The sequence below is a fragment of the Oncorhynchus kisutch genome, linkage group LG15 (assembly GCF_002021735.2).
Source record: "Oncorhynchus kisutch isolate 150728-3 linkage group LG15, Okis_V2, whole genome shotgun sequence".
Lineage (NCBI taxonomy): Eukaryota > Metazoa > Chordata > Actinopteri > Salmoniformes > Salmonidae > Oncorhynchus > Oncorhynchus kisutch.
In genome coordinates, this window is record NC_034188.2 from 17,244,158 (window position 1) to 17,366,053 (window position 121,896).

Below are 121,896 nucleotides of genomic sequence, written 5' to 3' on the forward strand. Positions count from 1 at the left end.
GCTCCATTTTTATGGAACGGTCTGCCTACCCATGTGAGAGACGCAGACTCTGTCTCAACCTTTAAGTCTTTACTGAAGACTCATCTCTTCAGTGGGTCATATGATTGAGTGTAGTCTGGCCCAGGAGTGTGAAGTTGAACGGAAAGGCTCTGGAGCAACGAACCGCCCTTGCTGTCTCTGCCTGGCCGGTTCCCCTTTCCACTGGGATTCTCTGCCTCACTGGCTTACTTGTGCTGTTTCATGCCGTCCCTAGGAGGGGTGCGTCACTTGAGTGGGTTGAGTCACTGATGTGATCTTCCTGTCTGGGTTGGAGCACCCACTTTGGGTGTGCCGTGGCGGAGATCTTTGTGGGCTATACTCGGCCTTGTCTCAGGATGGTAAGTTGGTGGTTGAAGATATCCCTCTAGTGGTGTGGGGGCTGTGCTTTGCCAAAGTGGGTGGGGTTATGTCCTTACTGTTTGGCCCTGTCCGGGGATAGCATCGGATGGGGCCACAGTGTCTCCTGACCCCTACTGTATCAGCCTCCAGTATTTATGCTGCAGTAGTTTATGTGTCGGGGGGCTAGGGTCAGTTTGTTATATCTGGAGTACTTCTCCTGTCTTATCTGGTGTCCTGTGTGAATTTAAGTATGCTCTCTCTAATTCTCTCTTTCTCTCTCGGAGGAGGACCTGAGCCCTAGGACCATGGCTCAGGACTACCTGGCATGATGACTCCTTGCTGTCCCCAGTCGTGCAGCCGTGCTGCTGCTCCAGTTTCAACTGTTCTGCCTGCGGCTATGGAATCCTGACCTGTTCACCGGACGTGCTACCTGTCCCAGACCTGCTGTTTTCAAATCCCTAGAGACAGCAGGAGTGGTAGAGATATTCTTAATGATCGGCTATGAAAAGCCAACTGACATTTACTCCTGAGCTGCTGACTTGCTGCACCCTCGACAACTACTGTGATTATTATTATTTGACCATGCTGGTCATTTATGAACATTTGAACATCTTGGCCATGTTCTGTTATAATCTCCACCCGGCACAGCCAGAAGAGGACTGGCCACCCCTCATAGCCTGGTTCCTCTCTAGGTTTCTTCCTAGGTTTTAGCCTTTCTAGGGAGTTTTTCCTAGCCACCGTGCTTCTACACCTGCATTGCTTGCTGTCTGGGGTTTTAGGCTGGGTTTCTGTACAGCACTTTGAGATATCAGCTGATGTACGAAGGGCTATATAAATCAATTTGATTTGATTATAGGCCAGGGACCACAGTTCAACCTGGTCAGGTTCTGGCCCTAAATAAGATAATCTCAGTGTCTCTCTCTCCGTCTCTGTCTTTGTCTCTCCGTCTGTCATGTTTGACCTAATTCTTACCGCTGAGTGCAGTTTCTCCCCCAGAAGGCTGTTGGTGTGCTGGGTACCTGTGTGTGTGTCCTGGAGCCTGTAGCAAAGAGAGACAGCATCACGGCTATGAATTTTGGGCTCATGTTGTATACCATTACCCCCACCCACCCACCCCTAAGTCCTTGGTCATGAGGCCATCTGACCTCTGACCCTAACAATAGATCAGACCATACAGATGGCAGGCAGAGAACCACTCAATTTAACCACACCAATCAGTCACACAAAGCTATTGATCAGTGGAATTTGCCTTCCAGGACAAAAATGTAGGGCAAAAAAGGGCTATTTCAAAGGTTCAACAGAATGAGACATTCATAAAGTCTACTCTGTAAATCACAAAGGCCATGCCTAGATGTGCTGCATGCCTTCCCTGGTGCTCACGGTAACTTGAAAAGGGAGAGGCAGATGTATTGTAATCACATCAAAGACATACGAGGACAAGCGCAAGCATTGTTACTACAGTATTATACAATGATTATTGTTTCTATTGACGCACTTTACACTATAGTCGTCATCAAATTAATCATGTTACTGTGTAACACTATAGATTCATCATATTATCATGTTACTATATAACACTATAGCATCATCATATTATCATGTTACTATATAACACTATAGTATCATCATATTATCATGTTACTATATAACACTATAGTATCATCATATTATCATGTTACTATATAACACTATAGTATCATCATATTATCATGTTACTATATAACACTATAGTATCATCATATTATCATGTTACTATATAACACTATAGTATCATCATATTATCATGTTACTATATAACACTATAGTATCATCATATTATCATGTTACTATATAACACTATAGTATCATCATATTATCATGTTACTATATAACACTATAGCATCATCATATTATCATGTTACTATATAACACTATAGTATCATCATATTATCATGTTACTATATAACACTATAGCATCATCATATTATCATGTTACTATATAACACTATAGTATCATCATATTATCATGTTACTATATAACACTATAGTATCATCATATTATCATGTTACTATATAACACTATAGCATCATCATATTATCATGTTACTATATAACACTATAGTATCATCATATTATAATTAGCTCTGACCTCTTGAACTTCTCCTTCATGTGGCTAAGCTCCTCCCTGGCCCTGGCTAGCTCCGCCTCCAGACTCTCAATGCAGACCACTGTTTGCATCAGGTTCTGGTGCAGCTCAGCATTCTCCTCCTGCAGTGCCCTATTTACACACAGGAGGGTCATGGGAGATGGAATTTTATTACAAAAATGCGCAGTCACATTTCCTAAGGCCATTTTAGCACATTAGATGCTATGGATATAGCTCAGGTCAGCTTCTAGAGATGTTACATTTCACATTGCCTTGTTAATACAGACTGAACGCTGTGCGTTGTACCATCGTTACACACATTTCTCCTTCATCTTGTTCTTCATCCATCTTTACTGATAGAGGTGGTGAGAGAGCTCTGGAAGCCATTAGTGGAATCGATATTCAGTGACCTTTCACAATCAAATGGATGCTCTTTAGAGTGTATTGATAAACAGAGAGGAGAGGGGAGAAAGAAGGGGAAAAAATCACACTCACTGGAGTTCGCCTTTGTCACCTGTCAAGGCCTATGGAAAGAGACAGCAGAAGAGAAGAGACGATTAGAGATGTTGATGATTTTCTAATAACTTTCAGTACAGTTATATTAGTTGTATTAGTAATGTTATCATGTGCAGTTTGTTTCTGTGATTATTATTAGTCATTACCATATACATCAGGGATATTGTTATTGGAAGCTTTGACAAGGTACAATGCAGTTTCTTCACTTCCTAATAAAGTTTCATAAACTGAATGGAATGTTTTTTTTACAGAGATGAAAAGGGCAAAGAGAATGATAGGGACATAACAGAGCCAAAGTAATTGATTATTGAACTTAAGTTCATACGCTCCAGGAAAAGCTATTGATTGTGCGTCAGTGAGGTTAATAAAGTCAGAGCCACAGCATGGTTACTCTGGCCCTCTCTGTGCTAGCTGGCACTCAGGCAGTCTCCGGTTGGGTAGCGTGTTGTTCCCAATGCAACACATTGCCTATAAAGGTTACCTGTTACCTAATGTGGTTAATTGTGGACAAAGGATGACACAGACAGAGGATGACGCTTGAGTTCTCTTTATATAACTGCTGCTTTGTGGTTGAGGGCACTAACTGACACTCCCTGTGTGGTTGAGGGCACTAACTGACACTCCCTGTGTGGTTGAGGGCACTAACTGACACTCCCTGTGTGGTTGAGGGCACTAACTGACACTCCCTGTGTGGTTGAGGGCACTAACTGACACTCCCTGTGTGGTTGAGGGCACTAACTGACACTCCCTGTGTGGTTGAGGGCACTAACTGACACTCCCTGTGTGGTTGAGGGCACTAACTGACACTCCCTGTGTGGTTGAGGGCACTAACTGACACTCCCTGTGTGGTTGAGGGCACTAACTGACACTCCCTGTGTGGTTGAGGGCACTAACTGACACTCCCTGTGTGGTTGAGGGCACTAACTGACACTCCCTGTGTGGTTGAGGGCACTAACTGACACTCCCTGTGTGGTTGAGGGCACTAACTGACACTCCCTGTGTGGTTGAGGGCACTAACTGACACTCCCTGTGTGGTTGAGGGCACTAACTGACACTCCCTGTGTGGTTGAGGGCACTAACTGACACTCCCTGTGTGGTTGAGGGCACTAACTGACACTCCCTGTGTGGTTGAGGGCACTAACTGACACTCCCTGTGTGGTTGAGGGCACTAACTGACACTCCCTGTGTGGTTGAGGGCACTAACTGACACTCCCTGTGTGGTTGAGGGCACTAACTGACACTCCCTGTGTGGTTGAGGGCACTAACTGACACTCCCTGTGTGGTTGAGGGCACTAACTGACACTCCCTGTGTGGTTGAGGGCACTAACTGACACTCCCTGTGTGGTTGAGGGCACTAACTGACACTCCCTGTGTGGTTGAGGGCACTAACTGACACTCCCTGTGTGGTTGAGGGCACTAACTGACACTCCCTGTGTGGTTGAGGGCACTAACTGACACTCCCTGTGTGGTTGAGGGCACTAACTGACACTCCCTGTGTGGTTGAGGGCACTAACTGACACTCCCTGTGTGGTTGAGGGCACTAACTGACACTCCCTGTGTGGTTGAGGGCACTAACTGACACTCCCTGTGTGGTTGAGGGCACTAACTGACACTCCCTGTGTGGTTGAGGGCACTAACTGACACTCCCTGTGTGGTTGAGGGCACTAACTGACACTCCCTGTGTGGTTGAGGGCACTAACTGACACTCCCTGTGTGGTTGAGGGCACTAACTGACACTCCCTGTGTGGTTGAGGGCACTAACTGACACTCCCTGTGTGGTTGAGGGCACTAACTGACACTCCCTGTGTGGTTGAGGGCACTAACTGACACTCCCTGTGTGGTTGAGGGCACTAACTGACACTCCCTGTGTGGTTGAGGGCACTAACTGACACTCCCTGTGTGGTTGAGGGCACTAACTGACACTCCCTGTGTGGTTGAGGGCACTAACTGACACTCCCTGTGTGGTTGAGGGCACTAACTGACACTCCCTGTGTGGTTGAGGGCACTAACTGACACTCCCTGTGTGGTTGAGGGCACTAACTGACACTCCCTGTGTGGTTGAGGGCACTAACTGACACTCCCTGTGTGGTTGAGGGCACTAACTGACACTCCCTGTGTGGTTTGAACTTCAATAACTCTAAAGAACTTTGGGACAAATCCTAATTTACATGAATGCATGATTTACCTAACTCTACAGCTAGGACCTACTAGCTATAGTATGTATTTAGACCCCTCGACTCCACCAGCATACAGATGTAAGATCTTAATTTGATCACTCTTTTGTTGCTGAGAATCCTCCTGCACAGAAAGAAATGCAAACTTATAGTGTATTTGAGTTTTAAAATGGCTTTTAAAGTCTGTCATTTCCCGTTTGAAATTTCAGACTTGATTTGTCCTAACGCAAAATGTATCAACCCCTACAAAAACGTCCATTAATTATAATCCACATAATAATTCACATTTCCTGTTGATGCAGGATTATTTTCCTTCTGTAGCAAACTGGCTCAAATTCAGACCCTACATCTGTAGTTGACATCAGTTAGACTCACCCTGTGTGGCTTTGGACGCCAGCGGTAGGTTGACCAGTTGTGGCGGTCGCTCTGCTCGGAGCTGGGGCTGGCCGTGTCTCGGTCTCTGTTCCGGGATGAGTCAGACTTGCTGGAGGGAGACTCTGACTCGGGCCCTGGCACTGGAGGAGGGGAGTGTGTGCGGATTGGGGTGCGGTGGGGTAGCTGGGGTTGCTGGGTGTGTGGAGATGAAGGTGGGCTATGGGTGGACCTGTGGCTCTGGTCAAGGTGTTTGTAGCTCCGGTGTTTGTGATGGCTGGGCTCAGGGCTGGAGCTGACAGTGCCGTCTGTAAGAAGGGAGCCATACCGCCCATGCCTATTACCGACAGGACCCTGGAAGTCAGGCAGGGAGGCCGGTTGGTCTTCATAGCCAGCCGGTGGGTGGGGCGGGTAGGGTTGGCTGGAGTGGCGGGTTGGGGGGCTGCCTAGACGAGGAGTGTGGTTCTTGCTTTCATACCCAAACTTTGTAGGGAGAGATATTTTCCGTGATCGTGTGTCAGAGTCATTCCTCAGTTTCCTAGGTTTAGTAACCGTCTCCCTCTCCTCCCCCTGCCCATCTCCCTGCTTTTTCAAGGGAAGCTGGGGCTGACTTTTCAGTTGAGATTTGGGGGATGCTGGGGTTTTGGCTGGACCCGGTCCTACAGTCTCGACAGGGACCCCCAGAGTATTGAGACGGGCGGGGCTGATGACCTGTTTAGTGATCTCATCCAGGAAGGCAGAGAACTGTATCTTCCCCTTCACCATGCTCTGCCTGGCTGCATCCTTCAGAGCCTCCACATCCTGCTTCCCCTTGGGCCCTGCTGTCTTGCCTGCCACACGGGGGGACAGCACCTCCATGGATTTGGCCTTGCGGATGTCCGGCGGCGCCTCCTTGTTTTTCAGGATGCCTTTACTGGGGAGCTGGATCGAGGACACTGCCCTCTTTGGCCCAGCCAGGACCTCTTCACTGAAGGCCAGGCTACGGCCCAGGCTGGCTGTCTTGTAGAGGGGTCCGTGCTTCAGGTGTGGGGGTGTCCGTGCTTTCCCTCTGTCAGTGCCTGTATTCTGCAGCAACCCCTCTTCACTGCGGCTGTGACCCCGGTTGAGCTCGGAGTAGCTGGGCTCTTGTCCTCCCCTCCCCTGGGCCCGATGGTTGGTCCCAGGGCTTCCTCCTCCGTGCAGTTGCCCCTGTTTGACCGTGGCATACACCTGCAGCTCACTGTCATCCTCCCGGAACTGTCGTCCTCCTGCAATGTTGGAGCAGGACATGGTATGCTGCGGCCGGCTGGCGTGCTTCAGGGAGAACTTGTCGTCAATGCCGGACCATTCGATGGAAGAGTCGGAGGAGGAAGAGTCGGAAGATGAGAGGGAGGAGGAAGATGCTCTGGAGAGGGTGACTGTGGTGTGGTGGTCCGACATCTCGTCGTCGTGATGAAGGTGCTGAGGATGATGATGGTGACGTCTATGGGATTGCTCCTGGTCATCTTGGAAATGGTTACCACGGTGATGGTGGTGAACGTGGCGTTCGCTGCTGCGTCTATCATTGTCCCGTGACCTCCTGTAGCTGATATGGAGAGATGACGTAGTAATTATGTATTCATCCAATTACCACACTCAATTGTAATCTTCATCAAATGTGCATTCCTCATTACTGTTTAAAAAAGGAAACTTTAATGAAAGGGAAACTCAAAAGTAATCTTACCTGTGTATCTCCCTTTCTTGATCCCGGTGATGGCGGTGCTTCTGTGATGTGATCCCACCTGGAGGAGGACTATGAACAGGAGTGAAAAACTTCTCCATCATTTGTCTCTTCCCTGCAGGGAGGTCGTTGATGCCCTCTTGATGTCTCTCCTGTAAATAGTGTTGGTCAGCTTCTGATCTCCGTCTGGGGCTGAAGTCCCTATCCCTGTCCCTATCCCTGTGTCTGTCTGATGGTGACCTCTTGGGTCTGACTGCTCCCTGTCTGTCAGCCTCAGAGATCATAGCTCCAGAGCTGAAAATGAACAACCATCACTCTGTCAGCATGTACCCTTGTTACTTCTGTTCTGTCTGAATGAGAAATGAATAAGAATGTCCAAAAGGATTTTTTTAAAGTCTGGGTTTTAAAAAATCTTAAATGTTTCCAATTAACGAACCCAAAGTTGTTTCTGCTGAAAGGGGAAAGTAATTATCTCAATTAAGTATCCAGCTGTTAAGTTATTCTGGACAGTTTATTAGCCTCTCATCTTGTTGCTATCCATCTGTCTTCCTCGCCCTCCAACTCTAGAATAGCTGCGTGACAGTAGAAGGGATATGTTTGACTTGCTTTGCCACATCCCTGACTCAATATCATCGAATCCTGATGTAATGGTGTTTCATCGAACCAATTAAAAGCGTGAGACTGACAATTGTCCTCGTGAATGCAGAACAGGATCGAACCGATACAGCTGGAACAAGAACATTGGTGCAGTTCATTTATCCTATTGATGTGGATTATTGTTATAAGTGTGGGGTTATCCTTGGCCTCTAGCGGCACACTTGTAGTGCTTATAGGACTATTATCATTGATTATTATGGATCAGTGGCCTTGTCAGTGGTGGAAAAAGTAGCCAATTGTCATACATGATTTAAAGTAAATATACCTTAAAACAGAAAAAGGACTCAAGTAAAAGGGAAAGCCACCCAGTAAAATACTACTTGGGTAATAGTATAAAAGTATTTGATTTAAATATAGTTAAGTATTAAATGTAAATGTAATTTCAAAAATATACTTCAGTATCAAAAGTTAAAATTAAAGTATAAATCATTTCAAATTCCTTATATCAGGCAAACCAGACGGCACCATTTTCTTGTTTTTTTAATTGGTGGATAGTCAGTGGCACACTAAATCACTGACATAATAACAAATTAAGCATTTGTGTTTAGTGAGTCCACCAAACCAGAGGCAGGGGATGAGCGGGGATGTTCTCTTGATAAGTGCGTGAATTGGAACATTCAGGGAAAATGTAAGGAGTAAAAAGTACATTGTTTTCTTTAGGAATATACTTAAGTTAAAGTAACAGATATCAAAAATATAAATAGTAAAGTACAGATGCCCCAAAAAACTACTTAAGTAGTACTTTAAAATATGTGTACACCTCTGGGCCTTGCATAACATTGTAACCTATGTTTGAGATGAGAACAATACGTGGCCACGTCTTTGTGAGTAGTGTGAGTAGCGCTCCTTTATCTCTCACAGAACTAGAATGAGATGCACTTTGTATGATCGCTCTCCCTCTTTCTGCTCTGATAGACATGACCCTGCAACTCTCATCTCTCCAGGGTTGTATGATCGCTCTCCCTCTTTCTGCTCTGATAGACATGACCCTGCAACTCTCATCTCTCCAGGGTTGTATGATCGCTCTCCCTCTTTCTGCTCTGATAGACATGACCCTGCAACTCTCATCTCTCCAGGGTTGTATGATCGCTCTCCCTCTTTCTGCTCTGATAGACATGACCCTGCAACTCTCATCTCTCCAGGGTTGTATGATCGCTCTCCCTCTTTCTGCTCTGATAGACATGACCCTGCAACTCTCATCTCTCCAGGGTTGTATGATCGCTCTCCCTCTTTCTGCTCTGATAGACATGACCCTGCAACTCTCATCTCTCCAGGGTTGTATGATCGCTCTCCCTCTTTCTGCTCTGATAGACATGACCCTGCAACTCTCATCTCTCCAGGGTTGTATGATCGCTCTCCCTCTTTCTGCTCTGATAGACATGACCCTGCAACTCTCATCTCTCCAGGGTTGTATGATCGCTCTCCCTCTTTCTGCTCTGATAGACATGACCCTGCAACTCTCATCTCTCCAGGGTTGCACTTCTTTATAGAAGTGCATTTATTTCTTTAGAAAATCATCTCCGCGCGAAGCGTTCTGGAGAAGCTGTAGCACCCCTGATAAATTGAAATACATTTGCCAAAGTTATAGAATAACTGCTGTCTGTCTGTTCAGAACGAAATTAAATAATTCAGAGTAGCCTACTACACTGCGAAAAGGCCTATAATTTAGCCACAGAGGATCAATATTTTTTTATATTTTTTATTAGCCTAGCTCTGGGTTGTGTGTAGCCCAATAACAAGGCATAGCCTACTGTCGGGAACTCACAAAAATCTGTCAGGGAACAAACAGCATGCAGACAAAACAGGCCTTTAGCAATATTTCAAATACAATCGCGGGAAAACACAGGTTGGAAACCAAATGCATCCTGAGAAAAGAAGACTAATCTGTCTGCTGTGGGCTAACAAAATATTTGATCAACTCCGAAATATTGTTTTATAAAGTACAGGTACAACTCTCCTTCTGTGGCCTCCAACTGCTCTTAAATGCAAGTAACACTAAATACACGCTCTTCATCCGATCGCTGCCCGCACCTGCCTGCTCATCCAGCATCACTACTCTGGACGGTTCTGACTTCAAATATGTGGACAACTACAAATACCTAGGTGCCTGGTTAAACTGTAAACTCTCCTTCCAGACTAACATTAGGCATCTCCAATCCAAAATTAAATCTAGAATCGGCTTCCTATTTCACAACAAAGCATCCTTCACTCATGCTGCCAAACATACCCTCATAAAACTGACCATCCTACCGATCCTCGACTTCGGCGATGTCATTTACAAAATAGTCTCCAACACTCTACTCAACAAATTGGATGCAGTCTATCACAGTGCCATCCGTTTTGTCACCAAAGCCCCATATACTACCCACCATTGCGACCTGCACGCTCTCGTTGGCTGGCCCTCGCTTCATACTCATCGCCAAACCCACTGGCTCCATGTCATCTACAAGACCATGCTAGGTAAAGTCCCCCCTTATCTCAGCTCGCTGGTCACCATAGCATCTCCCACCTGTAGCACACGCTCCAGCAGGTATATCTCTCTAGTCACCCCCAAAACCAATTATTTCTTTGGCCGCCTCTCCTTCCAGTTCTCTGCTGCCAATGACTGGTACCAACTACAAAAATATCTGAAACTGGAAACACTTATCTCCCTCACTAGCTTTAAGCACCAACTGTCAGAGCAGCTCACAGATTACTGCACCTGTACATAGCCCACCTATAATTTAGCCCAAACAACTACCTCTTTCCCAACTGTATTTAATTTTTATTTATTTATTTACTTTGCTCCTTTGCACCCCATTATTTTTATTTCTACTTTGCACATTCTTCCATTGCAAAACTACCATTCCAGTGTTTTACTTGCTATATTGTATTTACTTTGCCACCATGGCCTTTTTTGCCTTTACCTCCCTTCTCACCTCATTTTCTCACATTGTATATAGACTTGTTTATACTGTATTATTGACTGTATGTTTGTTTTACTCCATGTGTAACTCTGTGTCGTTGTATCTGTCGAACTGCTTTGCTTTATCTTGGCCAGGTCGCAATTGTAAATGAGAACTTGTTCTCAACTTGCCTACCTGGTTAAATAAAGGTAAAATAAAAAATAAAAATAAAATAATAAATTGCCTTACCTCCCTTACCTTACCTCATTTGCACACACTGTATATAGACTTTTTTCTACTATATTATTGACTGTATGTTTGTTTATTCCATGTGTTACACTGTGTTGTTGCATGTGTCAAACTGCTTTGCTTTATCTTGGCCGGGTCACAGTTGTAAATGAGAACTTGTTCTCAACTGGCCTACCTGGTTAAATAAAGGTGATCTCAACTAGCCTACCTGGTTAAATAAAGGTGATCTCAACTAGCCTACCTGGTTAAATAAAGGTGATCTCAACTAGCCTACCTGGTTAAATAAAGGTGATCTCAACTAGCCTACCTGGTTAGATAAAGGTGAAATACTTTATTTATTTTAAACCATTGTAAAACAATAGCGAGATATAGGCTTTTGGCACAAATTCATCGCCATTATCTGCGAGTGAGCTGCACATCATTGGGTGAGTCAGTAAAACTGGCAAGTTTGTTAAGGACTGTAATTTCCTCCTCATATTGTAGCCCACAATATGTCTCCACACACCTAGGCCTACTATTGATGGATTCAAGATTCTCAGTTTGTCTTTGTCAAATAGGCTACTAAAATGTTCCCCATGTGTGCAACGTCTCTAAGTGCCTCTAGTCTACTGCTCAATGCCACTACTCAAATGCGATGATATGCATGCAACATTTTATTATAAAGGTTATTTTTTCCGTCATGCGTTCCGCTACCTCAGAGCTTCCCAGGTCACCACCCTCTCTTGCTCACTTTTTGTTCCTGCACCTCCCAATTTACAAATGAAGCACTGGGCCTGTCACACATGAAACACATGCAGACTGGGGGCCATTTTGTAGCCTGCCATCTGGTTGAATGTGAGCCCAAACGTGTACTTCCAACAAGGGTATGTGTAACAGAAGTGAATTCACATGTAATGCTGTTGAAGCAGTCACTATACTATGACAATAGGCTACTGTAAATAGAGGCATATAACTTAACAAAGCCTAAACAAACACTATATCCTGTTTAAACTCCCACCAGACAAGACATGATTACATTAAATCTGTTGAGGTCATGAGAGGCTGAAACTAGCAACATCCAGAGGACAGAACTTCACTCCCTACTCTCACCAATCATTAGATTAGTTGCCTAAAGGAAGGCTGGCAACACTCATAATCAATGGTGATAGCATCAGGCTACCCAGCCCTGCTCTTGAAAAATAAAAACACATTGACTGATAGTGTTTTTGCCTGGAGCGACTGATAAGGACAGATTGTGCCATTCGAAATGTACATGTTCAGACACCACCCAAATGAATGCCTGTTCTATTGTATTGTGTGTGATCTAGTTCAAAGAACCTTGCAGAGAAGCAGCAGTTCTTCCAGGACCTTTGGACTTGTTGTTTTGTATTTTTGCTTATATCTTCTCTATTATATAGGCCCAGGCCATAATATTTCCTATTTAGTCTACTCTCCTTCATCAACCTCCTACATTAATCTGGGCTTGTCCCTTGATGTCATTGTGATGATGACGTAAGTGTGATGGAGACTGAATTCTACTCAGAACCAAATATAGGCTCTGCGCCATCTGGGCCTACTGTTCGCTTTTAGAGATGATCTTCCTATTCCTTTCCTAGTTTGGTCTTCATTATGACACGTCTGACAATCGAGTGACTCATAAGGTTTTGTGAATTAGCTTTGCGCCATCTGGTGGTGAATGCAAACTCATTCCTCTGCCTTCCAGATCCAGGCAGTAGTTTTCCACTCAGACACAAACTGAGCCTTTTGTTGGATTCTCAAGATTCCAGCTTTATCTTTTAGATTGAAGACACAAAATGCCCTTGGCTAGCAGATATTTATCACTGGGTGTCTAAATAGACAGATAGGCCCAGATAATTCAATAATGACGTTTTTTTTCTCCTCCCTTTTATTTAATCGGATTGTTGTGCCAAGATATCACATTAAAAAAACTGATTATAAGACACAAATAAACCTGCTGACGGATCTGGTATGGCTGCTGCCAATGTTGGCTTCATGAATAATCATCACTTTTCCAGCATATAAACCACACAGGTTTGTTCTGGGCTACTGCAGCCATCTTGAGTTTTGTTCTGATGTAATATTTTGAATGCCACTGATGAGTCATGTTACAGCTCGTCCGCCTATTTTTGTTAAAGGACAATTAAACTGGTTTGTTCTCCCACACAGTTGTCATCTAGCTCTTCTGCAAATGTGTAGTTGTTATATTGTTTCAAATATGGGTGAGAGTCCTTGGTTGGTAGGCTACACAATCAAAGACGTGTGACACAATATCCGAAATCAGTCAAATCCAACTTCAGCAATGCGGTATAACAGAAGTAGACCCGGTAGAATGAACGAGTGAATTCCAGTTTCATCCGGTTTGTAAGGACTGTTCACATCTAGCTCTGTATTCATCCGAGCACCAAATGCTTTGACGTCAGCTGTTGTTATTTGAAAATGTCGAATGACTGACTCACCCTTCCAACTGCAGCGTCTGTGACCAACGAAATGAGTAGACTTTATAATAAAGAATGGCAATATGTACAGTACTGTATTATGGTTGGCAAGTTTGAAACTGTTTATATAAATAGGTTGGTTCATGGATGAGATGAAAGCAAAGTGCACATTTTGATGGGCCCCCATAGTTACTTTCTTCCGAACCCCTTTTTTCCTTACCATAAATCAAAATGAATAGGTTTGTAAGCTTATGTTTCACGGTGAAGTAACATAGTGTAAGTAAATTTACGTAGTCATTTCATAAAGGCTCGACAAAGTTGGACCTATTTCGTAGAATCATTAGATCGGAGGTATTCGCATTGTGACGTTAGCCGCATCACAACTAGACTATAAATTCAGTCAGCAAACCACCCCTTCTAAACACTGCGTTGATGCTGTCTGGTCGTTGTGGTTTTATTTGAATTTTCAGAATCGCGTATTTTGCATATTTTATTTGAGTAGTGCGTAATGATATGGTTAACTGTAGTAGTACAGGTTTAATAGCAGCAGTGTAGTGTGAAACTGGGTGAAGTTGACCAGATAATGTAGCTATGCTACTGTAGCTAACGTTAGCTGTTGAGTTGTCATTCGACGCCTAGATTTGTTACTATCTATATCTATCGCTTTCTAGCGACGGATCGTACATGATTTTGTATTTGTTTAAAATCAAATAAGGTGACGTTAAGTCATAGCAACTCGCTAGCTAAGGACATTTTTGAATTCTGACGTGTCAGTTGACAAAAGTCAAGATGGTGGCCACAAAAACGAGATTAACGTTAGGTGGCAGGGTCTTGTTTTTAGCAGCGGAGGTTACCTAATATACCTCAGAAGTATGCTTAGTTCAATTGAACTGGCATCGGCATTAATTCTAAGCTAAGTAACAGCGAAAATGTTATTAAAAATGTTTGCCAAAAGACGGGTCTTGTGGCGCACTTGTAGGTCCGATTCAAAATGGCGATTAGGGAGAAACGGATGTCCTGGGGATTCGGTGCAGTTATCTGAAGATCAAGCTACAAATGTTATTTTCGAAGATCAGAAAATAATCAGGTTGTATAAGAAGCGTTATCGAAAGAACCAAGTTACAATTAAATAACCATATGGAAGATGAACGACGTTCCCATTTATCTGAGGCAGTATAGTTCAATGTGTCTATTTGATCTTTTTTTCTAAAATGAACAATACGTTACAAGAAAATAACCATATGAAGCCTTGTGAATACGAAGCTAAATATGCACGTTGCTAGACGGTCTTGTGAAGAATTGTGACGTCATACGAAAAGCCAGCTAAATATTTGAATAGTAGACATTGGGCGGTGGTCTCAAGCAGTTAAGCTAACTTCAAGTGGTGTTGCAAGTTGATCACGTATCAGGAAGAAATACATTTTATACCGAATAAGATTCAGCAATAGGAGTTAGGTGAATATCAGATGCATTTCAACGTTTTTTGTTATATTAAGCCTAAAATTACGAATACGTGGAGCTGCTGATAGTTGATTACATGTAAGGACAATCGTAGAAACTTAATGTAGAAAGCAAGTTTCAAGACTTCATACCTTGTGAAAAGATATGCCTTTTGAGAACAGCCAACAACAAATTGAAGAAAGGAAGTTGGGTGATGGTCCCATTTATCAGATGTGTTTTAGCAACTTCAAGACGTTTTTACTTGACTTGAAGAAAAAGTTCTGATAGTTGTCTGCTTGTCAGAAAAAAAAATCTGTATAGGTAACACGTGAGAGAAAAAAGCTACTAAACTTGAACGATATGAAACGTGAAGCCTTATTCATTTGAATAGCAAGCAAAGTATTGGAAGAGAATTTGGCCTGATGGTGCCTGTATCAGTCATTTGAGCTACTTCAAGAATTAACCACGTTTTTAAACCTAAAATGTCAAAGATGTGCTGCTGATTAAGTATCCAATTGAAGTGGTCGCCTTAAGAGCACGTGCTGTAATTCATGGAATCGCAGGCTCAAATGTGACGTGTTGTCAGGCCTCAAATGTTTTTTTTTTTTTTTTTACTTTTTCAAAACACAATTGGCTCTAGTGAAGAAAAGAAGGCTTTTTTTTCTGAGAATGGACTGAGTTTGAGTTGTGGGGGGAAGGACTTAGCTAGTTAGCAGTGTGTAAGGAAGGACTATTTCAAGATCAGAGGGAGGAACCAGGCCACGGGCAAACTAGGAGGACCAGCGGGGAGCGAGTCAGGACCCAGGGGGATCGAGGGAGGAGCAGATGGGAGCCAGTCGTGGGAAGCAGCTGGGTGTTCATCAGAGGGAGCGAGCCAGATGGCAGGGTAGCGAGCCTTGCAGTGAGCCGAGCGCGGAGAAGTTCCGGGTCGACTGTTGCCCTAAGCCAGCCAGTGGGTCCCAGCAGCAATGAGGCAGACGTGTTAAAGAGCATACGTGTAAAAGGGTCAACTAGCTTCGCCAGTCACAGGAAAAGTGTTTGGTTTGTATGATGGGCAGTGGTAACATTTAATGAGGCCAAGAGTCTTAATTTAAAAGTCACTTTTTAAATCTGTCAAGAACAGTTGCTCGCGAAGTTTTGTTTCTTCCTCTTTCAGGTAATGGTGTGGTAAAGAGTTTATTTTCCTGGTTTCCCTTTCCTGTGTGCTGAGTGTCTGCTGTGATGAGTCCCCCGTGGCCTTCTTGGTAGTGGGCTGGTGAGAGGAGGACCGTCTTAAAAGGATTTCACCCTACATCTGCAGCACAGATGTAGTGCCCCGGTGCGGAGGAGTTTCTCCTGTCATTGAGTTCAATAGGTCAACCCCCCCAAGATGCGGTCTACATGGGAGTGTGTTGAATGGGAGGTCTACTGTACGTCCGTACCGCAACGCCCCTTTGGTGCTGAGCAGCTACATCTGCTGGTTAAAGTGAGCAGTGAGTTTAAATGCATGATCTGATCACATGCGGAGTAACTATTCCCCTAGCTAAATATTGATATTAAATTTGCCTTCATATTGGTAACTAGGGGATTATCCCTGAATTTCAATTTAGTCTGGTGTTATTGGTCCAACTGTAGTGCCTTTGTGGATGGGGGGGGGGGGACATTTTCCGAGTTCTTCTTTTCACAGGCTCGCATCTTAAAGCAAAGCTGACCGTCCAAGGGAGTCCCTCTTTAGTACTACCCACCACATTAATCAAAAAGAGTTGGGGACATCGCGTAAATGATAGTTCTAGGATGGATCAAGTGAACCCTCCGGCGTTAAAGTGATGTAGGAAGGTATTTTGTGCTAGTTTTCTGTAGTGAGTTGATCACATTTGAATATGTACTACCATACTTTAAGTGTTTTTCTTCCAATGCATTTGAACTGGGCAGCCATATGTGGGGGGCGGGGTGTTAATCCAAATTTCTTCCTAGAATTCTTTCACACAGCTTCGTGTAAAGCAGCATTTAAAGATCCAAATGGCTAGCATTGAGGTTTGGGGAGCAAGGAATCAACCGGGTGGTCCACATCTTTCGGGTGTCCGTTTCGCATTGTGGTGTAGAGATTCCTCGGTGTCTACAAGGGTGTAGCAAGTGGCGGGCCACGTTTTGGGAAGTCGACTCGTATTCTCCCAGGGAGTGTGGTAATGGTCACCTTTAGATTGACACATTTCTATGTCATGGAGTATAAAGTTGCATTTGGGGTCTCTGGGGTCAGGGGACTGCTTAATTGTGACTTTTCCAGATTATTATGTGACCCAACCGTTCAATGAAAGAACAACTAGAGGTCCACGCCTACCCCCGTGTGTCTTAAGGAGAAACGGTGACGCAGAGGCCAGTGGTATTTTAACGTTTTTTTTGTGTGGAAAGTTAATGATTTGGGATTTCCAAATTTGGTTTTGATATTTTCATTATATATTAGCAACTGTTAATACAATTTGATACTATAATTGTGGTGTCTTGGTTGGTTACTGTTTGGGTTTGTCTGTGTGGGTGGGAATGGTGGAAGGCTTGTTTTCCCTTCTGCATTTTTCAGTGTGCTGTGTCCTGCATTTTCAATACTCAAGACCAACAGGAACACCCCCTAACTCATTGTATGTAAACGTTTTCAATCGCTTCAAAACGCCTCAAGGTCTCAAGTAAGGTCACTTACAAATGTGTTCACATTTCCCTTTTTAATATTTCATAACATTTGGCAACACATAAATTGCACTCCCTTTGCAAATTAGGTAATGTTTTGTATTGATTCAACAGAGCTATCTGTAAAGGATTCATAATTGGTAATAAATGCATAGCTTATTGTGATTGAAGACATTTTGTTATGCATTTGTTCTTTGGGGGAATCTTGTCTGGGGGGGGGCTTTTCTTGTGCTTTTTCAGGTGTCTTAGCTTGGTGCTTTTAGAGCACGGAAGTGACCTGGGCTTGATGGCAGCTCTTACATGGTGGAAAGTGAAGGTTTCAGATAAGTTCAATCCAGCTCATATCTGTCTGAACATGGGTAAAGTTAAGATATGGGACATGGCTGTCTGAATGGGCCTTATTCTGGCCTCAGTTGCTTATTCTTGAATAGAGAAGCATCTACCTAGCAATGCAACTGCTCAGCACTACTTGTGGTATGTAGAAGTTGCACTGCTGTGCTTTCCCTATGGGTGCAAATCTCTTCTGTTCCAACAGGAAGATTTGGTGGAAACCCTTCATTTTATGTAAACTATAAAGCATACTTTGGGTATGGGTAACGTGTGTTCTGGTGAGGGTGGGTATAGGGGTGTTGGCTGTTTGCTTTTGATCTTGCAGAATTGCAAAAGCCCTACCGGAGAATGCCATCTACCAGTGACGTGACCACAGGAATCGCACCGTCCTTTGATCTCATCTCAACACAGGCAGGACAGTTTGAGCACGTTTGTTACATTCAAGACCATTTCTAGCTTTACCTATTAGATACCTCAGCTACCAGCTCTTGTGCAACTGTTCAAGGACACAGGCAGTCTTGTATCATAGTAGCTTTTCAACTGTATAGCATTTTGTTTAATGATCTTGCAGCAGTCGCGCAACTGTGTGACAGCTTTCCCAAATGAAGGTAGCTGAGGAACACTGCGCAACTGTGCAGCTGTAATTTGGACTGAATGCAGCGCAAATGTGTTGCTTTTGAATTGGTATTTGTTGGGCTTGGGAGGGGGATTATGCACTTTTCTCTACAGAAGTCAGTGAGCCTGGCGCAAGCACGTATGATGTCTTCTAACCTGGAACATGTAGGAAGGTCTTTACCTCTTTCACTCTTCATTTAATAAGACTCCTGTCATATTTTTTGTTTGATTCAATGGACATCTTCAACTGGATTTCTGTTAATTTCCATTAATGACCATAGTCAGGCAATGCTTTTAGCTGCATATACCTCAACCCCTTTGGCCTAGAGCCTTAAAGCTTTGCATCTTTCACTAAGTTAAGAAACGTCATGTAGGTGTTGTGAGTGCTGTGGTGGGAGAATGTTTGTCGACACCTCTTCGTTTCAGATCATTCTCTCGTTTCACTGTCCACTACGATTGCGCCTCCTGCATCTATCAGCCGCCGGGAACTGTCCGCAAATGAGTGTGTCCCCTGATTGAAGTACCTACCATCTCCCTCTATTGGCTTGAGCTTAAAGTCCTCCCCGCCCGATGTTCTTCAGTCTCTTCTCCCTCTGTGCTGTTTGTTCCTTTCCTTTCCCCCTTTTGGTTTCTCAGGTGACTATTTCTCAATCTGAAGTACAATGGTCTTGAATTGGCATCTGTGATTCGCCCCGTAATGGAACACTGAGAACCAAGTCACTTTCAGATGAAGAGCCACAAGCTTGTCTTGCTGCTAATTGAGCATCTCTTCAGTTTCTTGTTTACAAAGTTAAGTCATTTTGGTTCCCTTTTGACTTTGAACTCACAATGGCTGTGTAATTCAACCCTTTGTCTGCATGCACAATAGCTCTACATAACATAAAGATAAATACATAACCTAAATGTTCCATGTAGCTATTGCGTAAAATGGGCACATTCCAGTAGTCTGGGTGGACGCAGGGAGGGTTGGGGGGGGGCAACACTTTTTCTTTCTTCCTTTCAGATATCTCTTGAGTCAACTTCTGTTTCTACGGTGCACTGGGACAGCTCACAACTGCAGAGTCACAGGAAGTCGGTCTGTCTTGATTTGGTCCAGTTCTAGGAAGTTGTCAGTGTGGAAAAATTGTCTGTGCGGTTTGTACTGTTTCGGTGGGTCACAGCAAATTACCAAGGTTTTCAATTTCAGAGAATATCAGGTTCTGCGTTGAGGGGTGGGGGGGGTGTGTGTGTAATTGTCTCTTTTCTTATTACAGCTTCAAATTTAAGAGCTTGATCCTCGCAAGTTTGACTAACTTCTGAATCCGGACGAGTGTCGGTAATCTAGTTTCATGTATCATGGCTGAAACTTAGTAATGTTGTGGAATATTTATTGTGGCATTTAGTGTACCAATGCAGTCTCTTTTGGGGAGGGGGGGGCGACGACTCATTTTTCTCTAGTTTCAGGCACGCAACGATGCTAAAGTCCTCTGGTTCGTGTAGAGCAGCAGGTAGTAAGGGTTTTTCTTTTCCTGGGAGAACAAACCATTTGGTTTTTGTTCTTCCAGGTTTTGCTTTTTGGCCTTCAACAACAAAAAAAGCAAAAGACTCTGGTGGTGGCACTCCTGATATTCCTCAGGATGGGGTTCAATTCCCTGCGAAGTCTTTGCTTTTTCAACCTGCTGCTGAGTCAGGGAATAGTTAAACAGGGTAACCTAGGTACTTGTAAGTTCTAGTGAGATTGCAATTTAATGTATTGAATAAAGTCTATTATAGATGGGTTAGCTGACAACGTCACAATGTGCATGCTTCAATGGGGCCGAAGTTGTGATTCTGGATGGCCAGGCGCTACTAACTGACAAACTGCCATGTCTGAATCATAAGGGATTTGTTTCTTCTTGATACCACATCTTGTTTTGACTGATGTGATGTCAATGCTAATATGACAAAATTGCTTGCTTAACCCTGTAACAATGTATTTGAGACAAGTGCATTGGAGACTAAATATATCTGACGTCAACAATATAAGCCAACCTAGTCTGCTTTGTTACGTTGCTGAACAACCAACCTGTCTTGAGGTTGTTAATGGGGTCTGAAAATCCTGTCAGTCGTGGAATTTCAAAATGGATGTCTTCCAGTTTTGGGCAAGTTGTGGAAATTTAAGTTCATAATTAAGTGGCATTTTTGGCTTTTGTTCAAATCAACATATTGGCCAGCATCAGAATGCCACTTGAACGCGTCAGTGTTTGCTGCATTACCTGCATGTGTGTGAGACGAGTGGGCCGTTGCTCAAGGAGAGGAAGACAGCCGGACCTTGCAGTAACAGATAGGCCTAGCCTGTAAAATGACTTATGTAGCCAATTCAGAACATGTATTGTACCCTGTAGTTAACTCTTTAGCTATTATGTATTAGTGTTCGTGTCATGTCCAAAAAACTTCCATTGACACTCGAATAAGGCCATATGAAGTTAAATAACTTTTTTAATTAATCGTTTAATTTTTTTTTTTGATGAATCAATGATCGACTTTGCCATTGTATTTGAGATTTGGTTCAATTGCGGTGCTGTGAATAAAAATATCAACTCTGTAGATACTTTGAGTTTATTTGGATATTTTGTGTATGGGACTACAACTCAATAGCCTGCAAAGTAAGCACTTCTACGGTAGCTAAGTTGACTGGAAAAAGTACGTTTCCAGACTTAGCGTTTGCTTCAGCTGCATATTTAAGGCCAAAGGGGGTGTAGTATATGGCCAAAATACCACAGCTAGTTAAGCACTATGTAATGCAACACCGTTAGCTGTGGTATATTGGCCATATACCACAACCCCACCGTGCCTTATTGCTATTATAAACTGTAACCATGTAATTAGAGAAGTAGAAATAAATGTCATAACTGGCTGACAGCAGTTGTAGTAAAATGTATGCCAATCAGTGTTCAGGGCTCGAATCACTAAGTCCATAAATATTTAATTATAACCAGTTGATCTTTGAAATAAAAAATTTCTAAATGTAACTTTTGTTTACAATGTTATACATCAAAGGTGGTCACATAGGGCTGTGGGTGTAATGATATTACTACCGGTCTGATAGTAATTGACGTTTAACATGTTTAGCATCTCCAGGCCTCCACACATGCGTGCCTTTGGATCATCTACATTTTATCAAAGTCGACTAAATCAATTTATGCACATCACAATAAATCCATTGGTTTTTATGCAGGTCTAAAACACGAACAAATTGAGTTGCCCTACTGTATGTTCTGGCCATGCCACAGGCTGTACTTTTAACTAGGCGAGTCGGTTGTGAACAGTCGGGTGGGCTTGTTCATTTAACAGAATATATTCTGTCCTGTACTATTTTAATGACAAAATATACATGCAACAATTTAAAAGATTTTACTGAGTTAATAACAAAATCAGTTAATTAGGCCCTATTCTATGGCTTTCACATGACTGGGAATACAGATATCTGTTAGTCACAGATACCTTAATGGTAGGGGCGTGGATCAGAGAATCAGGTCTGTTGTGACCGCCATTTGCCTCATGCACAGGTCCTTTGCATCAAGTTGATCAGGCTGATTGTGGAATGGCAGTGCGAAGTTGCTGGATATTAGCGGGAACTGGAACACGCTGTTGTACACGTCAATCCAGAGAATCCCAAACATGCTTAACGAGTGACATGTCTGAGTGTGCAGGCCATGAAGAACTGGGACATTTTCAGCTTCCAGGAATTGTGACACGGGCCTGTGCATTATCATGTGATGGCGGTGGATGAGTGGCATGACAATGGGCCTCATCACGGTATCATTGTGCATTCATCTTAACATCGCTAAAATGCAATTGTCTGTAGTTTATGCTTGCTCATACCATAACCCCACTGCCACCATGGGGCACTTTGTTCACAACGTTGGCATTCGCAAACCTCTCGCCCAAATGACACCATACACACTTTCGTTTCACCTTTGACCAGGTAGGCTAGTTGAACAAGTTCTCATTTGCAACTGCAAACTTGCAAAGATAAAGCAAAGAAGTTTGACAACAGTTACACATGGAATAAACATTCAGTAAATAATACAGTAGAAGTCTATATACAGCATGTGCAAATGAGGTAAGATAAGGGAGTTAAGGCAATAAATAGGCCATGGTGGTGAAGTAATTACAATATAGCAATTAAACACTGGAATGGTAGATGTGCAAGGAGCAAGATAAATACAGTATGGGGATGAGGTAGTTGGATGGGCTATGTGCAGTGATCTGTGAACTGCTGACAGCTGGTGCTTAAAGCTAGTGAGGGAGATGAGTCTCCAGCTTCAGTAATTTAAATATAGTTTTTTTGTGTGTGCAGTTGGTTCCAGTCATTGGCAGCAGAGAACTGGAAGGAAGGTGGCCAAATGAAGAATTGGCTTTGGGGGTGACCAGTGAGAGGTACCTGCTGCAGTGCGTGCTACGGGTGGGTGCTGCTATGGTGTCCAGTGAGCTACGGCGGGGCTTTACCTAGCAGAGACTTGTAGATGACCTGGAGCCAGTGGGTTTGGCGACGAGTATGAAGCGAGGGCCAGCCAACGAGAGCGTATAGGTCGCAATGGTGGGTAGTATATGGGGCTTTGGTGACAAATGGATAGCACAGATAGACTGCATCCAATTTGTTGAGTAGAGTGTTGGAGGCTAGTTTGTAAATGACATTGCCGAAGTCGAGGATCGGTAGGATGGTCAGTTTTACGAAGGTATGTTTGGCAGCATGAGTGAAAGATGCTTTGTGGCAAAATAGGAAGCCGATTCAAGATTTAACTTTGGATTGGAGATGCTTAATGTGAGTCTGGAAGGGGAGTTTACAGTCTAACCAGACACCTAGGTATTTGTAGTTGTCCACATATTCTAAGTCAGAACTGTCCAGAGTAGTGATGCTGGGCGGGCAGGTGCGGGCAGCGATCGGTTGAAGAGCATGCATTTAGTTTTACTTGCATTGAAGAGCAGTTGGAGGCCACGGAAGGAGAGTTGTATGGCATTGAAGCTCGTCTGGAAGTTAAGTGTCCAAAGAAGGGTCAGGTGTACAGTATACAGAATGGTGTCATTTGCATAGAGGTGGATCACCAGCAGCAAGAGCGACATCATTGATGTATACAGTGAAGAGTCGACCCGAGACACATTGTCTGCAATTGAGGCCGGTTGGACATCCTGCCAAATTCTCTAAAATAACTTTAAGGTGGTTTATGGTAGAGAAATTAACTTTCAATTTCCTGACAACTGCTCTGGTGGACATTCCTGGCAACGGCTCTGGTGGACATATCTGCATTTCAGCATGCCAATTGCAAGCTCCCTCAACTTGAGACATTTGTGACATTGTGTTGTGAAAACTGCACATTTTAGTGGCCTTTTATTGTCCCCAGTTCAAGGTGTACCTATAAGGATCATGCATTTTAGTGGCCTTTTATTGTCCCCAGCTCAAGGTGTACCTATAAGGATCATGCATTTTAGTGGCCTTTTATTGTCCCCAGCTCAAGGTGTACCTGTAAGGATCATGCATTTTAGTCATATTGATATGCCACCTGTCAGGTGGCTGGATTATCTTGGCAAAGGAGAAATGCACACTAACATGGATGTAAACTAATTTGTGCTCAAAATTGTAGAGCAGTTGTGTGTATTGAAAGTTTATGGGCTCTTATATTTCATGTTGTGTTTTATATTTTTGTTCAGTGTTATCTTTATTTAAAGAAGAATATTATTGAATTTAGTAGAATTAAATGGAAAGGATATTTTTTCCACCATTCCTGAGGTGAGTGCGTATATGAAGTGTGAAAGTGATCATTTGAAACAGGTCCTATTAGGCTACACTGGAGTTTTTCTTGCCACTTTAGTTGTGAGTGATAAACCTTAATGTCTTAAATTAAAACATATGAGCTGCATTGATTTGAAAGTCGCAATTAAAACTTGCACTCTGTTCCTTTGCGTCAGGCTGCACATGCTGTTCTCAAGTGATCGTATTTTCACACGTCACACTATTCTAAATTAAATATGGTCTTTACTAATAAGTACAATTAGTTTTAATTTAGTAGCCAATTATCAAATGGGCAGGAATGGGGGCAAAAAGACGTGTCATCCGTAACCCATGCACTCAAATAGTGACTGGGGGCTGCTTTCCCACCTGTTTCAAATCAAAGTTTATTTGTCATATACACACTTTATTGCGGGTGTAGTGAAATGCTTGTTTCTAGTGCCAACAGTACAGTAGTATCAAACAATACACACAACCTGAAAGAATGGAATTAATTAATATAATTATTAGGACGAGCAATGTTGGAGTGACTGACTAGAATACAGTGTGTATATATAGATGTGAAATTAATAAACCAAACAATGTAAGCATTAATGAAGTGACTAGTGTTCCCTTGTTAAAGTGGCCAGTGATATAAAGTCTATGTATATGGGGCAACAGCCTCTAATGTGTAGGGTTACTTAACCGGGTGGAAGCTGCTAAGTGATGGCTATTTAAGTCTGATGGCCTTGTTTGGTTTTTCAATTATGCCAGTAGGCTACTCTGGTTATTTCACTCACTCAGACCCTGTTTGAGGAGAATGCAGCCTCTCGCTGCGCAACGAGTGATATTTTGCTCAAATTCTGTATGCCATGGTCTCTCCAACACTGTTCCAGCATGAAACCAAGTGAAATCTGTTTGGGAACATCAACATTGATGTTTTCACCATGAAACACGTAATTAAACTGACAGCCCTTCTGTTTGTGCTTGAGAAGGGAATGGGGGTAGGAGATGGAAACACATATTCTGTAGCTAATGGTGATGTCAGCCTATTAATTATGAAAATATAAAAAATTCCCTATTGCTCGGCTAATCAAATATAAACTCCCTATAATTGCAGGATAACTAAGCGGCGCTGCACAACCAATGAACCAACAGCTAGGCCTATACTTTCTCTCCCAGACTACTGGGTAGGGTGTTTGGCGCGTAGCATAAGGTAGCCCGTCCATCCAGTATCGATGATAATACAGTCCACACTCAAAGATGACTCGTGTTTTTCTGCCGTGCAAAATGTGTTAGGCTATGTATTTTATAATGGCAGAATATTTTTTATTTTTTTTAAGTGTGGGCTCATATACACACACGCACAGTGCCTTGCAAAAGTATTCATCCCCCTTGGCGTTTTTACTATTTGTTGCGTTACAACCTGTAATTTAAATAGATTTTTATTTGGATTTCATGTAATGGACATACACAAAATAGTCCAAATTGGTGAAGTGAAATGGAAAAGTGGTCTGTGCATAGGTATTCACCCCTTAGCTCTGAAGACCCTAAATAAGATCTGGTGCAACCAATTACCTTCAAAGTCACCTAATTAGTTAGATTCCATACAGGTGGACTTTTTTTTGAATGTCACTTGACCTGTCACATGTTCTCAGTGTGTAAATATATTACATTACACCTGTTCTGAAAGGCACGAGAGTCTGCAACAACACTAGGCAAGGGGCACCATGAAGACTAAGGAGCTCTCCTAACAGGTCAGGGACAAAGTTGTGGAGAAGTACAAATCAGAGTAAAAAAATATCTAAAAAATATATACAGTGGGGCAAAAAAGTATTTAGTCAGCCACCAATTGTGCAAGTTCTCCCACTTAAAAGGATGAGAGGCCTGTAATTTTCATCATAGGTACACTTCAACTATGACAGACAAAATTAGGGGGAAAAATCCAGAAAATCACATTGTACGATTTTTTTAATGCATATATTTGCAAATTATGGTGGAAAATAAGTATTTTTCATTGGCAGGGACTGGGAAACTGGTCAGAATTGAAGGAATGGTGGATGGTGCTAAATACAGGGAAATTATTGAGGGAAACCTCTTCCAGTGATTTGAGACTGGGGCGGAGGTTCACCTTCAAGTAAGAAAATGACCCTAAGCATACTCATAAGCAACACTTGAGTGGTTTAAGGGGAAGCATTTCAATATCTTGGAATGGCCTAGTCAAAGCCCAGACCTCAATCCAATTGAGAATCTTTGGTATGATTTAATGATAGCTGTACACCAGTGGAACCCATCAAACTTGAAGGAGCCGGAGCTGTTTTGCCTTGAAGAATGGGCAAAAATCCCAGTGACTAGATGTGCCAAGCATATAGAGACATACCCCAAGACACTTGCAGCTGTAATTGCTGCAGAAGGTGGCTCTACACAAAGTATTGACTTTGGGGGGGGGGGGGGTGAGTAGTTATGCACTCTTGTTTCTTTGCATCTTCAAGTGGTAGGCATGGTGTGTAAATCAAATGATACAAACCCCCCCAAAAATCTATTTGAATTCCAGGTTATAAGGCAACAAAATAGGAAACATGCCAAGGGGGGGTGAATACTTTCGCAAGCCACTATAGGCCTGTGCATATGCATAAGATCTAATATGCATATGGGTGTTTTGAATTAATAACCTTAGAAAACACTGTCCATTTCGTTGTTAGGCTTTGAACAGTGTTTTCTATCCAACAGCCGCAATGACAATGTTTTCCACTTGTTTTCAACCTGTTGAACTTTCTTCCAATTGATCAATCGCAGTGAGGTGAGTTTTAAAAGTAAAAGTGTTTGTGATTTTCAATTGCCTTGATGTTATTGGTTAGAAGGCCAATAGAGCCCTAAGTAGCAGGCCATTAGCGAGTTGGATACTACCAACGCATGTCCTGAATGCATAAGGAGATTACAGTGACTCAGTGGTCACGTTGAATTTTACTATGGTCATGACTGCGGGTGTGGCAGTAGGACGGTCACCGCAACAGCCCTATGGTCAACCATCCTCCAGGAGAGCTAATGGTTGTGCAGGCTTTTATACCAGTCCCTCTAACAAACCATATAAGTGAAGTTAGCTGCTCAACCGGACCTTGATAAACTGTCTCTCTTTGAGCAGGGCTTGATCAGAAGGGCTTGCACACCCAAGTAGCTCTCCAGACTGAGGGTTGATCGTGTGTTTTAATACAGTTGTCTAACAGGTATTCTACTTTGTGGGTGGTTAAGTACCTTGCATAATGGCAGGAGATGGTACATGGGATCAGAGAGCAGCCTCACTGTCAATACAACATTACTCTTACTTTTTTTTTGTAAGTACATAGCGACGTACATTGTGGGTAAAAGTCATGAAATTCCATCTGTCAAAATGTGTAGGAACCCTGTTTAGAATGCACCCCTCATGACAAAGAGTTCATATCAATCTGCTTTATTAAACCTTTGTGTTCCAATATGCAGAGATCAATGTTTTGACATTTTACATATCTTCAATAAATTGTCCAACTCTCTGTTTCCATGTATACAATTGCTCAATTACACAACCAACTATGCCTGAATGTCATGAGAAACTGGAATTTTCGACAGGATTTTTTTTTGGGGGGGGATTAGTCTATTGGTTGGGTGTGAGTATCATGACTTGCAGTTCGAGACATAAGAGAACTGTTGGAAATGGTGTTACTGTATGAACAAAATCAATTAACATTACAATTCAAACTTGTGTTCAATCTTGACCTTTCTATTTCTCTGGCTTTATTTGGGTTACACATGTCTCGATGTGCTTTTTTTAAATTAAAGAAATAAGCCAGTGGCCAGATTGTTTTTCTGAATCATGAAATGTTTATTTTATTAGTGAGTACAGTAAGCCTATATGACCAAGGAATTCAGGGGGAGGGATGTCCCCATAAGGCCTGTTATTGATCAGCACAGTACCAGAGGCAATGGTGCATGTCAGGAGTACAACCGCACAGAACAGTCTCACATACTGCTTCTCTAATTCATTACTAAATATACAAACCGGTTCCGTGTGGCTCAATTGGTCGAGTTTGGCACTTTCAACGCCAGGTTTGTGGGTTCGATTTCCACCGGGGACCAGTACGAAATGAAGTGTGCACTTAAAAAAAAATATATATATATATTTCACCTTTATTTAACCAGGTAGGCCAGTTGAGAACAAGTTCTCATTTACAACTGGGACCTGGCCAAGATAAAGCAAAGCAGTGCGACACAAACAACACAGAGTTACACGTGGAATAAACAAACGTACAGTCAATAACACAATAGAAAAAAATCTATAAACAGTGTGTGCAGATGAGGTAAGATTAGGGAGGTAAGGCTATAAATAGGCCATTGTGGAGAAGTAATTACAATTTAGCAATTAAACACTGGAGTGATAGATGTGCAGAAGATGAATGTGCAAGTAGAGATACTGGGGTGCAAAGGAACAACCACAAAAAATAAGGGGATGAGGTAGTTGGATGGGCCATTTACAGATGAGCTATGTGCAGGTGCAATGATCTGTGAGCGGCTCTGACAGCTGATGCTTAACGTTAGTGAGGGAGATGTGAGTCTCCAGCTTCAGTGATTTTTGCAATTCGTTCCAGTCATTGGCAGCAGAGAACTGTAAGGAAAGGCGGCCAAAGGAGGAATAGGCTTTGGCGGTGACCAGTGAAATAAACCTTCTGGAGCGCGTGCTACGGGTGGGTGCTGCTATGGTGACCAGTGAGCTGAGATAAGGCAGGGCTTTATCTAGCAAAGACTTATAGATGACCTAGAGCCAGTGGGTTTGGTGACGAATATGAAGCGAGCATACAGGTCGCAGTGGTGTGTAGTATATGGGGCTTTGGTGACAAAATGGATGGCACTGTGATGCACTCACTCTGGATAAGAGCGTCTGTTAATTTACTAAAATGCCAATTGTAAACCGACAGGGCAATAGGTTCCATGACCATGTAGAAGAGGCAGAGGATTTATTTACTGGCGTTGTGCCGAAAAGCTCCCCCCTGCCAGAATCCCCCCCTTCGCGTGAACGCGCACGCACTCAATTCTTCATTGCTTTGCTCGTTGAGATTTCTGATCACGTTCGGCTGTGTTTCATTTTATATTTTATGTCGGTTTGATAACAGCGAGGAGGCACTAATGTCTGCCGTTTTCGCATTGGCTGTTTGTTTCAAGTATATTAGTCTATAAATAAATCTCTTTGCCAAAATTCGTCACCTCTCCCATGTCTTATTGGACTAGTAGTAGTTCTGAACTGTTTATTGCCTACATTTGACTCCCTCCTTTATGTTTGATATAAGACACATACATTATTATTCATTTCGGTTGCCTATCCTGACATGAAGTTTGTTCTATAGAAAGTATTTGACTCTGATGTGTGCCACAGAAAGTATTTGACTCTAGCCACAAAATTAAGGCCTGCCGAAATCCCCCCTTCTATCTTGGGACTGCAAGGCCTGGCACACTTCAGAATCATTTTGGCAGCTCATGTTGACCATTCGTGTGTGCCACAGAATGAAAAATTAGAGTATAAAGAAACATAATTTATTTTAGAAACATTTTGTAATAAATATTATCACACAATAACAAAAAACATCACAGAAATGTAAGTTTGTTAAAACTTCTTATGGCTGGGGGGCAGTATTGAGTAGCTTGGATGAATAAGGTGCCCAGAGTAAACTGCCTGCTACTCAGGCCCAGAAGCTAAGATATGCATATTATTGGTAGATTTGGATAGAAAACACTCTGTTTGAATGATGTATGTGAGTATAACAGGGCTCATATGGCAGGCAAAAAACCTGAGAAAAAAATCCAACCAGGAAGTGGGAAATCTGAGGTTTGTAGTTTTTCAACTCTTTGTCTATCCAAGATACAGTGTACATTTGGTCCGATTGCACTTCCTAAGGCTTCCACTAGATGTCAACAGTCTTTAGAACCTTGTTTGAGGCTTCTACTGTGAAGGAGGAGAGAATGAGAGCTGTTTCAACCAGAGGTCTGGTAGAAGGCCATGAGCTCAGTCAGGCGTGTGCCCATGAGAGGTAGCTGCGTTCCATTGCATTTCTAAAGACAAAGGAATTCTCCGGTTGAAACATTATTGAAGATTTATGTTAAAAACATCCTAAAGATTGATTCTATACATCGTTCGACATGTTTCTACGAACTGTAACGGAACTTTTTGACTTTTCATCTGGCCTGTGCGTCGTGAATATTGATTTGTGAACTAAACGTGCGAACAAAAAAGAGGTATTTGGGCATAAATGATGGACTTTATCGAACAAAACAAACATTTATTGTGGAACTGGGATTCCTGGGAGTGCATTCTGATGAAGATCATCAAAGGTAAGTAAATATTTATAATGCTATTTCTGACTTCTGTTGACTCCACAACATGGCGGTATCTGTATGGCTTGTTTTTGTGTCTGAGCGCCGTACTCAGATTATTGCATGGTGTGCTTTTTCAGTAAAGTTTTTTTGAAATCTGACAGTGGTTGCATTAAGGAGAAGTTTATCTAAAGTTCCATGCATAAAACTTGTATCTTTTATCAATGTTTATTATGAGTATTTCTGTAAATTGATGTGGCTGTCTGCAAAATCACCGGATGTTTTGGAAGCAAAACTGAGATTTTTGGATATAAATATATATATATATATATATAAATATGAACTTTATTAAACAAAACATACATGTATTGTGTAACATGAAGTCCTATGAGTGTCATCTGATGAAGATCATCAAAGGTTAGTGATTCATTCTCTCTCTATTTCTGCTTTTTGGCTCTCTCTTTGGCTGGAAAAATGGCTGTGTTTTTCTGTGACTAGGTACTGACCTAACATAATTGTTTGGTGTGCTTTCGTCGTAAAGCCTTTTGGAAATCGGACACTGTGGTGGGATTAACAACAAGTTTATCTTTAAAATGGTGTAAAATACTTGTATGTTTGAGGAATTTTAATTATGTATGAAATTTCTGTTTGAATTTGGCGCCCTGCACTTTCACTGGCTGTTGTCATATCGATCCCGTTAGCGGGATCTCAGCTGTAAGAAGTTTTAACAAACACTAAATAAGAAATACACATTTCGATCTTTGCATAATAAGATATAAAATGACAATAAATAACAAACAAATATTGGAAAGATGCAACAGCTTGTCTGAACATTTAGTCCACTTTTTATGGAAAGTTTTCCAGGTGATACTGTCACCTGGAACTCAAGCCTAACCTAGTCCTGACAGGCAGCGCAGACATAATCATCCAAAGATGGGATGGTTTTCATACAGGACTGGTGGAACCAACGTGGGCAGCGGTTACAACCAATCTGAAATCTATGATGAAAAAGGTTCATATATTTAAAACAAATACATTTTCTTGAATTACAATTATTTAATTATCAGACAAAGCAGATGATACTACCTAAATAAATATTACTGCTTATACCAATTCGTACTGCTAAAAATGTGCCTTTAGAAGTGAACAGGCAATTACCCAATTAGTGTCTTCCTCTTTATTCTCCACCTCCCCACAGAAGTGGCACAGTTGGCTCAGGTCATCTAGCAAAACATAATGTCAAGTAGTCTATACATCTCTACATGTGTTTTTCTGAGCAAACAGGGAACAAAGGAATAGTATAGGTTTCTTGTAACATAATTATTTAAATACATGTGTTAAGCAGCCATCTAGTCAGAAGTTGGATTAGAGATAACCTTGAAAGATCCATATAAATATATATTTTTTTATCTACAATTATATTAAATTAGAAATTGAACATACCAGTGTTTTGGAGGAGAGTGACTGCTATTTCTTCTCTCACGATGTCAACATCTTTGTCCGTATTTGAAAAGATAATCGACTCCTTCAGGACACATTCAGCAAACTGGGGAAAATAATTTGATGGGCATTTCAGTTTTTCCCAACAAAATTATGTTACACTTAAGATTCTAATTCGCAAGTATACAACGACACAGCTATAACAGTTCTGTTTTGCCTGTATTCTTTCAGTAGGTTAATTGTACATTACTTATGCTCTCATACTTACTTTCAAGGCAAAGACACCACAAGAAGTAACATCTTGTTGGCATGGGTGAGGAAGGGTACCACATGCCCACCTGGAGATATTACACCCCTTCTCTCTCAGGAATGAACATATATGTTAGTAAAAGTAGAGCATTTTTGAAACACTATTGAATACAATATAGAGATTAATAACAGAGGGGAATCTGAGAATGCAGGGATTCCAGCAGGGTGTGAGTTGAAGTAGTCAAATCTGGAGCTGCCAAGGGCTGGAATGTAAATGATGTGATCATCTCGGATTATCTAACATCTGTGAATGGGCAGGCCTTCCCTCGGGATGAAGAGCAACTCCGTTCCAGATGGAAATGTCAGAAAGAGATAAGATATAAGTTGAGTGTCCTATGAATATGTACTGTACATATGTGTATATATATATATATATTTGTATACATAATTTTTTATTTACATTTATACTATTATCATTATTGTGGTCAAGGGGTGGGGGGAGGCTGATGGGGATGGTGTCCCATTGAGGGCGAAGGGACCTATAGTGGAGGTGATTCTTCATGGAGACACATTCAGTCATATTATTATACACCCCCCCCCCCCCCCCTATTATTATAACAGTTCACTGTGATAATTATGATTATTATATGCATTCATGTTTACTTATATATTACTTATATATTTGAACTTTTAAAATGTTCACATAGAGTACACGTTTAATTTATTATCCTTATTATTGTAACGAAACAGGCTGGGAGCAGGCCTCGAGCCCTCGACCTTCTAGCCCGAAGTCCAGCGCGCTATCGACTGTGCCCCAAAATCATGCTCGAGCGGCAGAGTCGATATCCGCGCTTATAAACCCAGTGTCGTTACATTACTATTTTATCATTACTACTGTGCTTCCAAGCGCATTCTTCACCATTTTCGACACCTCAAATGGGTTTCCCACATTTTATATTTTTTTATATTTTTTAAGTAACCTTTATTTAACTAGGCAAGCCAGTTAAGAACAAATTCTTATTTAGAATAACGGCCTAACCCGAATGACGCTGGGACCTTTGTGCATCGCCCAGTGGGCCTCAAAAGAGGATAATCAAAGGGATAATCTCAGGGGTGAAGACAGATGTTCAGGTTGAATAGCTGAAGAGAATTCGTGGTGTGATTGGTGACTGGCGTATGACCCGCTGGGCGAATGGAGAAAATAAGAAAGTCTGGCGGTCCTGTTGTTTTATGATAAAGAGCAAATACCTACACATGTGATGCTTGTTTATGTAACATACGCCGTAAAAGCTTTCGTCCCCAAACCACTGCAGTGTAAGAATTGTGTGTGCAGACGAACAGAGCATACTGGAGACAGGTGTGTACAAGGACGACGGGGTCGCAATTGTAGTGGGGATCATGATCCTGAGTTCCTGGAGTGCCCTGTAAGGGTAAATTGAGGTGACAAAAGTTGGAGCGGTCAATCGAATCCCTTATGCGGGGGCGATTAAAATAATTTGTTAAACAAGTAATGTTAGTGAAGAGATGGTGGTAAATGTTAGCTGCAAAACAAAAGATACCCTGTGTGTTAAAAATGTGGATTTTGTTGAGTTCATTTCCACAGTTAGAAACTGTACAGCACAAGTCTCAAAGAAATCGAATAAACTAGGAATTATTGTGGCTTCAGTTGAAAGGTTTCGGGGACTGAAGGATTTACATCGAAAGGGGTACTGACGCCTGAAGACACGCCATCCCAGGTTTCCCTTGAGACTGTAGGGATCCGATCTGTTTATTTTTAACCGACATTTTTATAATAACCAAAAGAATAGTCGTTTTTGGGGGTAATAGCCTAGTAGGTGGTGGGATGCACATTAAATTGTGTGATCGCCAAAATACCATAGAAGAAGAAGTCAACATTTGAATCACCCACTGCCTACACTCGCCAGTCTGGCATCTGCTTCCCCCCCCAAGTGGTGGAATCGACGACAGGGAAGGATCTGATCTATCCGGAGTAGCTAGCTAGCAGGCTGCGGTTCGCCATAGCTACGTAGTTGTTTGCTTGATGTAGGAGCGATGTGGTCCTTTTTCGCTCGGGATCCAGTCAAAGACTTTAATTATGACATTTTACCGGACACGCAAGACAAGTCCGGAATATGGACACTGCATCGAGGCAAGCGAAAGGTAAATACAATAGAGGGGGCAGAAATATATTTTGACAGATGTCTTGTTAGCTAGCTGATACAAGGCAAGGCCTCGCTAGCTAGCTATGACTGAGTTCAAGGCAGGACACCATTCTTATTTATGGGATGAAATTGAATGTTAAATTGCCATACATGATTATCACGATGTATGTCTAATATATAGATGGCGTTGTCCGGATATTTATCGCCTAACGTTAGTTAAAACAACACGGTTAGGGAACGTTACTTGTAGACTAGCATAGTTAATGTTAGCTATGTTTTGTTTATGCAGGGACACGTATTATCGCCACGTCAATCTCTGCTACAGTTATTAGCTAGCTAACGTTAGCTATCTAGCCACTGGTGTCACCTATAACGAGCTAGAAACGTCAGCTAGTTAACGTTACATGCTCATGCAAAATGTATTTCGACAAACTGTCATGACAAATAATGATGTCGTTAGCACACTGTCATTCTTGTTTTGCCTGGTAGCTAGTTAGCTAACTACTAACGTTATCGGCTAATTTGTCAAAGGTTCCGCTTAGCATTGTTTGTTCCTTTTACTTATTGTTCAATGTCATGCAGATGCAATGGTGGAACCTTTGGCGTACTTGTGTAGGTGTCGTGCTGTGTTTAACCTTTAAATAGGTAGCTAGTTGACTGAGACAAATCGTATGGTGACATGACAACAACCCTTATTGCAAGGTTCAGGATCGAACAACACCACTCCTGTGATTGAGGTCTGGCCTCACCAGGGAGACTTACTTAATCTCCCCTAATTCACAATAACATCACCGCTAAACCTCAATAACATCTCTTCTCATACTAATGATGGATCATGACATTGTCACATTTGGACATCTCCTTAGACGGGTGGGGAACCACTATCGGTGTTTGTGTACGAGGTATCAACAGGGACAGAGGAACAGACCCAGCTAGCCAAGGCAGCGTTCAAACGTATGAAGACCCTCCGACATCCCAACATCCTGGCCTATGTAGATGGATTGGAGGTGTGTGTCTGTGTGTATTTCCTACCAAATGCAAATAACATCACAATTTAGTTGATATTTAAAACAATCATTCTGTCACCATTTTCTCAGTCTTCTGTATTTGTTTTTCTTGTAATTGTTTTTCATGCAGAGTGTGGTGAGTATCAAGGACTGAATCAGTTAGTTCCCATGTCTCTTCTAGAGAGAAACAGTAGCTAGTGTGCTAGTCGTTAGTGTACTAACTGTATAATAGAACCATACTTAAGACTAATGCACATTTTAACAATGTCATTGTGAATGCATTAATGTTGTCTCTTTCTGGTGCGTTGCAGACAGAGAAGAGCCTGTACCTGGTCACAGAGCAGGTCACCCCCCTGGCAGCCCACCTGAAGGCCCAGTCAGAGAGGGGGGGCTCTGGAGAGCTGGAGGTGTCCTGGGGCCTGCATCAGACTGTGGTCAGTATACTGGAGGGGAAATGAGTGCTCTGATTTCCTGATGTTTCTTTATGTTGAGTGCTGCTTGTCCTTTATCAAATCAAAATCAAATTTATTTATATAGCCCTTCGTACATCAGCTGATATCTCAAAGTGCTGTACAGAAACCCAGCCTAAAACTCCAAACAGCAAGCAATGCAGGTGTAGAAGCTCGGTGGCTCGGAAAAACTCCCTAGAAAGGCCAAAACCTAGGAAGAAACCTAAAGAGGAACCAGGCAATGAGGGATGGCCAGTCCTCTTCTGGCTGTGCCGGGTGGAGATTATAACAGAACATGGCCAAGATGTTCTAATGTTCATAAATGACCAGCATGGTCCAATAATAATAAGGCAGAACAGTTGAAACTGGAGCAGCAGCACGGCCAGGTGGACTGGGGACAGCAAGGAGGCATCATGTCAGGTAGTCCTGAGGCATGGTCCTAGGGCTCAGGTCCTCCGAGAGAGAGAAAGAAAGAGAGAATTAGAGTGAGCACACTTAAATTCACACAGGACACCGAATAGGACAGGAGAAGTACTCCAGATATAACAAACTGACCCTAGCCCCCCGACACATAAACTACTGCAGCATAAATACTGGAGGCTGAGACAGGAGGGGTCAGGAGACACTGTGGCCCCATCTGAGGACACCCCCGGACAGGGCCAAACAGGAAGGATATAACCCCACCCACTTTGCCAAAGCACAGCCCCCACACCATTAGAGGGATATCTTCAACCACCAACTTACCATCCTGAGACAAGGCCGAGTATAGCCCACAAAGATCTCCGCCACGGCACAACACAAGGGGGGGTGCCAACCCAGACAGGAAGATCACATCAGTGACTCAACCCACTCAGGTGACGCACCCCTCCCAGGGACGGTATGAAAGAGCCCCAGTAAGCCAGTGACTCAGCCCCTGTAATAGGGTTAGAGGCAGAGAATCCCAGTGGAAAGAGGGGAACCGGCCAGGCAGAGACAGCAAGGGCGGTTCGTTGCTCCAGAGCCTTTCCGTTCACCTTCCCACTCCTGGGCCAGACTACACTCAATCATATGACCCACTGAAGAGATGAGTCTTCAGTAAAGACTTAAAGGTTGAGACAGAGTCTCCGTCTCTCACATGGGTAGGCAGACCGTTCCATAAAAATGGAGCTCTATAGGAGAAGGCCCTGCCTCCAGCTGTTTGCTTAGAAATTCTAGGGACAATTAGGAGGCCTGCGTCTTGTGACAGTAGCGTACGTGTAGGTATGTACGGCAGGACCAAATCCGAGAGATAGGTAGGAGCAAGCCCATGTAATGCTTTGTAGGTTAGCAGTAAAACCGTGAAATCAGCCCTTGCCTTGACAGGAAGCCAGTGTAGGGAGGCTAGCACTGGAGTAATATGATCACATTTTTTGGTTCTAGTCAGGATTCTAGCAGCCGTATTTAGCACTAACTGAAGTTTATTTAGTGCTTTATCCGGGTAGCCGGAAAGTAGAGCATTGCAGTAGTCTAACCTAGAAGAGACAAAAGCATGGATTAATTAATTATCAATCCTCTTCCACCTCTACTCCATTATCCTCCTCCTTCCTCTCTATCAATCTCTTACTCAATGGAAAGATGACTCGATCTCGTCTTAGAAGGCACTTATATATTAATCACACAGTACTGAATGTTCTCTAAACACCAGCCCGAAAGGCTCGTAGGAAGTCACATCAGCTGCTACAGAGTTAAACAGGTTCACAGATACGTTATAAGTGTGTCCCCGGCCCAGAATGGCGTCAAACTTTAACCATACCATTCAACAGGTCAAAGGTAGAGCATCAGTACTCAGTTACAACAGATGATTCTAGACTAACTTTCCTCAAAGGAATGCATCTCTCTGAGTCTTCCCACACTTAAAATTATGTTTATTACATATCAATCTATACCAAATCATATTCAGGCAAATAATTAGTCCATTGTTATGGGGAATTATTTGATTATCACTCACACACTCTATTTCCCCCCTGTAGAAAGCCCTTAGTTTCCTGGTGAATGACTGCCACCTCCTCCACAACAACCTGGGTATCTGGGCTGTGTTTGTGGACCGAGCCGGAGAATGGAAGCTTGGCGGTCTGGACCACATGACCCCAGAGAACGGGGACGCCTCCACATCACTACCCTCCGCCAAAGCTGTTCACCCTGAAATGGATAAATACGACGCCCCTGAATCACCAAACAGTGGAGAGAAATGGTGAGGCGGACAGTGAATAAGTTAATGAAAGACTGATTTCATGAAAAATTGTCTTCCTGGGATCTCCCATTACAAAGGTTTTAGTTTAATGCTTGATGTAGTCTGAAGATACTTCATATTTGTATTGTCTGAGTCCATCTCTCTGTCCTCAAGGGCTGGGGATGTGTGGCGGCTGGGCTGTCTGATCTGGGAAGTGTTCAATGGTCCACTTCCCCGAGCCTCCTCCCTACGCTCCCTCGGAAAGGTACCCTCCTCTCCCACCCTTTACCTTCTAACATTTTACCAGAGCATAACACATTTTAAGAAAATCCTAAAGTGATCCTCCTGTCAAAAAAAATCAAAGATCATTAATTAATTAATTGGAAGTGATGTGAAACATATTATGGTTTGTTGTCCCTCAGATCCCTAAAGCATTGGTGCCACACTACTGTGAGCTGGTGGGGGCCAATGCCAGGGCCCGGCCTAACCCAGCCCGTTTCCTGCAAAACTGCAGAGCTCCCGGAGGATTCCTTAGCAACAGCTTCGTTGACAGCAACCTTTTCCTAGAGGAGATCCAGGTGTGATTCCGGACCCCTGTCCTGATATAGAAAAAGCTTGACACATTAGAGGTGACACAGCTCTCATTGAAATGTGTTGACTTACCGATAACATTTTATTCAGTGAAATCTATCTTATCTATTCAATCTGATCCAGATCAAAGACCCAGCAGAGAAGCAGCAGTTCTTTCAGGACCTGAGTGAGAACCTGGACTCATTCCCAGAGGACTTCTGTAAGCACAAGGTGCTGCCACAGCTACTCACTGCCTTTGAGTTTGGCAACGCCGGTGCTGTCGTCCTCACACCTCTGTTTAAGGTATGTGTGCTGTGGAGGCAGAGAGGAGGGATTTAGATAGGATAATGGATCACCGGCCTGGCATTTAATTGCTCCTCTCTTTTATGCAGAAGTGGGAAAACTATGTCATATCTATGTAAAGCATAATCATTAAATGGCTTTTAAAGACATTTCTTCATGGGGAAACATGCTATTGGCAACTAATCATCTCCCACCCTCCAATCAATCAAATGTATTTTGTAAAGCCTTTTTTTACATCAGTAGTTGACACAACAGATACCCATCCAACCAGGCAGAATATAACCCCCCCACACACCACCAAGGGGATGTCAACAGATCACTAACCCACCTCAGGATCCCGAGAGGGCAGAACATTTTCCATGTCTCTTTCTTTCTGTCTCTGTCAGGTGGGGAAGTTCCTGTCTGCGGAGGAGTACCAGCAGAAGATCATTCCTGTCATTGTGAAGATGTTCTCTTCTACAGACCGGGCCATGAGGATACGACTGCTTCAACAGGTACAGAGTACCACACATCAGAGTACAGAGACGGCCATTACACCAGAATGAGTGTTTGCTGCAGAACCCTTGTTTTATTCCTCTTTCCAACCCCGTCCTCATCTCTCTTTCCTTCAGATGGAGCAGTTTGTTCAGTATCTAAACGATGCAGCGGTGAACTCGCAGATCTTCCCTCATGTCGTTCATGGTTTCACAGACACAAACCCAGCCATCAGAGAACAGACTGTCAAGGTATAACTGGCTCACCAACTCTGTCAGACTTATGCTCACAAGACCAGGTGGCTTCACTCACTTCTTTATTCAAGTGGAACTGAAAGTATACCTTCCCTGTGGTTAATGGTGTTCCCAAAGGTCTGTTCTTGTTGTTAAATGGTTTTTATGCCTCTTTCTGTTCTCTTCTTCTCCCAGTCCATGCTGCTGCTGGCCCCCAAGCTGAATGAGAGTAATCTGAATCAGGAACTGATGAGGCACTTTGCACGGCTGCAGGCGAGAGACGAGCAGGGACCAATCCGCTGCAACACCACTGTGTGCCTGGGAAAGATCGCCCCCTACCTCAACGCTGGGGTAACTCGCCTGCTTTCTCTCTCTCTCCATAGATCTATAGATGGAATGGGTTGTATTTACAATGATGCTTGTTCTTCACTGGTTGTCCTTGTGGCAACAAATCTTGCTGCTGTGATGGCACACTATGATATTTCACCCAATAGATATGGTTTATCAAAATTGGATTTGTTTTCAAATTTGTGCGTCTGTAATCTGAGGGAAATATGTGTCTCTTGTATGGTCGTACATTGGGCAGGAGGTTAGGAAGTGCAGCTCAGTTTCCACCTCATTTTGTGGACAGTGTGCACATAGCTTGTCTTCTCTTGAGAGCCAGGTCTGCCCACAAGGCTATGCTCACGGAGTCTGTACATAGTCAAAGGTGTCCTTAATTAAGTTTGGGTCAGTCAGTGGTCAGGTATTATGCCACAGTGTACTCTCTGTTTAGGGCCAAATAGCATTCTAGTTTGCTCTGATTTTTCGTCAATTCTTTCCAATGTGTCAAGGAATATTCTTTTTGTTTTCTTGTGATTTGGTTGGTTCTAATTGTGTTGCTGTCCAGGGGCTCTGTGGGGTCTGTTTGTGAACAGAGCCCCAGGACTAGGGCTGTTGCGGTGACCGTATTACCGCTACACAGGTAGTCACGAGTCATGAAGGCAGTCAAATTCCACGTGACAGTTTAGTCACGGTAATTAGGCTTCTCCAAGCTCTGATGCTGCTGGTGGTCATTGGTAGCCTACCAAACTTGCTAACTGCCTGGTATTCAGTGTAGTTATTCCCTCCACAAGGCAATCAAACAAGCAAAATGTTTTTTTTTAAATCTAGCAAAAAATCTAACAAGGACTGCACTCCTTCTCCGTGGCCAACGTGAGTAAAACATTTAAACTTGTTAACCCTCGCAAGGCTGCTGGCCCAGGCGGCATCCCTAGCCATGTCCTCAGATCATCATATTCTTATTAAATACTTTTTTCTTTGCATAGTTGAATGTGCTGACAACAAAATCACACAAATTATCAATGGAAATCAAATTTATCAACCCATGGAGGGTCTGGATTTGGAGTCCCACTCGAAATTAAAGTGGAAAACCACACTACAGGCTGATCCAACTTTGATGTAATGTCCTTAAAACAAGTCAAAATGAGGCTCAGTAGTGTGTGTGGCCTCCACGTGCCTGTATGACCTCCCTACAACGCCTGGGCATGCTCCTGATGAGGTGGCGGATGGTCTCCTGAGGGATCTCCTCTCAGACCTGGACTTAAGCATCCGCCAACTCCTGGACAGTCTGTGGTGCAACATGGCGTTGGTGGATGGAGCGAGACATGATGTCCCAGATGTGCTCAATTGGATTCAGGTCTGGGGAATGGGCGGGCCAGTCCATAGCATCAATGCCTTCCTCTTGCAGGAACTGCTGACACACTCCAGCCACATGAGGTCTAGCATTGTCTTGCATTAGGAGGAACCCAGGGCCAACCGCACCAGCATATGGTCTCACAAGGGGTCTGAGTATCTCATCTCGGTACCTAATGGCAGTCAGGCTACCTCTGGCGAGCACATGGAGGGCTGTGCGGCCCCCCAAAGAAATGCCACCCCACACCATGACTGACCCACCGCCAAACCGGTCATGCTGGAGGATGTTGCAGGCAGCAGAACCTTCTCCACGGCATCTCCAGACTCTGTCACGTCTGTCACGTGCTCAGTGTGAACCTGCTTTCATCTGTGGAGAGCACAGGGCGCCAGTGGCGAATTTGCCAATCTTGGTGTTCTCTGGCAAATGCCAAACGTCCTGCACGGTGTTGGGCTGTAAGCACAACCCCCACCTGTGGACGTCGGGTCCTCATACCACCCTCATGGAGTCTGTTTCTGACCATTTGAGCAGACACATGCACATTTGTGGCCTGCTGGAGGTCATTTTGCAGGGCTCTGGCAGTGCTACTCCTTGCACAAAGGCGGAGGGGTTGGGTTGTTGCCCTCCTACGGCCTCCTCCACGTCTCCTGATGTACTGGCCTGTCTCCTGGTAGCGCCTCCATGCTCTGGACACTACGCTGACAGACACAGCAAACCTTCTTGCCACAGCTCGCATTCATGTACCATCCTGGATGAGCTGCACTACCTGAGCCACTTGTGTGGGTTGTAGACTCAGTCTCGTGCTACCACTAGAGTGAAAGCACCGCCAGCATTCAAATTATAATTTCCACCTGTTGTCTATTCCATTTGCACAACAGCATGTGAAATGTATTGTCAATCAGTGTTGCTTCCTAGGTGGACAGTTTGATTTCACAGAAGTGTGATTGACTTGGAGTTCCATTGTGTTGTTTAAGTGTTCCCTTTATTTTTTGGAGCCGTGTATGTGTCCAATAAAATGTGATTTGATTTGTTTTGTAACAATATGTTAAAAGTCAAGGTGTCTGAATACTTTCCAAATGCACCGTGTGGAAGGTTTGGGAATCGCTTCCTTTTAGATGGTTGTAGAATTTCTGGATTTTGATAATTAGTGGGTATCTACCTAATTCGGTGTTTTACGTTGTACACAGATGTTTTTGCAGAGTTCTGCATGCAGTCTCAGTTGGTCTTTGTCTCACGTTTTGTGGTTGGTGAGCAGACCCCAGACCTCACAACCATAAATGGCAATGGTTTCTATAACTAATTCATGTATCTTTAGCCAGATCTTAATTGGGATGTTGAATTTGATGTTCCTTTTGATGGTGGAGAAGGCCCCTCATACCTTGTTTCTCAGATTGTTCACAGCTTAGTGGAAGTTATCTGTGGTGCTGATATTAAGGCCGAGGTAGATATAGTGTTTTGTGTGCTCTAGGGCAACTCCGTTGAGATAGAATTTGACCTTTTTTTGGAACACCATTATTTTTTGTCTTACTGAGATTTACTGTCAGGGCCCAGGTCTGACAGAATCTGTGCAGAAGATCTAACCAACAGTGCAGTTCAAGAAAGAGTTAAGAAAATATTTACCAAATAAACTAAAGTAATACAATAACAATTGCTATATACAAGGTGTACCGAGTCAATGAGCGGGGGTACACGTTAGAGGTAATTTGTACATGTAGGTAGGGGTGAAGTGACTATGCATAGATAACAATAATAATAGTGAGTAGCAGCAGTGTACAAAACAAATGGAAGGGTGTTGGTGTCAATGTAAATAGTCTGGTGGCCATTTGAGTCATTGTTCAGCAGTCTTATGGCTTGGGGGTAGAAAATGTTAAGGAGCCTTTTGGTCCTAGATTTGGCGCTCCAGCACCCCTTGCCGTGCAGTAGGAGACAAAACACTCTGACTTGGGTGAGTGAAGTCTCTTGACAATTTTTTGGGGCTTTCCTCTGACCACCTAGTATATAGGTCCTGGATGGCAGGAAGCTTGGCCCCAGTGTTGTACTGGGCCGTATGCACTACCTTTTGTAGCGCCTTTCGGTTATATGCCGAGCAGTTGCCATATCAGGCGGAGATGCAACCGGTCAGGATGCTCTCGATGGTGCAGCTGTAGAACCTTTTGAGGATCTGGGGACCCATGCCAAATCTTTTCAGTCTCTTGAGGGGGTAAAGGTGGTGTCGTGCCCTCTTCTCGACTGTCTTGGTGTGTTTGGACCATGATAGTTCTTGGTGATGTGGATTCAGATTCTAGTAGTGTGAGGGCGGGGGCTGTAGACTGTTCTAGTGCCCCTGCCAATTAATTGATATATGCAGTTGAAGTCGAAGTTTACATACATTTATGTTGGAGTCATTAAAACTAGTTTTTCAACCAATCCACAAATTTCTTGTTAACAAACTATAGTTTTTGCATGACACAAGTCATTTTTACAACAATTGTTTACAGAGTTTATTTCACTTATAATTCACTATCACAATTCCAGTGGGTCAGAAGTTAGCCTTTTGTTAATCACCCTGTCATCTCAGATTTTAAAAATATGCTTTTCAGCCAAAGCTAGACAAGCATTTGTGTAAGTTTATCGATAGCCTAGCATAGCATTTTGTCCAGCTAGCAGCAGGTAACTTGGTCATGGAAATCAGAAAAGCAATCAAATTAAATTGTTTACCTTTTGAGCATCGGATGTTTTCACTCACGAGACTCCCAGTTAGATAGCCAATGTTCCTTTTTTCCAAAAATATAATTTTTGTAGGCGAAATAGCTCCGTTTGTTATTCACGTTTGGCTGAGAAATCGACCGGAAATTGCAGTCACGAAAACGCCTACAAATATTCCAAATTAGCTCCATAATATCGACAGAAACATGGCAAACGTTGTTTATTATCAATCCTCAAGGTGTTTTTCAAATATCTATTCGATAATATATCCACCGGGACAATTGGTGTTTCAGTAGGACTGCTTGGAATAATGGCTACCTCCTGTATTTTACGCGAGAATCACTCTGAGAGCCATCAGGTGACCACTTGCGTACGGGTATTCTTCAATATAACTGCGTAAAACTACGTCACAATGCTGTAGACACCTTGGGGAATACGGAGAAAAAGTAATCTGGTTGATAGCCCATTCACTGCTCAATAGGGACGCATTGGAACGCAGCGCTTTCAAAACATGAGGCACTTCCGGATTGGATTTTTCTCAGGCTTTCGCCTGCAATATCAGTTCTGTTATACTCACAGACAATATTTTTACAGTTTTGGAAACTTTAGAGTGTTTTCTATCCTAAGCTGTCAATTATATGCATATTCTAGCATCTTGTCCTGACAAAACAGGAACGTTATTTTTCCAAAAATGAAAATAGCGCCCTAGTCACAAAAGGTTAAACAGCTTGGAAAATTCCAGAAAATGATGTCATGGCTTTAGAAGCTTCTGATAGGCTAATTGACATCATTTGAGACAATTGGAGGTGTACCTGTGGATGTATTTCAAGGCCTACCTTCAAACTCAGTGCCTCTTTGCTTGACATCATGGGAAAATCAATAGAAATCAGCCGAGTCCTCAGGGGGTAAAGAAAAATGTAGACCTCCACAAGTCTGGTTCATCCTTGGGAGCAATTTCCAAACGCCTGAAGGTGCCACGTTCATCTGTACAAACAATAGTATGCAGGTATAAACACCGTGGGACCACGTAGCCGTCATACCGCTCAGGATGGAGACACGTTCTGTCTCCGAGAGATTAACATACTTTGGTGCGAAAAGTGCTAATCAATCCCAGAATAACAGCGAAGGACTTTGTGAAGATGCTGGTGGAAACCGGTACAAAAGTATCTATATCCACAGTAAAACGAGTCCTATATCGACATAACCTGAAAGGCCGCTCAGCAAGGAAGAAGCCACTGCTCCAAAACCACCATTAAAAAAGACAGACTACGGTTTGCAACTGCACATAGGAACAAAGATCGTACTTTTTGGAGAAATGTCCTCTGGTCTGATGAAACAAAAATAGAGCTGTTTGGCCATAATGACCATCGTTATGTTTGGAGAAGAAAGGGGAAGCTTGCAAGCTGAAGAACACCATCCCAACCGTGAAGGACGGGGGTGGCAGCATCATGTGGTAGGGTTGCTGGTGCACTTCACAAAATAGATGGCATCATGAGGATGGAAAATTATGTGGATATATTGAAGCAATCTCAGACATCAGTAAGTTAAAGCTTGGTCGCAAATGGGTCTTCTAAATGGACATTGACCCAAAGCATACTTCCAAAGTTGTGGCAAAATGGCTTAAGGACAACAAAGTTGAGCTATTGGAGTGGCCATCACAAAGTCCCGACATCAATCCTATAGAACATTTGTGGGCAGAACTTAAAAAGCATGTGCGGGCAAGGAGGCCTACAACCTGACTCCGTTACACCAGCTCTGTCAGGAGGAATGGGACAAAATTCACCCAACTTATTGTGGGAAGGCTACCTGAAATGTTTGACTCCAGTTAAACAATTTAAAGGCAATGCTACCAAATACTAATTGAGTTTGTTAACCTCCTGACCCACTGGGAACGTGATGAAAGAATTAAAAGCTGAAATAAATCACTCTCTACTATTTTTCCTGACATTTCACATTCTTAAAATAGTGATGATCCTAACTGACCTAAGACAGGGAATTTGTACTAGGATTAAATGTCAGGAATTGTGAAAAACTGAGTTTAAATGTAGTTGGCTAAGGTGTATGTAAACTTCAGTGGGGTTCAAGTTCACTCCGTGTCTCAACCCACGGCCCTGTGGAAATAAATGTTTTTTTTTGTGCCAATTTTAACTGCGCACTTGTGTACATGTTTTTTATAAAGTCGTATGTTTTTCTCCCCAACACTGCTTTCCATCAATTTGTATAGCAGACCCTCATGCCAGAGTCCAGCTTTTTTTATTTATTAAAAAAAGCATGAGAATGTGTGTCAGTGGGCTGAAAGTGAACACTCTGAGAGAGACTGTGTTGAGGTCAGTGATAAAGTCATCTACACTACTACTGCCAAGAGATGAGCTATAGGTGTACCTACCATAGAGGTCCCCTTGAAGCCTACCATTGACTATGTACAGACCCAGCGTGCGACAGAGCTCCAGGAGTTGTGACCCATGATTGTCATAGTTGTGTCTAGGGTGGCATATTAGGGAGGGAATGGTGTTACCTCCAGGTAGGTGTTTGTCCCCTTGTGTGCTGAGGGTGTTGTGTTCTGGCATGTAGTTCGCCACAGAGCAGTACATGTCCCTGAGCCTGGAAATGGTTGATCTCCCCCTCTAGGATGGAGAAGCTGTCATCATTAAAGTACATGGATACTGTAGGGGGATATAGGTAGCACACATGAGGACATTTTTCTCTGTTGAGATCATTTCCTTATTCATTTGTTCCTGTTTTGACTAATTGAATAGAGTGCGATAGGTCTGCTCTACCAAATTAGCATACCCCTTGAGTCTCTTCCCTGTTTCACACCTGGTAGTTTGATGGATGGGACTACCATGTTTCTTGTGGGATGACAATGTCTGTATTTCCAATTTCTTTGAAGTCTAGGTTCTTGCTCTTTAGTCCAAAGGGAGATGACCTCAGGCCTTGTATATTCCAGCATGATATAGTAAAAGCTTGGGTTTCCGCACTGTCTAGTGGTGTTTTGTGTGGTTTAGGCTCGGACCATTACAGTAGGTGTAAGCAGAGCATGTTAAGCAGCGCTCTCCCTCGCTCTCTCTGTTTAGCTCGCTCGCTCGCTCCTCGCTCTCTCTCCCCCTTTCTCTTCCCGTCTCCCCCTTTCTCGCTCTCACTCTCCCCCCTCGTTTGTGCTCTTATTCATACCTCCTTTCCTCCACAGACACGGCAACGAGTGTTGATCTCTGCATTCTCTCGGGCCACTAAGGACCCCTTTCCTGCCTCTCGGGCGGCCGGGGTTCTGGGCTTTGCAGCGACCCACAACTACTACAGTGTGACAGAGAGTGCAGCACGGGTACTACCAACACTCTGTACCCTCACTGTTGACCCTGACAAGAACGTTAGAGATCAGGTGAGAAGCACTACAAACACCTTACACATTGAAATAACTGCATTAGTACATTTAGTTTGCATTAGGTTTAGAAATATTTCAGCCTGAACACTCCATCTACATAGGTAAAAAATTGATTTTCATAACTCTCTCATTTCACATTGCAACATTCCATCTGTAAGAAGGTTCCATCCAACCTTTTTATGCACATGAAGTATAAAAATGCCACGACGGGCAGTAAACTTTCCAAATGTCGAAAAAACTAAAGGTGGGATTTTTGTGTCTGTAAAATATATTATGTGAGAAATGGCTGTGGAAACGCTTTTATGCTCAAATATTGATATAATAACCAACATATGGAAGTAAACTTTGAGTCCCGTGATGACGTGGTGTGGTCCTCTCCCTACAACTGGAGAAAGCATGCAGTTTGTTAGGCTACAGATGAAATCAGTAATGAACTTCACAGGGTGGTGACAGTACAAGGTGATGAGCTTGATGCTCCTTTCCAATAAATATCCAGGGTCCTATTCTGGGGACATGATCGACGCTTGGCTTCCATTTGACAAGCAAAAAATGATTTTGCTCTTTTGTCCATAATGTCATCATGTAAGCTATACCTGCACTGTGTTTTCAAGCTGTTCGCTAGAGTGCAAAGTGCCAACTAGAGCGCAGTGCCAACACCAGAGTGGGTATATTTAGTTATATAGCGCAACATTTCTGGTGATGAAACCATCAGTGGAGTTGATTGCGATGGAAATCCATTTTAACTTTTGTATTTTTATGGGAATTAAACGCAAAAGTTATTTTTATGTGCTCTACGTCAGACTTTTGATCACAAGTAAATTTGATGGAAATTCATATCTGGTGAGAAAATGAGCATAATTGTATTTAATGCCTTATATTTTTTTTACGTTTATTGATAATTTTATTTTTTAGATATTTTTGTGTGTGTGCTCAAAAAATAAAGGGAACACTTAAACACAATGTAACTCCAAGTCAATCCCATTCTGTGAAATCAAACTGTCCACTTAGGAAGCAACACTGATTGACAATAAATTTCACATGCTGTTGTGCAAATGGAATAGACAACAGGTGGAAATGATAGGCAATTAGCAAGACACCCCCAATAAAGGAGTGGTTCTGCAGGTGGCAACCACAGACCACTTCTCAGTTCCTATGCTTCCTGGCTGATGTTTTGGTCACTTTTGAATGCTGGCGGTGCTTTCACTCTAGTGGTAGCACGAGACGGAGTCTACAACCCACACAAGTGGCTCAGGTAGTGCAGCTCATCCAGGATGGCACATCAATGCGAGCTGTGGCAAGAAGGTTTGCTGTGTCTGTCAGCGTAGTGTCCAGAGCATGGAGGCGCTACCAGGAGACAGGCCAGTACATCAGGAGACGTGGAGGAGGCCGTAGGAGGGCATCAACCCAGCAGCAGGACTGCTACCTCAGCCTTTGTGCAAGGAGGCGTGGAGGAGCACTGCCAGAGCCCTGCAAAATGACCTCCAGCAGGCCACAAATGTGCATGTGTCTGCTCAAACGGTCAGAAACAGACTCCATGAGGGTGCTATGAGGGCCTGACCTCCACAGGTGGAGGTTGTGCTTACAGCCCAACACTGTGCAGGACGTTTGGCATTTGCCAGAGAACACCAAGATTGGCAAATTCGCCACTGGCGCCCTGTGCTCTTCACAGATGAAAGCAGGTTCACACTGAGCACGTGACAGAGTCTGGAGACGCCGTGGAGAAGGTTCTGCTGCCTGCAACATCCTCCAGCATGACCGGTTTGGTGGTGGGTCAGTCATGGTGTGGGGGGCCGCACAGCCCTCTGTGTGCTCGCCAGAGGTAGCCTGACTGCCATTAGGTACCGAGATGAGATCCTCAGACCCCTTGTGAGACCATATGCTGGTGCGGTTGGCCCTGGGTTCCTCCTAATGCAAGACAATGCTAGACCTCATGTGGCTGGAGTGTGTCAGCAGTTCCTGCAAGAGGAAGGCATTGATGCTATGGACTGTCCCGCCCGTTCCCCAGACCTGAATCCAATTGAGCATATCTGGGACATCATGTCTCGCTCCATCCACCAACGCCACGTTGCACCACAGACGGTCCAGGAGTTGGCGGATGCTTTTGTCCAGGTCTGGGAGGAGATCCCTCAGGAGACCATCCGCCACCTCATCAGGAGCATGCCCAGGCGTTGTAGGGAGGTCATACAGGCACGTGGAAGCCACACACACTACTGAGCCTCATTTTGACTTGTTTTAAGGACATAACATCAAAGTTGGATCAGCCTGTAGTGTGGTTTTCCACATTAATGTTGAGTGTCACTCCATATCCAGACCTCTATGGTTTGATAAATTTGATTTCCATTGATAATTTTTGTGTGATTTTGTTGTCAGCACATTCAACTATGTAAAGAAAAAAGTATTTAATAACAATATTTCATTCATTCAGATCTAGGATGTTATTTTAGTGTTCCCTTAATTTTTTTGAGCAGGGTATATATTTGCATGAAAAGTTGTTGCCAATTGGATAGAAACCTAGCTTGTGAAACATGTTTTTTTTTCTGTCCCTCAGTCATTCAAAGCAATAAAGAGTTTCTTGACGAAGCTGGAGACTGTTTCTGAAGATCCAACCAAGCTGGCTGAAATAGGTCTGTACACAATCGCAAACCTCCAGGTCGCCAAAAACAACAAAGTCTCAAGCACTGATCTCACATTAAAGGGATAGTACGGGATTTTGGTAATGAAGTCCTTTATCTGCTTCCCCAGAGTCCGATGATCTCGTGGATAAAAATGTTTCTGTGTCCAGTATGAAGGAAGTTAGAGGTAGTTTTGTGACCCAATGCTAACTAGTGTTAGCTGTACCCAAAGACTTCCAGTCATTGCGCTAAGCTCGGTATCATTTGCCCAAAATCCCAAACTATCCCTTATAAGGAATCTTTTTGCAGCCTTTGAGTGTCTAATATTACGTATCTCCTTCTCAACCTAGAAAAGGATGTGATGTCATCAGCCCAGCCGGCTGGGGCAGCGGCCAGTTGGGCAGGCTGGGCAGTGACGGGGGTGTCTTCTCTGACCTCCAAGCTCATCCGGACCGGCCCGGGGGCAGAGGGGGGCAGCCCGGCTGAGAACACCCCTGTTGGTGGTGGTACGGCATCTCCTTGCGCTGGGAGCCCTGTGATAGATGGAGTACCCGGGGGTAAGGAACTGACTTAACTGACTTATTTGCCGGCAAAGCTGTATCCATCAGTTAATGGCATCCGCTATTTACAGCCACCGTTCTCCTCATTCCTCCAGGCTCTGAAGTTAAACCCCCACCGGCCTCCATGACTCTACCCATTGCTTCTGGCCTTGCTACCCAATCAGACTCTCCTAAGGTGTCCGAAAAGAATGAGGAGCCAATCGGAGACCGGTGGGATGACGAGGACTGGGGAAGTTTGGAGGTAATTGGCATGGAATGGTTTTGGGGTGTGATTTGACAGTTGGGACCGTGGGATGTCAACTGTCATGGGAACATGGGGAACAGTGATGCATGTTTTATTTGATCAGTTAACTCATTCAACTACTCTTGCGCTCTCTCCCCCCACAGGACCCAGAGAAGGTACAGGCAGCAGACCCAGATGACTGGAACTCTTCTGATTGGTCAGGAATGTCTTCTGTCAAAAAGAAGGCCAGTGTAAGAGGAGTACGTATCTGGTTTTCAGGGAGGCAGAATGTTTGAATAGTCAAAGATAATGGCACATTGCATAGTCATGCTATTTCTGTAAAGTAACTAACACTCACACTTGTCTTTTCTTACTAGCTCTGGCTTTGATGATATAAACTTAATTGAGGAAAAATGTACTTACTATGACTGAGGGATGTGGTTGCCTCACCTAGCTGTCTTCTCTCTGGATAAGAGCATCTGCTAAATGACTAATTTGTAATTACATTCCTGTCTGCAATTTCCTGAAAGTTCCAACCTACTGAACAATGGTCCATGATTTAAAACCATGTGCATGCTGAAACCTCATGAGGGGTATTCATTCATTGCTGTCTCCGTTTCCATCCAGGTGGGTCTAGCAACTTCTGAGGCAGTGAAAAAGCAGAGCTCTGATTGGAGCAGCTCGGGCTGGGATGCCGACGACAGCTGGTCCAATGAGAAGGAGGCTGACTGCCAGGGTCAGAGTTCACCAGGAGAGGAGACATGGGGCAATGACTGGGAGGAGGAGGGAACGACTGCTCCGGCCACTAAGAGTGCTGCTCTGCTGGAGGGGGTTCGGTTAGCCAGCGAGTATGACTGGGACAGTAAGGGAGCCACGCAGACAGACTTCCTTGCCAACGTGTCTCAGAGAGCAATGCCCACCCCCATTGCTACGGTGAGGAGAGGGGGGGGGGCTTTATAAATAAACGTTTGACAGGAGTAGGCTTTGAAGAACTGACAAACAAGCTTGTTAAAGTGGAGGTAAAAGTTAGGTGTTGATGTGAAGTGGGGAACATTTTGAGGTGGAAATGGAAGGACAATGCATGTTTTAATGTGCGCTGTGCTTTCTGGTTCATGCTAGGCTGGTGATGGCTGGAGTGCAGAGCCTGCTGGAGACTGGGGAGCCGAGGAGAGCTGGGAGTCTGTGGACGGAAGTCAAGGTGAGTCTCAACCTGCTCTAACTTCTCTATTCTCCATCTCTCTCAATGATCTGAAACCAGGGAGTCCTTTTAATGAGATGTTGTTCATGTTATAACAGCTGTCTGTCTTTTTGTTTCCTAAGCAGGCCTAAGCAAGGCAGAGCTGGCCAAGAAGAAACGTGAGGAGAGGAGGAAAGAACTGGAGGCCAAACGGGCAGAACGCAAGGCAGTGAAGGGTCCTCTCAAACTGGGTGCTCGGAAACTGGACTGACTGGAAGGAAGAGGAGGGTTGGTGGAAGACAGGAAGCGAAGCAGACAGAGTGCTATGATGACTTTCCCCTGACTCCCACAGAGAGTGTGGAATGTATGGAAGGTTCAACATTCCATAATGAAAAAAAGATTGAAGAAGAGACACTGAACTTGACTGTACAAGCTGCTCATTGGCTGAGAGGGGATCAGAGTGCCAGAAGCTGAGACATTTCTCATCCAGACTATTACGGGGTTTAAACATTGCATTCATATTACAACGCAAATATTGTTTTTATATAAAAACAAAGATGTAAAGAAATGTACATAGTTGGTGCATTTGTCTGAAAGTTTTTTATTATTATATTGATATAAAATGTGTATATGCTGAATGTTCACATATACGCATAAATGGGTTATGAATGTTAGATATGCTGTCAGTCACACTGCAGAAATAAGACTGATAGTCTGCATGCATGGGTCTGTATATGAGTGACCTACCAGAAGGCATACAGTACTTGCCTGAAGGGTAATGGTGGGACACGTTCAGCAGGGCACAATCTTGTGGAACAGTCTGATAGAAATATGTTATGTAGAACAAACATTCCTCTCACATAGAATAAGGGATCATGTCAAGTCTATTCATGATATTTCTATATTTATTTGCCAACTGAACGTGTCTCTGTTGATTAACGGTACCTCACTGTACACAGATGAATAATATACACCTGGCCTACATCCCCTCGGAGCCAATCAGTTATCATTAGTGGTGGTGGGTTGACTGACTTGAAGCCTTCATATTCAGCATGGACGGTGTTATCATGCAATTTTATCTGTAGCTTCCTCCTATATATTTATGGAGTCACTTAGCTATTTAAAATCAAATCATAAAGTGAAAGATAATTCTGCCCATCAACTATCTTGTCAGATTGGTAGTGTTGGGTGGGTCAAGGGAAAGAGAAGGTTCTGTTTGTGCCTTTTATTTGATGGCAGCACGGTTTACTGGAGTCAGATGAACTGTGCTCTGTGATGTTTAAATATGTTGTGGGTGGCGAGGGAGGGAAGTCCAGTGAAATCAGATGCATTGTTTTATAGAGAGAGAATCTTGTGTACAATTCCCCAAATAAAACCATGACAAAAAAGTGTTATGCGAAAGGGTGTGAACTGTTTTACAAATATATATTCAGAACAATTTCTGCTTCTGCCAACATCCAAATCCACTGGAAAATTCCTTGTGGGACAACAGAGGTGTTTCTGTTTACAAAGAGAAGTATGTTAATCAGACCACAAACCTAGAGACCAAATAATGTTTATTAAAAATGTACAAACTTACATTGCAGAGCATGTCAAGACCAGATCAACTAATCTAAAATGATGAGATTCAGTTTATTCATTATCAATATATTTCAACTTAATGTGCAAACAAGTTTACGGATCAAGCACTGGTTAAGATAAAATATTTTCAATCCAACATCTAGAAATTGCTAGTATACTCATGAATAAAGATTTTGTTCATAACGCTGTCAGTCATTTCAAGGCGATATAAGGAGCATTAGATGTATCCATTGGGGCAAACTCCCCCCAAAATATTTTTGATGCATGCCTGCAAAGCCACAACACTATGACTGTGACAAACTGTTAGGGCCTACATAAAGCTGTCCCAACAGCAGAGCTTTCTTTTCAGCACCATGGAGTGAATCCTTACCACCGCTACACCTGGTTATCAGTGGAGCCTTGTTTAGCAGCAAAGCAGTTCATTCAGCCTCAGTTACTGCCTTTAAAAAAAACATTGCTGATATGGCTGACTTGCTTAAACAAATGTGGTTTCTACTGACAATTGAGATGTACAAACTATGGCAGAAGGGGACGAAGAGCGGATAAGAGGCAATCCATAATTTCTATTAAGATATTAATGATCGAGCTAGGATGGACATAGTCAGCATAACTATTTGTTCTGCACTTTTGAAATGTACAGCGACAGAATTTAGAATATGGGCCATTCTTACAGTATTCTCTCTGTACACCAAGTCAGAACCGTAGGATAAATAATGGGGGCATATAAGCAGACAATGAAAGCTCTTACAATATTCAATGATTATATTTCTCTAAAACAGGCTATAGGCTACATGTACACCTCCAAGTCAGAACAGTAGGCTAAGTTATGAGGGGGAAAGGGACCAAATTATTAAGGTGAGGCACATGGGCTACTAACAGCTTACTACACAACATACACTTAGTATTACTTTCTTAGCTACCGCATACAAATCTCCCTGGCATATTACATCATTTATGCAGCAGCATAAAATACATTTTTGGACTCACCTTGTTGTGCTGTGCTCACTTGAACAGGAAGGTGGCGCGGCGGTCTTAGTGGGAAAATTGTCATCAAAGTCTGGCATTCTCTGGATTTATGGTGCTTTCAAGACAACTGGGAACTCTGGGAAAAAAACAAGGTTGAATCATGACTTCAGTGGTCTTCATGTCAGAGCTCTAGAAAGAGGCCAGAGTTCCTGACTTGGAATTACAAGTTGGATGACCGTTAAAAACCTATTTCCCAGTCGGAGCTAGTTTTTTTCAGAGTTCCCAGTTCTATTGAACTGACTGACGTCTGAGATTTCCCAGTTCTGAGTTTCCAGTTGTTTTGAACGTGGCAGAAGTCATGCTGGATTGAGAGCATGGCCAATGTAGTACAACTTTTCTGGCCCATGGTGTTGAATGTTTATTATTTTAAGCTTGGAAAAGAGACCCTTAAACCCAGACTTGGACCATACACCCACTCCACTGAATAGCAGCCTAGTGATTGCTTTGCAACGCTTGCAGTTAGCCACTGATTCCTTCCAAACCACTCATTGTTGAATTTGTGGTTTCCAACTTGTTGTAATGTTTATGCCCAATGGCCGATGAGCACCGATACGTTTTATCTATAATTTCTCTTCATATGACAAGGATTGAAAAGAATTTCCAGTAGATTGTCTACATAATTCATGACGATGACTGCTTGTCTAGCTTGCTAGCTAAGATTTTTAAAGTATGATGTTGACATGATCAGTCCAATCAAAGCTACGGTAGATATAACGTGATTTGACATTTTTATCTGTGGCCAATGACCTTGAGCCTTCTTGGATGGGCACTTCTAATGTAACTCTATGGCAGCACCCAAGGGGTTTGAATTTTAAAGATCTAGCCGTAGATTTTGCAGTGAGGTAGTGTCCCCATGAGTGACAGAACACTGAGCCAATCATGGCGCAACTAGAGAACATTACCAACCCCTACGCTCCGTATTTTCTGCTGGCTACCCCACCACCACAGAAAGCCCTGAGCTAGGCTGAACCACCTCCATTTTGGAGCTGCCTTACTCAAGAAAGCAAAAAAGAGACCATGTTTGTATTGTTTTATTAAACTGAACTCAATTATTATTTTTGTACAATGTTTGCAAACTGATATGTGACACGTTTATAATTGCCAAAATAACATGTAAAACAGGTACACATTTAAAAAAAATATATTTTTTTTATTTTTGTATTAGCTAAACAGGTGGGGGCTCAAGACAGCCCACTGGACGTATCCACTCCGACCCTAACCAGGAGTAGTTCTGAGAGTCCTAAAGACAATTGAATTAATGATAGAAATATCAGAACTTCAGTGGAATACCATTTTATCCCATTATAAAAAGATCTCAGTCTAGATAAATATGTTGAAACTTTAGTAGGGAAACTTCATAGCTTATAAGTAAATTATATATTTTTTGTTAAATCAGCTAGAAGCCTGCAAGGCTATGACACCTCCAAGGCTTTAAACCTCAGAATTATAACAAGACACTGTTCCTCGTTTCCTTTGTGCTTTCAAATCACGTCTGTGTAATTGTAAAAGTTTTTTAAAAAGATGTACGGAAATACTCAATCCTCCCTTCTGAAAACAACAGAATTATTCAAGTGACGAGGGCAGTAGTACTGTAGTTGAATAATTCATCTCTATCAGGCCTATTGGTGATTGGCTGCTCAGGAAGCCATCATACAGGTGCTCACTTATATTCTCCCCCTTTATTCTTCTTTTTGCTTCCACCTCCAAAGATGGCTGCCGCGATACCTGCAACAGCAAGGACTCCGAAGCCCACCATTGCGGCCATTCCCACTGTTTCCACAGCCTGCTGAACCTGGCAGAAAAATACATTCATTTGAATGAATGACTGATTCAGAAATAGTCATAGATGCTTTGAATGTATAACAACAAGTAATCCAGCTACTCTACACTCTCTTGACACACATTCATAGCTTGAGAATGTCATTATGGCTCACAAGATAACTCTATGCTGAGCACAGTACACCTATTGATGAGCACCAGTCCAGTGTACCTACCTGTCGAGACTCAGCCTTCCCATATCTCAGCTCTGTTACAAAGTGCTCACAGTTCCCCTTGAAGACACAGAAGGGCAGCTCCTGGTCCACATAGGCCTGGGCGTCCTTCAGTATCTCACAGATGGGTCTGACCTATAATAATATAATGCATGACATTTAGCAGATCATTTTATGCTAAGCAATTTATGCCATTTAGCAGACGTTTTTATCTTCAGCGAACTTATACTAGTGCATGCATTCATTTTCATTTGGTTGGCCCCAGCGGGAATCAAAACACTATTCTGGTATTACAAGCACCATGCTCTATCAACTGAGCCACATAGGATCACACAGCCTGGCACCTTATTCCCAGCGGTGGAAAAAGTACCCAAGTGTCATACTTGAGTAAAAGTAAAGATACCTTTAATAGAAAATGACTTAAGTAAAAGTGAAAGTCACCCAGTAAAATACTACTTGAGTAAAAGTCTAAAAGGTATTTGGTTTTAAATATACTTAAGTATCAAAAGTAAATGGAATTGCTCAAATGTACTTAAGTATCAAAAGCAAAAGTAAACCATTTCAAATTCCTTATATTAAATAAAACAGACAGAATCATTTTATATTTATTTATTTATTCGCAGACAGCCAAGGGCACACTCCAACACTCAGACATCATTTACAAATGAAGCATTCGTGTTTAGTGAGTCAGCCAGATCAGAGGCAGTAGGGATGACCAGGGATGTTATCTTGATAAGTACTTTTGGGTTTCAGGGAAAATGTATGGAGTAAAAAGTACATCTTTATTTTAGGAACGTAGTGAAGTAAAAGTTGGCAAAAATATAAATAGTAAAGTAAAGTACAGATACCCCCCAAAAATACTTAAGTAGTACTTAAACACGGTGCACTATGTTTGACCAGGGCCCCATGGGGTGCTATTTTGGGTCGCAAACAATACTGTACTTACTGACTTACCTGGTAATCCTGATCAAGCTGGTTGTTGATGCACCACTGATCATGCCCCACCACGTCCCAGATCTTTTCCTTCTTCACCTTAGCCTTGTCACTGAGCACAGACATCAGGCTGTTGGAACTGGCTCCAGGGACCTCAGCTGGGGAGCAAAGAGACATGGGAGAAGGAGAGGGAAAAGTTCCAACGGAGGGGGTGCACAGACAAAACATGTCATAAAACATATCGTCAGTGCCAAAGATGAGTTTAAAGTTGAGTTTTGTCACATTAGTTTTTATCAGAAAGTATTCACACCCCTTGACATTTTCCACATTTTTGTTGCGTACGAATTTAAAATGGAAGAAATTGAGATTTTGTGTCACTGGCCCACACACAATAACCCATAATGCCAAAGTGGAAGGATGCTTTTCAATTATTTTTACAAATGAATTAAAAATGAAAATCTGAAATGTCTTCAGTCAATAAGTATCCCTTTGTTATGACAAGCCTAAATAAGTTCAAGGGTAAACATTTGCTTAACAAGTCACATAATACGTTTTTTTTCTTCACCTTTCAGCAGAACAATATTCTAAAACACAGGGCCAAATATACACTGGAGTTGCTTACCAAGGCGACAATGAATGTTCCTGAGTGGCCTAGTAGCAGTTTTGACTTAAATCGTCATGAAAATCTATGGAAAAACTTGAAAATAGCTGTCTAGCAATAATCAACAACCAACTTGACAGAGGTTGAGGATTTTTTTAAAGAATAATGAGCAAATATTGTACAATCCAAGTGTACAATATCTCTTAGAGACTTATCCAGAAAGACTCACAGATGTAATCGCTGCCAAATGTGTTTCAACCATTGACTCGGGGACGAATACTTCTAATCAAAAAACAGTGCATTCAGAAAAAATTCAGACCCCTTGACTTTTTCCACATTTTGTTACGTTACAGACTTATTCTAAAATATCCATCTACGCACAATACCCCATAATAGCAAAGCAAAAACAGGTTTTTAGAAATGCTAGCAAATGTATAAAAATAAAAACTGAAAAACTTTATTATTATTTTGCATCTTCAAAGTGGTAGGCATGTTGTTTAAATCAAATGATACAAACCCCCCCAAAATCTATTTTAATTCCAGGTTGTAAGGCAACAAAATAGGAAAAATGCCAAGGGGGTGATTACTTTCGCAAGCCACTGTATGTAGGCTACTGTATATAAATTGTTGAGTGCACTATATCTTCTAAAATAAAGATTTGATCATAATCAACAGTATAACTCACAGGGTGGGGCCAGGTGAACAACAAAACCGCCACCAACGTACAAAGTCCAGTGCTGGAAGTTGCATCTGAATATCTCTATCAGGTCCCCTGGCTCTGGCTTCTCATCGTACTGTCAACGGAGAAATAATAAGTAGGATTTGGCAAATCTGTGTATTGCCACATACAGGGGTGTTGTTGCTAGACACCCTCTTGTTGAAGTATGCAACCGCCAACCAACTGCCAAGTATGCCGTTCTGAAAGGGAAAGTGCTCAGATCGTCGTGCAAACACTACTTTGTACAAACCAAATGTAAATATTTGCATAAAAACAGATTACACAGAGACAGTGGACACAATCAACATTTGGATTGGACTTTACTTACCAATGTTGGAGCCATGGTTACCGTTATTTCCTTTCCACAGTTTTGATTTCCCTTCTGCTTGTAAATAACTTTACGTTTTTCCTGAGCTTTTATCTCGACCCTGTAAAGTCAGAACAAAATCTATGTGTTATATTTAGGGGGGCTGTTTTCCTAAGACATTAGCTAACAAAATATTAGGCAATAAACTAGATATTGATCTAATTTCACTATGTTCTGGTGTCTATAAAAAATCAGTGGAGTGTATTCATGGATGCCAAGGAGAGCCAGGGTACACCCAAAAAATAAAATAATATATATATATATACACATTTTCAATTACTTTCGTCTCTGTTTCAGAATTTTTCTTAAATTCATTCCCAAGAGGCTGAATGTATCTATGGAGCAAGATAGCTGCCAAAAGCTAAAAAGTACGTATCGTTAGGATCGTAAGGAAATCGATATGTAAATTGTTAGGATTCTAAGAAAAGCCATGTGTGAAACAGAAAATGTAACCGTTAAATTAGATCTGTAAACGTACAAACCCTATGATACGACTATGGATGAACATTTACACGTTTCATTAGATCTGTAAACGTACAAACCCTATGATACGACTATGGATGAACATTTACACGTTAAATTAGATCTGTAAACGTACAAACCCCTATGATACGACTATGGATGAACATTTACACGTTAAATTAGATCTGTAAACGTACAAACCCTATGATACGACTATGGCTGAACATTTACACGTTTCATTCTTACTTTACGTCTCCCTTTACTCGGGTTACACATCTTTTTTATACGCACAAACTTTTGCCAGGAATGTGACATCTGCAAAGGACATGAACCGAATGTAGCTAGTCAAAGATAGCTAGTAAATCAAGCAACTCTAGCCAAGACTTTATAGTTGATTTGCAGCTTCCGGTTTCATTTCCAGAATAAAAGTCTAGAGCATTCGATAAGGACGTTATAACAGTAGATGACGTAATACAGGCTTGGGCCTTCAGCAAATTACTTGTATTATAAAGACACAGAAGACCCTTGTCTAAAATAATCACCTGAGCTGCAAAATAGAAAGTAAATATGATTTAGGCTAGGCCTATTCCACTATCTAAATATGCCATACTGTTGTGTGTTATCTAACAGTCATATAATTGCATAATTTATTTTTTATAGCCGCGTGGGGGCTACTGTGGTGATCATGTACACTTTTTCCAGTATTTGGGAGCACGGACTATAGGCCTTATACTAGGCATTTTGACTGTTGTATTTGCGAATTCCACTTTGTATGTAGGCTTGTAGCCATTTGCATTGCACAACCCCATCACGCAGAGGCTATATCCATATCAATAAATTAGGTTAAAGAAATATTGATTAATCACGCAGAGGCTATATCCATATCAATAAATTTGATTAAAGAAATATTGATTAAGTCTGTCCTGAGCTAAATAGCCAAGAGGTCCCAAATGGTCAAGACTATGAATAGCCTATTCTTATTGCCAGATTGGTTTTCCCTATCCTATTAGCCACTGCATGTGCTTCTTCAACTATTTAATTTCAAATGTATTTAGAGGCTATATTTATAGGCCTGTGAGCTGGGTCTTTTTAAGGGGAGGCCTATAATAAAAGCAGTAATAAAACACAAATAGAGTACTGCAAGACACCAGTACCCAAAATGATAGCCTAAATTGCAATGCCTACAGGTTTGTAGATATTACTAATATTTCAATGTTTCATTTAGGCCTATAGAATGGAGAATTTTAACTTGAAAACATGCAGGATACCTCTTTCCGGTTTCCCTGACTTCCGTTTTTTGTATACTATGTTATGCTTGTTCTCATAGTACTCCTCACAAGTTTTTATTGTTGGTGAGATGAAATTGCCAAAACTTGGAAAGGTATTATTGTACATCAGAATTGCAACACAAGATTTGTTCAAGACTAAAAGTTCTCTCTGTAATCACAACATGGTGTTTATATGTTCACAGATTAAATTTCACATTTACGTTTCACGTATGGATTTTCTTACGATCCTAACGATTCCTACGTTCAACCTTTTGGCAGCTATCTGGCTCCATATGTATCTCACCGGAGAAAGCATGTGAGCGACCAAAACAGTGCCCATCTGTCTCTTTATGTGTAGGCCATCTATCTGATGCTGTCTGGTTCAAACAAGCATGACATTGTTGCCGCCCATAGCATTGAATGGAATGCAAGGGAAGCATGCGTGCATTTAGCTTACCTTGATTTTTAAAAGTATAAAAAATTTGGCAATCAGCGTTGCGCTAAACTGAGCGAGCTCAACTGTGAATGTTCTTGGCACACCAAAAGAAAGTGTCAAGGGAAGCCAGCTTGGATTTTGGTGTCACTCCTATCAAATCACATTGAGTGCATATGTCATTGACAGAAACAACTTGAATTGTTGCATCTTGTTGTGTTGTTGTCGTCCGGTGGCTAGCTAGCTTGCAAAAATTGTCCCTTTCCTAAATTAGCCATGGATGGAGATAGAGATTTGAACATGTGGTTTTACTTAATTCTCCTTACTGGCCAATGATTGTAACGGTGATTCTGATCCAACCATTAATTCATACATTGTTGTGCCCCTGGCCTGAGAGGATGGAAGTTCAATATGTAGCTAGATGTAGAAGGCTAACGTTAACTAGCTAACATTGCCCATGAATGGAAGTTAGGCTAGCAAACAACCATTTTAGCAAGGTAGCCTAGGACAACAAGAAATAAAAGCCTGTCCTGTATGACAGAGTGATAGACTGTTTTGTCAACATGAAAGAGAGGAGGATGGCATTGGAGTTTCTCGACAAGTAGGGTGTAAACATATTTTTCTACTTGCACAAACAAAAATCAGAACCATGGACAGCCGCATCTTAAATATATATATAGAGAGAGCGAACAGACACAGAGAGCATGAGCTCCTGAGTTCTTCTGCAAAAAGATAGAATTTAGAGTTGGATAAATGTAAATAAACGGGAATTTTTTTCGCTAGGACATCAAAACCTTCATTCCAAATCACAATTCCATAACTAAAACCTTAATTTTGAACAAAATTACCTGAATGGACTATTACTAGCAAGAATTATCAAGAAGAAAAAAAACTTCTAACAAACCAAAACCTGCATAAGAAACACAGCGGAATATGGAAACACCATCTAACAGAAAACTAGGTGAGTAATGTTCAGTCTGAACTTACTTCTGAAGCCAAAAATTAAAAGACAATCTCTTGGTAATTTTGTTATATAAAGCTTAATAAATAAGGCTACGAAGCTGCTATGAAAGAAACTGACTGAAATTCGCACAGAAGTGTGAAGTGAGGGTTGTGAAAACTCTTGAGCCTAACAATGGCAGGAGAGTTTCCCGTCCCATTGGTGCAGAGGTAACTGCCCACAAAATTAGGTGGAAACTGAGCTGCACTTCCTAGCCTCCTGCCCAATGTATGACCATAATAGAGACACATATTTCCCTCAGATTACACAGATCCACAAAGAACTCAAAAACAAACCCAATTTTGATAAACTCTCATATCTACCGGGTGAAATCCCACAGTGTGCCATCACAGCAGCAATATTTGTGACCTGTTGCCACAAGAAAAGGGCAACCAGTGAAGAACAAACACCATTATAGATACAACCCTTATTTATGCTTATTTATTTTCCCTTCTGTACTTTAACCATTTGTACATTGTTACAACACTGTATATATACATAATATGACATGTGTAATGTCTTTATTGTTTTGAAACTTCTGTATGTGTAATGTTTACTGTTCATTTGTATTGTTTATTTCACTTTTGTATATTATCTACCTCACTTGCTTTGGCAATGTTAACACGTTTCCCATGCCAATAAAACCCTTGAATTGAATTGAATTAAAATACAGTACCCCCTGGATTCATCTCTATTTTTAACTGATATGCAGCCTTCAATTGTAAATTACATCAATAAGAAACAATATTGTTGCTTTGATCACATCAGAAGATATCCTCCTCAGAATCTCCAAAATACAATAGCCACAGGACAACTTTATTCGGCCGTCTTAAAGGACCATTCGCCGTCACTCACACTGTTGGGGCGAGTGACTCTGAACTTACAATGGCTAGCCCCAAGTCGTTCTTTGTTTCTCTGGTGCTTTATGCGATTTGCCTCATGACTCCTGCGTGTGTAACAGTATAGCTTCTGTCCCTCTCCTCGCCCCAACCTGGGCTCCAACCAGGGACCCTCTGCACACATCAACCACAGTCACTCACGAAGCATCGTTACCCATCGCGCCACAAAATCCGCGGCCCTTGCAGAGCAAGGGGAACAACTACTTCTAGGTCTCAGAGCGAGTGACGTCACCGACTGAAACACTATTAACGCGCACCACCGCTAACTAGCTAGCCATTTCACATCGGCCACCCGTGCTTTGTTGACTATGAACTTTCTTGTTTACCCAACCGTGGGTTCTAACCACCTCTCGCCAGCTTTGTATTCATGTTAGCTGATGAAATTGCTTTACAATATGATCTTGTGCATGTATACCCAGGCCAATTTACTGTTGCTAACCACAATTCTGGTTTCTGCTCTGATATCTGCTTTACGGATTTCTGCTCTCGTAAAAGCCTGGGTTTTCTGCATGTTAACACTAGAAGGTTTTAACATAAAATGTATCAATTGAAAGTGTGGGTTCACAGCTCCAATCCAGATGTGTTGGTCATTACTGAGACGTGGTTAAGAAAGAGTGTTTTGAATACTGATGTTAACCGTTCTGGTTATAACCTTTTTCGGCAAGACAGATCTTCCAAAGGTGGAGGGGCAATCTTTACCAAGGCCACCTTCAGTGCTCGGTTGTCTCCACCAAGTCTGTCCCCAAACAACTTGATTTCCTGGTTTTACACATTAAACGTTCAAATAACTCTTTGTTGACTGTTGCTGGGTGTTATCGGCCACCATGATCCCCTCTGTCGAAGACACCTGGACCATCTTTTGTTACATTTTCAGTGGTATCGTTAACAAATACGCACCCATAAAGAAAATGATCATTAAAAATAGGTTCAGTCCCTGGTTCAGTCCCTGAGTTACTCCACCTCAAGAATTCCATTTGGCAAATCGCTCGGCACACGCATACTCAGGCTGACTGGCTCTCGTTCAGGCAAATTAGAAATAAGTACACTCAGGCTATCAAGAAGGCCAAAGTTAGTTACTTTAAGGAGCAGTTTTCTCTCTGTGGGTCTAACTGCAAGAAGTTCTGGAAAACGGTTAAAGACCTGGGGAATAAACCCTCCTCCTCACAGCTGCCCATGTCCCTTAATGTTGATGATCTGGTTGTTACTGACAAGGAGCACATGGCTGAGCTCTTTAATCACCACTTCATTAAGTCAGGATTCCTATTTGACTCAGCCATGACTCCTTGAACCATTAAACATTTCATCATATCCCACCCCTTCTAATGCAACTATCCCTGATGCTGCTCCATCTTTTTCCCCTGCCACGCTTCAAAGTTTCTCCCTGCAGGCGGTCACTGAGTCCGAGGTGCTAAAGGAGCTCCTTAAACTTGACCCCAACAAAAACATCTGGGCCAGATGGTTTAGACGCTTTCTTCTTTAAGGTTGCTGCCCCTATCATCGCCAAGCCTGTCTCTCCTCTCTAGAGAGGTTCCCATTGCTTGGAAGGCAGCCACTGGGCATCCTTTATTTAAAGGGTGAGACCAAGCTGATCCTAACTGTTATAGGCCTATTTCTATTTTGCCTTGTTTATCAAAAGTGTTGGAAAAACTTGTCAAAAATGAACTGACTGGCTTTCTTGACGTCTATAGTATTCTCTCGGGTTTCGGGTTTCTCTGGTTTCTGCTGAGGTTATGGATGTGTCACTGCAACCTTAAAGGTCCTCAATGATGTCACCATTGCCCTTGATTCTAAGCAATGTTGTGCTGCTATTTTTATTGACTTGGCCAAAGCATTTGATACGCTAGACCATTCCATTCTTGTGGGTCGGCTAAGGATTATTGGTGTCTCTGAGGGGTCTTTGGCCTGGTTTGCTAACTACCTCTCTCAAAGAGTGCAGTGTATAAAGTCAGAACATCTGCTGTCTCAGCCACTGTCTGTCACCAAGGGAGTACCCCCAAGGCTCGATCCTAGGTCCCACGCTCTTCTCAATTTACATCAACAACATAGCACAAGCAGTAGGAAGTGCTCTCATCCATTTATATGCAGATGACACAGTCTTATACTCAGCTGGCCCCTCCCCGGATTTTGTATTAAACGCTATACAACAAAGCTTTCTTAGTATCCAACAAGCTTTCTCTGTCCTTAACCTTGTTCTGAACAACTCTAAAACAAAGGTAATCTGGTTTGTTAGCAAGAATGCCCCTCTCCCCACTGGTGTGATTACTACCTCTGAGGGTTTAGAGCTTGAGGTAGTCACCTCATACAAGTACTTGGGAGTATGGCTATATGGTACATTGTCCTTCTCTCAGCACATATCAAAGCTGCAAGCTAAGGTTAAATCTAGACTTGGTTTCCTCTATGGTAATCGCTCCTCTTTCACCCCAGCTGCCAAACTAACCCTGATTCAGATGACCATCCTACCCATATTAGACTACAGAGACGTGATTTATAGATCGGCAAGTAAGAGTGATCTCGAGCGGCTAGATGTTCTTTACCATTCGGCCATCAGATTTGCCACAAATGCTCCTTATAGGACACATCACTGCACTCTATACTACTCTGTAAACTGGCCACCTCTGTATACCCATCTCAAGGCCCACTGGTTGATGCTTATTTATAAAACCCTCTTAGGCCTCAGTCCCCCCTATCTGAGATACCTACTGCAGTCCTTATCCTCCAACATACAACACCCGTTCTGCCAGTCACATTCTGATAAAGGTTCCCAAAGCACACAGATCCCTGGGTCACTCCTCTTTTCAGTTCTCTGCAGCTAAGGACTGGAACGAGCTGCAAAAAAACACTCAAACTGGACCGTTTTATCTACATCTGTTCATTCAAAGACTCAATCATGGACACTCTTACTGACAGTTGTGGTTGCTTCACGTGATGTATTGTTGTCTCTACTTTCTTGCCATTTGTGGTGCTGTCTGTGCCCAATAATGTTTGTGCCATAGTTTGTGCTGTGTCATGACTCTCCTTTGAGGATCCAAAGATCAGGTTACAGTGGATCAGCGTCTACAGAGCCCTCTCACCCGCAGAGGGGGGAAGGGATTGATGTGGGGGGTTTTATGACACCTCACGTCGATCGTAAATTGTGGGCAGCAGACGACTCCTTTTGGTCTCTAGTATGGGTGAATGGAATGTCTCTTTGTTACAGAAGATTTTGCCACCCACAACATCCAACAAGGAACACTGGGACAATATATTTCAACATCTGAATGTTGGGAATGATGAAAGATGGAATTTGGAAAATTAATGTCTATTTTATGATGTCCTTAAAAATGGTATAAACACGTTATAACGGAAAAGGAGCTTTTACACTGTGTATATCAGGTTTACATCCTTTACGTGGTGTAGAAAATATCAAGGATGAAGAGAATGTTTTTGTGATGATAGGATTGTGATTTTAGTTCTCTAACAAGATCATAGTAATTATAATACTTTGCCTCTTAACTAGCCACGCCCCAGGGAGCCCAGCGAGCATGTCATCATGATGAAAATGCCCCTTTTACCCAGAAGGTATAAAAGATTGAGTTAAGAAATAACATACCAGACTAAACGGACCATAAGCTGCAGCTAGGTCACGACCAATGAAAATCAACATGAGGTTGAAGTAGACGAAGTAGCCTCTAACAGTCAATGTTACAGTTGAGTAGCTATATCTAAGAAAGGGAATTTGAGTATGAACACCTGGTTACTCTTTTCAAATCATCACCGACTACACTGCTTTCATCACCACTTGGGATCATTGACACGGCTGATTAGCCGTCCTCAGAAGACAACTCTTCAAGAACAAGTGCAAGTAAACAGACAACTAAGAAGGGCATTGTGACCTGTTGTGAATGATCAGAGCCTTACACCTGAGAACGAAGGAGAAGGCCCATCCAAAGGAGAAGGCCCAATCGAACCCTTTTCACGAAGGCCTGGGTCCAACAGAGATACACGACAAAGACCTTCAACACGTAAATACATGCATTACTTCTTACCCAAAGGGGCAGCAGTTTGGGGCAAGGTATTAGGGTTACTGTGAGCATAGTTCCCCAAAGTATCCAAGTGTTGTATCTCTTTCTCTTTAACTCTCCATCTTTTGTAACAACTGTCATATTGTGTTAGTCCGCCAGGTACCTGTCATCATATTAAGTTTCTAATCAATAACCTATACTGTGTGTGTCTGTGTGTATCCTGTGTTATCATTTAGTGTGTTAGTAAATAATGAAATAAATTTATGTGGTACAAAATTATCAGTAAGACTCAGGTTTGTGCAGATTCAATAAGTCTGCGACGTTCAGAATGAGACTGATATGAGGTAATGATTAATAAGTGACTGTTTTTGATATATATATCCTTTAGGTAATTCGGGAGATGGTAACTCGTTAAACAATTTCTCCTGTGGTGCCCCAAAGTCCTAATGAGTTAATTGTTACATGATTAATTTAATCTGGTAAGAATTAGACATAGTAGGTAATTTTTTGATAAATAACAGTCATCACATTAATGAGAGTCACGTCACGACTAGAGGTCGACCAATTAATCGGAATGGCCGATTAATTAGGACCGATTTCAAGTTTTCATAACAATCAGAAATCTGTAAAAAAAAATGTACACCTTTATTTAATCTTTATTTAACTAGGCAAGTCAGTTAAGAACACATTCTTATTTTCAATGACGGCCTAGGAATGGTGGGTTAACTGCCTCGTTCAGGGGCAGAACGACAAATTTTCACTTTGTCAGCTCGGGGGATCCAATCTTACAGTTAACTAGTCCAGCGCAATAACGACCTGCCTCTCTCTCGTTGCACTCCACAAGGAGACTGCCTGTTACGCAAATGCAGTAAGCCAAGGTAAGTTGCTAGCTAGCTAACAATCAATCATAATCACTAGTTAACTACACATGGTTGATGATATTGTCTAGCGTGTCATGCGTTGCGTATAATCTGACTGAGCATACAAGTATCTAAGTATCTGACTGAGCGGTGGTAGGCAGAAGCAGGCTCGTAAATATTAATTCAAACAGCACTTTCTGTGTTTTGCCAGCAGGTCTTCCTTGTGCGTCAAGCATTGCCCTGTTTATGACTTCAAGCATATCAACTCCTAAGATGATGCTGGTGTAACCGAAGTGAAATGGCTGGCTAGTTAGCGCACGCTAATAGCGTTTCAAACGTCACTCGCTCGCTCTGAGCCTTGGAGTGGTTGTTTCCCTTGCTCTGCATGGGTAACACTGCTTCGAGGGTGGCTGTTGTCGTTGTGTTCCTGGTTCGAACCCAGGGAGGAGCGAGGAGAGGGACGGAAGCTATACTGTTACACTGGCAATACTAAAGTGCCTATAAGAACATCCAATAGTCAAAGGTTAATGAAATACAAATGGTAGAGAGAGAAATAGTCCTATAATTCCTATAATAACAACAACCTAAAACTTCTTACCTGGGAATATTGAAGACTCATGTTAAAAGGATGTTCTGAGCAAGGAACTTAAACGTTAGCTTTCTTACATGGCAAATATTACACTTTTACTTTCTTCTCCAACACTTTGTTTTTGCATTATTTAAACCAAATTGAACATGTTTCATTATTTATTTGAGGCTAAATTGATTTTATTGATATATTATATTAAGTTAAAATAAGTGTTCATTCAGTATTGTTGTAATTGTCATTATTTAAAAAATTTACATTTAAAATCGGCCGATTAATCGGTATCGGCTTTATTGGTCCTCCAATAATCGGTATCGGCGTTGAAAAATCATAATCTGTCGTCCTCTAGTCACGACAGCTGCTACCATGTTGTCCTGCTGCCATGTTGTGTTGCTACCATGTTGTTTTCATGTTGTGTTGCTACCATGCTGTATTTTTATGTGTTGCTGCCATGCTGTTGTTGGCTTAGGTCTCTCTTTATGTAGTGTTGTGGTGTCTCTCATGTCGTGATGTGTGTTTTGTCCTATATTTTTATTTTATTTTGTATTTTGAATCCCAGCCCCCGTCCCCGCAGGAGGCCTTTTGCCTTTTGGTTGGCCGTCATTGTAAATAAGAATTTGTTCTTAACTGACTTGCCAAGTTAAATAATGGTTAAATAAAAAATATAATATATATCTTGATTGGACTAAATTGTTTTTGGTATCTTTTAGTTGTCACTGTATTAGACTAAGCAACAGTGATTTGATGATGTTGAAATGGTTTTGGAATAGTGGAGGCAACTCCTGTTTTCTTTGCAACTTGTGGTAAATATCTGTGGTTTTAAATCAATAGTTGTTTAGTGGTCCGAAAATGTCGGAAACATTAACTTGCTTGAGGTCATGTAACTGTCTATTACATGCAATATGCTATGTGGACTAAACCGAACAGAGGTTGCTATCCAGTTTTGTGATAAAACAAAGGTTTGGGTGAATTTATTCTGCAACTGTCTTATTGTCTCGGGCTTTAGGCCTAAATAACACTGTGGCAACATATTACTTAACAGGTTATAGAGCAAACAACACAATTATCACAACACATAGGTTGTAATATGGCTTTTTTTCTGGCTTCCTCAGTGATTTTACCCACGCACCGCTACTGTAAAAAAAACATTAATTATGCAAGGAAATAGCTAGCTACTTTAGCTACGTTATTGTAACTGACCACAAACGGCACACAACATAGACTATGTTTGCATGCTGTCAAGTCTTTCGATCCCATTTAGCTAGCTAGATATTTGTAATTCTCACAAGTACTTTAGTCTAGATAATCACTAAATACTTGACCCTTCTTATAACTTACAGTAAGTTCCGTGTCGTTGCTACGATGTTGATTGCTTTTACATAGAACACAGAAATGACTTTAGACTTCAACGATCAGCTGACTCGGAAAAAAAGCAAACCAATCCGAGGGCGTATCTCCTGGCAGCGTGCGTGCTGACGTGGTTTCCAAGTACAGTGTCAGGCCAGTAGATGGCAATAAATTACCCCTCGAAAGACAATGATAGAATAAGAAAATAAAGACTTCCGGTTTTGGAGCGCACTTGTAACAAGCTACGAATAATCAAATCTACACGTCAAATATGATGATATAAGGGGAGAGTTCTTTATGTTCTATTTTCAGTTTGGGAAGTTGAACGATGTGTGCCGTGTTTGACGGGACTTCCCTGGCAGTCACCATGCAGACCTCTCTCACTCACACACCGCAGAATGCATTTAGGTGAGTTGCTTAGCATAGCTAGCATGCTAGCCAGTAGTTGTAGCTATGTGGCTGCTTCCCTACTGTACTGTTCTAAGGCTGTTATTGTGCTAAGGTTAGATGCAGTGGTCAGCATTTTTCAAGCATATTTATGAAATATTATAGTCTGAGAGAAAATACAATTGATACCAATTGTTTTTAGAGAGAAACTTAACTTTTATCGTGTGTGTAGCCCCCAGGAACTGTCCCAGGAGATAAAATCCTTCATCAGTGGCGTGGACCAGACCCAGGGTCGTAAACTCAACGTCCGTGAGCATGCCCGCTGTGCCGTGCGTCTACTACGGTCTGTGCCTGCCTGTCGCGGGGCGGTCCTCGAGCACCTAAGGGGCGTGTACAACGAGCATGTCTCAGCCTTTCTTCACAATCTAGAGACAAACGGCGATGGCGATGGGGACTCCAACCTGGAGGATGTCATCACGGAGGTCCATGGCGTCCTGGCGGAGTTCATTAAGCTCAATCCCCGAGCCTGGGCTCCCCTTGTCTCAACCTGGGCTGTAGACCTGCTGGGGCAGCTGAGCTCCAAGCATGCTGGCCGCAGGGCAGCTCCCCACTCCTCCAGCCTCAACGAGCTGCTGCAGCTGTGGATGTCCTGTGCGGCTACACGCTCCCTCATGGAGGCCTATACCCAGTGCCTGGCAGCTATGATAGCCTGGTGTCCTGACCAATGTGTGGACGCTCTCCTGGACACCTCCGTGCAGCACTCCCCCCACTTCGACTGGGTGGTGGCTCACATCGGATCCTCCTTCCCGGGCACCATCATCAGCCGTGTCCTGGCCTGTGGCCTTAAAGACTTCTGCTCCCACGGGACGGCTGACAAGTGTCAGGGAGACAAGAGCAGCCGAGTGCCTAAGATCGGCTCTGTGGTGGGGATCCTAGGCCACCTGGCGGCGCGGCACTCTGACAGCATCCGGCGGGAGCTGCTGAGGATGTTCCAGGAGAGCCTCAGTCCCCCGACTATACCCCCCAGCTCTGGGTCCACCTCCTTGGAGCACTCAGCCCAGCTCCGCAGAGCCACAGTGCCCTTCCTTCTCCAGCTGGCGGCGCTTTCTCCTTCTCTTCTGGGCGCCGTATCTACAGAGCTGGTGGAGTCTCTACGGCCTCCAGTCTTGCTCCAGCTCCAGGCTGTTCTACAGGGCCTTCCCAGGGACGAGCTTGACAACATGCTGGGGCTGGCTGTCCACCTCATCGCCCAGAGCCCTGCTGGAGGGGCACGCATCCTCCACTTCCTAGCTGACACGGCCACCCCCGCCTCTGTCATCATCTCCGGCCCCACGTCTTCCCCTCACGAGGGGGTCCGGGAGGCCTGCGACCTCCTCCTCCAGATGCTCCTGCTGCACCTCCACAAGCTGGTCTACACCCGCTCAGAAGGGGATGATGGCTACTACAGCCGCCCCCACTCTCCCTCCTCCCAGGCGCCCCGTGTGGTCCCCTTCCTAGAGGAGCTGCAGTCCCACGTGGGAGAGCTCTGTGCTGAGATGCTGAGACTGGAGAGGAAGCGTCATCTCTGGCTGCACCAGCTGCTGTGTCTGCTGTGTCTGTTGTCTGTATACGGGGGCCCTAGCGTGGCCACGGAGGCCCTCTGTCAGCTGCTCACCCTGGCCCGGAACCCAGACCAGCTGGCCCTGGCCTGGCAGCTCCACACCCCACTGTCCGCCTGCCTGCCGGGCCTCATCCCTGCCGCAGTGATCCGCTGCGTGGCCCAGATCCATACACACACCCTGGGACCCAGGCAGCTCTGCCAGCTCCTTCTCAACCTGGGCTCTGCCATGCAGAGTGTACAGGAGGAGGAGAGGAGGGGCCCAGGAGGAGGCATGGGAGGAGGAGGTGCTAGTCCTCAGTCCTCCATGGCAGTGCAGGTTGGTGCAGCGGTCTCAGGACACCTCCATGACTTCTGTCCTCTGCTCCTCCACGGTGACCCGGCGGTATCCCACGCTGCCGTGCGGCTCTTGTCCCGCAGCCCCCTCCCCCGTGCTGCCCTGCCTTCCCACCTGTTGCTTGTTTGTCGGGCTGCCGTCACACACTTCTTTCTGGCACTGCGGAGGAGAGGAGAGACAGGGAAGGGGAGAGACGAAGGCCAGGGAGGAGAGGCGGTGAACTGCTCGGTGCTCCTCCTGTCCCGTCTGGTCGGTTACTCCCCTCTAACCCTCAAATGTGTCCTGCAGCACCTGGTGGAGGGAGCTCTACATAAAGGAAACACTGACTTGTTCGGAGGGCAGAGTGAGGACATTGGAGGGGACACCCCCATCTCCCCGTCCCTGGCCCCTGACCGGGTGGGCTCCCTGCTGGACATCAACTGCAGGTTCGGTACCACGGTCAACTTCTCTGGCAGTGTGTGGTCTGTGTTCCATGCTGGGGTGATAGGGAAGGGTCTGAAGCAGCGCAGCGCTACGCCTCACCCCGACGCCGCCAGTGTCATACAGAATGTCCAGACTCTGCTGGCTGTCACCGTCCAGTGCTGCAGTGCACCATCCGGGAATGGCGGCAACGGTGGAGGCACCCGACACCAGCCCTCCGTTCCAGACGAGCCGCCACCCATCAACGCTGAGGCGGCCAAAATGATGGCAGTGACGCTAGTGGAGTATATCTGCCCCGACGTGGCCAACGGGGAACTGTCATGGCCGCCAGAGGAACATGCACGCACAACTGTAGAACGTGACATACACATCCGCCGCTGCTTCGAGGCCCACCCTGTCCTCTTCCATTTACTCCATGTTGTGGCTGCCGGGCGTCCTGCTCTCTGTTACTGTTCTGCGGTGCTCCGGGGCCTGCTGGCCACTCTGCTGGCCCACTGGGAGGCTTCGAGGGAGGCTTTGGCGATGGACTCCCCGTGGCACCTCCAGGCCTCATGCATGCTGGTGTCCTGTATGGGCGAGGGCCAGCTGCTGCCCCCTGTGCTGGGCAACGTCCACGAGGCTTTCCCCTACCTGACGCCGTTCGAAGTGAGGCTTCTCCTCCTGGCTGTGTGGGAATATGTAAGGGGTAACGGCCCCATGCCACAGAAGTTTGTCTTCAGTGCCGAGAAGGGCCTGTTCTGCCGGGATTTCTCGCGGGACGGAGACGTGGCGAGATACGTAGCACCCATTCACAGTGTCCTGCATAAGAACATTGACCGGCTGGGGCATCTATGCTGGCGTTTCCAGCTCTGAAAAAGGGAAGGAGAGAACTGATAGAGGGATGGAGAGGAAAAAGGTGCAAGAAGTGGGACTGTTGGAATTGTTTGTGAAAGATGAGGATAGGGGTGGTTGGTGATCGGGAATTGTGGAGATGTTGCTTTGCTATTTTCTTGTTAGTTGCTCTAACTTGAATCTAGATCTGTATGCGCTCTGAAGCATAGTTGAGCATGTTATATCTACTGTTTATCTTTCTCCTGTTTTGTATCATTTTTATAGATTAAGTATAATTTTTTATGTAGCTGTTACTGTAGGGGGATAAAAACATGTAGTATACCATAAATAAATTAGCAGAAAAGGGAGTGATCATAATTTTGTTGTTTCAAATATCTGTCCTTAACTTGACTGTCTACATTTCGAGTTACAGCAGTTCTGAATTTCAATTCAACTTATTTTTTCTCGAATTGAAACAGAAGTACAACTTTGTAATGAGAAGGTACATCAATGATAATGTAATCATTTTACATCAACTAACACAGCCTGCAGGTATATGATGAATCACACAAACGTTCCTTAAAATGTCTTTACCTACAGCACAATTTATGTTTGAACCAGATCTCCTAATAAATGTGCAAGAGTGTAGCAAAGCTGAGACTGTTATTTTGTCAACCTAGAGGGGAATTCTATCAACACTACACCTTTGACACTTAATGGGCCATTTTCAATTCATTAATTGGATTTGAATTAATCTGAATTGACCCCAAATGCGCATGCCATTCTAAACAGAGCCATTACATATCTGTAAAAGATCATTGTCTCTGACTTCCATATGCTCTGTGCAAATGTTTCACAATGTAGTTTTATATTGGTAGAGCCTGTAAGTGTATTTGTCCCTGAAGGAAAAATAAGCAAGTGCAGTGCAACCATAGTACAAAATAATCACAGAGAATTGCTCCAGAACTGACCACCTCAAGCTGACGTGTCCTTGTCTGAGAGGATAAAGAAATACAAGGAGGGGATAAACGGTGAATAATTCCAGAAGACTCATAAATACAAAATAACAGTTTCAAATCTAATTGCCGATGAAAATTGAATATATATAATAAATAAATACTAAAAATAATCCACCAATATCGAATTTCGTCCTACATATTTAAAGACTACAAAAAAATATTGTTACTCCACGATATTTGCTAGTTTGAGTGAAACCGGGGTGGGCCAAGGTTGAAACTAAACCAAGATGGCCGCCTTCGTAGTAAGGTAAGACAAAGCGTTTCTGCGGTTAAATTATGCATTTAACTAGTGATTTCGAAAAATATGTCGCATGCACCGTGATTCGCTTGCAATATCTAGGAGTAGACAGGTTGAGTTATCTTTTTACTGTCTCTAGCTAGCAGCTCGAGCCTTTAATTGAAATAGCGGCCTGACAGCGCTCTCTAAGCAGCTAACGTTAACCTTTTGGGATGATGATCTATCTAGCTAGATAATGATGGACATACATTGGTAACTATTTCGATCGATGAAATATCATATGTGCGTATCTCTGTCCTACATCTTGTATTACGACGGGGATTTAGGTAGCTAGCAACCGGTGTTGGCTAACTAGCCAGATTTGACAGGACCAAATCGACGTTAGTAGTTAACGTTAGCTTGCCAGATGAATAGCTCTAACAGCATTTTAGGACGCAGCGAGCGCAAATGACAAGAAGCCATGTTAGTCAGATAATAGTTTGCCAAAGATGGCCTTTCTATTAACCATGCATACTAGCTAATTAACATATATAGCTAAGTTAACTAGCTATAACGTTAGTGATTCATAAAACAGTTAGACGAGGTTAATCAACAACAGGATATGGTACCCGGAAGCGCAACTTCGGGTCCTTGAGTACAACATGTATTTTTGTTGTAACCCCAGACAACTTGTCTGAATCACTTCAAAGGTAACGCGTATCTCACATGTGGGGTACAACATTCATGTTATGAAGGGTGTGATTGCTATGATGATTTCCTCCTTTTAATGTGGTGATTGTAGTCTAATCGGGTGCACCAGTTGACCAGTAGAATCAGGTCTGCTTGTCTTGGGGCACAACAGACATGTGCTCTTGGGAGTACTCGAGGATCTCAGTTGGAATATGTTTACGACTTGTTGTCAGCGTTATCTATCACTAACGTTACAGAGCTGAATGTATGTAGTATTTTTCCACTTAACATTTACTTCCAATTTTCTGTTTCTCTCATCAGCCCTCTCAAGATGGGGCCTCTGTTAGTGTTGTGGCTGGCTGGCTGCCTCAGTGGGACCTGGGCAGTGGACCGGGGGAACTTCAAAACCTGTGACCAGAGTGCATTCTGCAAGTGAGTTCTAGATGATACGCAGCTACACCACTTAGCACCTTCATAGAGATTGTACACAGTCAATGAGAGTAGTCTGTCAGTCGAAGTAACTGATGGTAACGTGTAAGTCAACAAGTCTACCTCATTCTCTTCCACACTTATGGTCCAGTGTTCACAATATGTACTTCTACGTTGGCATAACACAAACCTTAATAAACATGTTTTAACTCTGTGTGTTTGTGCACTCAGGCGTCAGCGAGCGTTAAAGCCTGGCCAGTCCCCATACAGAGCCCTGCTGGAGACCCTGGAGCTCACCAACACCAAACTCACACTGCAGCTCATCAATGACAACAACAAGGTTTGTTAGACACACACACACACTTTAATTCACAGATTATGTAATATGTTATTGTACATCCATCCATACATGTATTAACAGGTGTGCTGAAACCCCTTTGGGTCCTGGTCTCGTCTTTTTTAACCCCCCACCTCTCCCCCGCTCCCTCAGGTGCGTCTGCTGCTTGAGCTCTATCGTCTCCAGGGCAACATGACCAGGGTGAAGATAAATGAATTGAAGCCACTGAAGCCTCGTTTTGAGGTCCCCGATGTGCTCATCAATGACCCACCCACAGAGCCGTAAGTCTCATAGGGAGCTATCTGGAGTAGTGGATGGGTGACATTGAGCCATGTGGATGGGGAGAATTAAAGAATTGGTTAGGACAGAGACCAGCAATGGAGTTAAAAGGAAATGTAGTTAGTGGAGGAAGCAGGCAAACACTACCTGAGGGCATGTAGTAGATAAATTGCCTGGCTCTCAGTTGATAATATCATAACCTCCAGCTACAAGAGAGAATACATCTGTGAATAGTCAGTGGAGACAAGATGGCACAGAATAATTTATTTGTTGGGTGTTTTCTGTTTCTTCCACCCATCAATTTACCTATTTCACACATCTCGTTCTCCCTCTCCTTCAGTTTGTCTCTCCTGTCTCGGGATGAGAACGGGGTGGTTCTGTCTTTGGGGGCAGACTCTCAGCGGCTGATCGTCAGCGCTAAGCCGTTCCGATTGGACATCATGGAGGGGCGGGAGGTTCTTCTGTCACTTAACTCCCGTGGCCTGCTGGCCTTCGAGCACCTCCGGATCCGCAAGGATACGTGAGTCACACCCACCCACACCCACATCCCACGCACCAACTCACATCCCACGCACCAACTCACATCCCACACACCAACTCACATCCCACACACCAACTCACATCCCACACACCAACTCACATCCCACACACCAACTCACATCCCACGCACCAACTCACATCCCACGCACCAACTCACATCCCACGCACCAACTCACATCCCACGCACCAACTCACATCCCACGCACCAACTCACATCCCACGCACCAACTCACATCACATCCCACGCACCAACTCACATCCCACGCACCAACTCACATCCCACGCACCAACTCACATCCCACGCACCAACTCACATCCCACGCACCAGCTCACATCCCACGCACCAGCTCACATCCCACGCACCAACTCACATCCCACGCACCAACTCACATCCCACGCACCAACTCACATCCCACACACCAACTCACATCCCACACACCAACTCACATCCCACACACCAACTCACATCCCACACACCAACTCACATCCCACACACCAACTCACATCCCACACACCCCTTATTATACATGTTTCTTTGTTTTCTTGCTTTTTCACTGCTTGCTATTTTGTTCTCCATTTCATTATTATTTTCCTCCATTCTGTCCTGTTCTTCTCTTCTACCTCTCAGCATCTCCTATAAGATAAAAACCAAAGTTAATAGCATGTGGGAAAACATCAAGTGGGTATTCTCTAGGTAAATCCCTTCACCTTTGTAGGTTTGTATTTGTCTGTGCTGGCAATGTAGGAGTATGGAATTGAGTTGTAGTTTAGACATCCAAAAATGACATGACCAAATGGCTCAAGGATGTGGTGACTTGGGCTGGTAGCATTTTCTGAAATATTTTCCTGTCTAGGCATGAAGGCCAGTTCTAGGCTCACTACCATTTGGTCTGCTCTTTACCGGTCTTCAGAGGAGATGCTCACATGCCTTTTTCCTCCCACATTTCTCTTAACTTCAAATGTCTTCATGATACAGCCATTTCACCACACTGTTGACCCAACAGTCATGTCATATGTAGAGGCGGCATAGTCTAATCCCATAGCACTGAGTAGACCACGATGTCTCTCCCCTCAAGGCTTGTTTGTTCTGGTCAGTGTGTGCTTTCACAGGGGTAGTATGTATGTGTTCACTGAGGAAGTCTGTGTAAGGCAGGGTACCGGTAGTCCCTTGGTGTTTACATCAAAATAACCACAAGGTAGGGAATTGTTCTCCTCTTGTTCCCCTTTGTCATTAGAGTGACATTTTAAAAGGTTAAGTAGGTTGACAAGAACACTATTTTGATTCTAGTGAGAAGGCTGTGTGGGGTCATGATTTTCCTTCTGTTCTCTTTTCCATGTGTGCCTCTTGTTCCATTTGGGATTTTTATTTACTCAGTTGTCAGCAGGTTATGTGTCTCTCTCTCTCCCACAGCAAGGTAGACCCAGAAGGAACTGAGAATAAAGAAGAAACTGAGGCTGCCAACGAACCGACAGAAGGAGAGGAAGAGGTATGGGAGGGGTAACAAAGGATTCCCCCAGGCTTTTGATCAGGATCAGTAAACTGAGCAAAAGATGCAGTTAAAGGTTTTTTAAAATATTGCTTTCTTTTGTAACTTTACTGCCCTGCCCCTGGGCTGAAATCGAACCCTTTCTGTTGTAACTAGAGATTAAATGGTATGAGAATTTCATATCACGATTATAATGACCAAAATAATCACGGTTAGCAGTATTATTGCGGTATTGTTAAAACGTGCAGAAAGTACTGATACTCACACACACTGAAATCATTTCACCAAGTTTTATATTGAAAACCAACAACAATGAATTAGCAGCACTATGCACTTTCTGTGTGCATAAACATTTAATGATATTATTTAAGATGGCGCCATGAGGTAAAAGTTTCCCTTGTGTAGGTTTTAATGAACACAACCTTAAGTAAGCAAATCAAATGTGCATATAAAAGCAACACAAGTAAAGCAATGTGCATGTAAGAACAATACAACCATATGTAAACACATCCAATGTGCAGGTGTTGACATTAAACACAAAATATGTAAAGAAATCAAATGAACAGCACTGATTGTATGTCTGTTCTCTCCACAAAGAAACAAGGTGCTGCTGGCCTAACATCCTGTATGTATGCGTTGTTGTTCACTTGAGATTGAAATGTAAAAATGTCACCATATTTACTTTGTCTGGTTTAAGTAGTGATCTGCGAGGGGAGACTATGTGCCCGCTGGCACTGAACACTGATGGCTTGCTGGTTGCTGGGATGTACAAAAGCTTCCTGGCAACCGTGGCAAGGTGAGGCAGCTCTGATACATGGTGGCTCCACACGAGTGGATCCTCTTCTGCTGGAATGGGTGGCAGAGACGGGTAGACCTTGATCTCTTCTTTCACTCTGTCTTCTGGGGAGGTCGGAATCTGACCCTCTTTACCTCAACAAGGCAGCAGAGAGGTGATCTTTCTCAGCAACTCAGGCCTTTCCCCTCTGATGACGCTGATGACGCTGTGGGGGTGGTGGAGGTGCTGCTTTGTGGTTCTTCCCTGACTTGTGCAGCTGCCAGCTTCAAGGCCTCCTGGACACGGCTGTCAGTGTCAACTTTTGCAGCCTCAGGCTCACCTAAAAAGCTCCCTTTGAAGCAGGGGTCAATGAAACAAGCCATGTGCCTGACTCTTTGCCTAATGTGTATCTGTTGTTAAGCTCTTCTCTCATTACCCTTTTCATCTCCTTGGTCAGGGATGGATCCATATCCTTTTCCACCAGAACATCACGGGTGATGTGGTCCAGGACAGGCTTGATGGCTGACAGTGTCACTCATGTCTCTGAGGCAAGTGCATCTGTAAACTTGCTCAGAGGTTCAAGGAGCTGGCACAGTTGCTTCCATGACACCTTATGTCAGCATCCATGGCCATCAGGTGCCATGTTCCTCTTTCTCCAGCCAGTGTCACACAGGCTGGCTGCTGTTGGCTGAGGAAACGCTCAAGCATCTTGTATGTAGATCCCCATCCGGTCACCACATCATGGATCAGAGCCTTCTGTGGCATGTTAAGGGCAGCTTGCTTTTCTCTCAGTTCTCTCCTTCCAGCTAAGTGAGAAGCCTTGGACCAGATGACAGCAGGCCTTGACTGTTGTGTCAACTCTCTGAATTTTCAGAGCCTTTGAGATGGCCAGGTTCAAATTATTGCCAAAGCACCCAAGCCACAGATCTGGGAACTCTTCAAAAGCCTTGGTCATGTTTGTTGCGTTGTCTGTGGTTATGCAGACCAGGTCTTTCTTGCTGATCCCCCACTCTTCCAGCATATTCTCAAACTGTGAGCCGAGTGATCTTCTGGGAAGAACTGTGTTTCCAGGCAGTTTTGATTCCAGTTGCCAGTCTGGGGTGAGGTAATAGATAGTGAAGCTGATGTATGGTTGACCACCCCAGATTTCACTGGTCCAGAGGTCAGTAGTTGCAGCAAACCATGTGCCTTGAGCCAAACCTTTTCCAACATCAGCTTTAACCCGGTTATACAGGTTTGGGATTTCAGTCTTGGAAAATAATGTTCGTGATGGCACGTTGTAGTGAGGCACGGCAACCTTCATCAGCCTCAGAAAGCCAGGCCTCTCAACAATTTGAAATTGCATCATGTCCTTTGCAATGTAATATGAAAGGGCTGCAGTGAGGTCATGAGCATGTTTTGATGTGGGTGCATAAGCGTCACAGCTGTCGATGAGGGACCGGTAGCATCACTTGGTTTGTCTGCTGCACTCCCACTCTGTAAACAAGGGAATAGCACATTATTATTGGTGTTACATTATAATGATTCACACACAGTCTATCTTCTGTGTTGCATTTGGGTATATGCAATGGCCTCATCCACAATTGACATAAATACAAATGAGTCTTAAGAAGACAGTGGTAGTTATTGCAATGAGCCCAACAATTGACATAAATACAGGAGTCTTGTACAGGAGTATATAGTGTTTCTCCTTTTGGAACACTTTTATAACCAAGTCGATGACTGACGGATTTTAATTGAACAAAATGTTGGTTGGGTGATTAAACTGCATAACGTGTTATCGTGTGCAATGGGCGAATAGTCTGCAGACACACTGCGCATACAGCAGCAGAACAACATTACAAGAGTAGGAAACACTGACATTTTCCGTTTACATTATTGACAAGCTATTAGCAAGTTAGACAGACACCATGACATTTTCCCCCGTTCAAAGTCCCTACATCATGCATTGAGCTAAAACTTAACTTACTTTGCATTCGCTATAAAGTAGTGGGTGGTGGTTACGAAGATGACTCAATAGATTTGAATTGTTGCCCCCTTTATATGCATTTTTTTGTTGTTGTTGCGTATTCTGCAGACAGGGTGACCATCTTCAATTAAGTTACCCTCAGCACTCTTGTAAAACCCAAAATACGACCACACTTCAGATTTGGTCCTCTTAGACGGCAGAAAAATCTCCCGAGCGCTGTCACTGCCTTCCGCCATGTTTTCACACAAAACAAAACCCACGTTGCATGCTGCGCCAGACTGTTGCTAACATTGGTTGATGTTGGACCGTGTTTACCGTGAGTTTTTCAAACCGTGGTAATCAAACAAGGTTTTAATGATTTATTTAAAATTTGAAACGGTAATACTAACCTTCGGGAATTTTACCATGGTTTATCGTGAAGCCGGTAACCATTTCATCCCTAGTTGTAACATTACTGCCTCTGGGCTGAAATCAAACCCCTTGTTGCTTTTCCCATTCTCTCTCGCATCACAAGGCTCCTCTGCAATTATTTCCATCTGGCTCCACCTTTGTTCTTTTGTTCCTTCCTTCCTAGAAGGCGAAGGAGGATGAGAAAGTGGAAGATGGAATGTGGGAGGAGACATTCAAATCGCACACAGACAGCAAACCCAATGGTATGTATACTTTTCTGTGGACCCTAATTTCAATTGACAGGTGAATGAGGCGGCTTGCAGTTGAGTACTTGGTATTCTGATCCTGAGTACTCACCGCTCATCTCCTGGAGATATTATTTTATGATTGGATGAGTTTTATGACTTGCGTTAGGCACGGTGACCAGTCATTGTTGATGTGTTTTTCTGAGTGTATCTTGATTGGCTGTTATCTCTCTTAGGTCCTTCCTCCATCAGTCTAGACTTCTCTCTGCCAGGGGTGGAGAACGTCTATGGCATCCCAGAACACGCAGACAGCCTCAAACTCAAAGCCACTGAGTAAGTGACTGACATTGACCATGACATTGGTTAATCCGCCATCGATAAAAGACACTACTGTGCAGCCGTATTCATCGGCCTGGCCTAGGTTTTCGACTCAACAGCCACATTCACCTCTCGCAGTCTCTGGGGGTGCCACAGGGTTAAATTCTCGGGCCGACTCTTTTCTCTGTATACATCAATGATGTCGCTCTTGCTGCTGGTGATTCTCTGATCCACCTCTATGCAGACGACACCATTCTGTATACATCTGGCCCTTCTTTGTGTAACGGATGTGAAACGGCTAGCTAGTTAGCGGTGGTGCGTGCTAAATAGCGTTTCAATCGGTGACGTCACTTGCTCTGAGACCTTGAAGTAGTGGTTCCCCTTGCTCTGCAAGGGCCGCAGCTTTTGTGGAGCAATGGGTAACGATGCTTCGTGGGTGACTGTTGTTGATGTGTGCAGAGGGTCCCTGGTTCGTGCCCAGGGACCCTCTGGGCGAGGGGACGGTCTAAAGTTATACTGTTACATTGATGCTGTTGAGCCGGATCACTGGTTGCTGCGGAAAGAGGAGGGCGCATGTGCAGAGGGTCCCTGGTTCGCGCCCGGGTATGGGCGAGGGGACGGTCTAAAGTTATACTGTTACATTGATGCTTTTGACCCGGATCACTGGTTGCTGCGGAAAGAGGGGACGGATGTAAAATTACATTTGGACACTGTGTTAACTAACCTCCAGGTGAGCTTCAATGCCATACAAATGCAAGTAAAACTAAATGCATGCTCTTCAACCGATCGCTGCCCGCACCTGCCCGCCCGTCTAGCATAACTTCTCTGGACGGTTCTGACTTAGAATATGTTGACAACTTCAAATACCTAGGTGTCTGGTTAGACTGTAAACTCTCCTTCCAGGCGCACATTAAGCATCTCCAATCCAAAAATCTAGAATCAGCATCCTATTTTGCAACAAAGCATCCTTAACTCATGCTGCCAAACATACCCTCGTAAAACTGACTATCCTACCGATCCTTGACTTCGGCAATATCATTTACAGAATAGCCTCCAACACTCTACTCAGCAAACTGGATGCAGTCTATCACAGTGCCATCCGTTTTGTCACCAAAGCCCCATATACTACCCACCACTGTTACCTGTATGCTATCGTTGGCTGGCCCTCGCTTCATATTCGTCGCCAAACCCACTGGCTCTCCAGGTCATCTATAAGTCTTTGCTAGGTAAAGCCCCGCCTTATCTCAGCTCACTGGTCACCATAGCAGCACCCACCCGTAGCACGCGCTCCAGCAGGTATATCTCACTGGTCACCCCCAAAGCAAACATTTCATTTGGCCGCCTTTCCTTCCAGTTCTCTGCTGTCAATGACTGGAACGAATTGCAAAAATCACTGAAGCTGAATACTCATATCTTCCTCACCAACTTTAAGCATCAGCTGTCAGAGCAGCTCACAGATCATTGCACCTGTAAATAGCCCACCCAACTACCTCCTCCCCATATTGTTATATTGTTTTTTTCCTCCTTTGCACCCCAGTATCTCTACTTGCACATTCGTCTTCTGCACATCTATCACGCCAGTGCTTAATTGCTAAATTGTCATTACTTTGCCACTATGGCCTATTTATTGCCTTACCTCCCTTATATTACCTCATTTGCACACACTGTATATAGACTTTTCTATTTTGTTATATGTATGTTTTTTTTATTCCATGTGTAACACTGTTGTGTCGCACTGCTTTGTCGCTCTGCTTTATCTTGGCTAGGTCGCAGTTGTAAATGAGAACTTGTTCTCAACTGGCCTACCTGGTTAAATAAAGGTGGAGAAAAAAAACCATTGAGACAGTAGTTAACTAAGAACTAGTGTATGTATTTTCTAACGGTGCAGGACATCCTTATATGCATTTGATTTGATCTTTTTCAACATTGTGGGTTGAAGATTGTTAAATAACACGAAATGACGACTATATGACAATACAATAATATATATATACTTATGCGTTTTCCAGTGGAGGGGATCCATACCGGTTGTTTAACCTAGACGTGTTCCAGTATGAGGTGTTCAACCCTATGGCCCTGTACGGTGCCATCCCTGTCATGCTGTCTCACAGTGCACAGCGCACCATGGGCATCTTCTGGCTCAACGCTGCTGAGACCTGGGTGGACATCAGCTCCAACACCGCCGGCAAGGTAAGACCGACACACACACAGTCAGTCAATCCTCTTTCTCCAGGTTCTGAGTGAGACAAACACATCTGAGCCACCATGTGTATAGACATTGAAGGGTACAGTCAGAGAGAACACACACCCTCTTACCCCTATGCTGATTCTCTCTGGTGGTGCAGACAGTGTTTGGCCAGATGCTGGACTACGTTCAGGGCTCCAGTGAGACGCCACAGACAGACGTGCGTTGGATCTCAGAGAGCGGCATCATTGACGTCTTCATCATGCTGGGACCCACTCCCACTGATGTCTTCTCCCAGTACGCCTCACTCACAGGTCAGACTCCCACTACAGAAACCCAGTTCATATCCACTTCCCTCATCACCCTCACACACCTAGTCTCTCTAGGCAGACGGTTTTCTTCTGGCAATGTATCATCGCTCCAGCTAAAAGTTCTGGCGTCAATTGGGACCGAGAGGACCAGTCGGAAATGGGACGCGTCACCAGTAACATCGCTGCCGTATCCGCTTGTTGCCCTAGCTACAAATTAGCATAATTCCCACCCGAATTTCAAGGCCCGCTTAGAGTTGTCTATCTGAAGAGCAGGTTGGCATTTATTGAGATGACTTATGTACTGTAGGCAGCTCTGCAGGGTAGTTTAAAAAAAAGTATTGTTATTATTTGTTAACCATTTAAGAAAACAATATTTGTATTTACAATGCTTTTCAAACCCTACCCTAACCCGGACGACGATGGGCCAATTGTGCGCTGCCCTATGGGACTCCTGATCACGGCCAGTTGTGATACAGCCCGGGATCGAACCAGGGTCTGTAGTGACGCCTCTAGTACTGGGATGCGGTAGACCGCTGCGCCACTCGGGAGCAGGGTAGTCACTAGCTGGAATGGTCAGCTGGCATGGCCACAGTCATAAAATCAGATTTTTTACCTTACCATACTGCTAACCTGAGACCTAACCTTAAATTAAGAACAAAAAAGCTCATTTGTGTTTTCAGGAATTGTTAATATATATATATATATATAGATCTCTCTCTCTATATCCGCTCAAAACTGCCTTCAGGACAAGATTCGTCCCAATAAACGTCAACCAACGTCTTGGGAGGCCACTCCCCAGAATATTTTTCTCCCATTTCAAATGTCAGAGAACCTGACATCCTCCCCAGACCTTGTGCCTTTGCATATAGGTACCCTTCCCTCCCCTGTCTGCGCTGGCCTGCCACCAGGGTCCCTCATAATACAACCATCTGTATATGACCACCCAGCTCTCTTCCCCCCACCAGGTACCCAGGCCTTCCCTCCCCTGTCTGCGCTGGCCTACCATCAGTGCCGCTGGAACTACAATGACCAGGAGGATGTGGCGGCGGTGGACCAGGGCTTTGATGACCACGACATCCCCTACGACTTCATCTGGCTGGACATAGAGCACACGGACGGCAAGCGCTACTTCACCTGGGACCCTCACAAGTTCCCCCAGCCCAAAGACATGCTGCAGGGTCTTTTAGACAAGAGACGCAAGGTGAGCACATTGTGTTACAGCTGTCTGGCCAGGGCTCCCTTGTAGTAGATGTTTCTCGGTTCTGTCGACTGGATGAATGGAGAAAGTAAAAGGTTCTGAGACATGTTGACAAGTCATCTCGTTTCATTTTTGCTATTTTCCTTCTCCCTCATGTTCTCCCTGTACGATTTAGATGGTGACCATTGTGGACCCCCACATCAAGGTGGACAGCAGCTACAAGATCCACAATGAGATCCGCTCCAAAGGCTTCTACGTCAAAAGCAAAGATGGCGGAGACTATGAGGGCTGGTGCTGGCCTGGTAAGAGATGGCGAAATTGGTCTGACCCACAATCAAAGAAAGGGAAGGAAATTAATTGCAGCTACACATAGCATAAAAACACATTGCAATTACTCAACATCTCCCTCTAATCTTTCCTCATTCTATTGTAGGTAATTCTGGTTACCCAGACTTTACCAACCCTGAGATGAGAGCTTGGTGGGCCAGTATGTTTGCCTACGATCAGTATGAGGTAAGTCCATTCTGCCTGGGTTTGACCTATGTGTCGTTCTATTGATGAAATATCTCTTCCCCCATCTCTGATCTCAGGGTTCCATGGAGAACATGTATACATGGAACGATATGAACGAGCCGTCAGTGTTTAATGGACCAGAGGTCACCATGCATAAAGATGCCCTGCATGGGAACTGGGAGAACCGTGACCTCCACAACCTCTATGGATTATACGTGGTGAGTGTTTGCCTGTGTTGTATGTGCACATCTTCACTCTAATAGAACGTGGACTTGCAATGGTAGACTTTTTCTTGAATAATAGAGTCGCACATTATATATCTAACCCAGTAATGTATTGGGTGAAACACCGTCTCGGCATCATTTTGCCTTCAGGGTGATGTCATGAATGCTTGAATCAGGTTATGTAGACAAAATATGCAATTAGTGCAACCATTGACAATAGAGAAGGGTGTGTCATATTTATTAAGTTGATTAGAATGAATTGAGTGAAACTGTTAAAAGACAATAGGTTATAGCATATAGAATATATTAGGCTGTTATCATATGGAAACATAATTAGATATTTTACATAATATTAGCATCAACATACATTGTTTAATTTAATTTCACATACCACCCTGCATACCACTGCTGGCTTGCTTCTGAAGCTAAGCAGGGTTGGTCCTGGTCAGTCCCTGGATGGGAGACCAGATGCTGCTGGAAGTGGTGTTGGAGGGCCAGTAGGAGCCACTCTTTCCTCTGGTCTAAAAAATAAATAAAAAATATCCCAATGCCCCACGGCATGATTGGGGACACTGCCCTGTGTAGGGTGCTGTCTTTCGGATGGGACGTTAAACAGGTGTCCTGACTCTCTGAGGTCATTAAAGATCCCATGGCACATATCGTAAGAGTAGGGGTGTTAACCCCGGTGTCCTGGCTAAATTCCCAATCTGGCCCTCAAACCGTCACGGTCACCTAATAATCCCCAGTTTACAATTGGCTCATTCATCCCTCTCCCCTGTAACTATTCCCCAGGCCGTTGCTGCAAATGAGAACGTGTTCTCAGTCAACTTACCTGGTAAAATAACAGATAAATTTAAAATTAAATGTCATTGTTTCCAATGTCATTTTTGTTCCATGTAATCATTTGGTTCAACCATAATGCATATTAAGCATCACCAACAGGGGGAACATATTGAGTGTACGCTGATAAGCTGTAGAAAGAAGACATTTTAAGCAATAAGGCCCAAGGGGATGTAGTATATGGCCAATATACTATGGCTAAGGGCTATTCATTTGCGTGACGCAACGCAGAGTTTCTGGAGACAGCCCTTAGTCGTGGTATATTGGTGATATATCACAAACCCCCGAGGTGCCTTGTTACTATTATAATAAACTGGTTACCATTGTAATTAGACCAGTAAAAATAACTTATCATAACCGTGGTATACGGTCTGATATACCACGGCTGTCAGCCAATCAGCATTCAGGGTTCAAACCACCCCATTTATAATAATAATTTATTAGACTTGTTCATAAAGAAGAGAGAATAATTGTTAATGAGAAGGGCCTGATATCAAAGTCAATATTCAGACCACTAGGGGTCAATGTTTTTAGACAGGATATCCAGTAAGCCTCCCTCTGTAGTAGTAGGACCTCCATTTTACCTCTACTTTTTTTTGAAGAAATGACTTAATGTTTCTACCGAGCTTTGCTGCTTGAACATGCAGTAACCACCTCTTCTCTTTCCCTCAGCAAAGGGCCACAGCAGAGGGTCTGATTGAGCGCTCAGGGGGAGTGGAGAGACCTTTTGTCCTGGCCAGAGCCTTCTTTGCTGGCTCCCAGCGCTACGGTGCTGTGTGGACAGGTGATAACGCTGCTGAGTGGGAACATCTGAAGATCTCCATCCCCATGTGTCTCAGTCTGAGCCTGGTTGGTGTCTCTTTCTGTGGAGGTGAGTCTGACTCAATCTTAGCTAATACCACTATTTTCCCCTCTACTAAAAGCCACAGCTAAGCAATTAATACATCAGAAATATTTTGCTACATTTTATTTTGGTGTTATCTGCTTTTTTACATGACTTGTTTACATTACATTATTACGGTTCATTGCCTGTTTGTTTACACCTCACTACATTGTTATCTCTGTACCACTCCTCATCCTCCTCTCTCTCCCCCTCTCCTAGCTGATGTGGGTGGCTTCTTCAAGTCTCCCAGTACTGAGCTCCTGGTGCGTTGGTACCAGACGGGGGCGTACCAGCCCTTCTTCCGAGCCCATGCCCATCTGGACACCCCCCGCAGGGAGCCCTGGCTGTTTGGCCCCGAGAACACTGCTCTGATCAGGGAGGCTGTCCGCCAGCGTTACGCCCTCCTGCCCTACTGGTACCAGCTGTTCTACCACGCCCACCACTCTGGCCAGCCCGTCATGAGACCTCTGTGGGTGGAGTATCCTCAGGATACAGCCACGTTCTCCATGGATGACCAGTTCCTGCTTGGTGAGTGAGATCGTGTTATTCCCTAGTATAGCTCAGTGTCAATAGATATTCCTGTCTTTACATACCCTTTATGACTGATACCATGACTGAGTCACATTCCTTCTATCCTGCTGTTTCAGGGAGAGATCTGCTGGTGCACCCCGTGACTGAGGAGGGGGCTAGGGGTGTTACTGCCTACCTGCCTGGAAAAGGAGAGGTGAGTCTCTCTCAGGAACTGTCATAACATTATGTCACTATTATAACAGTCTTATGTAGGTTATAAGTCAGCCGTCTAATGGAAACCCTCTCCTAGCTGCTCTGTTCTGTGTCCTTCAGGTCTGGTTTGACGTCCACACGTTCCAGAAACACAACGGAGCCCAGAACCTCTACATCCCTGTCACCATCAGCTCTGTAAGAAACTCTACAACACACTCACTAACAACCAGTCAGTCACGCCCAGGGGGCTACATGCTTAGTCAAACAGTCACATACAGTTAAGACCATATCCTGAAAGTTCTGTTGAGAGAACTGGGTAAGATTGGAAAGACACTCCCTGACTCTCTCTCCTTACCAGATTCCGGTATTCCAACGCGGTGGTTCCATTATTCCCAGGAAGGCCCGGGTTCGAAGGTCATCTTCATGCATGGAACACGACCCCTACACCTTATTCGTTGCTCTCAGCCCCAAGGTAACACAAAACACACCTTGTCACTTATACTGTTGCCCCAAATTTGGATGGGTTCAGGATTTGACCTTTAAACATTTTCAAATGTTATGTCTGTTAGCGATTTGCCCAGGGTGAGCTCTACATAGACGACGGCCACACCTTCAACTTTGACAAACAGAAGCAGTTCATCCACAGAAGATTTTCCTTTGCCAATAACGCCCTGTCCTCCAGGTCTGTCAAATAATTTCTTTCTTCTGTTTATTTTTGTTGTTACTCTCCTTGATTTTTGTCTATGTTGAATGTAACTGAATTCTCTCTCCATGCAGGAACTTGGCCCCTGGCTCTCAGTTCACCACTTTTTCCTGGGTTGAGAAGATTGTCATATTGGGGGCCAGTAAGCCCAGCAAGGCCACTCTGAAGACTCATGGTGAGTTTTTCCAGTGTCTTATTCATATTATGGGTTAGTGTACCAAGTTAAGATGCCAGTAAGTCATTGTGTTTGAATGTTTCCTGTTTTCACACCCAAGTAGGCAATTATGAGATGGAAACAGTTGGCCAATAAACTGTCATTCTTTGTGGTTAAGGATTACTGTGTGTGTATAATGGCAGGTCTGTCTCAAATGACTGTTATTGATCTATTCTGATGTCTTTTCTCTGTAGATGGCAAGGAGAGTCAGCTGGAGTTTGAGTTTGATGCCTCCATGTCGGTGTTAACCCTTCGCAAGCCGGGTGTCAACGCAGGGTTGGACTGGACTGTGGTGCTTCAGTAACAATGGAGAAGGGGGAGGACGACGATGACTGAACCGGACTGAACGAGAGATGGAGGAACTTAGTGGACACGGGTTGCAATTGTAACGCACCAAGCAAGATATTTGACCAACTGCTTTAATGTGGTACACAGACTGGACAGGGGATAGAGGACTATCCAAACACACAATATTTCATACCAAGCATACAATATTTCATACCAGGCTTGCATACAAACACTGCCTGTAGATCTAAAACTGTGTCTCTTCCATGTCCATCTTGCCTTCAGTCAAACTGACAGTTGGTCAAGTTACTGAAGGGTTGCTAGGTAGATTTATTGTTAGTTGCATTTTAGGGAAATTCTTCACAGTTCAAATCATGATGTTGTAGTGAATGTTTGGAAGTACTCAAAGACATTCAAGTCTGATGGATGATTATTTGAGGTTTTCTGTCAAGTATGCTTTAGATGTAAGAGATCATTGAATAAGTTTGCTGACAACAAAATTAAGACACTCATTCAGAGGCTGTAGTGTAGTTAGTATGTGTTAATAATTCCATATCTGGCCATGTCTTATGACTTTAAGTTCTTATTTCTTCTTATTTCATGTTTTCATTCCATTGCCCCCTGTAATTACTGAAGAGCAATCAACAGGATAGCCAACCGCTCCCTTTACTTTCAACTCGTGCCACATTTAGTTTTATTAGAAACTCCACCAAGCAACAATGCAGCACTGATCCAAGACTATCTGTAAATGTCGTGGCATTTCTCTTCTTATTGCCATAAGGTGTATTGAGTCTTACCTCTGATATCCCTAATTTAAGGTTACTCATTCCTCCTAATTTATCCCCAAATGAGTTTCTGATAAGATTGTGTGCACTTACATCAGTCATTACTATGCCATGTTTTTATGTACTGGTGGTAAAAGACAAACACATGGTCAGTAACAACTTAATGGAAGAGGATTTGGCTTTTTAAGTTTGCTCATATTGGAATTATTCTGGGGTTAGGACCACTGACTTTGTGGAAACTCATCCTAATGTTTCTGTTCTGACTTGTTCAATTTGTTTACTTGATTATCAAATGCACTTGAGAGGAAGGTGAGAGCTTTTATCCCAGATTGAACTCAAACAGTTAGGGTCAGGCATTGGGGTTAATTTGTGGGTTGGGGTTCACGGTCCAGTGTCTTCAGTGTCTCTTGCTCTTAATATTTTTCATAAAATTTGTCAATGTATTATGTGACTAAGGAAATAAATAATGATATATTCAGTTAGTTTACAAAGATGCAGTTCACTCTGGAGACAAGGGACCGGTCCTGGTTGATAATAGCACCTCTTTATGGGGTTGTTGCGTTCCCTACTGTCCTTGGCGATAAAGCGTTTTAGAATAGTTTTTCTTGATTTATTTTGTGGTTGAGAATTAAAATCTTACTGCAACATTCTCAGCAAGTGTGTTGGAACCAGGAAGGAAGGAGGCTAGTTGTATGTGATAAGATGGCAGACCAAGTGAAAATAAACTTGACCAAATGTGAGAGAGCATTGTTGTTTTTAATCATATGAATTCATGCAGCTTACGTAGATAGGGGTAATAATAAAGTAACTACATTCCCAATCAAATGTCTGTTTATTTATTGTACATAATAAATATATTTTGTAAACTTAAAGCTTTTCAATACAATTGTGTCTCTGCCGAATACGAATTTGGACTACAATAATACCGGACGTTTTTAAGAAAGGCTGGTTTATATTATTCCTATGAATACTTTCTGTGAAATATATCAACTGACCCTAAAACAACGCTCGGTGCCAATTTTATTCGGTCAATGCTTTTCGGGAACCTAGGAACATATCTACTATCCTAAACCGTAACCCAGATATGCAACATCGCGAGACTTCCGAAAACACTTGCAAAATAGACCACGCCAGGGTTTGGGGTTTGAGTTGTCAATGAGAGAAGTGAAAAATTATTCCTTAAGATAATTTTCTCAATCTAAAAGCACAACAGATTCGAGCCAATTAAGTAGTTGAACATGTTCTTTCTCCAACCTCGTGAAGTGACATGTTTTAATTTTCGTCAAAAACAACTTTATATCGAAGGAGTTTTGATTTTGACGGACTGCACATGTGCAGTTCGACGGGAGACGACCGTTAGACCCGATTACTTGTTTCACCATAGGTGGCCGGTGGCACCTACATTAGGGAGGACGTGGCTCATATTACTGGCTGTAGCGGAATAAATGGAATTGAATCGAACACATTAAACACAGTTTCCATGCGTTTGATACCATTCCAAGCCATTATTAAGAGCCGATCTCCATTCAGCAGCCTTGTGGTAGACGTCATGAGCTTTGCTAGCCAACGTCGCAATGACATCGCCTACAAGTGTGATCGGGGATTTCTATTGAATAAGCAGTTTTAGCCTATATTCATACTGCACGGTTTGTGCCGTAACTTTAACACCGACTCTAACCTTAACCCATTTTAAATGTCAACTTCAATGGAGTAAAGGGGGGGTATGGCCGTCCCAAGGACCCCGGATAGCAAGGACCAATGTTACCACAGCCACAAAGTCTAAATGGGCTATATCGTCAACGTTCATGAAAACAAACATATTTTTTGTCTAAATGTAAAGTTATGGTTAGTCATTAGGTTAGCAGAGTGGTTAAGGTTAGGGTTAAAATCAACATTTTAAAGAATATAAATAGGGTTTGGGTTAGAAATGGGTGGGGTTATTACTTTGTGGCTGTGGTAACTAGTGACTACCTCTTGCAGAAGGTACTTGTCGCATAGGAGTGACGTTATTCTGTCATTTTCAAACATGGCGGCCGAAGGCTCGGATTTAGAAGACCTGAGCAGCAACGGGCTAATGGAGGGTCCTTCGGGTTGTAAAAACATAAAATAATACAAATATATTGATGAAGCTATTCGATAGTGACGTAGAGATCATATGAATAGTCGTTTGTAACTTCACAGGTCAGCTAGCAGTCGCAAGGACGCATGTGAAACGATGGCTAGCTTTCTAACTAGCCGATATGGCTAACATTAATTTCTGGTGCGCAAACTGGCGAAACAGAAATGGTCTTTCCCCTAGCTAGTACCAGAGTAAATCAACTAGCTAGTACTTGCTAGCCCGAGTATTTTGTTATGGTATGTTAATCTGATCTAACGACTGTAGAAGCAGACATAAATCGCTGTTCCCCTGCAGAATTTCGGAAGTTTATGCCGTTTGTTGACATTGCCGACGTCATGATCTCTGTGTAGTATGTTGAAATCCTAATGAATGAATGGCTAAAAACACCATCAGTGACTGAAATTTCCTTTTATAATGGCATTAATTTACATTTAGTCTGTAAATGACATCTGCTTATGTATTATCGAGCAGGCCAGCCATTTCTTTGTGTTATAGATAAAACAGTTTTCTTCCCTGTGTAACTTTCTCAATTTCTCTTTTGAAAGCTCCGGAAGCCACGGAGGCTGTCCAACATCCAACAGAGATGGAAGAGGTATCAGAGGAAAATGGTGGAGAAGAGGCTTCAGAAGCAGCAGCTGCGACAGCATACAACATGCCTCTGGTGGAGAATGAGGAGGAAGAGGACGGAGAGTTGCCGGCGGACTTTGACCGACTCTGGAAGCTGGCCCATGACAATCCACAGGATTTTTCTAGCTGGACTGACCTGCTGCAGTACAGTGAGCAAGAGGTGAGAAGAGCTGAGGGGACAGACAAGATTCCTATTGGCATTTTGACATAACCAAAGATCTTCTGCATGAATAATTAATGCGTAGCTAACCGTACCACTGTTGTTAAGGAATGCAGTGTTGAAGTTGAAACCAACACTTCACATCAATAATGATGACAACTAAACTCATTTTTACTTAGTGAATTTGCAGCTAACCCAGATTTCTAATGGTCCCCAGAGTCACATGACGGCATCACGGCGAGCGCTGGTTGCCTTTCTGGCGCGTTACCCCCTGTGCTACGGATATTGGAAGAAGTTTGCCGACTTGGAGCGACGTGCAGGCTACACCAACAAAGCTCAGGAGGTATGATGATGAAGAAGAGTGTTTGGTAAAAGTGACACGGATGTGTGTCTTGTAGTGCTAAGCGATTCGTGATTTTTGTTGTTGTTGATGTTTTGGTTAGATTATTTAAAAAACAATCACTGTTTTTGAGTTCTCTTTCAATTATTTTTTAAAACATTAAATGCATTATGAAATACCTATTTAATGGAAATTTGAAAGCCAAAAATAGCAAACATTCAATTGCCAAAACATTGAAAATATTCATTGTCTCTATCAGGTCCATATAGAAAAAAAAGGAAATTACTATGGGATTCCCAATCACAACCGGCCATGATTGGGAGTCCCATAGGGCGGCGCACAATTGGCCCAGCGTCTTCCGGGTTCGGATTATGCCGGGGTAGGCCGTAATTGTAAATAAGAATTTGTTGTTAATAACTGACTTGCCTAGTTAAATTAAACATTTGACTAATCTCTGCACAGGCAGTAGCATCCTGCCAGCCAACAATCTACCGTTATCTCTGTGCTCCCCATACTGAACTGTCAGTAGTCATCCTATTTAACTAGCCTGCCAAAGTATGCTGTCTGACAATTATTTCAATTATTTAACTCGTTTTTCAAAGTAGAGAAGCTATACTTTCATCTCTATCTATATATATATATCTATATATATATATCTATATATATATATATATAGATATAGATATAGATATAGATATATATATATATAGATATAGATATATATATATATATATATATATATTACACACTAACTGGAATTCCAGTAATTGAACCGATGTCAGTCAATTAGTCGTTTAATAACCAGCATCTGCTATGTTTAATAGCCATTGACTTAACAAAGGGCACATACCGCAGTGCTACATTCTTTGAAAGTCTTTGGCACTAGGAAATTATGTAAGTGACATGATTGCTTCATAATGTTTTTGTGTTGTTCCAGGTGTGTGTTCAGGGTCTGAAGGCCATCCCTCTGAGCGTAGATCTGTGGATCCACTACATTAACCTGCTACTGGGCACGCTGAACATGAACCTGCCAGAGTCCTCTCAGTGCATTCGCAGGTATACACTCTTAAACTCAGTGTCACACTTATACACATTTGTTTACTTCTTTTGCCAGCTTTACATTCAACTCTAGCCAGAACACCACCTTTTTCCATACAGTACTTATTGTTCAACTATTTTTTTCTATCAATCTGATTGACTGATTCTTGTCTCTTCTCCCCAGTGCATTTGAAGAGGCGGTAGCAGCGGCAGGACTAGACTTCCACTCTGACCGTCTGTGGGAGCTGTACATCGAGTGGGAGAAGGAGCAGGGAGACATGAAGGCTGCCACTGGAGTCTACGACAGAATCCTCAGAGTCCCCACTCAGCTGTACAGCAGCCACTATGAGAAGTGAGACTATACACAGTCACAAACAGTACATTTTCTCTACTAAGAGAAATAGTAGAGCTTCAAATCAGTCAAAATTATGAAATGTTAACATTTGATTAAATTCTAGATTTTGATAATTGTATGATTATCATGCTCACTTCTTAATGCGGACCTCTTATTTGCTCACCTGGTGAATCTTATCCACTCTCTCCATCCCTCTCTCACAGATTCAAGACTCATCTTAATGCTCATGCGCCCAAGGACGTCCTCTCAGCAGTGGAGTATGAGGGGTTGCTTGAGGAATCTAAACAGATACACAAGACTGAGAAGGCTGAGTTGGCTGAGGGGGAAGATGAGTTACCGCCTGGGGAAGAGAAGGAACCTACAGAGGTGGTTTACAAATGACAAATCCCTGCTAGTGTTGGAGAAGATTTAACATGAATGTCAGATGCTGCCAAAATAGCAGATAGTGGAGACATTTCAAGTTGTGGAGTGAGGTTACGGTGTAGGATCTAACTCTGTTAAACTGTTTCAAAAGTCTGTCATTATAACTGTCATGTTATGGTTCACCCAATCAGGAAGAGGTGATTCCGAAGATGCGAGAACTCCTATTGGCTCGCAGGGAGAAGGTGTACCAGGACCTTGAGGGAGAGGTCAGGAAGAGGTGGAACCTTGAGGAAGCTGTGAGTTACCCCGGACAGACACACACACATCCCTTCTATGTGCAACTCCGAAGTTACGATTGAAGTGTGATACTTTCATTGGTTGGAAACATTGACTCACTTCTCTTCTGTTCCCATTCCTCCCTCCATTCCAGATCAAGCGTCCTTATTTCCACGTGAAGCCTCTGGACCGGACCCAGCTGAAAGCCTGGCACTCCTACCTGGACTGGGAGCTCACCCAGCTGGGAGGGGGGGGTGAAAAGGAGGTGGAGACCGAACCAGACTCCATGGAGGGCCAGGAAGAGGAGCAAAAAGAGGGGTCAAAGAGCAGTGGGATCATTGCCGGGGGTGACCGGAGGGTACGGATCCTGTTTGAGCGCTGTCTGATTGCCTGCGCGCTCTACGAGGAGTTCTGGACCAAGGTAAGGAGGTGCTGCAGGGGTGTGTGTGTGGGTGCGCATGTGTGTGTGTCAGTAACATGTTTGTATGTCAGTGTAACTAATATATGCTTTATGCATATTTCTCAGTATGTTCAGTACCTGGAACCTCAGAGTCTGTACGAGGCACGGGGAGTGTTCAGGCGAGCCTGTGAGATCCACCTGGCACACAAACACACCATGCACCTGCAGTGGGCCACTTTTGAGGAGAGGCATGGTGAGAGGGGAAGAGACATGAAATACAGGATGTCATTACCCAGTGTTGTGGCTCACTCATGCCCTCCTCCCCTCCTCCTCCCAGGTGATCTAACAGAGGCACGGCGTGTTCTAGAATCTCTGGAAACCTCTATCCCAGGATTGGCCATGGTCCGGCTGCGCAGGGCGGGGCTAGAGAGACGGGCGGGCCGGCTAGATGAATCAGAAGCTCTGCTCAGGGACGCGGTGGACCAAGCCAAAGAGACTCCTCACCTCCATGCATTCTACTCCATCAAACTAGCCCGGCTGTTGCTGAAGCTTTGCAAGAACCCCAGCAAGGCCCGGGGTGTCCTGCAGGAGGCGCTGGAGATTAGCCCGGTGAGAGAAGCTGGAAGCTTTTAATACAGAGGGGAAGAAGATCACTTGCTCTAATTTTTACATGAAGCCTTAACCTAAACCTCAGAGAAGATATCACTTATGGTTTGATGCCAGATCTCCCTTTCTTGATGATCTCTTGACCAAGCAGTAGGCTATAACTCTCTGTCCCTCTCATTCCTCCCTTACTCTCCACCTATTCTCTCTCCCTTTCCCAGGATAACGGTAAACTGCACCTGAACCTGCTGGAGCTGGAGGTGTCTGGTGACCCCAGAGGGTCACCCGAGGGGGTGCAGCAGTGTGTGACTCGGGCGCTGGCCGCACCCCTCTCCCCACGGACCAAGATCCTCTTTTCCCAGAGGGGCCTACAGTACGCTGAGGACTATGGGACTTCTGTGCAAAGGTCAGGGGTCACAGGATTGTTTGTTGTTTTTAGATACAATCAGGAACCCAGAGAAAAATAAACATGTCAAGGCATTTTATTGAATGAATGAAACTGGGAGAAATGCAATTTACCATGTTTTAAATGTTGCTGTCCTCTGGCCTGCAGTGTGCTAACAGTCTATGAAGAGCATACCATGTTTTAAATGTTACTGTTGCTGTCCTGCAGTGTGCTAACAGTCTATGAAGAGCATACCATGTTTTAAATGTTGCTGTCCTCTGGCCTGCAGTGTGCTAACAGTCTATGAGGAGCATCAGAAGCTGCTGAAAGAGCTTGGCAACAAGAAGAGAAGGGCTGAGAACGGGTGAGATTATAGCACATCTGTCTATCATTACCAATAAAATAGTGTGATGTAGTGACTCAATATTGAGATTTGACAGTCAACCATGGAGAAGCAAATGTATAAACTTAATGGATTGGTTATTGACGTAGTTGTTGTATTGATTGATCTGCAGAGACAGCGAGGACCCAGAGAAGATGAGTAAAGGAGAAGACGGCTCCGCTGTGCCCGCTCCACCACCAGCCCCTCCCACAATGCCCCATGTTCCCATGACGACACCACCTCCACCCATGATGGGTGGGGACATGAGTGCGGCTCATGCAGGCTACGCAGGCTATGGAAGCTGGTATCAGGTACGACAGGGATAGGGTAACCTCATAGGGTAAGATTTGAATACCCCTGCATTCAAGTGTTGATTAATGTTTTTTTCTCTTTCAGCAACCACAGTACGGGGGATACGGAGGCTACCAGCAACCCTGGAACTACAATCAGGGTTACTACCCTCCCAGCTAAGGGGGAAGAGAAATGCTGTGACACCATTGTTCAGTGAACTCACCACCACCTCACTTTAAATTCCACGGATGAGTCCAAATGGCACCTTATTTCCTATGTATTGCACTATCTTTGACCAGGGTCCAGGTCAAAAGTAGTGCACTTTGTAGGGAATAGGTTGCCATTAGGGATTTAACTAATATCAGGAACAGGGGTGTGACATCTACTACTTGTTTGGTCTTTGAAAATGTGCTCTTGTACATTGTTTTAACGATAAACTATTTTTGTATTCTCTTCTACATGCAGCCCCTTTCAATTTAAGCAAACCCCTCTCTCCACAGGTCCTGTATTATTTAAAGTCTTGCATCATTCCAGAAGTATAGGCTAGTCTTTTTTTCTAATGTACATAATGGTGTTTTATAGTATGAAGTCGGAGCTCTTTCATATACGAGCAGGTTAAGATCAATCTATTGTCCCTCATTCAGAGCTTGAGGATCGCCATTGAAGTTTCTGCCCAGTTGAGTCCTCCAGACAGAAGATAGGGAAGCCATGTTGTTGTATGCAGGTACCAGTGCCTCTGGTCAAGCAAGGCGTAATAAGTGGATGTACGCTGTGCTGTACCTAATGGACATTTCCAAAACTAACAGCATTGGTCATGTTTGGTAAAATTTTAGGAGTAGGAAACTTAAATGTTTGTCAATCCACTTAAACCAAACTTTTGCCTTTATCACTGTTTTTGAAAATGTAACTTTTTAATCTTCACTTTTAACATTGCTCAATAAACCATTTCGATGTATGTAGATTATCTGTTAAACTGATTTGGAGCCCTGGATTGTGCAGCTTCATGAAAAATAACAGATTATTCCTGTACATGTTGAGTTGTTGCATTCTCTGTGGAAAGTATGTTCAGTCCACCACATTACTCTCCAAGTAAGTTTATTCAAGTTTGAGTGAGTATGCAATAACACCACTGTAAAATGATTTAACTTTGAAAAACTACAATTTACAATGCAGTGGACAGTGTCAATGAGCCAGGTCTAACTTTAGGCCCCATGATAATCAATACAGTCATCCATTTTGTGTTGCCATTAAAGATTCAGATTAAAGTTCAAAGTGTTTGTTGAAGGAGAATCAATCCATAGTTGACATCCTGGTCTCTGTCCTGTTGGGGGTGATAAATGATGTTGGCTCATAAAGCATCTTATTACTTCAGGTCCTTATTTCTTTGCAACGACCAGCACAGCTGAAGGCACCAAACCTGAACAATGACACAAAACATTTAAGACCGTATCAAATGTTATTGGTCGCTACACAAACTAGAACACCTTCAATCTCATATTAGATTAATCTATAACTGCAACACAGCATAGAAGAAAGCAATATGTCTTTGGCTGGTTTTGACCTCCAGTCCTTTCAGATTAGTGCAGAGGAAGTCACTTTGGACTATTGTAACTGTACAAGCCCAGTAAGAGGGGCATCGTCCTGTCTGCTCACCCAACTCCTGTAGAGGTTTCTCCATGTCCAGTTCTGTGTAAACGCGGCGTGGGTACGGGGACAGCAGCGTGAAGTCCTGGCCCTCGGGGGCGTCGCCATTCATCTGGATGTAGACACGCACGGCAGCCAGTGGCTCCTGGGCCTTGAACACGGAGGTCAGTGCCGAGCCGTCAAGCATACGCACCTGCGGACAGGAGGATGAATGAATAAACTTTATTGACTGTTGAGACACCAAACAACGGTTGTCTTAAAGATTATTGTGCAAACAAACTCATAAAAAAAGATCTGTTGTATTACAACTGTTGTGTCAAATGTACATCCGTTGTGAGTATGAACAGAATGAGAACTAAGCCATAGACATCCATGGCCCCTTACCTGGATTCTACACTCGTTATAGTCCTTCTTGGCGGGAGGCGGGCCCTGACTGGGCGGAGAGGAGGGAGGGCCCTCTGCTGAAGGGGAGGTTACAGCTCTACTAGAAGAACCACCTCCAAACTGGAGAAGAGAGGCGTAGAAGGGGTTAGTGCGTTCAACTCTTTCTATGAAAGACATGGAGACGTTATTTTGCAACAGTTCAGCATACGGGTCAGATGCTGTAGGTGCAGTCAGTACCTTAAGTGCTCTCTCCTCTCTGTCACGTGCTATCTTGTCTCGCACCCGCTGCCTGAGAGAGAGAGAGCAGTCATTTGATTAAAATATATATATATATTTAACTAGGCAAGTCAGTTAAGAACAAATTCTTATTTACAATGACGGCCTAACCCGGCCAAACCTGGATGATGCTGGGCCAATTGTGCACCGCCCCATTGGACTCCCAAACACGGCCGGATGTGATACAGCCTGGATTCGTACTAGGGACTGTAGTGATGCCTCTTGCACTGAGATGCAGTGCCTTAGACCTCTGCGCCACTCGGGAGCAAGGGAAGAGTTGTGGAGTGGGAATAGACCTAATTTGCACGAAGCCGTTTAGAAGAAGCAACTATTGGCTGTGTCTGAAAACATTACTAGCTATTTTTGTTTCCTAAATTCCTCTCAAAGCTCATTGGAAGAGGTTCGAGGGAGGAACCTTGGATCCTCTCCTCCAATGTGCTTTGAGACAACAGCCACTGGCCATGTCGAGAGCATCAAATCCATCCGTGATGTATTGTGGGTAAATTGTGACTGACTAAATTATCTACAAATAATATAATAAGTATTTTGTAGATCAGAAAATTGGCAGTCACCTGCAATGCTGACTGAAATGACTAACAAGCCCATTGACTTCATGGCTTACTTGGCCATTTTGTCGTCGTTCTTCTCTCTCTGGCGCAGGTCGACCATTTTCTTCATCTCATCCTCCTGCAGTTTCTGTTTGACCTGCAGCAGCTCCTGACCCTGCCTCCTCCTCTGCTTCTCTCTGTCCACCTCTTCCGCTCGCTCCCTCTCTCTCCGCTCTTCCTGCTTCACCCGCATCAGATCCTCTAGCCTGGTTCACACACACGCAGGCAGACATGCAGGCAGACACGCAGGCAGACACGCAGGCAGACACGCAGGCAGACACACACAGGTTTCATTGTATGCCGTCTCTTTGTATTTCCAACAGAAGGCCTACCCTTTTGCTGATCTCATTGAGTAACACCTTTTGACCAAACCCCAGTTTCTGACAGAATAAGATAAGTGTGTAAACAGAGGTAGAGGTTAATTATCTGACCTCTTTATCTGCTCACGTTTCTCCTCCTCTGTCATTGGTTGTTTGGTATCCCCGTCATGGATCATCTGGTCACCCCCATCTGTAGGTAGAGTTAACATATAAGAGGTGAGGGACAAGAAGACAATGTAAACCAACAACCATGTTAACCTATGTAATGGGAAGCCATTGTTATAACTCGATCATAACAATATAAGTTACCATAATACAAAATGCTGTCACGACAACTGACCACTTACCAGGGTCTGCTCCCTCTGCTGTGGGCTGGGCTGCTGGACTGGGCAGTTGTGGGTCACTTCCTCCAAGCACGTTCCCCACAGGAGGTACATAGGGCTCATCAATGTCTGGGTCACCCTCATGTTCCATCAACCTGTGGAAGAAGCATGATAGAAGAGACATCATGAATCAGTTATCCAATGTGAATAACTTAACTGAGGATGAAAAATGCTCAGAGACTAGCTCACCAATGCCCCTATCAGTTGACTTACCAGTCCATGGCCCGCTCTATGCCCTGGTTTCCTGTGTGTGCCACAGCCTTTTCCCTGCAAGCAGAAGAAATATGGACAGGATCAGAGTTGATCACATCATCTTATCATGATCTTTAGTTTGTAGAAGAATAGCCACATGAATTCAGTTAGCTACTTACGCCCTGTTTCTGTCAAAGCCCATTTCCAGCAGGCTGTCCAATGTTGTTTGTTCTGCCATCTTGCTGAGAATATGAACGTGACGAAGAGTTTTACTTTGTAGTCTGATACTGTAAGAAAGTAGCTAGGCATGTGAAGTAGATCCAAGGGCCACAAACATGTATCGTTATGTCTATATGATTGAGATTCAGGTTTAACCACTTACATGCTACCTGTATAACTAGTTTAGTTAGATGGGCTGTTACATAGGTCCAGAATATGCTGGCTCGCAAATTGTGTAACGTTAAGTTAGCTAACGTACTTGTCTGGACTGAACTGGCTATGAAGTTAACAAAGCAGCATCACTTAGGTAACGTCCCGCAGGAAACATTTTAGTATCTACAGACCATCACATGAAAATCATTCATAAACCAAATAAGATTTGTCCAGTAACTTTGCCGTATTATCTGTGTTCACATATAGCGGGCTAACTAGCTGTAAACTGACGGTAGCTAGTATGATGGAGGAATGAGATGGCTAATTTCAGTTAGACTCTCCTGCTAGCTTGTAACAAGAACACTGTTTCCAGAGTAAATTGATGATGGCCTGTAAAATATATCTAGGGTGACTATTACATTGCACTTGTGAAAATGATGGCGCTCAACCATTTCATAAACGTTATTTTACTAAATAGCATTATTTGTTTGTGCAACATTAGCTAACGTTAGCAACTCACATTCAGAATCAGTCAACCCACAACACCGCTTTCTGACCGTACAGTCCACATGCAAGTACGGAGGCCCGATAGGATAAAAGAAAATGACCTCATTTTCCAAACATTCTCATTCATAGCTCATTGCTGCCGTCTAGTGGACCTCACGCCTACCCTGTCTAGTGGACCTTACGTCTTCCCTGTCTAGTGGACCTTAAACCCCCCTATCTATCTAGTGGACCTTACACATCCCTGTCTATCTAGTGGACCTTACACATCCCTGTCTATCTAGTGGACCTTACACATCCCTGTCTATCTAGTGGACCTTACACATCCCTATCTAGTGTACCTTACACATCCCTATCTAGTGGACCTTACACCTCCCTATCTAGTGGACCTTACACATCCCTGTCTATCTAGTGGACCTTACACATCCCTGTCTATCTAGTGGACCTTACACATCCCTGTCTATCTAGTGGACCTTACACATCCCTGTCTATCTAGTGGACCTTACACATCCCTGTCGATCTAGTGGACCTTACACATCCCTGTCTATCTAGTGGACCTTACACATCCCTGTCTATCTAGTGGACCTTACACATCCCTGTCTATCTAGTGGACCTTGCATATCCCTGTCTAGTGGACCTTACACCTCCCTGTCTAGTGGACCTTACACATCCCTATCTAGTGGACCTTACACCTCCCTGTCTAGTGGACCTTACACATCCCTGTCTAGTGGACCTTACAGATCCCTATCTAGTGGACCTTACACATCCCTGTCTATCTAGTGGACCTTACACCTCCCTGTCTAGTGGACCTTACACCTCCCTGTCTAGTGGACCTTACACCTCCCTGTCTAGTGGAACCTACACCTCCCTATCTAGTGGACCTTACACATCCCTGTCTAGTGGACCTTACACATCCCTGTCTAGTGGACCTTACACCTCCCTGTCTAGTGGACCTTACACCTCCCTGTCTAGTGGACCTTACACCTCCCTGTCTAGTGGACCTTACACCTCCCTGTCTAGTGGACCTTACACCTCCCTGTCTAGTGGACCTTACACCTCCCTGTCTAGTGGACCTTACACATCCCTATCTAGTGGACCTTACACATCCCTATCTAGTGGACCTTACACATCCCTATCTAGTGGACCTTACACCTCCCTGTCTAGTGGACCTCACACCTCCCTGTCTAGTGGACCTCACACCTCCCTGTCTAGTGGACCTTACACATCCCTATCTAGTGGACCTTACACATCCCTATCTAGTGGACCTTACACATCCCTATCTAGTGGACCTTACACCTCCCTATCTAGTGGACCTTACACCTCCCTGTCTAGTGGACCTTACACCTCCCTATCTAGTGGACCTTACACATCCCTGTCTATCTAGTGGACCTTACACATCCCTGTCTATCTAGTGGACCTTACACATCCCTGTCTATCTAGTGGACCTTACACATCCCTGTCTATCTAGTGGACCTTACACATCCCTGTCTATCTAGTGGACCTTACACATCCCTGTCTATCTAGTAGACCTTACACCTCCCTATCTAGTGGACCTTACACATCCCTGTCTAGTGGACCTTACATATCCCTGTCTAGTGGACCTTACATATCCCTGTCTAGTGGACCTTACACATCCCTGTCTAGTGGACCTTACACATCCCTGTCTAGTGGACCTTACACCTTCCCTGACGTCACCCTGAATTTAATTGCTGTTGCTCTATCGATCACGGAGAAGAAACAGTTGGCTGGAGCGATGTGAATGGGGTAGCCAGGTAACACTACACTAACAGGGTCTTTCTAAAATTTTCTGAACACTGTGTGATTTATACACACACATTATAGTTTCATTATGGGTAATCTCCACTTTTGTTTGCCCCCTGTATTATATATAAAGTTATATCTGATTCCTGAGCATGCTTTTACTGATACTATTTGGGTTTAGGGTGTGTGTGTGTGTGTGTGTGTGTGTGTGTGTGTGTGTGTGTGTGTGTGTGTGTGTGTGTGTGTGTGTGTGTGTGTGTGTGTGTGTGTGTGTGTGTGTGTGTGTGTGTGTGTGCGTGTGTGCGCGCCCATGTGTGTAGGCTTTGTGTGTTTGCTAAGGTTTTACTGTATGACTGTATACCTGTAGGTATTCAAACAGGATGCAGAGTTTATGGGCAGGGCCTGTTACATATTTACTGTACATATAATTATTCATTTATCTCTCCCTCTCACAGCCTTAAGCAGCCCTCACTCACTTCCTTGACCAGTCCTTTACTGAACTTCTGTTCCTGAGGGTGAGTAGGTTCAGTTTGTTCTCAAATTCTTATGAGATTAAGAAATTTAGTAAAGTGCAATAGATCATTCCATCCATAGTCAGTTTTATTTAGAACACTGGTAGCCTTTCATCTTGTGGTTTTCTCTTATTGTAACTGACAGGCACAGAGAAAGTCGGCTAATTTCCGAACTTGTTTCCGTACTTGATTTAACGGATTAAGTACTTGTAATTCTAAATGATTACACGATTATATTTTGTGATATGTGAATTCACTGATCAGACAAAGAAACTCAAATGAATGCAAAAATATAGAAAGAGAGCAACATGTAAGACAGAAAGGTGAAAAAAGTTGAAGGAGGCAGTAAGGGTCCAAAGTCACTCAGCTTTTTTATTGTTTTAGTTTTGTAAAGCTGGAAGGGTGGGGGTTAAAGATCAGTGAGTCAAAGTCTAGAGAGATTCTGGGAAGGACAGCAAAAAAGAGAAGGCCTAATATTTTGGAACTAGAAAAGGTCTAGGATTTATACTATGTTTATCATAGTAAGTTCAATACTGTTTGAAATCCTCTCAATTCAATAAATGTAATTGAAATTCATTCATGAATGCATAAAAAAAGTATTTCATTGATTGAAGTTGAATAACTGAATCCCCTTTGCAGGACTCCCAGACTACCTATGTGCTGATTGATACCAACCCTTTGAGAACATTGCACTGGCGGGCACAATCACCACGCCCTTTAGTCATATTCTATCATTCAGATAATCACCATGCCCTTTAGTCATATTCTATCATTCAGATAATCACCATGCCCTTTAGTCATATTCTATCATTCAGATAATCACCATGCCCTTTAGTCATATTCTATCATTCAGATAATCACCATGCCCTTTAGTCATATTCTATCATTCAGATAATCACCATGCCCTTTAGTCATATTCTATCATTCAGATAATCACCATGCCCTTTAGTCATATTCTATCATTCAGATAATCACCATGCCCTTTAGTCATATTCTATCATTCAGATAATCACCATGCCCTTTAGTCATACTCTTTCATTCAGATAATCACCATGCCCTTTAGTCATATTCATTCATTCAGATAATCACCGTGCCCTTTAGTCATATTCTATCATTCAGATAATCACCATGCCCTTTAGTCATATTCATTCAGATAATCACCATGCCCTTTAGTCATATTCTATCATTCAGATAATCACCATGATTTTATTGCCATAATAAGTGATACACAATCTGTATTGAAAATGAGCAAAAAGCTAGATCAAAAAGTAACAACATGATGTATGTATCAATTTTGAAGCTCTGTGTTGTAATTCTCCTTGACCAACAGGAGGCAGTCTAATCTCACACTACATGACATGACTCCTTGAGACTTGTGATACAGTACTTAAATGGGTTACTGTTGAATATGGTGGGTTTATGGCTGTGTGATAAGGTGCAGTGTAGCTCCAGTGTCTGGTGCTCGCTGGCTGTAACAGCATCTCCATATGGAATAGCTCAGAGTTCCAGTGGAGCTGCTGTTATGGGCGGAGAGACATTTCAACATCAACTGTTCAGAGAAGACTGCGTGAATCAGGCCTTCATGATCGAATTGCTGCAAAGAAACCACGACTGAAGGACACCAATAAGAAGAAGAGACTTGCTTGGGCCAAGAAACATGAGCATTGAACATTACACCGGTGGAAATCTGTCCTTTGGTCTGATGAGTCCAAATTTGAGATTTTTGGTTCCAACCACCATGTCTTTGTGAGGCGCACAGTAGGTGAATGGATCATCAAATCAAATCAAATTTATTTATATAGCCCTTCGTACATCAGCTGATATCTCAAAGTGCTGTACAGAAACCCAGCCTAAAACCCCAAACAGCAAGCAATGCTGGTGTAGAAGCACGGTCTCTGAAGCATGATCTCTGCATGTGTGGTTTCCACCATGAAGCATAAATGAGGAGGTGTGATGGTGTAGGGGTGCTTTGCTAGTGACACTGTCTGTGATTTATTTAGAATTCAAGGCACACTTAACCAGTATGGCTACCACAGCATTCTGCAGCGATACGCCATCCCATCTGGTTTGCGCTTAGCGGGACTATAATTTGTTTTTCAACAGGACAATGACCAAGCACACCTCCAGGCTGTGTAAGGGATATTTGACCAAGAAGGAGAGTGATGGAGTGCTGCATCAGATGACCTAGCGTCCGCAATCACCCGACCTCAACCAAATTGAGATGGTTTGGGATGAGTTGGACCGCAGAGTGAAGGAAAAGCAGCCAACAAGTGCTCAGCATATATGAGAACTCCTTCAAGACTGTTGGAAAAGCATTCCAGGTGAAGTTGGTTGAGAGAATGCCAAGAGTGTGCAAAGCTGTCATCAAGGCAAAGCGTGGCTACTTTGAAGAATATAACATCTGAAATATATTGGACTTGTTTAACACTTTTTTGGTTACTGCATGATTCCATGTGTTATTTCATAGTTTTGATGTCTTCACTATTATTCTACAATCAAATCAAAGTTTATTTGTCACGTGTGCCGAATACAACAGGTGTAGTAGACCTTACAGTGAAATGCTTACTTACAGGTTCTAACCAATAGTGCAACAAAGGTGTTAGGTGAACAATAGTTAAGTAAAGAAATAAAACAACAGTAAAAAGACAGGCTATATACAGTAGCGAGGCTATAAAGGTAGCAAGGCTACATACAGACACCGGTTATTCAGGCTTATTGAGGTAGTATGTACATGTAGATATGGTTAAAGTGACTATGCATATATGATAAACAGAGAGTATCAGCAGTGTAAAAAGAGGGGTTGGGGGGGGCACACAATGCAAACAGTCCAGGTAGCCATTTGATTAGCTGTTCAGGAGTCTTATGGCTTGGGGGTAAAAACTGTTGAGAAGCCTTTTTGTCCTAGACTTGGCACTCCGGTACCGCTTGCCATGCAGTAGTAGAGAGAACAGTCTATGACTGGGGTGGCTGAGGTCTTTGACAATTTTTAGGGCCTTCCTCTGACACCGCCTGGTGTCTAGGTCCTGGATGATAGGCAGCTTAGCCCCAGTGATGTACTGTGCTGTTCGCACTACCCTCTGAAGTGCCTTGCGGTCAGAGGCCGAGCAATTGCCGTACCAGGCAGTGATGCAACCAGTACAGATGCTCTCAATGTAGCAGCTGTAGAACCTTTTGAGGATCTCAGGACCCATGCAAAATCTTTTTAGTTTCCTGAGGGGGAATAGTCTTTGTCGTGCTCTCTTCACGACTGTCTTGGTGTGTTTGGACCATTCTAGTTGGTTGTTGATGTTGACACCAAGGAACTTGAAGCTCTCAACCTGCTCCTACAGCCCCGTAGATGAGAATGGGGACGTGCTCGGTCCTCCTTTTCCTGTAGTCCACAATCATCTCCTTAGTCTTAATTACGTTGAGGGATAGGTTGTTATTCTGGCACCACCCAGCCAGGTCTCTGACCTCCCTATAGGCTGTCTCGTCGTTGTCGGTGATCAGGCCTACACCATCATTAAGTTTGCAGACAACACAACAGTGGGGCTCCACAGGGGTGCATGCTCAGTCCCCTCCTGCAAACTTAATGATGGTGTTGGAGTCGTGGGTGAACAGGGAATACAGGAGGGGACTGAGCACGCACTCCTGTGGAGCTCCAGTGTTGAGGATCAGCGTGGCAGATGTGTTGCTACCTACCCTCACCACCTGGGGGTGGCCCGTCAGGAAGTCCAGGATCTAGTTGCAGAGGGAGGTGTTTAGTTCCAGGATCCTTAGAAATGTAGAAAATAGTAAAAAATAAAGACAAACCCTTGTATGTGTAGGTGTGTCCAAACTTTTGACTGGCATTGTAAGTAAAGTCAATTGTTTTCCATTGTAATGTGGATGTAACATTGCTCCCTTCACAATAAAGTATCCTGTTCACTGTATCTGGTCTTTGTACATCACAGCCTATCTGCAATGATGCTACCTAAACAATGGGCCAGCAATAAACACACACACACACACACACACACACACACACATATTATATGACATGACTCCTTGAGACTTGTGATACAGTACTTAAATGGTTTACTGTTGAATATTGTGGGTTTATGGCTGTGTGATAAGGTGCAGTGTAGCTCCAGTGTCTGGTGCTCGCTGGCTGTAACAGCATCTCCATATGGAATAGCTCAGAGTTCCAGTGGAGCTGTTGTTATGGGCGGAGAGACACCTCTGGTCGTCACCCTGGATGCAAGGTGTAGGCCTAAATCTACTGTATGTGACGTTGTCTATGTACTTGTATGTACTTGAATAGCACTTTCAATTCTCATGTATTTGTATAATGTTTCTTTTCACAATAAAGATACTGGTATTTATGGTAATTGTCTCTCCTTGTCACGGTATCTGGTCTTTAACACAGCCTACCACATATTTGGGCCAACAATGAACACGCACACACACACACAATCATACACACAGCAGATTTTTCTTTGGCTATCAGATGGGCCACTATAAAGCTGAGTCCATCTTTTAATGAATTGCAGAATAGGGAGGCCAAACCAGCAATGTGCAGCAGCAGTCACAAGACTGGGTGAGACGACGAGAAGTCAGGTATTAATTGGCTGTTACTTCATCCTGATTGCTCACCATCATCTGATTGAGTTTGAGCAATCATAGGCCTAAGCGCTTCATTATTTCGCTGGGACATTTATTTTGACGTTCACATTCCACTTCCGCTTCCTGCGTGTCTCACACACACGCATGTGTCAGCCAGCCAGTCAGCCGGTGACATCAGTAGGTTTATAATTGAACACATTTATGAAGATTTTACACTATTGTGGAGAGATGTACTGTTTGGATTCTTTACATACAATAGAAATAAGCGGAATAATTTTTATGTAATTAATTTCATTATTCTTTTGGCCAAATTTCATATACACAAATGTAAATTTACAAACAGAAAACCACATTTTCGTACCCTACAAAAATAAATTGAACTGTATTTTAAGACGGTTAAATGCTCTACTAACAAAAAAGCTGTTAGAATTGTAAGTATATGCATGTCCCTTAAGGCCCTTGTGTAATTGTAATGTGATATTGTACACCCTAGCTCGATTGTCTATTGTTTGTAATCTATGTATGCTTGTGTTCCCTCATGTGCTTTATGTATTGATTTGATATTAATTTAAAAAATAAAAACATTTTTTTTTAAGCCAGTCAGCCGGTGAACGCGGCCTCAGAACACAAAAGGACAGGTAAAAAAGGACAGCTATCCCTCCTTTTAACGGATAGCGTGTGTTTTTTATTAAACGTTTAAGATAAATTACGCTCTCAACTCCTACAAAGATAGCTGTCTAGATACATTAATTCTCAAGGTAATGGAGTGGGATTTGTGCTTGGCGGTTGATTGGCTACTAGTAATAACTAGCTGGGGCGTGTTTGGCTAGTCAGGAAGGAGGAACGATCAACACTTCAAGACCTCGCCTACTTTAGCATCTCTAGCTAATGTTACTCTACTACTGTTGCATGTGATAGAGTTGCGCTAGCTACTTCGCCATCTCTCTCTTGTTTTCAGATCGAAAGTGACACTGCTGTGTCAAACCAGCTCAACATGTTCCGCAGTAGGGACAAAAAAACGCCTGAACAGTTCCAGGATGTTTCGCAAGGGTTGAAAAAACTATATCGGACTAAACTCTTTCCCCTGGAGGACACATACCAATTCCACGACTTTCACTCACCGTCGCTCGAAGATGCCGACTTCGACAACAAACCCATGGTTCTCTTGGTCGGTCAGTACTCGACCGGGAAAACCACCTTTATTCGGCACCTGATGGAGCAGGACTTTCCCGGTATGAGGATAGGGCCCGAGCCGACGACAGACTCATTCATAGCCGTGATGCACGGTGACCAGGACGGGATGATACCTGGAAACGCCTTGGTTGTCGACCCCAAAAAACCCTTCCGCAAACTCAACGCATTTGGTAACGCGTTCCTCAACAGGTAAATAAATACTCATGCCACATTCCCAGGCCACAGGGGAGCTTATGGCTGTCAGGTGACACCCATAAATGAGGAATTTAATATGATCTCTATGGTAACACCTCTCTCAACATTCCATATACCTCCCTCACAAGCCTCTGCATGTAGGGACTCTTTGAAACAAAACGATCTCTACTGTTCCTCCTGTCATTCCCCTTTATTTCATCACCACAACAGATTGTAGTATCTGTTCCATCCACCATGTCTGTTGTTAACCCACCTGTAAAAGTCACCCTGCCAAGTTGAGACATCCTTTTCCCCTTGGGCTGTTTGAACAGTATAACAATACCTAGCCTAATCTAAACTATAGTCACGACCTAGTCTGTCAGCATTGTTTAGCCTGTTTAGCCTGCAGCAGCACTGTAAGGTAAATGGAAAATAATGGTTTGTGTTTTGAGTAGCCAGGCAAAAGTGTGTTATCTGGCTTCTCCTTAGTAGCACACCCCAGGGCAGGCTACAGTTGCCACATCAGTAGTAACAGCTGGCCAACTCTCACTGAGGCTTCTACCTGCTATGAGGCATTAGGAAATCCTAGTCAAATTGCAGTGCTGGTAGGTTCTTTATGGTAGTGTGACAGCACAGTCAGTCAGCATCTAGGCTATGGCTTCTCAGGTCTCAGCTGGTCTTGTGTGTTGAGTTACTCATTATCATGATACATCAAAGTGATTCAGCAATCCAGACTGCTCTATGGCTCATTCTGACACCACAGTCAGTTGTTCAACGTGGCATTATGACCAGTCGATTAGTCCGTCTGTTCTGTGGCTTCAAACACACAATCCTTCAAGGTTGTATTTATTGTAGTGTCCTTTGCTGAAGTCTCTTCTAGAGAGAAGGTCTCTTCTAGAGAGAAGGTCTATCTCCCCTCTGTGAGAGCTTTGCTGGCACCACAATACACAGCACTCAAACAGATGGTCTGATAACCCTGGCCTTGTCTCTTTCCATGTTGGAGAGACGCAGACTGACTGACTACAGGTTTTAGAGGAAGTCCTGTGCTCAACCTGGCGATGATGGGGGATTTCCTCAACCCCAGATTAGCTGTGGTGCCTCACACACCGCCATATGCTAGCTCAAGACACATGGGTCAACACTGATGCTGGATTAAACTCCTCCTCATCGCTGTTCTAGGGTACTACATTACCCAGGATGCATATGTACAATTGATTTTTGTTGATTCATAGCCGTGAAGGTCAATGAGAGTCAATTGATAATTAGCCTTGCTTAGTGGCTAATTGATGAGATGAACAAGGCATCACAAGGCCCATGAGACGGGCTGTTTCACAACAAGACTGATGACTTTTGTAACCGAGAGGGAGTAGTAAGAGTCAGCGGGAATGGGTTGGGGTTCCGTTTTACTGAACTCAGCCTGTTATTTCAGGACACTGACTGACTGCACATTACTGCATGCGGGCTTCCAGTAACATCTCAAAGTGAAATGTGTTGTAAAGTACGCAGGCCTACTTGTCTTGCGCAGAAGTACACTCCACCACGTCCTCATCGCTCATACAATGAATGGCAATGCTGATAGTATTTCTTCACTTTGGGAAGTTGAAGGTCTGCCTGGTGGGGGCTCGGGGTGAGGAGGGGGACAGCAGGATGTGAGTTACTGTTTGAGTGTGTGATGGAGAGAGATTCTGAGGTTAGCCCAATTGTGTGGAGCGTTGTGTGGAAAATGTTAGATAAACGGGAAGGCTTGGACAGACTGCCACAGAATGTATAACATACGAAAAGCTGAAGTGGAAAAATGTATGTTTTTGTTATACTTGGCAAATATTCTCATTGTAATATGATACTACTCTACCACAGGATCTCCCACCCTCCCCCATATTTCTTTGACTTGTTGTTTGGCCTTAAAGGTTCTCTCCCTCCCCCTCTCCAGTTGTAGGACAAATCTGCTCTCCTGGCAAAATGTAAGTTAAGAGCTTAGTTCTAGTAGTCTTGTGACCTAATGCCTGTAGCATCATGTCCGGGAATGTCTGTTCCCGAGGGAGCGGTGTCCGGGAATGTCTGTTCCCGAAGGGAGCGGTGTCCGGGAATGTCTGTTCCCGAAGGGAGCGGTGTCCGGGAATGTCTGTTCCCGAAGGGAGCGGTGTCCGGGAATGTCTGTTCCCGAAGGGAGCGGTGTCCGGGAATGTCTGTTCCCGAAGGGAGCGGTGGGACAGCAGAGTTCTGGGTTGAGAAGGAATAGAAATTGTAAAGCGAAACAATCCCCTTCTTTGTTCCTGCTTGAGGGAACTGCAGTTGTCTGTTTGACTGACCTTGCCCTCTCTCTCCAGATACAAAACATGTGATTATATCTGTGTCATTGTTTGCTCCAACTTTGTTGAAAAACCTTTATGTTTGGGGTGACTAATGCAAGATGACAACATCATGTGTTGTATGGGCTTGGACAGTGAATCAAGATTATTCTATGGACAATTGAAGAAATGATGCAGCATTCAACTCAAACAGAAAACAGTTCTCTCCTTGTTTGAATTGAGCTTTGTTCCACTTCCAGTCAAACCATTCAGTTTCCATTTCCAGCAGTGACAGGTTGACTGGAAGCATAGTTTGGGCCTACATTAATGCCTAGTTTAGTTTCAACATCCTCACCTCTCTCTCTCTCTCTCCCTCTCTCTCCTTGTAGATTTATGTGTGCTCAGATGCCCAACCCAGTCCTGGAGAGCATCAGTATCATCGATACCCCTGGAATCTTGTCAGGAGAGAAACAGAGAATAAGCAGAGGTTAGCCACACACAAACAATATATCACCGTTATCTCAATAAATGTGTTAAGCCTGACAGTGTCAACCACTCAAAGCAGGTCAGAGTTAACACACGCCATTTAAAACTCACCTAAGAGGAGAGAATAGTATCAAATACTTATGTTTTCTGTCAAGAGGAGTGCATCTAATCCAACTGTCTTGTATGACATATTGGTCCTAGGAAGGGAAGCTGACGAGAGATGACTGAATTTCCCCATATGCCCTTATTTTGCATTCTTCAGATATTGCTCCGCCAATATTTTCCTTTATTGGCTGATTCTGCTGATTTTGTAAAATCATCTTTTATTGGGTCAGTTTTTTTCCCCCCCTACAAGTGAAAGAGGGATCCTACCGGGGGGGGGGAGTGATACTGGAATACCGCATTCCTACCGGCTATGATTCCACACACAGGGCTGACTGTATTGTTCATCAGCAGTATGACCCTGCCGGGGACTGGGTTAGAAGCAACACTTGGCATTGTGCAGCGATAGTGGGGAACGCCTGAACATGGGTAGACTGTAGAGAGTGGTGCAGTTGTCATTGTGGGGACACTTGGTAGACTGTCTCCCACACACTCTTTCCCCTGGTCCCCTTCCACGACACGCATGCACAAAGTGTCCCCCTGCAATGCATGTGCAGCAGAGCTGGTGCTGGTTGTGTGGTCAGCTGCGTAGATGAGATTTTTAGACAGACTGACTGCATTCTTCTCAGATCAGATGACACCGGCACCAATCAAAACCATCATTCTCTATTTCTTTCTTTTCTTTTTAAAGAGCCTCGGCTCGCTGTGCCAGAACTCCCCAGGCTTCTGTTCAGAAAAGCAAAAGGCCTCTCTGTTCCAATAGTTTGTCAGCCTGTTTCCTGTTGTTGTTTTTTTAAATAGGTCAAAGAGGATGGAACGTTATTTATTTTTATATATGTATTTTACCCCCCCCCCCCCCCCTCCCCAATTACGATCTTGTCTCATCGCTGCATTAGCAACGTTTTGAAACATGTTGTATATTGTCTATAGTTTCAGTGTGTAATTGTCAATTATAGTATCATGCTCGTGTCCAACCCTCAGAATACACCACAATCCAAAACCCCAAACCCACCTTTCCTCTTTATTTTGTCTCCAACATCTCATCTTTCTCCTCAGTCTCATTTGGGGTTCCTCCTCAACATAATTATTGCTGTGTGTGTGTGTGTGTGTACACCATAACCCTCCTCCCGTTGCATCTCTGAAGGGTATGACTTTGCGGCGGTACTGGAGTGGTTTGCGGAGCGCGTGGACCGCATCATCCTCCTGTTTGACGCCCACAAGCTGGACATCTCAGACGAGTTCTCTGAGGTGATCCGCGCCCTGAAGAACCACGAGGACAAGATGCGCGTGGTGCTGAACAAGGCTGACCAGATCAACACGCAGCAGCTGATGAGGGTCTACGGCGCCCTCATGTGGTCGCTGGGAAAGATCATTAACACCCCCGAGGTAAAATTTTTAAAACATTCATTTCGACCAATGTGCATCCCAAATGGCACCCTATTCCCTATATAACAGGGTCCACATATGTCTCTCATATGGCACCCTATTCCCTATATAGTGCACCTATTTTAAACAGGGTCCACATAGGTCTTTCAAATAGCATTCTCTTCCCTATATAGTGCACTACTTTGCCATGGTCAAAATTAGCGCACTATTTTGGGAATAGGGTGCCATTTCAGATGCAGACAATTTAAAATGCATATAGAGTTGCCTTAGTCATCAGACTACAGCACAAACATTAAGGATGTGAAGTGTACCGTCATGTTTACCGTAAATTCAACCAACTTATTTCCATTGTGGTCCTGCTGGGGCCGTGCCTGGCTACCCAGACTCCTTGCTACGGCCAAATGCTACCCCACACCCATGGATGTTAGTTTTTTCTCAATGAGTCTGGATCTGAGTACTTATCTATATCTCTATCTCAGACACACAGTACCAGTCAAGTTTGGACACGCTTAGTCATTCAAGGGTTTTTCTTTATTTTTACTATTTTCTACATTTGTAGAATAATAGTGAAGACATCACTATGAAATAACACATGGAATCATGTAGTAACCAAAGCAACCAGCTTCATGAGGTAGTCACCTGGAAGGCTTTTCCAACAGTCTTGAAGGAGTTCCCACATATGCTGAGCACTTGTTGGCTGCTTTTCCTTCACTCTGCGGTCCAACTCATCCTAAACCATCTCAATTGGGTTGAGGTCAGGTGATTGTGGAGGCCAGGTCATCTGATGCAGCACTCTATCACTCTCCTTCTTGGTCAAATAGCACTTACACAGCCTGGAGGTGTGTTGGGTCATTGTCCTGTTGAAAACAAATTATAGTCCCACTAAGCGCAAACCAGATGGGATGGAGTATCGCTGTGGTAGCCATGCTGGTTAAGTGTGCCTTGAATTCTAAATAAATCACCCTCAGTGTCACTAGCAAAGCCCACACACACCACCACCTCCATGCTTCATGGTGGGAACCACACATGCGGAAGTCATCCATTCACCTACTCTGCGTTTCACAGAGGCATGGTGGTTGGTACCAAAAATCTCACATTTGGACTCATCAGACCAAAGGACAGATTTCCACCTGTCTCTAATGTCCATTGCTTGTGTTTCTTGGCCCAAGCAAGTCTCTTCTTATTGGTGTCCTTTAGTAGTGGTTTCTTTGACCATGAAGGTCTGATTTCACGCAGTCTCATCTCAACATTAACTGTTCAGAGGTCTGTTACTTGAACTCTGTGAAGCATTTATTTGGGCTGCAATTTCTGAGGTTGGTAACTAATGAGCAGAGGTAACTCTGGGTCTTTTCCTGTGGTGGTCCTCCATGAGAGCCAGTTTCATCATAGCGCTTGATGGTTTTTGCGACTGCACTTGAAGAAACTTTAGAAGTTCTTGAAATTTTACCGGATTGACTGACCTTCATGTCTTAAAGTAATGATGGACTGTCATTTCTCTTATTCTCTAATTTGAGCTGTCCTTACCATAATATAGACTTGGTCTTTTACCAAATAGGGCTATCTTCTGTTTACCAACCCTACCTTGTCACAACACAACTGATTGGCTCAAACGCATTAAGAAGGAAAGAAATTCCACAAATTAACTTTTAGCAAGGCACACCTGTTAATTGAAATGCATTCCAGGTGACTACCTCATGAAGCTGGTTGAGAGAATGCCAATAGTGTGCAAAGGGTGGCTACTTTGAAGAATCTCAAATATATATATAATACATTTTGATTTAACACTTTTTTGGGTTACTACATTATTCCATATTTGTTATTTCATTGTTTTGATGTCTTCACTATTATTCTACAATAAATAAATAAAAACCCTTGAATGAGTAGGTGTCCAACTTTTGACTGGTATGGTATATATGTTTGATTTATTTAACTAGGCAAGTCAGGTAAGAACAAATTCTTATTTACAATGACGGCCTAACCCGGACAAACCCCAACCTGGACGACGCTGGGCCAATTGTGCACCACCCTATGGGACTCCCAATCATGGCCAGTTGTGATAGAGCCTGGAATCAAACCAGGGTGTCTGTAGTGACGCCTCTAGCATTGAGATGCTGTGCCTTAGACCGCTGAGCCACAAACACCACCACAGAACCAGGGTGTCTGTGGTGACACCTCTAGCACTGAGATGCAGTGTCTTAGACCGCTGAGCCACAAACACCACCACAGAACCAGGGTGTCTGTGGTGACACCTCTAGCACTGAGATGCAGTGTCTTAGACCGCTGAGCCACAAACACCACCACAGAACCAGGGTGTCTGTGGTGACACCTCTAGCACTGAGATGCAGTGTCTTAGACCGCTGCACCACTCAGGAGCCCATATATTTATTTGTCTTTGTTGATTTGTCTTTATTGATTTATGTGTATTGTGGTCCTTAGGTGGTCAGGGTGTACATCGGGTCGTTCTGGGCCCAGCCTCTCCTGATCGCTGACAACAGGAAGCTGTTTGAGGCTGAGGAACAGGACTTGTTCCAGGACATCCAGGGGCTGCCCCGGAATGCAGCGATACGGAAACTCAACGACCTCATCAAAAGGGCACGGCTGGCTAAGGTGAGGGGAGGGGTCCAGATGTTTGTAGGAATGTATGGGGGTATAGGAAAAGCGAAGGAAGTGGAGGGCACTCAACCAACGGGACTCGAGGTGCAACATTTATTTTTAAAAATGTATTATTGAAAAGGTGCAACACTCACTCACCATTATTAACTCGTTGTTCTATTTAAGCTGAATTAAAAGAATGGGACTTGGAATAAGGGAATATCCAAGAGGGCACTTTTACAGAAAGGAGCAGCGTTAAAGCTAGTAGTATTTTGTTGTGGGCCAACAGGTAGTTTCTCGAGGATGTTTGAACCCTTGTCCATGTCTACATCCTCAACTAGATGGTTCATTATGGCAGAATGTCAGTCTGGTCAGTAGGTTGTGTGAACTTTTAACCTTTGTCCAGGTCCATGCCTACATCATCATCTCTCTGAAGAAGGAGATGCCCAGTGTGTTTGGAAAGGAGAACAAGAAGAAGGAACTGATCGCCAACCTGGGAGAGACGTACCTGAAGATAGAGAGGGAACATCAGATCTCCCCTGGAGACTTCCCTAAACTCAAGAAGATGCAGGTGAGATGGAGCCTCTGAATCCATATCTAGTTTAGCCTTTGTTTCCTCAGAGAAATGTTGCTGGAATATTTTCCGTACACACCAGAGGTTAATCAATGTGACTCTATAAACTGAGGTCTTATCCCGTCCTCTGTATTATGTTGTTGAAGTAATGAAGACCATCCAATGATGAATATATTATTTGTTACTGACGTCAGACCTAAACAACACAATGTAACTCCAAGTCAATCCCATTCTGTGAAATCAAACTGTCCACTTAGGAAGCAACACTGATTGACAATACATTTCACATGCTGTTGTGCAAATGGAATAGGCAACAGGTGGAAATTATAGGCCATTAGCAAGACACCCCCAATAAAGGAGTGGTTCTGCAGGTGGTGACCACAGACCACTTCTCAGTTCCTATGCTTCCTGGCTGATGTTTTGGTCACTTTTGAATGCTGGCGGTGCTTTCACTCTAGTGGAAGAGACGTAGTCTACAACCCACACGCTCAGGTAGTGCAGCTCATCCGGGATGACACATCAATGCGAGCTGTGGCAAGAAGGTGTAGTTTCCAGAGTGTAGTTTCCAGAGCATGGAGGAGCTACCAGGAGACAGGCCAGTACATCAGGAGACGTGGAGGAGGCCGTAGGAGGGCAACAACACAGCAACAGGACCGCTACCTCTGCCTTTGTGCGAGGAGGAGCACTGCCAGAGCCCTGCAAAATGACCTCCAGTAGGCCACAAATGTGCATGTTCAAACGGTCAGAAACAGACTCCATGAGGGTGCTATGAGGGCCCGACGTCCACAGGTGGGGGTTGTGCTTACAGCCCAACACCGTGCAGGACGTTTGGCATTTGCCAGAGAACACCAAGATTGGCAAATTCGCCACTGGCGCCCTGTGCTCTTCGCAGATGAAAGCAGGTTCATACTGAGCACATGTGATAGTCTGTAGACGCCGTTGACAACTTTCTGCTGCCTGCAACATCCTCCAGCATGACTGGTTTGGCGGTGGGTCAGTCATGGTGTGGGGTAGCATTTCTTTGGGGGGCCGTACAGCCCTCCATGTGCTCGCCAGAGGTAGCCTGACTGCCATTAGGTACCGAGATGAGATCCTCAGACCCCTTGTGAGACCATATGCTGGTGCGGTTGGCCCTGGGTTCCTTCTAATGCAAGACAATGCTAGACCTCATGTGGCTGGAGTGTGTCAGCAGTTCCTGCAAGAGGTAGGCATTGATGCTATGGACTGTCCCGCCCGTTCCCCAGACCTGAATCCAATTGAGCACATCTGTGACATCATGTCTCGCTCCATCCACCAACGCCACGTTGCACCACAGACTGTCCAGGAGTTGGCAGATGCTTTAGTCCAGGTCTGGGAGGAGATCCCTCAGGAGACCATCCGCCACCTCATCAGGAGCATGCCCAGGCATTGTAGGGAGGTCATACAGGCACGTGGAGGCCACACACACTACTGAGCCTCATTTTGACTTGTTTTAAGGACATTACATCAAAGTTTGATCAGCCTGTAGTGTGGTTTTCCACTTTAATTTTGAGTGTGATTCTAAATCCAGACCCTCCATGGGTTGATAAATTTGATTTCCATTGATAATTTTTGTGATTTTTGTTGTCAGCACATTCAACTATGTAAAGAAAAAAGTATTTAATAAGAATATTTAATTCATTCAGATCTAGGATGTGTTTTTTTAGTGTTCCCTTTATTTTTTTTGAGCAGTGTAGTATACATCTCCACTCTCCCTCGTCTCTGTAGGAGCTCCTGGCTGGCCACGACTTCTCTAAGTTCCCTACCATGAAGCCCAAGCTACTGGAGGCTGTGGAGGACATGTTGGCCAACGACATCGCTCGCCTCATGACCCTGGTCCGCCAGGAGGAAGCCGCCATGCCCAGCCAGGCTGTCCACGGAGGTGCCTTTGAGGGCACCATGTCCGGCCCCTTCGGTCATGGCTACGGAGAGGGTGCCGGGGAAGGCATCGATGAGCTGGAGTGGGTGGTGGCCCGGGACAAACCTTCGTATGATGAGATTTTCTACACGCTGTCACCGATCAATGGTAAAGTGTCGGGCGCGGCAGCCAAGAAGGAGATGGTGAAGTCCAAGCTGCCCAACACGGTCCTGGGCAAGATCTGGAAGCTGGCCGACGTGGATAAGGATGGTTACCTAGACGACGACGAGTTTGCGTTGGCCAATCACCTGATCAGAGTGAAGCTGGAGGGACATGAGCTGCCGGGTAAACTTCCGGAACACCTGGTGCCACCTTCTAAACGCCACCAGGAGATTGATATGGGAGAGTGATGTGGGGCTGGGAGGAAGGGGGGGGGGGGGGCGCAATCTGATGAACCTGGGGAGGGCTGGGTTAGGTAGGGCTTGTTATGTGTTGTGGTGGAAATGTTAATGAATATTTGCTGAGGGAGGGTTGGGCGGGTGGAGAGTAATGCAACAATGTGTTGATGCTGCGTGAGGAGATGGGAAACGGGTTAAAGACATTTAAAATATACTGTCCATATGTTGATCCAAAGAAACATAATGAACTTGTTCTTTTTGGAGAAAAAAGATTCTAACTTAGAATTGTTTTATCTATATTTTTATATTTCCTGTCAGTTTACTATGAGATGTTTTCAAATGCTTCCGTTTTATTATTTTCTCCAATTTAATAAACATTTAATATTTATCCCAATTAAGTAGTGTATGTTGGAAACTCTTATTTTGAAATGTCTACCTATATTGAATTGAATACATAAGTACCCCCTGTAGGTGAGAACCGGTCACTGTCAGCTGAGCTGGACACAAGCACCTGAGGACAGGACTCCACTTATGTATCAGCTTGTTAAATATGTTTTTGACCAAGGGTGTAGAGATACAGCTGTAGGCCTACTGATCAACTGAAGATACTGACAGAGAAAGAAGGAAGTGATTATGAGATTCTGGAACACATTCATGGTGAACATGTGGAGATCATTTAGAAATCTGGAAGCACAGTTGAGAAAGTTCCAGAACTTTGACACATATAAAGAGAAACTTTTGGGTTTAAACTATTGAAGCTTTCAAAAGCAGGTTTTAAACTACT

The 121,896-nt window shown here is 43.6% G+C and overlaps 7 protein-coding genes and 2 long non-coding RNA genes across 25 annotated transcripts in view; 5 read left to right on the forward strand and 4 right to left on the reverse strand.

Moving 5' to 3' along the window:
* LOC116353567 (uncharacterized) overlaps positions 1–7,818 on the reverse strand; it is a 10,362-nt gene extending 2,544 nt beyond the window's left edge. Inside the window, exons 1-5 of the mRNA XM_031789744.1 lie at positions 7,268–7,818; positions 5,569–7,129; positions 2,999–3,027; positions 2,507–2,635; positions 1,351–1,417 (exon numbers count right to left, since the gene is read on the reverse strand). Of these exons, the coding sequence (XP_031645604.1) occupies positions 1,351–1,417; positions 2,507–2,635; positions 2,999–3,027; positions 5,569–7,129; positions 7,268–7,548 (2,067 nt within the window). The 5' untranslated portion in view covers positions 7,549–7,818. The remainder of the gene's footprint in view (positions 1–1,350; positions 1,418–2,506; positions 2,636–2,998; positions 3,028–5,568; positions 7,130–7,267) is intronic.
* A 6,082-nt stretch (positions 7,819–13,900) lies between these two features.
* Positions 13,901–17,758, forward strand: LOC109879814 (uncharacterized). Its single transcript, XR_004202986.1, has 2 exons — positions 13,901–15,971; positions 16,087–17,758. It is a non-coding gene; the product is annotated as an uncharacterized LOC109879814 (long non-coding RNA).
* Positions 17,759–33,881: 16,123 nt separating this feature from the next.
* LOC109879815 (N-terminal kinase-like protein) lies at positions 33,882–53,374 on the forward strand. 9 transcript variants are annotated; one of them, XM_031789746.1, is made up of 19 exons: positions 33,882–34,446; positions 35,315–35,455; positions 35,586–35,591; positions 35,767–35,889; positions 37,893–38,113; positions 38,267–38,357; positions 38,515–38,670; positions 38,807–38,965; positions 39,352–39,459; positions 39,577–39,690; positions 39,868–40,023; positions 47,217–47,405; positions 49,957–50,032; positions 50,371–50,577; positions 50,652–50,821; positions 50,968–51,063; positions 51,431–51,736; positions 51,923–52,001; positions 52,127–53,374. In XM_031789746.1, the coding sequence occupies exons 1-19, from the start codon at positions 34,339–34,341 to the stop codon at positions 52,249–52,251; spliced, it is 2,631 nt and encodes an 876-aa protein (XP_031645606.1). In that variant the 5' UTR covers positions 33,882–34,338; the 3' UTR covers positions 52,252–53,374. The 9 variants fall into 9 exon arrangements, with proteins under 9 accessions (XP_031645606.1, XP_031645607.1, XP_031645605.1 ...); XM_031789747.1 differs by having other exon boundaries at positions 33,883–34,446; positions 50,968–51,054; positions 52,124–53,374; XM_031789745.1 differs by having other exon boundaries at positions 33,887–34,446; positions 52,124–53,374.
* Positions 53,375–55,613: 2,239 nt separating this feature from the next.
* Positions 55,614–70,172, reverse strand: LOC109879827 (phospholipase A and acyltransferase 4-like). Its single transcript, XM_020472000.2, has 6 exons — positions 70,045–70,172; positions 59,159–59,258; positions 58,798–58,906; positions 57,533–57,669; positions 56,582–56,713; positions 55,614–56,379 (listed from the first exon to the last, which is right to left on the reverse strand). Exons 2-6 carry the CDS (start codon positions 59,171–59,173, stop codon positions 56,248–56,250), a joined length of 525 nt encoding a protein of 174 aa, XP_020327589.1. The 5' UTR covers positions 59,174–59,258; positions 70,045–70,172; the 3' UTR covers positions 55,614–56,247.
* On the forward strand, positions 66,840–91,983 carry LOC109879826 (neutral alpha-glucosidase AB). Of its 7 annotated transcripts, XM_031789754.1 has the most exons (23): positions 66,861–67,260; positions 70,366–70,461; positions 75,852–75,962; positions 76,191–76,299; positions 76,450–76,577; positions 76,916–77,095; positions 78,527–78,602; positions 81,921–81,999; positions 82,218–82,314; positions 84,309–84,489; positions 84,645–84,798; positions 85,761–85,996; positions 86,169–86,295; positions 86,427–86,506; positions 86,584–86,724; positions 88,243–88,441; positions 88,673–88,981; positions 89,101–89,177; positions 89,297–89,371; positions 89,535–89,648; positions 89,746–89,858; positions 89,954–90,054; positions 90,288–91,983. In XM_031789754.1, exons 2-23 carry the CDS (start codon positions 70,382–70,384, stop codon positions 90,395–90,397), a joined length of 2,877 nt encoding a protein of 958 aa, XP_031645614.1. In that variant the 5' UTR covers positions 66,861–67,260; positions 70,366–70,381; the 3' UTR covers positions 90,398–91,983. The 7 variants fall into 7 exon arrangements, with proteins under 7 accessions (XP_031645613.1, XP_031645614.1, XP_031645616.1 ...); XM_031789756.1 differs by lacking the exon at positions 70,366–70,461 and having other exon boundaries at positions 66,862–67,260; XM_020471998.2 differs by lacking the exons at positions 66,861–67,260; positions 70,366–70,461 and adding an exon at positions 74,565–74,870.
* LOC116353568 (uncharacterized) lies at positions 78,879–81,978 on the reverse strand. Its single transcript, XR_004202987.1, has 2 exons — positions 81,736–81,978; positions 78,879–80,853 (listed from the first exon to the last, which is right to left on the reverse strand). It is a non-coding gene; the product is annotated as an uncharacterized LOC116353568 (long non-coding RNA).
* A 1,151-nt stretch (positions 91,984–93,134) lies between the features above and the next one.
* On the forward strand, positions 93,135–99,774 carry si:ch211-114c17.1 (pre-mRNA-processing factor 39). 2 transcript variants are annotated; one of them, XM_020471974.2, is made up of 14 exons: positions 93,135–93,253; positions 93,828–94,069; positions 94,287–94,412; positions 95,347–95,465; positions 95,632–95,799; positions 96,006–96,168; positions 96,357–96,461; positions 96,596–96,862; positions 96,968–97,094; positions 97,179–97,450; positions 97,666–97,850; positions 98,119–98,193; positions 98,345–98,522; positions 98,608–99,774. In XM_020471974.2, the coding sequence occupies exons 1-14, from the start codon at positions 93,190–93,192 to the stop codon at positions 98,680–98,682; spliced, it is 2,166 nt and encodes a 721-aa protein (XP_020327563.1). In that variant the 5' UTR covers positions 93,135–93,189; the 3' UTR covers positions 98,683–99,774. The 2 variants fall into 2 exon arrangements, with proteins under 2 accessions (XP_020327563.1, XP_031645619.1); XM_031789759.1 differs by having other exon boundaries at positions 96,968–97,450; positions 98,608–99,461.
* Positions 99,581–103,312, reverse strand: ubxn1 (UBX domain protein 1). 2 transcript variants are annotated; one of them, XM_020471976.2, is made up of 10 exons: positions 103,202–103,312; positions 102,489–102,551; positions 102,331–102,384; positions 102,082–102,212; positions 101,846–101,924; positions 101,429–101,620; positions 100,768–100,819; positions 100,531–100,650; positions 100,156–100,339; positions 99,581–99,919 (listed from the first exon to the last, which is right to left on the reverse strand). In XM_020471976.2, exons 2-10 carry the CDS (start codon positions 102,545–102,547, stop codon positions 99,879–99,881), a joined length of 912 nt encoding a protein of 303 aa, XP_020327565.1. In that variant the 5' UTR covers positions 102,548–102,551; positions 103,202–103,312; the 3' UTR covers positions 99,581–99,878. The 2 variants fall into 2 exon arrangements, with proteins under 2 accessions (XP_020327565.1, XP_020327564.1); XM_020471975.2 differs by having other exon boundaries at positions 99,601–99,919; positions 102,489–102,596; positions 103,202–103,284.
* Positions 103,313–110,864: 7,552 nt separating this feature from the next.
* LOC109879821 (EH domain-containing protein 1-like) lies at positions 110,865–121,510 on the forward strand. The gene is made up of 6 exons (XM_020471995.2): positions 110,865–111,425; positions 114,088–114,185; positions 115,431–115,672; positions 118,109–118,279; positions 118,671–118,835; positions 120,585–121,510. The coding sequence occupies exons 1-6, from the start codon at positions 111,037–111,039 to the stop codon at positions 121,122–121,124; spliced, it is 1,605 nt and encodes a 534-aa protein (XP_020327584.1). The 5' UTR covers positions 110,865–111,036; the 3' UTR covers positions 121,125–121,510.
* Positions 121,511–121,896: the final 386 nt, after the last annotated feature.

What these genes read in the sequence shown, in the direction of transcription:
- LOC109879815 (XM_031789745.1), top strand. Translation starts at nt 34,339, where the DNA reads ATGTGGTCCTTTTTCGCTCGGGATCCAGTCAAAGACTTTAATTATGAC. An exon ending in GGGGCCTGCATCAGACTGTG is followed by an intron (nt 35,890 to 37,892) that starts GTCAGTATACTG and finishes TCCCCCCTGTAG; the next exon opens with AAAGCCCTTAGTTTCCTGGT. An exon ending in GTCTGTGGACGGAAGTCAAG is followed by an intron (nt 52,002 to 52,123) that starts GTGAGTCTCAAC and finishes TTGTTTCCTAAG; the next exon opens with CAGGCCTAAGCAAGGCAGAG.
- LOC109879827 (XM_020472000.2), bottom strand. An exon ending in TGTTCACCTGGCCCCACCCT is followed by an intron (nt 57,670 to 58,797) that starts GTGAGTTATACT and finishes TTTGCTCCCCAG; the next exon opens with CTGAGGTCCCTGGAGCCAGT. An exon ending in AGCTTGATCAGGATTACCAG is followed by an intron (nt 56,714 to 57,532) that starts GTAAGTCAGTAA and finishes ATATTATTATAG; the next exon opens with GTCAGACCCATCTGTGAGAT.
- LOC109879826 (XM_031789753.1), top strand. Translation starts at nt 70,382, where the DNA reads ATGTGTGCCGTGTTTGACGGGACTTCCCTGGCAGTCACCATGCAGACC. An exon ending in ACACCGCAGAATGCATTTAG is followed by an intron (nt 70,462 to 70,672) that starts GTGAGTTGCTTA and finishes TCGTGTGTGTAG; the next exon opens with CCCCCAGGAACTGTCCCAGG.
- si:ch211-114c17.1 (XM_031789759.1), top strand. Translation starts at nt 93,190, where the DNA reads ATGGCGGCCGAAGGCTCGGATTTAGAAGACCTGAGCAGCAACGGGCTA. An exon ending in TACAGCAGCCACTATGAGAA is followed by an intron (nt 95,800 to 96,005) that starts GTGAGACTATAC and finishes CCTCTCTCACAG; the next exon opens with ATTCAAGACTCATCTTAATG. An exon ending in ACGAGGAGTTCTGGACCAAG is followed by an intron (nt 96,863 to 96,967) that starts GTAAGGAGGTGC and finishes CATATTTCTCAG; the next exon opens with TATGTTCAGTACCTGGAACC.
- ubxn1 (XM_020471976.2), bottom strand. Translation starts at nt 102,547, where the DNA reads ATGGCAGAACAAACAACATTGGACAGCCTGCTGGAAATGGGCTTTGAC. An exon ending in AGCAGAGGGAGCAGACCCTG is followed by an intron (nt 101,925 to 102,081) that starts GTAAGTGGTCAG and finishes CTCTACCTACAG; the next exon opens with ATGGGGGTGACCAGATGATC. An exon ending in AACGACGACAAAATGGCCAA is followed by an intron (nt 100,820 to 101,428) that starts GTAAGCCATGAA and finishes TCTCTCTCTCAG; the next exon opens with GCAGCGGGTGCGAGACAAGA.
- LOC109879821 (XM_020471995.2), top strand. Translation starts at nt 111,037, where the DNA reads ATGTTCCGCAGTAGGGACAAAAAAACGCCTGAACAGTTCCAGGATGTT. An exon ending in AAAGGGCACGGCTGGCTAAG is followed by an intron (nt 118,280 to 118,670) that starts GTGAGGGGAGGG and finishes ACCTTTGTCCAG; the next exon opens with GTCCATGCCTACATCATCAT. An exon ending in CTAAACTCAAGAAGATGCAG is followed by an intron (nt 118,836 to 120,584) that starts GTGAGATGGAGC and finishes TCGTCTCTGTAG; the next exon opens with GAGCTCCTGGCTGGCCACGA.